The following is a 109,432-nucleotide window of genomic DNA, read 5'->3' on the forward strand; positions in this document are numbered from 1 at the left end:
CTTTGAGACTTAAACCCACCTGTTTCCATCTCCAACTGCATCTGTGTGTGGATGAGTGTGTGTGTGTGTGTGTGTGTGTGTGTGTGTGTGTGTGTGTGTGTGTGTGTGTGTGTGTGTGTGTGTGTGTGTGTGTGTGTGTGTGTGTGTGTGTGTGTGTGTGTGTGTGTGTGTTATTAGAGATGGGGGAAAAATTGATACAGCATAGTATTGGGATATTTTGGTTGGGAATATAGTATCGATTCATGGCTGCAAATATTTAGAGTTCCTGCGGCCATCAGTATTTACGCCTTTTTTTTGTTTTTTCACTTTTAGGAATATACTGGAGATACTGGTATCATATGAAATCTCTGAGGAATCTATAGGCTAGGTTGTCGAAATAACGCTGCAAAGTTAAGCTTTTTTTATCTGCCATTCAAAAAAAATCAGAGTAGTGAAGCTTAAAGTTGAGGAAAGTTTGATAAAATGCTGCAGTTGTTGTCGTCCATACATGTTTGATATCAGTTAAGTTCAGTTTGACTGAATACTTTGTTGGTTAGTCTGTGGGTTTGAATCTCATTGTGGAGAAATAAAAAGACTGAAGTGAGATGAATATACAAAACAATTCTTGATTTGATTTAATTGATTTAATTTTGTGGACACAAAATGCAGTTAAACAGTTAAATCGCAGTATGTTGTATCGCAATACTCACCATATCGCAAAATGCTTAAAATCACAATAATATCGTATCGTGACTCAGGTACAGGGATACAATCGTATCGTGGGACCTCTAGTGTTGTGTCTGTTGGGGCTATAACAAAAGGAAGGTAGAAAAGGGAGAATTAGTTGAATGCTGAAATGTATGAATTTTGAAGTGTGCTGGTTTGTGAATTGATGAACTATGTCTTCTAAGGCAGAGACAGATTCAGCCGAGTGCAGCTCATTACTGCAGGTCAGGACAGGTTGTGGGAAGGAGGAAACATATCATTAAACTGGGCTCACCACATTTATTGGCCGTGGTTTAGGGCTGTAAATGTCAGGCGTTTATACCGTTATTTCAAATCAAATCTAAATGGTCAATGTTTTATTCTGTCTCAATGCGTAGTTTCTTTTCTGAGCTCTTGCACTGTTTAACAATGGGTCAATTCCTCTTTGTGTGTGTTGTGTTGGCAGGAAGATGTATCATGACTGCGTGCTCTTGCACCGTCTCTCGCTCTCCTGGAAAAAAAATGGTTGGAGAAAAAGCTGACAGCCTCAACAGGTGACGGGTGTGTTGTCTGTGGAAACTCTATAAATCAACAGGAAGACACTGAATGTAATATTACACACAGCAGAGTACAGCAGAACAATTTAGGGACAGTAAAATGTGAGATCTTATGGTTTTACCAATACAAATGAGACAATTAAAGTAATTAATATAGAGTTTTAAGTTTATGAGAAATTATTTTCCAATGACACCACTCTGACACAATTATCCTCAATATTATTTAAAGTTGCTTGTAATGATCTTATTAAATAAATCATTAAAATGTTTAATTCCTTAATTGTTGAGTATTGAGAATCAGCTGTGCAGCAGGATTACTGTACACATGAACCAATAATGCTCAGTTACCATCTTCCCTCCATTAAATTTAGAGGTTTCAGTAATTACCTGCATGGTCTCCTATCTAGGCTATATGCTAATTGCTGCAAGTGACCTTAATCGTGGTGAAATATTCCACTAATAGCATTATTATAAAGGCATTGAACTGATTTGTCTGTGCAGCTCAGTTAATTAATACAGAACCAATTTTGCAAGTTAATAGCTTATCATAAAACTATTATATTGTTGCTAACAACATGTGCCTCAGACACTTTGTTTCAGTCCAACACCATGTAAATAAACAAAATAAACCAGTGGGTGTAATCAGTAATTATGTTTTGGACCCCGTATGACTATAATTGGCATGTGTGTGTGTGTGTGTGTGTAATGATAATGATTTTCAGCTGAAAGTGGTCATTTTTTGGCACTTTTTTATTTGATATTGTCTTTTTGTTGCTTTTATTATTTTAATCGTATCTATTTTTATTGACATGTTTTGTTTTATTTTTTCATTTGTCATCCTCCTCCTTATCTTCTTGCTTTCATTTTGCCTGATTTTTGTTTTGCTTCTGCTTGGCCTCATTGTTTGGCTCTCTGTTCCATGGAATAAACCTCGGGGGGAGTAACAGCAGGGAGAGGAATCCCCCTCACAGGATGGACAGTTGTGCAATAGATGTCTTTGTATACAACAGATCAACATACTACAATTAAAATAGATAGAATGTGGGATTGGAGATAAAGACAGAGATGCACAGCGACAACAATAATAGCACTAACACTACAATGATGTCTGTTACTGACGATAGTAGTCGTATTTGTGGTAAATATAATAACATATGCAGTAATAGTAATACTAAAAATAGAAATATGACTGTCAAGGATAGTAATATTATCAGAATATATTGTTATTGGTATTAATAGCAGTAAAAAGTAATACAATCGAGACTTATATTGATGATAGTAGTAGTGGGTGTGCAGGCTGAAGGACTTACAAGAACATAAATGAGAGGAAAACAAACATTCTGGGTACGACCTTAAATCATATTCTTCAACACAAACATTTTTATAAACTTAAAAGCCTGGCGATATATTCATAGAACTAAAGTAATTAATAAGTAACCTGTACTATGTATCATCACATAACTTGCTCAACTGTAGACACATAGGTAGATCCTCACCTGATCCACACATGCACACATTCACTTTTGTTTTGTAACCTTTTGAATCCTCAATGAAACAATTCTCTGGCAGGAATAATTTTCTCCATAGTTATCAAGCCTGACCAGTGTTGTCCCGAGGTCCTCATCCTCACATATGGCATCATAAATACAGCATATATCATGTTTCATAAGCTCCTAATCACATATTTGCATCTGTATGTTACTGCATATAAAATGAATAGGGATTTCATCAGAATGCAGCAGAATCAACTGTTTTGATGCTGAACTTGCAAAAACAGGGATGAAAGCAGAGTTACATCACAGTATGTTTAGTATACTGTACACAGGTCTATATACTGGCAGTAGAGATTCAGTACAAAGTTGGCAGTGGGCCTCATTTATTAAATATCAACTCTGTCTCTCACTTTATCCAGGAGTACACTGCAGCACAATCATTTCATAAAAGCAAATACATTCTCCACAGCCTACAGGATTTATACCCTGGATAATTCATAGAAATAAATTATTTTTAGCCAGAGCTGAGATGTAAAGTAGCTCACTGAATTTGGAATTAAGAAGCAAATGTTTGACTTGTTTGACTTGTAATCAACCATTAATCAGTGCCTTCACTAAATAAATGAGGTCCATAAGAGGGAAGTGATGATCAGTAGAAGGGAGGGGGGGGGGAGAAAAAAAAGAGTTAGGACGCTAAGCCAGAGGAAGAGATGGAAACGGAGAAAAAGGGGGTAAAGACAAATGGCCCGTCATATTACCAGGGTTATATATACTGTGATGAATCACTGTTAACAGCGTACACTGTATATACATACAGTGTGTCTTTTAATGTTGGATGTATGTGGCCTCAGGGCAATGTGATGTAGTGGAGCATAATGGCATTTATGTACAGTATAGAATAATAGTATCAGTATGTACATCTCTCAGAGACAAACACACAGCGGTAGAGCCTGTCATTGTTATTTTAGTTCTGCAGAAAGACACAGCAACCATACGCGGACTGAAGTGTGTAGGATAACTTCTTGTTCATGACTGTCAAACTGGTTTGTTTCATTTTCAGAATACATTTTTTTTTTTGCTATTGAAAACTATTAGAAATGTAGAAGTGAAGAAAGAGATAGAGATAGAGATGCACAGCGATAACAATAATAGCACTAACACTACAATGATGTCTGTTACTAACGATAGTAGTCATATTTGTGGTAAATGCAGTCATGGAAAACATTATTAGACCACCCTTTTTCTTCGATTTCTTGTTCATTTTAATGTCTGGTACAACTAAAGGTACATTTGTACTGGTTATTTGTACAAAAATAACCATACTCATTATCAAGAAAACTATGTAAATGGCTGGACATCAGCTCTTAAATTAAACTCTTATGAGCTATTTTTGTTGTTATCATTATATTTGTCCAAACAAATGTACCTTTAGTTGTACCAGGCGTTCAAATGAACAAGAAATTGAAGAAAACAAGGGTGGTTTAATATTTTTTTTCCATGAGTGTATAATAGAATACAAATAATAAGTAGTATCAGTAATAGTAGTAATACTGATAATAGGAATATGACTATTAAGGATAGTAATATTATCAAAATAGAATGGTAGTATAATGGTATTGGTAATAATAGCAGTAAAAGTAACATAATCATGACTAATAATGATGATAGTAGTAGTCTCTACTGGAAAATAAAGCAGAAGTACCAACATTAAAGCTTAGCATTGTTTCTCTGTGGAGGGAGGCAGCAGCAAATGTAGCCCATTCCAATTATACAGCTGCTTAAATCCACCAGACTCCATTGACAAAAACAGTAATTTTACCTTGCAGAACACAGCATTGGTCCAGTCGCAGTAGACCACCAACTCCTGTGTTCTGGTGGGTAAAATTACTGTTTTTATCAAAGGCGGCTGGCTGGTGGCTTTGAATATAGAGCATAGAACAGCTTCAGTTCCTCCAGTGTAAACAGGTAAAGTGGTGAAAATATGTTAAATATAGGGGACACTCCAACAGATATTGAACTGATTTTTAACGTGCATTTTTTTCCCTACTGTCTCAGTACATTGCTTAGCTTCTCCGTCAGTACTCCCGTCTGATTCTCCAAACTGGGGGCGTGCCGACCGCCATCTACTGTAGTCACTACACTGACTATAGATAAGTACCTCATAGAACCCACTTCAAAATCCAAACTACCCTCCCTTTAAAGCTCTGAATTTGAGTACATAATACGGTACAGACTACAGGGATATAAGGGCTCCTAGCAGGGAGATGGGTGTCAAGAGAAGAGAGAACAGAGTGAGAAACAGGAGAAGAAGGTCAGAGATGTTGGAGCCTGAGGGATGAAGAGATGGCAGCAAGAAAAACACACCAATGGCTGAAGTGAACATACTGTATCTATTATTATATACAGTACATCTGTTTATACATACAGTGAGACAATCACAAGTAGGGAAAAAACAAAGTCAACCCTTTTTCTGTATTTCTCCTTTTTTAATACTGTTGTAATTACAGCTGTGGTTAACAAGACAGTCACTGTAAAGATATCAGCATTTTGTTAACATATCATTCAGTAAAATGTAAAAATGAAAAAAAGAAAGTTGCATTTTTCTTTAAAAATCCAGAGACCATTCAGGGACAAAAAAACATTTGCCGGGGTTCAAATAACGTTTCATGCAGTGAGAAGTGAGTAAGATATTTGATACTTGTTAATTGTTTTGTTTTCAACATGAGATATTCACTTAAAAAAACACCAACATACAAAATAATGTGTAGCAGAGAGTCAAATCAAGCTATGGCACGTTTCAACAGACAGAAAGGGCAACACATTTCACATTTCAAGGATCAATTTTTAGGTCATTACCAAAATTTATAAATAACATTTTTGGCATAAAACTCTTCATATATATTATTTTTCATGCCTTTTCATGCATTTCCTAACATTATGGCAAGATGCCCTAAATTCTGCTAAAGTACTGTGTTTTTTTGTCAATAACTTATGAACACCTGTTATATCTGTTGGATACTGAACATTTGTGATTTGTCAAGCAGGATAACTGTGATTGGAGGGTTTGGATGAGGACAGCAATTAAGACTCATATGCAGAATATATATCCTGAACTCTTTTTTTTCTTTTTAAATGACAATAAATATTTGTGTGGCATTGATAAATACAAGGTGGATAACATACATGAAACAGGACGTTCAACAGCTGAGCAAGGCTTATTATTAAAAGCACGACTTTTTCTTCAGGCAGTGATTAAGACACTCAGGTGTCTTATGTAAAGTATGTGTGCAGGAGCGGTGATAACAATGACCCAATTTGGGAAGTTTAACAGTCAGATTAAAGTTTATTGGGGTGTTTTGGCACGAAAATCAGACTAAACTTCAGTTTCTGGTTTATTTTTATGAGCCATTTGGATAAAGGGTTAAATGTCCTGTATGGTCACATGATTAGACCTAAAGTGAAACTTACAATAAAGCTAGAATAGAAACAAACAGCAGCTGAGATAGAGTTGTCACATTTGATTGTTGAAATTCTGATGCATGGTATACAGTCATGGAAAAATGATAAGTCCACCCTTGTTTTCTTCAATTTCTTGTTCATTTTAATGCCTGGTACAACTAAAGGTACATTTGTTTGGACAAATATAATGATAACAACAAAAACAGCTCATAAGAGTGTAATTTAGGAGTTGATATCTAGCCATTTTCCATGGTTTTCTTGATAATAACCAAAATCATTATCAAGAAAACCATGGAAAATGGCTAGATATCAGCACTTAAATTACACTCTTATAAGCTGTTTTTGTTGTTATTATGATGATATGTGTCCAAACAAATGTACCTTAAGTTGTACCAGGCATTAAAATGAACTAGAAATTGAAGAAAACAAGGGTGGTCTAATATTTTTTTCCATGAGTGTTCTTATGAGAGGGAAATATTTTCTGTCCAGATTCAGCAACAGATGACATCATATATCAATAGATATTCTGTGAAGTACAATTATTCATAATTGTTTAAGATGCATGTTTAATGTCCATCAATCCACACTGACCCCACCTGTAATTAACATTATCAGTCCATTTTTTTGTCACGTTCAGTGAAGCATAATCTGCACAGACAGCTGTTGATGCATTGATAGATAATTGTTTCCAGTCTGTCTATGAACCTGCTTTGTTTGACTACTTGCAGATTTCCCTCACTCACTACAGCGGGCGTGAAAATAAAATCAAAGCATCAAAACATACAAACACCGTTGCTTTTTTCACATGAAGTTGACATGAAAACTGTTTTTGGTTCAGTCAATCTCTGCTGTCAGTCAGCCCAGTAAAGGCAGGTGAGCCAGCTGCCGTCCACTGAGCTCCCCGGGAGCTGCTGCTGACAGACAGCTGAGACGGAGGACGGAGTCAGTGTGGATTTGATGACAGAACGCTGCTCACATCTCGCTAACATCTTACTTCCAATGGGGATTCCCAGTTTCAGAGAGTTAGAGGATACGATTGATGCCACTTTCATGTGCAGTAAATATGAGCAGCTGAAACTCAAAAGCGCCATGACGACATGACTATAATTAAATTTCTTGTGTAATACGTCCAAAACCAAAGTGTTAAGCGAAAATTCAGTATTTTAAGTGGAGATGATGTGTCACACTATTTCTCAACTGGGAATTTTAACTTTCAGCAGAGTCTAGGCAATGACCTACAGACTCTTATTGAATTTAATAGCCTAAAACTAAGTTAAAATAAAAAGTCTAAAAGCAATGCTATGCTAAGCTAAGCTAGCCAACTGTAGCGTCATTTACTGTATAGACATGAGAGTGGTATCAATCGGAACAAGTGAGCGTACATCCAAAAATGTCAAACTGTTACCTTGACATAGAAACAACCATAACATTTTTCCAGAAAAATCTATCTGCTCTGATCAAACTGAGTTTACTGACATCACATCACATGATTTATGGGAATTACGTCCTCTAAATATTTTAACAGTTACAGTACGTCAGTGGGCAGGTGAATAACTTGTCTGTGCTCTAAAATTTCCGAATGAGGGAACGGTTACTGTGTCTCAGTTGAATACACTTTCATTTCTAAATTAAGTGTGGACGTGAAGAAGCTGCAGTTGCCACACATACAGTATGTGACTGTGTGAAATGGGTGGGGGGGGGAGGGCCAACAGTGATCATAGTAGGAGTGAATGATGTGGAGGCTATAGTTGCCTGATGGGGGGAAGGTTGAGGGTGTCCAGAGCGCTGTGGTAGAGCTCTCTCAATGCTCTCAACAAATGCAGACGACAAAACATCTGGTTGAAGAGATGAGGCAGCGGCTCCTGGAGAGAAAGGAGGAAGTGTGTGAGGAAGTAAAAGGGTAAATGTGATGTTGGCTACATAAGCAAACAAGACAATACGTTTGAATATATACAGTAAACACATGCTCACCCCCAACACGTGGACTCTGTTGTAGTACGAGCTGAAGTCTTTACTGAGAGACACAAGAAATTTACAGATCTGAGGAACAGAAACATGAGTTAGATGCACATCTCTTTGGTTAATTACACATCTTTGATCAGTTCATCTCAACCATCTGACCTGTTCAGTCTTAATATTGACTCTGGCTCCTCCTCCTTCACAGTCTAACGCTTGTCCTGATTGGTCCAGCAGCTCGGAGAACGGGATGAGGTAATTGAACAGGAGAAGCCACTCGCCCTGTCAGCCGACACACACAGACGGCACAGTAGGATTAAAACATTTCAAAGTTTAAGAATCTAAAAAAAAAAAATCAAAAGTATTTTTTCATACAAAAGAAAAAAAATGTAAAATACAATTTAAAAAAAATAAAAAAATCAATGTCACATAGAACTATTTAAATTAATATGTAGGTCTTTCCAATGTACATAAAAAAAGTTTTAACATGCATTTTTTTTTACAAAAACAAGTGAATTATCCTCATTGAACCAAGAGCTGTTGAAATGATAAGTAATGGAGTTTATGATGAGATATAAACAATGTTTATTGGGGTTTTTTAGTTTCTGACACTTTGCATGCCCAGGGTCAAAATGACCCACGAACATTATTGCTGTTCCTGAGAGACGAACGTAACAGGAGGGTTAATGTGAAGAAAGAAATATAAAACAAAGGAAATCTAAGGAAATTAAACTGAAAGGGAGGGTCAGAACAGAATAGAATAGCAGAGCAGAGCACAGTGTGGTACCTCTTCTTTCAGAGCAGAGAAGTCTAGCTCGGGGCCCTCAGGGATTTCTGGGTATAGACCTGCAAATAAACAATGAAAATCAAACTATATAAACAATGCAATATGATACTCAAACAAGTTTTACTGATCCGTTTTGTTTTTAAGATGAGACAATACAGGTAAAAACATTGTTTCTTCTGGACAGGTCAATTTTGAGGTTTTGAACTATATTTCTCCCATAACATGTCTTCATTCAGAATAGTGGAATGAAATCAAGCAAAACAAAGATTAAGGTGTATGTTTTACATTATTTTGTAGATTTCTCTTAAATTCACTCAAAGTTAGCATTCTATTGCACCGTGTAGTACCGTGAACGTAGTCTAAACCTCATCATCACAGGCATCATTAGAAAGATCCCACTCTCCTGCACAATATTATGTGTTTTACTGTATTGTTGTTGCTATGAATTAGACTCAATATTCTGTCTTCAAATAGTCATTTCCATCAAGAACGTATGAAATCTGTTAAGGCTGTTATTTCAAAATTAGTTTTTTCTCATGCTCTGAGCCATAAATCTCAGCTGGACTTACAGACTCTTTCTAACTTTTTACAGAGGGCTTTGTTTGTATCATTCAAACCCTGATTCATAAAGCATTTTGTTTCTAAAAACATGATGAAAATAAAGCTTTTTATGGCTTTTGACAGTATTTTCTGATTTATGAAATGATAAAAAGAGATATCCCTATTACCTTCTGTAAAAAATAAAAACTTGAATCTAATATGTCAACAAAATAAAATAATAACTTTAAAACTTGCTTTATCCAATGTTCAGATTTATGTCCTGGATATATATGGAAATTAGCACATATTTAATGAGCGCCCGACTGATTTGCATGGTTCCAGAATGTGCTTCATGGAGGAGCAGAAAAAGTTTGATAGCTCTCTGTTTTTGAACAAATTTGCTAAGTTTTTATGTATTTTTAAAAAAATATATTTTTGATGGATACTTTGGATACTTAAGAGTTTATTCAAGAGAGGAGCTTCTTTCATTGAAATGGAGCAAGTCTGGAGGACACCATCACCCTATTCCAGCTGAGTTGAAGAGGTGTTTTTGTGGTTGCCGTGCTGGTGCAAAAGTTAAGGCTCGGAAATGGAGATATAAGCCTTTTCTGCCGTCAGTCATCAGGGGGAATGTCAACTCTACAACTCACAACTCTACTGAGAGCTGAAGTCAAAGACAAACTCGACCCCCTGCAGTTTGCATAAAAACAACACACTGGAGTGAATGATGCTGTCATGCTTCACCGTGCCCTTGCTCATCTGGAGGAAACTGGTGCTTATGTGAGAATCATGTTCATTGATTTTTCAAGCGCATTCAACACCATCCAACCCAACATACTTAAAAACAAGCTCACAGAGATGGGAGTGGATCTTTCCTTCATCTCCTGGATCACAGATTACCTGACAGGGAGACCACAGTATGTCAGGTTGGGGAACTGTGTTTCTGGGACATTAATGAGCAGCTCAGGCTTCACAAGGGACTGTTCTGGCTCCATTCCTGTTCACACTGTACACAGGGGACTTCAAATACAACTCTGAGTCCTGCCACATCCAGAAGTACTCAGACGACACTGCTATTGTGGTGTGTATCAGGAATGGACAGGAATCTGAATATAGGGATCTGATAAAAGCCTTCAGTGACTGGAGTCACAAGAACTATCTCCTACTGAACACCTCAAAGACTAAGGAAATGATCAGAGATTTCCGCAGGCTCAAGCCCCTTCTTCAGCCAGTGAATACCTGTGGGGTGGACATGGAGGTGGTGCCAAGTTATAAGTATCGAGGTGTATACCTGGATAATAAGTTGGACTGGTCCCTAAACACTGACGCTCTCTACAAAAAGGGGCAGAGCCGCTTCTTTTTCTTAAGGAAGCTCAGCTCTTTTGACATCTGTAGTAAGATGCTGCAGATGTTTTATCAGTCTGTGGTGGTAGTGTGTTGTTTTATGCTGCAGTCTGCTGGGGAGGCAGCATCAGACACAGAGATGAAGGCGGTTGGACAGACTGGTCTAAAGAGCTGGTTCTGTGGTTGGAGCCAGGTTGGACACACTGGAGGAGGTGGTGGAGAGATGCACTGTCAAGATGTTCGAGGCCATCCTGAAATACCCAGATCATCCGCTACACAAAACCTTTATGGGCCGAAAAAACAGCAGTGGACGGCTCCTCTCTCTCCGTTACAGGATGGAGAGATTCAAAAGATCCTTCGCTCCTACAGCCATCAGGCTGTCTCATTCTAACAGAGATTCTACCAGACTAACTGAATTTCCCCTCGGGGATAAATAAAGTAATTTTGATTTGATTGATTTGATAACTTTAGATCATTTATCTGCTATGTATCTTTTTTTTAAATCTTCGTTTCAAATATGTTTAATGGGAAACCAGTCACTTAACAGAGAAATTAACAGTCGACAGTTATGTTTCCGTTGTTTTTTACAGAAGGTGAGAAAAACTAATCCCTGACAAAAAAGACTGATGACAAAAATGAATAGCAAGTAAACAAGCAGAGCCCTGCATCAACAAACCAGATGAAACAAAAAGGACAGGACAAGAAAAAAAAAAAGGGCAACAGTGCGTATTGGTCGTTTGTGATGTTTATCGGAGTAATGAAACCTCTTACGGAGCAAAACTCTCACCTTTCTCCACTCCTCTCTCGTAGCTGTCGAACAGAGTGTGCAGTCTGGCACAGTTATACATCACAAACACCCCTCCTCTCGGCCCTTTGGTGGACACGCCCCCTTCCCTCTGGACGTCCAGTGTCACCTGAACAGACAGCTGTCAATCATTGTCACTCAACACATGACACATCCAGGTGCAAACACACAGCTGGAATGATGGACTCACAGGACTTGTGTGGACCGTTGACAGCAGCTCAAATCTGACAGTGGCAGAGGTCATGACCCTGATGATGTCTTCCCACGTCTGACCTATAGGAGGACGAGAAGGAGGCGGTATTTCACTAAATAATTCACTTTATCTACAGTCAGGTAAAGGTACATTTGTTTGGACAAATATAATGATAACGACAAAAATAACACATACGAGTTTAATTTAATAGCTGATATCTAGACATTTTCCATGGTTTTCTTGATAAGGATTTTGGTTATTAGCAAGAAAACCATGGAAAATGGCTAGATATCAGCTCTTAAATTAAACTCTTATGAGCAAATTCTGTTGTTATCATTATATTTGTCCAAACAAAGCACCCTTAGTTTTACCAGGTATTAAAATGAACCAGAAAATTGAAGAAAACAATGGTCTAATAAGTTTTTCCATGACTGTATAGTTAATGTTAATTAGTATCAGTCAGGTCAGTTAGATGAGTGAAAAGTATATGATTAAGAATGATTTATCACACCTTCCACTTGATCCCCATACTTCATCTCTGAGGCCTCCTTCATCTGACCTCTTCTCAGCCTGGAGGAGAGGAGGCACAGAGAAACAATAGGAGCCTGTTTACACAAACAGCTGGGCTAAAAATATACAGCAACAGCACAGATATTCAGACAGAAAAGCACAGACAACGCCCACTAGTGTCCTTTTAATTGAGTTTAATTATAACTGCAATTTCACAGTGCAGACGAGATCGTAGTGAGTGTCTTTTTGTGATAATAAACATCTGTCTGGTGGAGAGCTGGGCAGGACAAGTGGAGGCGGAGAAGAGGGAAGGGACTGGGTGGGAAGACAGGTGCAGAAAGAGAGAACATAGAGAACATAAGAAAAGAAATGTTGAGAATGTGTCTTACTGCAGATACTGAGCAGCAGTGAGGTGAGAACCAGGAGTCTTCACAGGCCCACACACCAGATGTCTCTGCAAGCAAAGAGAGCAGCGCAGGTAAAAATAGGAACACAATGCAGTGCATGATTAATTGTGTGTGTGTGTGTGTGTGTGTGTGTGTGTGTGTGTGTGTGGTACCTGTGTGTGTGTCGCTCCGCTGGCTCTCCACAGCACCGCTATCTGCTGCTGGCGGAACTCATCCTGACAGGAAGTCACATGTAACACTGTTGCCATGGCTACCTATGAAAGAGACGGCAAGGACATATGAATCAATGCTTTGTTTGTCTCTTATGTTAAATGAGAAAAGAGGAAATTCTTGCTTAAATACTGCATATTTGTGCGTGTCTTACTGTGCAGTCAGCAGTGGCGAGGTCCAGTTGTGCCAGCTGGGAAACACTGTCTCTGTGTACTGAAACACATACACCAACAACGTCTTACCAAGTAAGTAGACAGTACCATCTGAAAAGGTGTGGTACCACATGAAACCCTCCCAATGTTTTAAATAGTTATGCATTTTGGGAACTAATTTAGAATACATTCACACCAATAGAACAGAAATCTCCTTGTGGTCTCACCTATGCAGGTCCCGAGGCTGGGGTCATATCCCAGCAGCCCCTCCTCCTGGAACACTCGTTTCAGGTTAACTCTGAGCGATCCCTCGTTCTCCCCCTCCTCTACCTTCCTCCCTCCTCCGCTGGTCCTCCTGCCTCTCTCTGTTTCCCTCTCTCTGTACGGGGAGCTCTCCAGCGCCTCCTGAATCTTCTCCTCCCGCTCCTCGTAGGTCCTGTTGGCTGGGGCTGCCGGCCAATCGATACCCAGAGCTCGGAGAAAGGTGATGATGTCACCGTCTTCTGGCAGTGTGGGGCAATAGGACACTGTAAAACTGAGACAAGTAAAGAGATTGGTGCTGATTAAAGCCACAGTTTTAATCAATGACTGAAATTAACAATTATTTTAATAAACAGCTGGTCAGCTAATTACTTTTTTTAATTAACTAATTAATCATTTAGTCTTTAATATGTCAGAATATATTTTTAAATTCACATTAAAATCTACTAAGTGCTTATTTTGTCCAAGCAACAAAGTACAGAAACCCAAAGATAATCAATTTACGGTGACAAATGGCCAAAGCAGTGAATCTTCACATTTTACAAGCAGAAACCAGACAATATTTAAAAATTTCCCTGATATATTTCTTAATCAATTAGATTTTTAGCCGACTAGTGGCTTTTGCACTAGATCCACTGTTATACTGAGGTAAAATATAAGCACAGAGTACATTTTTAGGATTAAAGTAGCATCAAATGGAATGGATGTATGTGTGGATAATTTAGATATCTGGAATTAACCCACAGACTCACCCCTGTCTTCTCAACAGCGCCCCCATGTGGTCAGCTAGCAGAACAGTCCTCAGCTGGCCCAGAGTCAGTGTATCAGGAGTGGGCGTGTTGGGTTTAGGGTGCAGCGCAGGGCAGTTGAGCAACACACAACCTTGTCTCTGACTTGAGGGCTTCAGGTACTCTGTGGCTCCATCTGCCAGGACGGCCCTGAAGGCTGCAGCCCGGTCCACTCTCACCCGCAAGCCCTCACCCATTACCTCCCCGCCAGCCACAGGAAGAACCCCACCGCCACGGAGGGACAGGACCCTGGACATCACTGCTGGAGGGACCTAGGCAGGTACAGGGAGCCGTTAGAGACATACACATGCATGCATCAACAAAAGTATATGCGAGTGTGTGAGGAGGGAAGATATGAGAGGAAATGACATTTGCAAATATGCAAAGTAACAGTGGTAGTCTGATACAGCATACTGCCATGCAGCTGATGTCAGGTGACATTGTACTGGGGTGTAATTTAACAATTATCAATATACTTAATAGCTCTTACCTTAAAGAGCCAGCCCCCCCACCCCACCCCCCAGTCAAAAGCACACATTTTCCTGTATCTAGAGAGCTGTTTGTCTAGATTGTAAGGAAGGAACTATTTTCTTTCTAGTATAGTTCCTACATACATGGCACTGTTCAAAACAAGATCTTGGATTTTCTTGAGTAACAGGGTCATGACTTTTGGAAAGAGATTGCTGTTGAGTGTTTCAAAAAAATGTTTTAGGCTTTCATAAGCCAAGTACAATAGAGTCCCATTATATTGGAGGGGAGGCAGACATCTCTACAGCCAATATATCCAACATCAAATCAATCTAAATTGATAAACAGCACTACAGGTAAGAAGCAAAATGTATTTTTAACTTTCTGGGGTGAACTGTCCCCTTAAGATAGGCCTCTGAAATGTTTTTAAACATGCAGTCTTATCACTGTCAGATTGGTATCTACTTTTAAAACCCACATCCTGTGCATCTTATATGTGGATGTATGAAGTGCTTGTTAAAATGATTTAGCAACACTAGGACACAGTTTCAATAAAAATCACATTTTGATGACATGCTGACATGAACAAGCTATGGAAGAGGCCTCAGTGTGTTTCACTGTGCTAGCTTCTCTTTACAGCTGTACATGTTTGTCTGACCCATATTGCATCTGCAACTCATGGGTTAATAATTACTGCTGCAGGCTGTTAGTGTCTGGTCGATCATGATGGAGCAAAGTCAGCGGCCACCACTGATCAATTCAGGGGATCTAGCTGCCCCAGTATCTCGCAAACCTATTCATAATTTGTCGGATCTAATTCAGCTTCCACCTTGTTTGTACGGCAGTTGGACTCAGCTGAGCGTTATAAAGTAGATAGTTCCGGTCCCTACTTCCTATTGGCCGAGTCACGTTCGAAACCGTTAAAAAACACCTTGTCAATTGAAATATTACAGCGCTAAACAGAATCACTCATAGACGTGACCCCTTTAGGGACTATACTGCTGAGTGGAAGAATCCAGTGTCAAAGTGTGTTAAGTTTTACCAGCTAAGTTGTGTTTAACATCAGTGCTAATGCTACCATTGCATGAGTGGTATGAGACGGGTTTTAACCCGATGGAGTCTTGGGCTATTTTGTCCATTTTCTAATCCTTTTCATGTCTCTGTAAGTCATTTTGTGTCCTCTGTGGGGGTTTTTTGGTCATTTTGCGTGTGTTTTAGTCATTTTGTGTCTTTTTTGTCCTTTAGTCCAACATAAAATGTGATTTTGAATCTTTTTTTTAACTTCCAAAACACTATCATGCTCAATAAAGCATTTTAAATGTTGCAAATGTGAGCAAAGGTTGCAAATATAACACAAGAGGGTTACATCCAGTTCTATAATTTTATACTAAATATATTTGACCTTGTCTCCAGTTTTACTTGGTATATCATCATCAAACTGAAACTGGCCTCACAGAGTTTACAGCCAGAACTTTAGAGGTAAATGTACAGTAGGGCTCCACGCTGCTTTGTTTTCTAGTCTGGATGTGATGAAGAAGTCATGCTTCTGGAGACTCCAGAGGGTTAAAATGGCTCTTTCGGTGCATTTGGCGTTAACAGAAAATAATAAGGCCCGAACCCCGTTAAAAACAGTAACCCCCGTAAGAAATGCAGGCAACCCCAACAGGTATCAGTCAAACCAACCTGTCCGTCCGCGTACAGCGTGTTAAGCATCGTGGTCGGCGACAAGAAGTCCCTGTTACGCAGGTTTTTAGCGCTGCTCTCCTTGAACCAAAGCTTCTCCGGCTCAGGAAAGATCCTCTCGCCGTTTTCCCGTCTGGAATCGGGGACATTTTCACGCTTACCCCGCAGTGCGGAGCTCAGCGCCCGGACGGTTGGGGTGATCCGGAGGGGCGAAGACTCCTCGGTGTTCTCCATCACCACCCAAACAACACAAACAGCTGAGCTTGCTACCAGGCTATCAGCACATCCACACCCTGTTCATATCTTCTGTCCAAACGCTGTCTCGCCGATCGCTGCTGATGCAGACTATGCTTAAGCTTTAACACTGACGAATGACATGCCCGTTTCCAGGCGTACGGTTAATCACTGATCGATGTCAGATATTGGCTGTAAAGGAGGGTGACTGCAGTGGCTGTTTTTTTCTCTGCGGAACTAGCCAAGTGCAGTCCGTGTTTCTTCCGAGGAGCATTTCTGTGTTGGACTCGTGGAGCATGCGTAATAGCGCCACCCAGTTTGTGGCAGAGGAACTAAAATCTTAACTGCACTGTATGGCCAAAACAAGTATGTGGATACACTTCTCTGTTTCCAATGCAAGCAGATGTGTAATAGTGACTGTGTAAACTGTTTCCCTCTAGTTTGATTCCTATAGTCTACATGCCATCTACAGTCATGGAAAAAATATTAGACCACCCTTTTTTTCTTCAATTTCTTGTTCATTTTAATGCCTGGTACAACTAAAGGTGCATTTGTTTGGACAAATGTAATGATAACAACAAAAATAGCTTAAAAGAGTTTAATTTAAGAGCTATTTTCCATGGTTTTCTTATAATGATTTTGGTTATTATCAAGAAAACCATAGAAAATGGCTATAAGCTCTTAAGTTAGTTTAATTGTACCAGGCATTAAAAATTAACAGGAAATTGAAGAAAAAGGGTGGTCTTATAATTTTTTCCATGACTGTAAATATGAACTTATCTATTGGAATGTATTTGATATGTGTTTCCAAAGCACACTTGAAAAATAGTGTATATTGTCAAATAGATAACAAAATAGGCAAATTATTTTAATCTTTTAATAATTTCTTGTTGATCATATCTTATAAGCCTTTTGTTTTGTTATGTGAAAATGTGGTGTTTGGTTTCTTTAAAACCTCAAGAAAACAAGAGACAACTGTTTTTTTAGTAATCAAAATAAACTTGATAATGATTTTGGCAAAATTCTATATCCACAAATGTTAAGTAAGCAATAAAAAAAACCTAATGTAGTTTTCACGAAGGATGCCACACATTGTTTTGAAGATGGCGAAATTTCATATTCATAAATGTAAATTTGCTCGAAGAAAATATTTTGTTGCCTTTCACAATGAGCTCAGGCAGTACATCGCTTCTATTAAATTCTCCAACAACCAAAAAGCAATTAAAACAGTTGATATTTGTGAACTATTAAATATATTACTGTAAGCTTAATCTTATTAATTTGATCTTAACATTTATAAGTTTGTGGAAACTGATTTGCTCTTTCTGATCATTCCTGTGTTCATTAAGATGACAAAGCTTGAAACACCAGTGACTTGTTCATTAAGGCTTTGTCTTTTACTCCTCCCGCTGCTTGGGTTTCAGTCAATGATCTTGTCAATTGTTCAGCTCTAAAAAATACAAATATTATTGATGCCATTGTGTAGTCTCTGGTTAACCCCACCCCCCAAAAAACAACAAAACACTGGAGAAATGCCATGTTAAAATGTAAAAAGTGCTAAAAAGGTGAATGCATGTTGCAAAACATATATCCACATTCACGATTCACTATATCTATTGAGAAAGATACAATTTAGAGCAGAGTAATACAAGGTAGTCCCTCTTCTCTGACATAATTGCCTCAAAAAATTTATAAATATAGAAATAACCTAATGCATTTGCTTTATTTGCTACTGCTGACAGATCCCCCTGTGTCTTCTGAATTATGGAATCCATTTCTTTATTATTATTGATTAATTGAATCAAATTTTATGAAACAATCTGCACATCTGATGATACAGTATTACAGCTCATAAGAACAAAATATTGACAATTAAAAATAAACCCTATTTTTAAAGGAAGGGTATGGCCGAGGGCTTATGACACGCTTCTAGTGGACCATAGGTGATGACTGAGAAGAATTTTTTTACATCTATTTTGGCAACAAAACTAAAAAAATCTGGCAAGACCTTTGCAGATTTCTTGTTGATCATATCTTATAAGCCTTTTGTTTTGTTATGTGAAAATGTGGTGTTTGGTTTCTTTAAAACCTCAAGAAAACAAGAGACAACTGTTTTTTTAGTAATCAAAATAAACTTGATAATGATTTTGGCAAAATTCTATATCCACAAATGTTAAGTTAGCAATAAAAAAACCTAATGTTGTTTTCACGAAGGATGCCACACATTGCTTTGAAGATGGCGAAATGTCATATTCATAAATGTAAATTTGCTCGAAGAAAATATTTTGTTGCCTTTCACAATGAGCTCAGGCAGTACATCGCTTCTATTAAATTCTCCAACAACCAAAAAGCAATTAAAACAGTTGATATTTGTGAACTATTAAATATATTAGTGTAAGCTCTTGCCCCTCCTGGCGTAGATTATACATGTGAAATGCCTTTGTAATGAATTGTATGGGGTTTTTTTACGTTTGTGAAACAAAGTTATAATAAAAAATAAAATAAAAAAATAAAAAACATCTTTCGTCACGTCTTTTTCCGGCGCAGAAATGTGACGTAAAGGGCGCAAATATACAACAAGGGAGATGTTTGTAATAAGTTGAGACGCTTCGGTTGAATAGAAGATGCATAACTGGCAGGAGAACGAAATTCGAGAACTTTTGACCGTGCGAGGGTCGGAGGCGATCCGGAACCAGATGACGGGCACGGTGAAGGACTCGGTGGTTTACAACAGGATGACCAAACTGCTGGCGGAGAGGGGGGTGTACAGATCACACATGCAAGTGATCAGCAAACTGAAGGCGCTGAGGAAGCAGTACACCAAGTACCACCAGCTGAAGGTCCGCTGTGGGAGCGACCGTGTCGACTGGCCGTTTTACGAGCAGTGCCACCGGGCTTTCGGGAACGGTTCTATGGGGAGCCCGATGAAGCGGCACAGGAGTCCATCACCTCCCCCTGCAAGCGCACTGCCATCCCCGTCGCCTCCTCCTCCTCCTCCTCCTCCACCACCTCCTCCTCCGCATCTCAACAGTGAGGAGCATCAGGAGGTTGTAGTCGGGCTTTGGGACGATGTGGACGACGGGGAGCTGCACAAGCATCTGGGTCCAGTGGAGGCTGAGGACGAGGAGGACCAGTACAGCCCGTCAGACCACCTACAGCCCATTCATACCAGTAAGCATCTCTCTGTTATTACTGTGTTAAACAGTTAGTCAGGGCCGGTTCTAGGCAGGCATGAGGGGGGAGTCAGAAATGTGAAGGGGGCATCATATGTACACATCATGCTACAGCACTTTTTTTCTGTGCTTATAGTAATGATGCTTTCTTTATTGGTCTATGTGTCCAACCCCAACCTGGAGAAGTGGATTACACTTTGTCAGACCTCTACCTTCAGACATGTCCAGGTGTCCCACCTGAAGACTAAGCTCCTGCTGGTCTTCAGCTCTTAAGGTCACTGAGGCACGCAAACCCCCTGACCACAATAAGGTGGCAGTCCCTCAGGGGGGGAAACTGAAAAATAAAAATAAAATAATGAATAAAATAAAATAAAACATCCTTCATACAGATTTCAACTAACAATCATGTATCGTGTGTCCCTTTTTCGGGGGATTTTTCCGCTACTGCAGATCTTGTCAAATTGTAATGTATATTCATTTTGTGAGTATATTAAAATGTGCTTTCTCAAATTCTAAAAATTTTGATTTGATGGGGCAAGACATTTATTGAAGGGGGCTCGGCCCCCTCTTGCCCCTGCGTAGAGCCGGCCTCGCAATTAGTATTCCTTTTTTTTGAGAATTGGTGGTTGTGGGCAGTGGATGTTTAGGGGGAGATAGCAGGTAGGGCTGGGCGATATGGGCCAAAAGTCAGATCCTAATATATTTAGGCTGAATATCGATATACGATATATATCCCGTTATTTTTATCACAAAGTGAGAGCAAATGTTCAGTCAAAGCCAAATATGACATGTCACAAGTAGTATTATTGAAATAATTTATTTAAGTGAACATAAATACTGTATAACAACAGTACCTTTTTTAAATCAAAGCTCCATAAAGTGCACATTTAATAAAAAAAAATCTTAAAATTATGAATATGCCTATGAAATAAAATAGGCCAATCTCTTTCTGAAATGAATATATTTATATGAGAAAAGAATAACGAACAAAAGAACTAAATATGACAAACCCTGGTAAGGGCAGCATTTATGTATAAAGAAAGAAAACAAATTTGAACTATCGATAGATGCAATATGGTCTAATTCCATATCACATTTAAAAATATATCAATATATTTTTTTATATTAATATATAGCCCAGCCCGAATAGCAGGTCAACAACAAATGTCACATAGAGGTGGTGAACATCATCTAAAAGCTGAACCTAAAAAAATTAATTTGAGATACAGCTCAGTGTGTCAAGTTGTTCTGGTCAAAAATATCTAATAAAAAATGACTTAATTAATTGATTATTTATTGAAACCTATCAGGGTGTATAAAGGGTGGCTGAAGTCCATTTCCACGTTCAACTATGTCCCATAATTTGTTGCAGTAAAAAACGTTGTTTTTGCATTAGACTGCATATTATCAGCATAAAGTAGGCATGTATGTAAAGAGGAGACAAAGAGAGCCTATTTTGAAAATTGCCAAAATAGCCTAACTTGGGGTCTATAGATTCCTTGGATCTTTTTGAGCCTGCTACGCCCTCTGGAAGGAAAAAAAAACACAGAGTTTGCAGGCAGGACCTCTGAATAATAACTGGTTAAAAAAAGATGCAGGATCGTGTGTCCTGAGGTTTCAATTGAGGTAACTAAAGTTAGAACTACATATCAAATAATAATAATAATAATAAAACTGACTTTAGATATGCATCATGTTTACTCATTTCTAGACAGTAATATTATAAAACTTTCATTCTATTCTAGATTCATGTAGATTGTGCACTGATTTTCACCACTCTGTACAGCTACCCACAGAGCTTCTTTCTCAAACATAAAACTTAATTAAATATTATTTAAAATTGTTATACATTATACAAATAATGAATTACATTGTCAGCCAATTCTATAAATGATAACTGAAGAAATTAAGAATAAATAGGAATAAAATAAATCGTTAAACATAATTACTGTTTAGTTTGTTTGTTTTTCAGTTCAGTTTTGTTAGGCCAATATCGACCGATAATATCTGCCTACCAATATTTCTGTCAGGCTCTAATCATAGCCAAACCCTTTCGAGGGTCTTAGCAGCTTCAGGAACACGTTTTCAGACGAGATGTTTTCCTGCCCTTGTTTGTACTGTGTGCAGTGTTTCCCTTGCTGAGCCTGTAAAGATGCAAGCTTTGGTAACTGCAACAACAACTGTGTGGGGTCTTGCAAACTTTCCATCACAGGCCTATGACTAAAATATGACAAAAAAAAGACACCAAATCATTCAAAACTGCCCTCATGTAGTCACTACTACTCTGATGAGACAAATGGGCCAAATGCTTTCATATGATGTGGCAGCAGTGTACAGTTAGTTTTAAATATGTACGCCTGTAATGTTTCGATCTGAAGTTTTAATTGTGAGATCCTTAAGGTAAATAAAGCATTTGTCTAATGCTATTTGTCCTCTTAAGGTGAAGATTTAAGAATCTGTTTTTTGAACCTACTGATCTATGTAATTAATTTCCTTCTTTATCACTGGTATAACCATCAGTAAGTGGAGCAGACACTAAAATACTGTCACAGGGCTCTAGATTGTATGCTGAAGTGGCTGCTGGGTCAAAAATGACAGTCTTTATAGCAGCTAAACAGCCCCTATATCCCTCCTAGATACCAGCACCCTTGTTTCACATCATCTGATGAATATTTTTTGCTGGCGGGTGAGCGGGGAGCTCTGGCCTCTGTATATATTGCTTGAAATCAGCTTAGTACTTTACTGTTTACTTTTTTTTAGACAATTACTAATTTCAATTATTCATTTTGTTTGGTTAGTATATATTATGTTTATTTTAATTAGTTAATTTTCCTGATTTGCTTTGTTGGTAAATTAGCTGTTGTCTTTTGTGTTCAATGTTTGTCAACCCCCTCTTGTGTTTGGTACGGGCTGATCACCCACTATATCAGTTCCCTCTTGTGTTTAGTCACAAGGTCTGTTTGTTTTCTGTTAGTTTGTTCAGTTGATGGTTGTACAGTTTTGTTAGTTTGACATCTTTTATGGGCCCAATTCTTTATTACTTTTGTTTGGACATTTTGTTGCTTAATACTTTGGGTAAATAAAGACCCCTTTTTGAAAATACCTGTTGTCCTCATTGCCGACTGACTCGGTCCCTCACAAGGATAATGTATGTATGTATGTAGGGTGAATGTAAACACCCTTGCAGCAGAAAGGCAGCACTGTAACCTTTAGGGTTGTCACGATACTAAAATTTTCAACTCAATACTGATACTCAGGAAAATATTCAATACTCGATACCATTTTCGATACCACAAGGATAAAAACAAAGACCAAAAAATTTAACAGAAACATTTTTATTAACAAGAAAAATGCAACATGTAAACATTAACAGAACCACAGGTTAAATATTTATAATAAAAAAACAGTTGTTCAAAAAGAAACTGCAACTATAATAACAAACCTCAGATACTCAATACTTTTGAAAATGAGTATTGTATCCGGATACAACGTTTTAGTATCGATACTTTTTTGAGTATCGATACTTTTGAAAACCCTAGTAACCTCACAGCCAAGCCCAGTGTGTTGAATCAGAGACAGAATAATACAAATCTGTGGCTGTGCGGTCACTGACTGACCGTCTCTCTTGTTCTTCTAGCTCACACAATTCCATCAAAGAAAAGGAAAACGACGGTGATGGAACAAGTCTCTACGTTGGTATCGGCAACGGTCAGCCAGCTCCGAGAGATGGACGCCGCGATGCAGGCGCAGGAGGACGCCCGGCTACAGAGGCTGATGGACCACGAGAAGGAAATGCAGAACAATCTAATGAGTCAGCTGGCGGCCATGCACGAAAGAATCGGTCGAGAAAACCACGAGAGACACGTTGAACTCGTGGACAGGATACTGTCTAGGTTACCCTCACATTCAGAACCTTCAGGTCACTGACTGACATTGACTGTGTGAGTGATGTCGTCGTGCGACTGACCGGGTTATTCAGATGCAGAGAACACTGTCTCTCTCCTCCACCTGCTGACTTTTTTGTTTTTTCTCAGCCCACATTCCTTCTTTTTACTCCTTTATTTTTGAACACTGGGAGAAAGAGATCGCCTTTAACCTCAACTCTGCAAATCAATAGCCCCTTTCAGACTGCGTTGCAGTAACAAGCGTTGCCAGCATTTCTCCTCAGGACATTCGTACAGATTCCACAACGGCATAACATTGACATGCATTCACATTGCAATCTGGCATGTGGAGCCAAGTGGGAGGAGATGGTAATGCGTGAAACAGAGCAGCAGCAGTGCAGCACAGTACAGCATTTATGTGCTGCAGCAGTTTGTGTACAATAAAGTGCATTCATAACAATAATGGCGGAAGAACTGCCCGTCGTGCTGTTCCTCTCTGTAGAAATTCTACAAACTCAAGCAAAGTTGTTCTGCATTTGCTGAACATGATTCGATTACTGTGGGACTCAAGTGAGAGGCGCGTTTCTGATGATTCGTCTCACATTTTCCATCTTGCCTGCTCTGCCAGTTCACATTGAACCCTCCTCGAACAGTCTCGCCGATTTAACGCCTGTGTTATTCCCTCCGAAGGCGGCGCAGAGCTGGGAACACACTTCTGGTGCGTTCAGATTGAAGGCGAAACATCAGAGGCGTAAATATGGCGGCTTGAATCTGTAGTCTGAAAGGGACTAATGTTCACACTACAGTTCTTACTACTCTGTTCTTATTCAGTCCTCATTTCATCTTGTTTATTTATCTTTTTAGTTCACCTTTGAAGAATACCATTGAAAACAAACAGTGGTGCTGAAAACAGGAAGAAATAACACTAAAACCGTGAAGCTGCATCAAAATGGTCGACTGTAGCACGTCTAAAAATCCTCAGTTAAACGCACATTGTAATGCAGTTCTGCCATGCGTTAATACAAACAGGCATACAACATTTATAACCATTAACTCCAAATGGTGAAGTTAGTTTAAGTTGGTTAGCAGGAATCGGGTGCATTGGGAAAAAAAATATTTTCTTAAAAACAAACTACAAAAGAAATAATAATTATCGACAAATTGAGATCAATTTCAATTTTTTCCATTTTTTTAAATAAATACAATTTGCCTCTTAAATCCCTGAAGAAAATGACTTTTTTGAATGATGCTTTTTAAAACAAAACACACTTTGTTAATTTGATTCTCAATGACCAAATCATAGATCAGGTGCTTGTAATGTCTTTTTTCTTTTTCAACATCGTCCTAAATAGTGATCATGTTGATAATTGATAAAAAATCAGTGTATTGCCCACTTCCAGCTAGACTCTGAATTGGTGGATATGTACTCTCTATGTATCATCATGTAGAGCATATCAAAATATATCCAGTCATTTAAACACATAGTATTGTTACATATACATTTTCTGACTCTTGTGACTCAAAACGTGCTTAAAATCTCAGAACTTCAGATCTGTGTCATCTGAAACTCTATCTCATGTGATTTTGTAGAATTAACAGTGTGATCTTCAGCCTACAGTTTACAGGGATGAGGACAAAAAGAGTCCCACAGCATGTAAATGTGGTGTCTGATGTACTGTACCTCACCTGAGCATGTTAGTGTGAGCCGTGAACCAAACACCTCTACAAAAAGCAAAACAACAGACTGGCCGCTGCTGCCTTTCTAGTAGGAAACCCTTTACTCAGCATGTGCTTTCATTATGCTGTTAGAGCTATTCTAATGTATGTTAAAAATAACAGTTACTGGAAACATTGTTGAAATTGGCCTTTAGAGAGAGAAGGTGCGTGGTGCATTCGTAGCACAGGTCATACATGATATATGGGGATGGATATTGTAATGACAAAATATACAGATTTAAAGTATGAGGTTTATTTTAAACACCCATTTAGAGATACAGTACACAAGACACAAGAAATTTACATTTTACAGTCTGAGAATCTAAAATAATTTGCAGCATGAGCTTGAGTCGTTATCAGTGTTATTCTTTGCTGACACGAGATTCCCGGTTGCTTTCACTGTCATCAGCAATCCGGGAGAAAACGTGTCATTGAGGAAAAACACCGTCTGTATCAGACAAAGTAAAAATCAGTCATTATTACACTCCAGTATATCCTGTTCAGAACGGCAACGCAGCATTAAACATACTGTTGTGAGTTTCACTTTCCTTTTTTATTTGAGAGAAACAAAAGCAACTTAAATGGAGCATCTGAATCAGAATGTGTAGGAGTCTGAGCTGAGCATGATGTGTATTTTTACTGTAGATACTTTTATACTGTTACCAGTGTTAAATTTATTGCTTTGTTTGTTTTTTCCTTTTAAAGGACAATAAAGTTGAAATATGAAATGCAGCATATTCTGATATTTTACAGTTTCTTCTTGTTGATGGAGAAGCGCTCAGCGTCTGCTCAGGATGTCCTGTGCATTGTGGGATTGAAACGGACCCCATAACCAGCTGGAAACCAGAATCACAGCTGCATTATGGGTTCCGTTACAATCCCACCCACCAAAACAAGCTTCAGGTTTCCGACTCAGGTCTGGTCAGGTTGACGGAGCTAAAAGAAAGAGAGGAAAAAAATGATTATTAAAGTAGGGAAAAAGTGACTTTATAGACCATGAGTTGGATTAATTGGCCAAAGTTTTCTGGTTTGATCTTGACGTCCTGCAAGGATTTAAACGGTTTTACTATCAGTTCTGTTAGTCGCAGCTTTTCAAGATAAGAGACAATCAGTGTGTATTTAAACAGAACAGAAAAGCCAGTCACCAACATGTTAATCACATTATTTTCAGTTAACAAATCATATAGTCAGTGTTTGACTAGTGCTGGAGAGCATCCTGTTTTATACTACCCATGTTGAAACCACACAATCAGTCAAAAATATTGTGCTTATGTTGGTTCTTGAAGGGATGTTTCACTAGGGGTACACAAATTATTATCTTACTAACGCTTTAATTAAAATTTTAGCTGCATTATTATTAATATTATCATTAGCACAAACCTTTCATTTTAACTCAACTTTGCCACAGCTGCAGAAACACAACTGTGTTATTCTGTTCACAGGATTGTGGTGTAACATGAAACAAGGCGACCATTAAAATCCTTTATCTGCTCAGCTGTAACCGGGCGGATTAAAAATCACTCGAGTGAAACTACAAAATTACAATGTGATCAAAGAGTATACACAGAGTTAATTTTTGCTTAGAAATCACTTCAAATGAGTCAATTACAGTTATCAGCTATGAAAGCAGTGATTGTATATAATGGTATTGAAGCCCCTGTATTCACAAACCTGCTCTTTATTAAAATAAAATATGATCATCAAATTATGGCTCAATTTGTTTGAAATGTAAGTACATTTTAGAATAACTTTCTAAGATGTAATCAATTTTTAAGAGACTATTTTTGACATTTTTTATGTTATCACTGTACAAATGTGAGCACAATAGACATTTAAAGTCATTTTGTAGTTAAGAGGTCATAAAACCTGCATACAGCTGCTTTAAGATGAGATAAGATATGACTTTGTTTATCCTGCAGTGGGGAGATTTAGTTGTCACAGCAGCTCAATAGATATAGAAACAGGATAAAGAATTTAAAAATAGGACATATACATTCATCATATGCACATTTCTACTACTTGGCATTTATTATTAATATATATATATATTTGTGTTTGTTTCCTGAGAGTACTTACAATGTTAAATAGGTTAATTAAGTTACTGCATGTAGTAGTATGAATGTCAATTAATACATATATTTAAATATACAAGTGGTATTTTACATATATATTATAGAAAAAAATTAGGCCTAAATAGGCTTAAATAGGTTTTATTGTGTTTGCTGGTCAGACCATATTTCAGACATTTGTATCTAAACAAATTATTTAATCTTCCTGTAGAAATTAGATTCATACTGGCACATTGAAAACACCACAAAATACTTGTCTACTCATCTGTCATAGTCTAACAGCTACTTTTTACGAAGCCGGAATAAAAAACAAACTGAAGAAATTAAAAGCAAGTTAGTTTTGGAGACAGTTTACTTACATTTTTTAAAAATTGAAAGTTTTCCCAACTGACAAACAAGTTTGTATAAAGACACCAATCCTGTCCAAGACTGTCCATTAAGTGTTGCAGCAGGAAATGTTGACCTATCACTGACAGTATCACACTTACAAACTGCTCTTTGTACCTCTTGTACTGGCGTGCTGTCTTGAAAAACCTGTTGTGCATCATCTTTTGATCGACAGAGAGAAAAAGAAAGCAAGCAACAAGGGACACGGGAGGTCAGCCTGACAAGGAAGAGCTGATAAGACGATAAAAGGAAGGAGACAGTTGAAGAAGAAAAAATCAAGGAAGACATTTGTATTGTAGAACTAACCGTGGAGCTAAAAACAGCTTTTAGACCCGATTTAAAGCTGCTATCATTTGTCCTCAAAAGCTTCAAAAAGCTTGAAAAGTGAGTAAAAGAAAAGAGGCAGTTGGTGACAAAAAAAGAGAGGACTTAGATAAACTTTCAGTTTCTCACTCCCACTTGAACTCTTGATATGAGCCCCCTCAAGGTTTTTTCCAACAATGAGAGGGATGAGGAAACAAACAAAAGCAGATTTACAAGCAGTAAATCAAGGTTTTATTAGAAGAAAAGAAGGACAAAGCTTAAGGAGAAAGAGAAAGACAGAGAGAGAGGTGGAATAGGGACAGAACTGAAAGAGTGAAAGCAAAGTGAAAGTAGAAGACAGCAGTATCTATAATCTAGTGATTATAAAGTTTGAAGAAAAATATCTAAAGTCTCACCAACATCTCAGAGCCGCCTGTCCTCATCTGCCGTCCCGTCTTCCAACAGCTCAGAGAGTCCAAACTTCCTCTTTAAATACTCAAGAGATTCATTTCACTTTCACTTCTCCTCTTCAGCCAAAACTCCTCCTTTCCTTCCTTTCTCCACTCCCTCCCCGTCCCCCTCTCCCTGCTGGAGAAACATAACTACTACCACCTTGTCTGGAACATTTATTTCAAATAGGTTCAAAATAAATGTTCATTTTACACATTTAAGCAGTGAGTCTTCATTTGAAGTTGGAGGTTATTTATGATACCTGTACTGATGAGGTGTCATTTCAATTAAAAGTTTCAAAGATTTCATATAGGAGATATTCAGACATATATAGAGTCATGGAAAAAAATATTAGACCACCCTTGTTTTCTTCTTGCTTTCTTGTTCATTTTAATGTCTGGTACAACTAAAGATAGATTTGTTTGGACAAATATAATGATAACAACAAAAAGAGCTCATAATAGTTTAATTAAATAGCTGATATCTAGCCATTTTCCATGGTTTTCTTGATAATGATTTTGGTTATCATCAAGAAAACCATGGCTCTTTAATTAAACTCTTATGAGCTATTTTTGTTGTATATATATATATATATATATATATACACGTGAAGGTTTTTATGGATGAATTTGTTCATGTATCAATACCTGTTCATACCTTATTTATAGAACATTATATTCCTAAATACATGAAAAAATATAAATTGTTTTTTGTGGCTGTGACAGAATTTTCTGATCAGTGGAGTAATAAAAAGAGATATGACTTTATTTATCCCGCAGTGGTGAAATTGTGGTGTGGAAAAAGTGGTGACACATAGATATATAGAAGACAGAATAAGAATATAAAAAAATAAGACGTTTACTTACGTTCTATAAACTTTATATACATACATTTCTCTTATTTGGCATTTATTATAAATATATATTTTGTATTTGTTTGTTTTCCTGAGAGTACTTTGCATTTTGCAGATATTGCACATTGGAGAAAATATATTTTAGCATGTTAAATAGGTTAAATAAGTTGTTGCATGTAGTAGTATGGATATTAATGAATAGATATATTAAAATATATGCAGATAAATATATATTGAAAGATATTTAAAATTCCTTCAGTGAAAAAGTTTTTACTCTAATATGTCAACAAATTGAAACAATAATTTTGAACCTGGCTTCAACCAAGTTTAGATTTCTGTTCTGGAAATCTATGCAACTTAGCACACATTTAAGATGATGGCTAACTTGCATATTTAAACATTTTAGAAAAGTTGTATTGAAAAAAACGATTGTCTATTTCTTTATTATTTTACCCTATTCACCTATAGTCTTCGCTTTTCAGGAACAGATTACAAAACTGTTTCCACTGTGAAGAGTTTTCACTGTAAATGTTCCATATTTACCCTATGAAACTGGTTGACAGTTTGGTCGGTGAATCATAAATCAGACAATTAATTATCATTATTTTTTTGTACATGCAATTTTTTTTACAGTGCTGTGAAGTACCACAATGAAATTCAAAACACAACATCTCAAATCCTGGACCAACAAAACCAAATCCATCTGCCGGATACGATCAGAGGTAAGAGACATTTTTTTTAATTTTATTTGTAAGTTGGGTGAGCGAGCCTAAATAATTAGCTTTTAATAACCCGCTATATTTTTTTATTGATGTGTAGTTTTTAGTTTTTTGCCCACATTTTTGCCTTTAATTTTTATGTTTTTTGTTCTCAAACTTAACCCTATGTGGTTATTTGATTTGGTTGGATAGCTCAGAAAACTACGAATGATTTGACCTTACATTTTCACCACATATCAAATGTATTTAAATACATTTTTTTTAAATTCCTTGTTAATTTTAATTGTTGTTCACGGTTCATGCAAAGTCTGTATTTAGATGTGTTGCACACAAAGAATGCCCACTACTATCAAGAGTTTTACTAATAATCTCACTAGTAATACAGTCATGGTCAGTGGAGGAAGAAGTACTGCTGTCTTTTTTTTATTTAAGTAAAAATATAAAAGTAACAATACCCTCATGTAAAATTATTCAAATAAAAGTTAAAGTCCTGCATTCAAAATTAGCTTATTTCAGAAAAACATATATTATACTGTTTAACTATATTTATTGAAGCATTTCTGTGTTCATAACTTAAATGTTAGAAATGGAAAATGTGTAGCTAATTTTAACTTCTTCACATAGTGCTGCATACTTTAATCTATAAAATTACATCATAATTTGTTGATTATGATTAGTTATCAAAATTTGAATCAATTTAGTGGATAAAAACAACTACATTCCACTTTAAAATGTAGTGGAATTAAAATATAAAGTAGCAATAAATAAATAAATTACCTTTTTCGTGGCATTGTATACCACAACTTTTTATGGTATACAATAATATGATTCTTTTATAGCATACTATGGTGTTACCTTTTTTATGGCATTTAATGCTATGATTTTTATTTCATGATATAGGCCTACTAAACCTTTTTTATGGTAAACTATAATATTACTTTTTATGTCAAAGTATATTGCAACTTTTTAAGGCATAGTATTCTAAGACTTTATATATATATATATATATATATATATATATATATATATATATATATATATATATATAAAGTCATATTATATGCTGTTATATGCTTTTATATATACATATATATATATATATATATATATATATATATATATATATATATATATATATATATATATATATAAAAGCATATAACAGCATATAATATGACTTTAAACATTTTTTAATGTCATACTATTATATGACCCTTTATGGCATTATGTACTAAAACCTTTTTATGGTATAATATTAATTTTTATAGCTTTCTATAATATTAATTTTTTTTATGTCATACCATGACGTTTTAAAAAAATGTTTGCTGTACTATACTATGATCTAATTTGGCTTCATATGTTAAAACCTTTTTATGGTAGAATATAACATAACTGTTTTATGGCAACTTAAATGTAAGAACTGGAAAATATGTAGCTAATTTTAACTTCTTTATATAGTTCTGGGTACATTAATCTATAATATTTTCAAGCTATAGCCGTTTTATGGCAACTTAAATATTAGAACTGGAATTATGTAGTTAATTTGAACTTCTTTACATAGTGCTGCATACTTTTATCTGTAATATTACATCATAATTTGTTGATTATATTTAGTTAATTTATTTATCTAGTTTTAATTAGACTAAAGCTTTTGAATCAGTGTGTATAAAAACAACAACATTTGTCTCTGAAATGTAGTGGAGTAGAAATATGAAGTAGCAATAAATAAATAAATAAATTACCTTTTTCATGGCATTGTATACTAAAACTTTTTATTGTATACAATAATGTGACTCTTATATAGCATACTGTTTTGTTACCTTTTTTATGATATATAATACTATGATTTTCAATTCATGATATACTTTAACCTTTTTATGGTATGCTATAATAGGACTTTTTTATGTCAAAGAATATTACAACTTTGTCCGTATTCTAAGACTTTTTATAGCATAGTATAATATAATGTCCTGCTATATTATGACCTTTTATGGCATTATATACTTAACTTTTTTATGGTATAATATACTAGCGTTTTTACAAAATGTTTGCCGCACTATACTATGATCTCATTTGGCTTCATATACTAAAACCGTTTTATGGTAGAATATAACATAACTGTTTTATGGCAACTTAAATGTAAGAACTGGAAAATGTGTAGCTAATTTTAACTTCTTTATATAGTGCTGGGTACATTAATCTATAATATTTTCAAGCTATAATTTTAAAGCTTTCAGTGGTAGTAATAATTTTCATAAATCATCGTTTCGTCTCCAATGTAAAAGTCTTAAAATATTTCTAAATTGTGCTAATTGAGGCCTGTAACCTGACCCTTTCCATGCGTGTTAATTAGCATGTGACATGATGGATGATGTGGAACAGGTGTGACTGTCTGGGTTTCAGCCTGGAAAGTCCGGTGAATTTGGCAGAGTATCTGATCCTCCCCGGAGACCTCCAGCAGGAAGGACAAGGTGAGGAAGGTGCAGAGAAGGTTTGTTTGCTGATGAGGAAGCCTGGGCATCATTCCCACGCTTTGTCCTTGTTTGTCCTTCAGTCGGCTAACGAACACTTCAGCAGTAATGCAGTTTGTTATCTGAAGCCTCTGCTTCTCTAAAGTGATTATTGAAATAGATTTTTAGTTTCTGTGTTGAGCTCAGCTTCTCCTTGAGTCACAAAACAGTTTGTCATACTTTAATTTTTTTTTGTGCCATACTATAATAGGGCTTTTTTATGGCATACTATACTATGACTCCTTATTGCATAATATAGAAACACTTTTTTAATATACTTTAATATGAATATAACAAAAATCAACATACTTATGGCTTTTTTTGGTCCAATTTCGGTGTTTTTCTGTCATAAAAAATTATACTATGACCTTTTTATGTCATACTATAATTTGACTCTTATGGTATGGTATTATGGTATTATGATACTATATTTGTATGGCATACTATCCATTACTTTTTTTTAAATTATTTTTTTTACATACTGTACTGTGAGTCACATTCACAGTCTGTGACTTTTTCATGTAATACTAAACTCCTCAAAAAAGTTTGCAAACATTATTTTCGTCAATTATTTCTCCACTTTAATATCACTAATTGGTGTTTTATTTTTTATCGTTGGAAAACCTGATTCGTCACCTTTACTGCGAGGTACAACTTGTAAGGAACCAAAACAAAATGTGCCATGATCACCTGCAATATTCTCCTATTGATGTTCACTGTTGTTTTGACTTGCTTGCTGGACCACAGTAGTAAGGAAAAAACAACACATATTGACCATTGACCATTTTACTTTATTCATTTTACACAGTCAGGGACCTCAGTAGCATGTGGAAGATTCATACGCAGCAACAACGGCTTGACACCTCCTTGCTCACCAACCTGGCCACATTTGTAGGTGCCAATCAGGTCACACACCTGGCAGTGGAAACCAACAGGAGAATATTGCTGGGGATTTTTGCGTATTTTTTAGCACTACCCACACGTTTAGCTGTGTTGCTCATTCCACGAATACACGATCCTTACAAGTTGTACCTCGTGATAAAGGTGACTCATCAGGTTTTCCAACAATATAAGATACAACAACAACAAGCAGTACTGAACGGGTGTCGGGGCATGCTGCCGTCGGTGTGTGCGTTACAGGGGCCAGTCTATACCACCCCTTTGAATTTCATTGCCTTAAGTGTTATAGTGTGGCCACGGTACCAAATATGAAATTAGACTGCCACCACAGTGCCACCTAGGGGCCGATCAATAAAACCTTAAAGGGTTATCCTCAGGAGGGCATTGACAATAATTGTACCAAGTTTTGTATAATAATGCACAAACTATCCCTTTAATCCTCATACAGTTTCTGAAGGAGGATTCTTAACTGATATGTATAAGTTAGAAGAGGCAGGTAGCAATGGTGGAAAGTAACTATGGACATTTACTCAAGTACTGGACTTAAAGTAAAATTTTGAGGTACTTTTATGTACATTTTATGCAACTTTATAGTTCTACTCCACTACATTTTGAGACATATATTGTACTTTTTATTCCTCTACATTTAGCTCACAGCTTTAGTTACTTTTCAGGTCAAGATTTAAAATGAAAAACATGATACATTTAAAATGATAACCCATTTGTATAAATTAAACCACATAAAAGTTTATTAGGTAGTTAAAATGAGCGGTGTGGAGTAATTTCACAGTGTGGTATTAGTACTTTTACTGAAGTAAAGGATCTGAACACTTCTTCCACCACTGTCTTTTTTATTTCTTTACTTTTTTTTTTTTTTACATTTATTTTAATTTCTTTATTTCTTTTTTCTTTTTCTTCTTTTTAATTTTTTTTAATTTTTATTTTATTTTTAAATTATTTTTCTGCGCATGCGCGGCCTTTCTGCGCTACTGCGCACGCGCGGCCTTTCTGCGCTACTGCGCACGCGCGACCGTTTCGCTACTGCGCATGCGCGTGTTTCTACGCTTCTGCGCATGCGTGGCTTTTCTGCGCTACTGCGCATGCGCGGCTGTTTCCGCTACTGCGCATGCGCGTAAGCGAAAAAAACCGCGCATGCGCATAAACGCAGAAAAAATAATCATAAAAAAATAATAAAATTAAAAAATAATAAAACATTTAAATAAAATAATAAAAATAAAATAAAGAAAGAAAAACATGTAAAAAAAAAAAAAAAAGTAAAGAAGTAAAAAAGAAGTGTTCAGATCCTTTACTTCAGTAAAAGTACTAATACCACACTGTGAAATGACTCCACTCTGCTCACTTTAACTACCTAATAAACTTTTAAGTGGTTTAATTTATAAAAATGGGTAATCATTTTAAATGTATCATGTTTTTCATTTTAAATCTTGACCTGAAAAGTAAGTAAAGCTGTCAGCTAAATGTAGAGGAATAAAAAGTACAATAGATGTCTCAAAATGTAGTGGAGTGCATTGCTGTAAAATGTTTTAATAGTAATGCACAAACAGAGTGCAGTAAATAAAACGTCTTCTTTCAGCTTTTATATTTTGTTTTCAGTGAATAAACATTCTCAAATTGATTTTTCTATAAATGTATTTAAGTGTTTAACACTCCTTTTTAAAAATGTGTATTTGAGACTTATTATAAAGTAATTATATTTTACATATATTACTTAATACTTTATATATTACATATAATTTAGTTCATTTCAATTATTTGGCACCACCACTTCATCCCATTCCCCCCACCCTTTTGTGAACCTTTCTTGTACATTTCTTTGGAGCAGTGTTAAAAATAAACTTTAATTTAAATTACACTTCAACTTGACTCGTGCATATCTTTTAGCTGTTGTGTTGGTCTCCTTATGCTTTTAAAGACGAAATGTAACTGAATCAATAGACTATTATAGTAATTTCTCTGTCAAATTTTTTAACATCCCATAATATGGATTTTTTTTTTGTCATTTATGGACAAACCATGTTCTAATATGTATTAACACACTATAATTTCATTTTCAGCATTTTAAAATTTGACCATTTTTGACAAATCAACATATTTTACATTATTTTTTCAATCTATTTTTAAGACAAAATTAAACTGACAATTCAATTCAGTTTAGTAAAAAGTAAAATAAATGTCATAGTAACTTGAATAAGGGGATTAATGTTTTCATGTCTGCAAGTTCAATGTCTCATCAGAGAACACAAGCTGCAGCATGTCTCCGGTTGATATGCTTCTCCTCTCCAAGTAATACGAGAATATAGCCATTGATTTCGTTGATAAAGTAACTCTGTAGATGATTTTTTTTCTGTGAAACAGTAAACCAGTAAAGAAAAATATTTTTTCAAATTAAAGACAAATATAGAAATGACAGACAACAGCAGCTTGTGGAAAAACACATATTCTTTATTCTTGGGCAACTGTTTTGCCTTAAAATGGACACACCAGACATTATTTTAATCGCAACATGAAAGGCATTGGAGGACTCAATCACACGTGCACTGATTGATAAATGCTCAGTTCCCCTCCTTCAGGCACACACACCCACACACAGCTACACTAAACAGACGATGCATAGATGACACTGGCAGGAAGACTTGATGGATCCTTGGAAGAGTTGAGTGTGTGTGAGCTTATCATTGAAGACTAATTTTATGAGACATTAGTTGTGTGAGTAGAGTATGAATGTCAGAGGGTCTGGCATGTAGTGTGTTTGCATAATGTGTCCGTTGGAAGGAGTCTCTATCGGCTGGCTTCTTTTCAAAACAGACGTTTCTCATAACTGTGGGAAAACAAAGAGTTGATCAGTTAGGGAAAGATCAGTTATCCATGATGCTTCCTGAGGTTTCCTGTTAAGACAGAGTGGTGGCGCTAAAAAGGAAGTCTAACTGAAAGTTTATGTGGTTGGTGTGAGACATGAGACTAAGAACTTTTTAAGAAGATGGAATATAAAACTGACCAACAATGCTGCATTGACTAAGTTGAGTGAATGTAAGCTGGAGAAACACTGGTGTATCTACCTGTGTAGGCTGTGGACTCCACCCTCCATTTGAGCTGATGTTGTTCTCTTTTCAAATTTCAGATCTCCAGAGTACATCATGGCTCTGCCGGGAGGAAAGAAATGCTGTTACACACATCACACAGCAAGGGGAAGAAATACAACATGTCCATACTGCAACATATGCCATACAGTATGATCACCATGCTAATAATTAATGAATGGTTATGTACTTGTAAAGGGATATATGTAAAATATCCAATGGCACACAACACAATATTTATAGGATAGGAAATTTGGCAATGGCACTACTTTTTTCATGACGTTTTTATGGCATATTATACATGGCCTAGTGTAGAATCGTATGGCATGAAATGAAAGAAAAAATGTTTATTTCATATTATAAATCACACTACACTATTTTTTTATGACGTAATACAGGTGCGTCTCAATACATTAGAATATGATGGAAAAGACCATTTCCCGTAGTTCAAGTCAAATAGCCATATATGAGTAAATAGATGGACATACTTTTCAGAGGCCAACATTTCCATATTAAACATTCATTTTAAAATTGGTCTTTTGTAATATTATTTTTTTTTTGAGACACTGAATTTTAGGTCTTCGTTTAATGTAAGCCATAATCATTATAATTAGAAGAAAATTTAAATAAATTAAGACATGAAATGTTTCATTCTGTGTGTAATGGATCTATATAATGTGCTATTTCCACTTTTTGAATTTAATTACTGATAATGATATAAAATTATAATATTATAAAATGCCTTTTTTGTAATTTTTCATGGCATACTCTTCTATGACTGTCTCACTGCATGTTATATGATATTTAAAAAAAAAAATGTATTTCACAGTATACACTGACTTTTTTGGCATAATATTCTATGATTTTTAATAGCATACTATATACTATGACTTTTTTCATGGCATACTTAACTATAAATTACTGGGTTTTTTTGTCATGGTATACTGGATTTTTTGTTAGTTAATGTCATACTTTATTATAATTTATTTTTAATATGTATATTGATTGATTTGTCTATGCAGATAGGGAGAACAAATATTTGAAACACTTCACAGTATAAAGAAGTCGAGTACAACATAATCTTTTACGTATGACATATAATAATCATCATTCATCTCATTTATCAAAAAGCGAACACTATATATTTGTTAAAGACAGAACTTCTGGCGGTTGTAATAAATTGATTTAATAGGTCGACCTAATGGGTAGCCACTGACTGCATTTTAGAAATTTTTCACCAGTTATTAGTCCATGCTTTCATGAAGGCTATATAACAATTAGTTACATTAGAATCGTAATCCCCTACTTTTTTCTGAAGGATAGTGGAAGTTTTGAATCACAGAGAAAAATCCCCCTTCTGTGTTCATGCATTTCCCATTATTTTTTTTCTTCTGTGACCTTTGACGGTTTAAAATAATCATCCGTCTGCTTGTGTGTTTTACCTGAGCTGTGTGAGGCTCTTGGATCCGATGTCCTGACAGGAGTGCTGAATGCCAGCCAGCAGGTAGGGAATAAACTTGTGGATGGAGCCTTTGTCCTGCACCGCTCCAGAAACACCCTGAGCAACTTTAATCTTGTCACACTCGCTATGAGGAGAAAGGAGGGAAAAAAGAAGAAGTGAGTAATATGGTGGTATGGTGTTAGTGGCATAGAAAGAGTCTGTGTAAGGTATCCTGTCTCTCTCAGACAATTAAAGCAGATGATCTTGTCCCTTGTGTGCACTGCCCCCTGGTGGCTGAACATGAGGTGAATTATGGATCAGTTTGAATTTGAAATATTCTCCTTTTTCAGAGTGTTCGGGATATTTACTTTCAAACCAAATTAAAGATTGAACATAAGTATTAATGGGTAAAATATCTGCCACTTCGTCTTTTTCTAGTTGGTCCGTCATTCTTCACCACAGGGGAGTAATGTCTTATGTGCTCAGACCACTGACATTTGAATGAGGAAGAAAGAAGTGTTGCCATCTGGGAAAAACTAGCAAAGAATTGTCTCTGACCGCATTGTGGTGAGACGGGGCATTACTGAGGGGAAGGGAACACTAGACTTTAATTTTGTCCTCCTTTGAGTTAAGGATGAAACCACTGCTTTGTTATGACATACAATTACTTTTATGGCGCCGTTCCCCAACTATTAACTCTTTCATTCTAGTTTTAGTGTTTCTGTACCTGAAGTATCTGGTCTGGGAACCCAGATTTTTGTCCATGGCATCCAGGGAGCCCATGCCGCGGTATTTCTTCAGCCTGATGCCGTCAGAGAAGAAATATTCACCTGGAGCTTCACTGGTGGCAGCCAGCAGAGAGCCCATCATCACTAGACAGAGAGACAGAGAGGGCTTAGTAAGTGGATGTTAAGTAGAAGACTAGAAGTGAATGATGACTACTAAAAGGCTTAAATGAGTAAAAGGCGGTAAAAGGCTGATGTTTCTGCTTTTTTTTTTTTTTAACTCAGCATAAATCCGGTTTCACACGGAGGGCAGTAAACTACATAATCCAAATCTGAAAATCTACTGTTCAAATTATAATCCTCTTTATGACATGGATTTGAAAATGTAACATAACAGAAAAAAATTCCCCCCAAAAAACCCTTCTTATTTACTACACATTGTGTCAAATCTGTATTCAGATGCACAGGTGCATCCAGTAGTACATTTCCAGTAGTTCAAGTCAAATAGCCCCAACCAAGTATTGAGTGCATATAGATGGACATACTTTTCAGAGGCCAACATTTCCATATTAAACATACTTTTTAAAATTGGTCTTTTGTCATTTTACATTTTTTGAGAAACTGAATTTTATGTCTTCATTAAATGTAAGCCATAATCAATATAATTAGAAGAAATTAAATAAATTAAGACATGAAATGTTTCATTCTGTGTGTAATGGATCTATATAATGTGCTATTTCCGACTTTTTGCATTGAATTACTGACATAAATAAACTTCTCTATGATATTCTGATTTACTGAGATGCACCTGTAAATATAAGCCATCATCTAAATATTTCAATGACTCACTCTTGCACAGCGACCCTCTATCCATACCTGTGGATGCTCCCAGTGCCAGGGCTTTGGCAATGTGCCCAACCGTCTGGATGCCTCCATCAGCGATGACCGGCACGCCGAAACGCCTGGCGTACTCCGATACCTTATAGACGGCTGTGGCCTGGGGTCTGCCGCACGCCAGGACTGAAGAGAGGGAGAAGAGGGATAAAGGAGGAAAAAAATGATGTGAGAAAGTGTGTACACTTGTTGAATTTAGTTTCTAGTCTCATTAGGACTGCTGGCTAACCCTGTGCTACATACTGACCCTTTTACCTACCACGGTCGAAGCTAGCAAAATACCAACAATGCTGGTTTTCATCTTTACCGGAAAATTATTCTCCAATTTCATCATTATAGGTTTACAAGACCAAGTCTTTAACATAAATACAGACAACATTTGGAACCAGGAATCATCAGTTGGCTGATGTGATTAACTGACATCAAAAACTCAGAAATCAACAATTCAGCTCAGAGCTTAACCGAGTTATTAAAAGCATGCATGGTGGAAACTCCCAGTGATTCAAGTGATGTTAAAAAAAAAAAAAAATCTTACACACAATGAATGAGTGGACAGGCTGGGAACGTGTCTCTTTCCGTTGTTATGTTAAAGAAAAGTGAGAATAAGGAAGTTAAACTTGTCACGTCAGCAGACAGTTCCCACACCACACTAAAACTCAGAACCCATCTGTCATAATAAACCCTGCCTCTACTCAACGGGGACTGCTCATCAATTTTAATTACGTCTACAGGTCGCCAACCACTCATCTTGCACATCATTGAGCAAGGGACACCAAGGTTCAAATTTACCAGAAAGAAACTCCCCAATTCCTTTTTTCACCTGCCGGGTTGTTTTGGTTCCTGTGAACTCGGGGCTGCACGGTACTTACCAAACCTAGTCGCTGTAATTATCCAGCTGTCTATTGATCGTCATGGTCTAAAAGAAGAGATGTTTACTTTGTAACCGTTTAAAAATGTAGGCCCTTATCAATCATGCCCAAAGGATTGGATTACACTCAAGGTGCAGACTGTGACTCAAATTGGAAAATCCTGTTTTTCTTATTGTGCACCTGCAACCACGGAACAAACTAAAGCTTTACTCCCTTTTTGTTAGGACAATTTAAATGATCACTTTCATCACATTTTTTTAACTTAAAGTTATTCTTGTTTAAGTTGATTTATTTGCTTTATTTATTCTAATGGTTTTGTTATTGTAATAATTATTGTGTACTTGTTTACAGAGTAACTAAACAAGCTCATTTTGTTAGCATGAGTTGGGAATTTGAATATATGACCAAAATGGTGGACTCTGCTACTAATAAAAACTACAGCAGCCAAAGCGTCTTGATCAGTCTTATCCTGCCTTTTTTAATTATAGTTTGCATCTTCGCTGTTGGAGGTGAGATCGTTGCTACCCTTAAGAAATGAAATGTTACGAACAGCAGTCATATGCTTTCAAGCTACAAGACATGATCCTTTTTCTGTTCTGTACATAATTTCAGAAAATATGTGATCAAAGGAGAATAAAATATCATCATCTTTTCTCAGCCCCAATACTGCTCAGACTACACATAGCAGGCGAGTGCTGATACAGCCATGCTACAATTCATAAGTATGTCACTTTGGGTGCAGAAATCACAGTAGGCAGCACTTGCAAAATTTGAATATACCATGGTGACTATTAGAAAGTGAGTCACATATATTAAAACATGGCACAACAGGCTTAACAAGACCTACTTGATATTGATGATAATATGAAGCAAAGGTGCTGGCTGAAGCATAACCTGCCTGGTCCCGCACACCTCGGCAGGTTCACCACCTCTGCTCGACAGAGACACCCTGTGGTTGCCAACTACATTACTGAGCCACTCATTCTAATGCCATATGTTATTGACTGATACAATGCGTGGAGGCCAATGAATTTCAATCCTGTCACAAGAGCAGCACACAAAAGGCCACAACATGATCAGTTGTATTTTTTAAAGGCATATGTTGACAATTGGCTAGGGGGTGGGCAATTTTTATCATTTATTTTGTAATTTAATGGTCTACCTCCAAAGAGCAGCTGCACGGCAGGCACTGTGCATCTACACACACCCCTGCACAAATATATTGGCATACGTTAATTGATGGGCTGATGGTGGCTGGTTGAAACATTTTTGCATATCTCGCAACCCGAGAATCCATAGGCAACCAAAGGACACAAATGTATAGTGTCTCAATCTAATGACATCATCAAGACCAGAGGCCATGAGGTCAGTCAAATGGGTGGAGAAACAGCAACATTCACACAGGATGACTGACAGATTAGTGAGCACATAGAAACAAGCAAAACCCCAAAACCTCAAAACACCCAAGGCCAGCTCTCTCTCTCAAAAAAAAACTATGACTATTACTTCTACTACTTCTACCGATGCAAAGCTGTTAACCAATCAATGCAGCAGGCTGTGAAGTGGGGAGGGCGGGCACACTGTGATAGTGGAGCCAATGAGAGCCCAGCACAGGCCAAAGGGGGGCGGGGGGGAACTTACTGGAGTATCCCGTAACAATGGTTGGGGTTTTGGGGCTGTGGAGCTTTATTGCTGGTGGTACACTGGGGGGAGCTGGACATGGACACACACCATACAAACAACAGGGTTGGAAGTAGGGGAGAGAAATATAAGAGGGACAAAGCAAAGAGAAAGGAAGAAAAAAAGGGCAGGAGGCAGGAAGGTGGACAATAAGATGAAGATGACAGACAAAAGTGAAGAAAACCATGAGCAAAAGAAAATGAACGAGAACAAATACGGCCAATGATTCGAGAGGAATTCTTGGGACAAGATGAGGAGAGACAATACAGAGACAACAAGAAGCACAGAGACAAACAACATCGACTGTAAACTTCTTAACTATGCCAGAAAAATCACAGCTAAATATATCCCGATGACAACTTAGTTGGGGCAACCTCACTGCACAATTAGCCAAAAGTTTCTTTCTGAATGGTCACACAACGTAAACTCGATCTTAATACCTGACGTGAATTGGCTGAGAGAAATGTCAGACTACACAAGTCTTGACAAGTCATAGTTCGTCTTCTTTTAACAACCTTGACCTGCTAAAGTAATCAGGGTAAGAGACGGACTCCCGGGGGTGAGAAATGTCAACATACACTGGCCCTGAAGTCTGCACAACACTTTACCAATGAAGACCAAACAGCCTAAATAATGCCAACATGCTCGTTTCTCCATCTGAGTCTCCTAAAGAGTCCTGGACACAGTCAGTTGTCTTCAAAGCAACAAATGTTTTACCCAAACGATCAATTTCATGCCATTGTTGAGCTGATATCATGTCATTATCAAGCACAAAAGATATTTAGTATCCTGATATCCACTGCTAAACAAATACACAATGGCCCTCATTTTTTAAACGAGTGTACGGCAAAAAGTGAGCGTAAAGTGGGCGTAAGATCATTTCTACGCAAGTCTCGGCATTTATCAATTTGGAGGTGAGCGAACGGTACGATCAGATCTCACGTCTGCTCTCAGCTTGTGTATGCAAATTTGAGTCAGCGTGAAGTCCACACGTCTGAGTCGGAGAATTGATCTTAGACTATTGTATCGATGCCTGGAGCTGATAAAACTCTTTGGCGTTTTGTTTTTTAATGGTGACAAAGCAAAACATTGTTTAGGCTACATCACTTATCATTAAAATATAATTTAAAATAAATACACCCTGCGACCTTGAAATTCTTTAAACAGAATACTAGCCGAGGATATTAAATGTTGTTGTCTTCTGCTATTTATCCAGCTCCGACACCGGAGCGTCAGCGTCTCCTTCACCAGCGGTGCTGCCCGAATAGAAACATTTTAAATCAGCGCTGCCACACACTTCTCTAACTAAGACATAATTAAAATAAATGTAAAGAGGTGAATAATATATCTCTATCACAATAATAGCAATATTCGGATATTATATAGATTATAAGGCTTTATATATCACAATGTATAAATGAATTACTCAAACCTTGCCGGGAGTTTAATGGTCCACTGCTACTCTGCTGACAGCACCACTGATTTTCTTCCTTTTCACTTTTTATGCTGCCAAACAAAACTAGTTTGTTGTGTTGCAGCTGTTGGACGTCAGCGTTTCACTTTCTGCCTCTGAGAAGGCATGGAATTAAAACTTACTTTATAACATTGTTTACCTCCTTCAACCAAAAAGCTGTGATCATTTTAAAGTCTGTGCTCCAAATGTAAAATATTCAGTGAACTTGCTTGAGTTTATGACTATAAGTACTTTTATTTCATAAACCTCCGTCGCTGCGTATCTCTGTAATATGTCTATATCGCTCCTGTTATCTGTAACGTGCACTTTGCTAATAAAGCTGGCTTTAGGGAGAATTTTTTTTTCTATTTGGCCGTATTGCGTCCTTCGGTGTCGTAAACTCTGGAGGTGAGCCATCTGAATCAGGTATATATTAGGGCATGGCATTTTAATTACAATTGTTTCAAGCCGCCACATTTATCAACAGCCGATCATTCTTATGCTGTGATTGGAGAGATACGATCGTTTGATAAATCACACGTGAACCCTGTCGTAAGACGAAATATCAGATCTGCGCTCGTTTCTACGCTCGTTTGATAAATGAGGTCTTTCCTTTCCTTGATCGGCAGATACAACAACCACATTAGAGGCTCCACGATTGCTGATGGCTGCTGAGCACAAGGCCAGTTGCGTTTGTTGAAATCAGCCACTCACCTTCTTGTGTGATGCAGATGGAGCCGCTGCCCATCCCCACTCTCAGCCCGTCCACTCCGGCATCGATCAGGTTCTTAGCCTGGGCTGCAGTGACCACTGCAGCAGATAGGGGAGACAGAGAGGCTGTTACAGCAGCATGCATCTCTCACTGTAAGCAATGTGACCACTTGGAAATACCTTTTCTCGTTATAAGTTAAAGAAAAGCGTAATTACCATTGCCTCCGATGACCTGTAGGTCTGGATACTTTTCTTTGATATATTTTATCATGTTGATCTGGAAGATTGAGTTGCCCTGAGATGAGTCCTGCAGGCACAGAAGCAACACATGACATGACATACATCCACATTAGGCCTCATGCATTTTTTCTATATTATATATCTCATATACCACCTATACTATACTGTGTAAATCTCTGCATATATTTAAATGTATTTATTCATTGATGTTCATACTCCTACATGCAACAACTTCTTTAACCTATTTAACATGCTAAAATACATTTTCTCTGATGTGAAATATCTTTAAAATGCAAAGTACTTTCGGGAAAACAAACGAACACAAAAAATATATATTAATAATAAATGCCACATAGCAGAAATGTATGTATATAAATGTGTATAGAATGTATGTATATGTCTATTTTTTATATATCCTTTTATATATCCTTTTTATGTGTGATTCTATATCTATGTGTCTGTATCTTGAGCTGCTGTGACAACTAAATGTCCCCTCTGCGGGACGAATAAAGTAATATCTTATATTTCTGGAGCATCATTATTTTGAATTTGTACACTTTATAGCTTTTATACAACATAAATAAAATGGAGAGTATCCATAGCATTGCATACCATTAAATTTGCTCCCTCAGTTGAGAGATCAAGGTTGTAATTCCATGTGGAACATCATCAAAAAGATCACCTCTCATTAACAGTGGGAGCAGGTTTAACAGTGTACAGTCTGTGTGTGTGTGTGTGTGTGTGTGTGTGTGTGTGTGTGTGTGTGTGTGTGTGTGCGCGCATACCACTGCTGCCACACTAAGTAAATCCAGTAAACTCATTACAAATCAGTAAGTGCTTCCAAATTAAATGGACCCCATTAGATAAGTGCAGGCCAGTTTGATCCCAGTCCCCTAAATCTCTAGTCTCCACCATTAAAACATGTACGTAAGTCCTCCTCACCAGTACAACCACATCCACCCCGCTCTGCACCAGCAGGTCCAGCCGGTACTTGTCGTCATTGTGCGTCCCGATGGCGGCGCCACATAGCAGCTGTTTACGAGAGTCTTTGGAGGCCAGAGGGAAGTCTCTGTTCTTCTTCAAGTCTGTGCGGGCGATGATGGACACCAGGGAGCCCTCTTCATTCACAATAGGTAGCTTACCTGTAGGAGGAATCATAGGTTTAACCTGGATGAAAGTTAACCAGTTTTATCTACAATGTCATTTAGCAGATGTCACATTTCTTACTGAAATGATAAAGGAAGTGGCACAAGAGTCTTGAATAATAAATGCAACATCCTCCTCACCTTTCTTACTCCTCTGGAGGATTTCATTGGCTTCTTTCAATGTCACTCCAGCAGGGGCGACCACTAGATCATCTCGCTTCGTCATCACCTGTCGACACAGTGCCACACACACAGCATTGATAAAGGAAATCAATAGAGAGATTTCAAAGAAAGTACCTACTTTTAATTTTTTCAAGGGATTTTAGTGCGATAAGAAGTGATGCTTTAACAGAGAAAAGCTGATCCATATATACACAAATAAGGAAATCTTATTCAGTGATCAGTTTCTCTTTGTCTCAGCATAAATCAAAATTATGAAAATTGCTCATTTTTTGGAGGCCAAGGTTATGTATTCATAAAGCTGTTTTTTTTTTTAACCAAATAACTTATAACTGGTATTTAGTTTACAATCATATGACAAAAAAAACACATGTTTGTACTCATTTGAGAAGCTGAAAACAGAAAAATCTGTTTGGCAAAATTGACTTAAACAATCAACTGCCAAAACAGTAATAGATACATTTTCTGTCACATTCTTACAACCACTGCAATACTTAATTATTTGATTTTTAACCTGGCTAATAAGGTCATTCACTATTTAGATAGTTTAACCACATATATTGGCACATGTGCAAAAGAAGTAAGTCACTGAAACACAAAACATGTATTTCTTATAGGTTACCATTTTATTACTATCATTACTATTTAAACTTTCACCAAGTTATGTTTTGTAGTATTTATAGTTATTCAGAATAATTTAAAGTAAAGTTTTGAAATTGTTTAATTTACTGTCAACTTTGTTAACAAGTTCATCACTCAGCTGTAAAATATTCCTGTATCAGTCTTGAAAATGACTATGGATCAGGCAGCAAGTTTAAATTACTCACTACTGAATACATCTGCTATTTACTAGTAATTTATCAATTCCAAATACTTTTGAATCCAACACCATAGAACTCTTAGTTACTATTAGCTAATGATGCATGTATAACCTCTACCCACCTCGCTCAGTGCCAGGTTGTGGTCCTCCTCCTTCAGGAAGTCGATGTCTCTGGAGGAGATGATGCCCACCAGCTTGCCACCCATTTTGCCGTTGTCTGTGATGGGGATTCCACAGAAGCCGTGGCGAGCCTTGGCCTGGAAGACGTCCCGTACGCGCTCATTGGGGCTCATCACCACGGGGTCTGTGATGAAGCCCTGCTCATACCGCTGGAGGGAAGAGGGAAGGAGGGAGGTGAGGAAAAGACGGGGTGTGTGACAATAAAGAGCAGCAGGAGAAGGATGGTGTAAAACAGAAAGAAATACACACGGGGAGTAGATAAAGAACGAGCAAGGGAAAGAAAGGGAGGGCAACAGCAGAGGAAAGGATGCAAAGGATTCAGTAGGGGAAGGTTGGTGATAAAATATGTGAGCGTTTCACTGCCTACACTCTACATCAGAAGAGCAAAGGATGCAGGGAAATAACATACTTCTACATCTTTCAAACTGAGAGCAGCAAAAAATAGAGAAAGACAAAGAAAAGCTGACGTGAGATGACATAAAAGAACATCAAAATATTGAAGAAAAAAGGAAATAAATGAAATAAAAACATGAGAGGTTTAAAGAGGAAAAAAAAGACAGATTGTCTTCATCACTACCTTCACTTTGCGAACTTCATTGGCCTGGAACTCTGGAGTGCAGTTGTGGTGGATGAAGCCGATGCCTCCTGTTAGCTGGGAGGAGACAATACAGTGTCACAGACTGCTAACGTGATAGCACAGGAACAACAAACAGCCTTATATAATCCAAGGAAACGTGTGTTTATACTTTGTTGTACTTACTGCCATAGCAATGGCCATGTTGGCCTCTGAGACGGTGTCCATGGGAGAGGAGACGAAGGGCGTTTTCATGGTGATTTGTTTAGTGAGCGCTGAGGTCAGGTCCTGGACAAAAAGACATCAGAAGGAAATTTGACACACATCGACCTTTTAACGCACTGAGAAACTACGACTGAGCATAGACATATATATAAAAGAAGTGGACATAGTAGAGGTGGGTTAAAAAGCCGATACAGTATAGTATTGCGATATTTTGCGTGGCAATATTATTGATATTTTTTTAGTTTAACAGTTTATCACAATACTCACCATATCGCTTAATGCTTAAAATCGCACCGTGACTCAAGTATCAGGATAAAATCGTATCGTGGGGCCTTTGCTGATTCAAACCTCTAGGACATAGGCACTGATTGTCTCTTAACTCTTGAGATGTTTACTCCGGAATACAACGTGAATAGTTAAGCGATTTGTCCATGTTCTGTAACGGGCATTTTGACAGTTGCATTAGGAAAAACACACTGAAAAATTGATGGAATTTTAAAAAATAATGGCCGATTTCCATTTAGTTGCTTCAATTTCTGGGTCCTGGTATTGTGCATGATATAGGAATTAGTCCTGTTAAAGTTTTGTCACTCTTCTCTACTAAGGAAAACCATAGTCCCATAAATATCACAGTGGGAAGCCATCATTTCCTGCTCTGTCCTCTGGTGGCATTGTAAACCTAATTCAGGGAACCTTCCTGATGAGAGGCACGCAGATGATAATCCCGACTCTCACCTCATGTGCTCCCATCCCGGACATTATCCCAAATTCAGATTAGTTTAATACCACAACAGCAGCGTTAATCTGATTTTATGTGTTGGTAAATATTTGTCCTTCATCACGACTCACCACTTGATCTGCTGTGAAGTCGATGTAGCCCGGCAGAATCAGGAAGTCGCTGAAGGAGAGATGAGAAAAATTTGTTTAAAACAGCTCATTACAAGACTTGTCCACCCTAACAGGTCCGCCAATCAAACATGAAAGATTTTTTTTTTTATCTGGAATTTCACATTGGATAAATAAAGCCTTAAAACTAAACCATCTGAATGATGAATAAAATTATAAAATGTGATGACTAAACATGTGCCTCACAAAATACACGCATGGCACGCATGCTTTCCAGCTCAGAAATAGGAAACCAAGAAGGTTTTCAAAGAAAAATATGACGTAACTTCTCGAACTCCAAACATGGCATTACTTGAATTTCTTTCCAGGTAATCTTCAGAAGGTGTCATGTTACAGTTCAAGAGAGTGTGTGAAACATTTCTGCAAAGAACTTTAACGCAATGCATGTTGCTATATGAGGCCCACGTGAGGAGGGGACCAAAAAAGAAGGGACAGTGTGTGAGAGCATGTGAAATAAGTGATGTCAGCCATTTAACCATTACTACTGTTTAATAGTAATGGTAATTGTCATTGTCTGTCCCTTATTCATATCATTTATTTTGATCTGAATACTCTTGTAATGGTTGGACCAAGTAGTATACAATAAGCCCTCACGTTGAAGATAGACATATGGTGTAATATGAGAAACAATTACTACTATACTATAGAGTACTTCCATCAATAGCTCTCATTTGTTTTTATTTTTCTGATTTATTGATTAATTATTTGATTTACAAAGTGTAGAAGAAAACAGTGAAAATTTGGCATTTTTAAAACATAACTTTGTAGAAAAAGGGGTAGTCATATACATACATATACTATCGAAGATAGAATCTGGGATTTTGTACATTAAAATAGGCACCTAAATCTAGTCAGTACTAGGCACTACTATGCTTTATTGTGTAGAGAGCCAACTATAGCCATGGTCCACACGGTACAGCATAACAACACAGGACTGTAAGCCAGGATCTAAATTTGGGACCTGTGTGTGTACAGAAGGAATGTGTCCCCCGTTTCATTTCCAAGAGGCTGTACTTCAGACTACACACGAGTTTTCACGCGTTGTAAGACTGATTGCCGGCAAATGTTCTCCTTATAATGAAGCTACTCAATGGATTTACCATGCAACTTCTGATTTATGCTAATAAGATACCATATCAAATGTTGTTTTCTCTCCAGTTTAATGTTATAAGTTGCATACTTTGGGATACTAATACTATTTGGTAAGGAATTCAAATATGAGGCACCAATTTGGGCTCTGGTAACTTCTAGTGCAAATTAGTGATTGCGTTGGACATTTAAAGCGACTCTACCAATTTTAAACATGAATGCGGTTTACAAAGAGGAGTATCAACCCAAGAAAACCAGTTATTCTGTGGCTTTGACGTTAGCGCCATTAATAATAACAATGTTAATGGTTGCATAATAGAAAATTTAGCAAGCAGAATTTTTGCAGACTGACTCATTGTAAGAACTATCCCTTTTAAAAGGGGTGGTGGTGAAGGTTTCTTGCAAATAATTAATTGAATAGTCAATAATTGGTGACTTTGACGAGACCAGTTAGAAAGATACGAAGTTGGACTTTAGTTTCACACCATTTAATTAATCGGAAGCATACCATGATCATTTATATTAGTAGGTAATGTGAAAGTTTGATAGAATCTTAGCGGAACGGTGTCTGATTTGGGATACAGTTACTGGTGCAGGCTGTTTCGTTGTGTATGTTTCATGCAAATAATTAATTGAATAATCAATAATTAAACTGTCACCGTCTGTCACTAGAAGATGGCTGACTTGAACAAAACCAGTTCCAGTTGCTGGACAACAGAGAAACATCCTGCACCAGTTAGCGTAACTGTAACCCAAATCGGACACTAATTTAAACAGTGAAAACTCGTCAAATACAGTTGAGCTAGTCAACTGTTAGCACACGAAGCTAACTGAGCTAAGTTACCAAACTGGCCGTTGTTTTGGCAAGAGGAGTGTTTATGGTGTCTTTACTTGTATGTGAGTCCGTCTCCTCCGTTGAACAGCTGCTGACCCGACAGCCCATCCTCTGGTACGTAACCGGTCTGCCCGCTGATCAGGTAGTCCGCCATAACGTCCAAATACCAGTCCTTGCAGTGTTAAACTACTACGAAATTAAGTTAACTTAAGCCGATATGGCACTATGAGGCTACACAGGCAGCCAAGAAACACACAGGCCCGGTATCAGAGACCGAGAACTTTCTTCCCTCGCCCCGTGTGTTGCTCTCTCCTTCTCGGCCAGTTAGAGGTCCAACCGTCGTCCCGCTCCGCGCCTCTCTGACCAGCCAGTTACACTCCCGTCGTCTGCCGTCCGTTAACGGCTTGAAACCAAGCAGGAAATGTTACTATTTGCGTTTATTTTACGCTTTTTCAGGCCTCTATGACAGCGGGAGCTGAGCGCTCATGTTCTGTTACGGCTCCCTCAGACACGTGCATTATTACCGTCTGACAGCGTTTCCGACACTGACGTCACGTCCGGCCGACCCGCCCCCTCAGCTTTGTCACTACAGATGAAAACTGCGGTCAAGTGAGCCAAAGTGAGCCGTCATTCGCTTCTCCGTAGTCAAACCAGCCGTCCCTATATAATGTAGTGCGCCCGTATTGTGATTTTTACGTTAAATTCATTGAAACTGCTCTAAGCGAGCTGACATGAAGGATAAACACTTCACTGTCATTCTTTCTCACCTTTTTCAGTATAAAACTTTTACCAGCAGAGAGGAGATGAAGTATTAATTTTACATGAACACACCACGTGAAATAATTAAATTGCGTTGCGCTGAAAATGTATTTGTTGTGTCTACGTGCGGTTTTCAGAAAACAAGGGTGGTATAATATTTTTTTCCCATGACTGTATATTATAGGTATTTGGTCTAACACATCCAAAAATGGTGAACAATATTGATCAGTGTCTCCCAAAGCCCAATATGACTTCCTCAAATATTTTGTCCGGCGGACTCGGGTTCGAATCCGGCCTGAGGTCCCTTTGTCTTCCCCTTTCTACCTGTCACTATCTAATAAAAAGCAGTAAAATGCCACAGTGGTTGCATGTTAACAATTCAAAGGACATTTAAAACTTCAATCTCCCTTCGTTCTTTTGCAATTTGAACTGCAAAGATAGCCCTTACCAATCACTTCCAATGTTATTTATATCAAATGACACACATGCACTGAGGAACATATGATCCTGGGAATATAGGGATGATCCCTTTTACAGTCATATCTGAAGAAGAGTCAGCTCAGTGGGGCATACAGAACTCAAGATCCCTGCATGCTTTGCATAATAGTTTAGGCTGTTACTAATTGTCTTTAAAACCAGTGACGGAAATATCAAAAGTAAAATTACCCTATTTTAAAACACTGTAAAACTGTACCACTGTAAAATAAAGCTAGTTTGCACCTTAACATACACTGCATCTCCACAAACTGTGTCATACTATTTGTTGGGCTGCAATTTGGAAAGAAATTGGACATTTCACAAAATGTGTTCTACTTTACCTGATGACATCCTATTTCACAGTGGCCCATAGAACTGTTTAATAAGAGGAAATGCCTCCCTGTCCTGCTTCAGAATAAACACTTGAGGGAGCAGTCCTCCCCAAACTCCAGGTTACTGTGTGAAGGTGAAACTGGGTCACACACACATAAGGTCAGGCAGTGTATAGTGATCAGTTAATACCATCTTGGCAAGCAAGTATGCTTCACTATATTAGGCTATAGCACACACGCTGGGCCCTGTTGGAAAATAGGCCAGCATGAAAATGTCAGAGGTTGCATGGGCTTATTCAGCACGTGTCAACACTGCTGTGACTGCTGGAAAATAATTATAAATATTTACTTGAAGTCGTTACAAAAATGTAATAAAGTAAGACTCAAACAGTTTGTGTATGTGCGTGTGTGTGTGTGTGTATAATGAACACACGTCAGACATGGTCCGGTTTTAAAAACTCTCAGTAACTCTATTTCTGTATTAATGTACAACCGTTGAAAATTACAACAATTTTTTTGTATTTTTTTCTCTTTTTTCGCATTTTTTTTAAACGATCTATCTATCAACAGCCATTTTCCAGAAGAAAAGTGAACAATGTGAGCAGGAAGAAAAAAGAAAATAAAGAGCAAAACAAAGTGAGGGGATGAATGGAAAGAAAGAAGAGCGCACGAGATGGGGGGAAGGAGACAAATTAGTTAGCAGTTATTTTCTGCAGCGGAGTGTTTCAGCATGAGTGTGTCAATGTGTGCATGGTATGTGTCGATGGGTGTGTGCTGTCGTGTGCATGAACGTCTGAGATTACACTTCACTTCATCATCTGATCAGTGGAGGTGCAAATGTTAGATTTTTTTTATGGAGAAGTTCTGGCTCACACTGGTTTGGATCTACACTAGTTGAACACAATCAAGCAACAACATCAGTATGAGAATGTAAAGAGACGCGAACGGGATTCGTGATTCGGTAGTATTACTTCGCCCACAATGACTCGGAACTATTTGCTGGCAGTAGTAGCTGTAGTAGATCAGGTTAGATACTCGAACAAACAGAGAGAGAAGGTGTGTTTACTGTGCATCACTGGCAACAAAATCTAAAAAAGTTGTCATTTAAACACACATTCATCTTATTCTTTAGTACTTTGTTTACATGAACATGCATCATAGGTAGGAAAATACTGTATTTTGTTTATTTCAAGGAGTATGTGGGACTGTGAGTCACCATTTTTTCACAGTAAACACACCATATACATGTTTATGGCAGAGTATCAAAATAAAAAGATCTCCGTAATCTGCCATTGAGAATTCCTCATTGGCCTATGAAGTTCCACGTGTCCTGGTTGATCATAAAGTTTGTTCAAAATTAAAGCCAGGGCAGTGACACGTTTTATCTAGAAGCATCACACTACACCAGCTGACAATTAGTCCATCGTCATCGCTGTACTCAATTTCTTATTTATTTATTTTAATCAATCTTTTGCAGCTTAGAGGTAACTGAAATGCGTTCAGAAAATCAACTTTGCATGTTTTATCCAGTAAGTACGACAGGTACAACTGCCAGAAAATCATTATGGTCTATGTGAAACCACCAAATACAGATCCACAATTAGCAAAGTCCCCTTAAATAAAAATTTCACCCTTTCCCCCCATCTGCCTTGTCTGTATAACAACAAAAGCTTCTTCATCATTTCACCTTTTCTCTCTCATTATTCCAGTATCACAGGAATAGTGTTGGAGAATAACAGCTCTCCAACAGCAGCTTTAGCTGTTTGTGTCAGTGTCTAAATGCTAAATGTGGAATCAAAGCATTCCCACTTACACATAACTAGACCTCAAAGTTTGACCTTTATGATCAGATCTGAAAAGCTGTAACAAGTGTAACCACCGTGAATGTGATGCTCTGGAGCCAAAACATGTACATGAGGTGAGGATGGGGATAAAAAGAGTAAGGGGAGATACAATCGTGCCATTCTGTGACCCTGCAGCATTGTGGGAGTGAGAGGAGGGAAAGACAAAGAAAGATGCGAATAAGTGAGTGTAGAGAAGCAAAATGAGGGTCAGTATGACTGCACCGAGGGGATGGTCATGGTAGGAAGCAAAGGTAGAAGGTGAGAAAGAAAAGGAAGGAAGTAAGGAGGGAGATGCTGGTGCTTTGCAGTTGCGATGGAGCCTCAGGTGTCATGGAAATCCTTCAGCAGCGTGCGTCGCCTCTGCTCAGCAATGTGCATCTGATTCTCCAGGTCCTGTAAAAAAAACAAAAAAAACCCCAGACAAAAACAACAATTATTATCATGAAAGACTTTTCCAAAAGACAATATCAACCAAATATAAAACAGAAAAGTTAAGTAAATTGTGATGCTTCATCTGTGCTCCTTTCTCAGATCTTTACTTAAAAACTAAATATTCTAAAGCCTTATTAAACAGTGAATGCTAATCTCAGGACACGCTCACAATGATAATGTTAAAAAGAAAATTTGGAAAATAGGCTCAAGGTTGAAAAATATTAATGTTTTGTGTCCAAGTGGCTAATGAGGACAAAAAAAATTGAAATTTGTTGTGTCATCTCTACAAAAAGTGCTTGTTTTTGCAACTAACAAGCTCAAATTGTGAACAAGACATGGTTAGACATGTTGACCATCTTAATTTTCTGTGCACAGCTACATTTGCTAAATATAAAGTGCAGCTAAGGCTGATGGGATTGTCTTTAGTTTTGCAGGTATTTTAGTCATAAAACAAATTTCTGAACAGATTAAATATTTGACCTGATGATGGCGCTAGATGAACAGAGAATCAGCGATGTCATAACAAATCATCCTGAGGGAGACATTAATGTCTGTATCAGGTATCATGACGATCCATTCAACAGCTCTTACCCCTCTGTCACTGGCACTGAGCTCCCCCTCGCCTCCCACCACTCCCCTCTCGTAGCTGTCGGCCCGCTCCACCTTCCACGACAAGTTTTCTATTTCTGCTTCCAGCTGGGCCTGCTGGTACTCAAACTGCAAATAAAACACAGTTCATGCCATTTATAAAGTTACATTATTTTATAATGCATTCTCCGCTGTAATGGAGAATAATTATGTTCCTCACCAGTTTCTTGCGTGGGCCGGACTCCATGTAATAGGCATAAGGGTACGTATACTGAAGTGTGTAGCGACACTGGAAACAAAAAGACAAAATGTGGAAAATGTTGAGATTGTGTCGGAGTGTGTCAAAATGAAAAAAAGGAACCATCGACATTTATTAAGGTGATCTTAAACATTGTATGTAAAATTGCATATCATATTTTAAATCATTACTAATGCAAATTAAAGGACTAATGCAAATTAAAGGTTTTTCAAGAAAAACAAAGTGTTTTTTTTCCAAAACATTTCACAAGATTACGATAAAAAAGGTGTCTTTGAAATAGTGCTGATGAATGACTAACACTGTTATGAGTGAGTTTCATGTCTCTATTGATGTGCTGATGCTGCATGCTCACTCTGAGTTAGCAGCTAAAAGTTAGCCATCAGGCTCACCGCTCTCTTTGTTTACACCCAATCTTAAATTTAATTCAAACACTTTTGTAAAATTTCTGTCAAACCTGCCAGGTAACTTACAGCAACATTGTAGTTCAATTGCATGCACAGTTTTAAATGAATAATAATGAAATATTGTATACTTTTGTCTAACGTGTATCAGTCTTTGTGTGCATCGCCTATTCACATTTTTGCATTCATGCTCTCCCTCACATAAGTAACTTACTAGCTCTTAAACCAGAACACACACGCACACGCGCACACACACACTTCAGTGTGCAGTTACCTTAGCCAGTAGCTTTGCAGCATTATGCAGGTACTGCCAGTCGATCCAGGTCCCCAGGTTGTTCATCACTCGCTCCTGGATCTTCTCCTGGATCCTCTGGTACGTCTGAGCCTCCAACTGCAGAGACTTGTTGTGATTCTCCCACTGATAGGGCAGAGATTAAAAAAAAAAAAGGAATAAAAATATTGAAATATTTAACAATTATCTCTCCTGTAGATCTAGCGCTATGCTGGACTAAACTTTTATTAATGTTTTTGTCCTGGCAAGTGCTTTGTACACAGATGTTTCTAAAAAAAACTTTCATACAAGAGTTAAGGGCAAAATCTGTTGTGCATTAATCTCCCTCATATCCAAAAAATGAAATAATGTTTCATCTGTTTCTAGTTTATGCAGAGCACACTTTAAACCACCCAGGCTCTACAGAGTTCTCAGCTAGTCTCTGCATGTTGGTAGGAACAACAACAACAAAAGAGAACAAAAAGATAGAAAACATTTTGTTTGTGTTTCCAGAATGAAAAAATAAACACTGCTGCAAACTTTTTTTCCCTTTACTTTTATTCAACAAGCATTTTTGCTCTGAAAGAAATGTTTATTTTTTTCAAATTCCCTAGCCAAATAAAAAATGGGGATCTAAAACACTTACCCTCTCAAAGTAGAAGAGGTATTTTTTGAGGGCCTCTCTGGCCTGAGCCTGCTGGCTCTGGTTGACTATATCTGGGTTTTCTTTGTAGCGGCTGCACTCGTAGTATTCACTGCCGTGAGTCTTCCAGTCACCGAGACACATCCAGCAGAAGTCTTTTAGAAGATGCAAAAGACAGATTTATGGACTCCCCACTACACGTTACATGCATTACACAATATGTTCAGTATGTGACAAGTTTGTATCATAGAACAGTCTATAGCCAGTCTAAACTGGTAAACATTAACTGTGGTTGAGAACATACTTTCCATTTCTCAAGATGATTAACCAAAATCTTGTTAAACCACATTTTTTATCTAAATGACAAGATCGATCTAATGAAGTAATGGCTGTTGAATTGTGGGACACATTGGTGTCAACACAAAATTAAAAAACGGATGGAAAAATGGTTGCTGGCTACATTTCTGGGGTGTGTATCATGCCACTACATGGATGCAAAGGGCCTCCCACAATAGTGACGTAATGCTTAACTGGATCATACTGAAGGTGTGAAACCTTGACCCAAAACGACTCACCGTGTTTGCACTTGGAGCATTGCTGAAATAAACAAAGACATAGGAGGAAGTCAAATTAGTGAACCAGAAACCTGACAAAACAACCATGTAAGTCACATTTTAAATTAATCTGGGAAAACCAGCAGCTAAAAAAGAAACAGAGCTTGATTTCACACAAATTATTTTTCAATACACAGCTCGGAAACCTTGTGAAAATAGATACACATGCCAGGTAAAATATCTGACCTGGAGTGATCTTAACAAGTGTCAAACGATTCAAATTGACTTCAGCTCTCAGAATCTAAATATATTTTTAGCATTTCCTGTTGTTTCTGGGAAAGGATGATTTATATCTCTGACTCACCATGTGATTGCACCCTCCGTTTTTCTCAATGCAGATATTGCACTTAGGACACTAAAGGAGAAATGCAAACACAAATATGCTCAAAGAAAGGTAATTGGTTACCAAACTGTAATACAGAAAATAAGTAATGTGTATTTTTATGTGGTTTCAAACTGTCTGTGTTAAACCTGATTGTCTGTGTCCAGGTTTGCAGAACTACAGTATGTGTGAAAGTATGTGTATGTATGTGTACACGTATAGATCCATCATACATCTTTAGTGTGTGCGCTGATGTAGTTAGCCGTCTCCGAGTCATCTGCACATTTGGTCAGCCATTTCCGAATTGTTGCGCAGTCTGTTGGTGCATGGTACATCTGACGGCATTTAAAACTGAGACGGAGAAAAAGAGGCACAAAATGCAACACTGAATAAAATTGTTTTGAAAAAGAAAAGACTGTTTGGAGTACTACATGCAGATCACTCCCTTTTTTTGGAAATACCACAAAATAATAATGTTTTAAAAAAAATTTAAGCCAACTTTTGCATGTGACTGGGAAGTAAAATGCTATCACAAGTAAATGGGGTAAATGGCTAGAGATTATATATACATATATATACATATATATACATATATATATATATATATATATATATATATATATATAAAAATAGGAAATCTACATGATTGAATCACAGTCAAATCGTTTCAGATTCCAAGAAGCACAGATGGAAGAAAAGTGGAAGAAACGGACATTACTCAGAACCTAAAACAGCAACAAAGACTATGGATATAACAACTGATTTAGTTAATGAAACTGAGAGAATTGATTGATTGCTTATAAAACCAACGCTGTGACAAAGCCATCAATCAATAGCACTGTAGTGTCAAATTGTTGGTGTTAAAGTCTCAGCAAGTAGTTCTTGTGTGTGTATGCGTCCTACCAGAAGACTTCACTGCAGCGGCTACACTGCACCCTGCGCGCCCGGGGCTCCTGCACCTTAATGACAATGGGACAGTCTGCACCTGGACACAACTGCAACTGGAAGTGACTCTGTAAGACAAATAGAGAGACAGACGGAGCTTAAGTTATACATAATTGTCAAAAATGAACAGATGCACCATGATAATGGTCATAAAAGAAGGTGAGTAGATGGATAAAAAGTTCACATAGTGTTGTGGGATATCTTCAGGAGGGGAGGGGGGGGGAGAGAGAGAGAGAGAGAGATCACACAAGGACTCACTCTGTTTTTCTTTCCTTCTCACCCCCCTTTCCACATGCCTCTGATGTCTCATTTACTGTATATACAGACCATGACACAGCATCTGAGCAAACAGATTCAGCACACACAGACACACACACCTCAACGTAGTCTCTGAAGAGGTAGCGTCTGTATTTGTCCTTTAGCTCCTCTCCTGGCAGCAGCGGCAGGACAAAGTCTTCTGGCATCTGCAGGGAACAGTCCTGAGCCATACACGAGATACCTGAAAACACACAACTTCATTACAAGAACAGTCTTGACAGGGTAAACAGTGATAGGCAATGTGTACACATACTGCCGTAAAAATTTTTTGCAACTGCTGATTGTTTTTTTTCCCATTTTAATCATAGACTTAAATAAAATAAGATTGAATAGAATTTATAATGAGAAGATAAGAGAAGGAGGTGTATATACATTATATCCATGGCATACATTTAAAAGGCCGTGAACTTGTCTTTGCGTATGTTCATCTTTTGTTTCAGAACTTACAGTCAATTGCAATATTATGGTTGCCTGAAAATGTCAAAATGGTGGTCCACAAATCAATGACTGATGTCACGGTGGCTACGTCAACTTCATTTATACAGTGTGATTTTAACTTGGTCAGCGAAAGCTCCTCCAATTATCTTTGGTATAAATGGGCTGGTGGCTAGTGTTACAGTGACCCAGAAACTTGATCGGGGTCATCTTGCATCATAAATGTGTCCTTCATACAGCTGATAGAGAAACACTTATCAGGCTCAGAAGGACTCTGTTACAAGGACCGACTTTATCAGAAAGACTGTTAGAAAGTAGCACAGGGACACACAATGGGTCACTGCATACAAATGTGCTCACACATGCAAAAGCACTTGTGCTCCCACACACTCACAACTAAAGGACAGGGAGTTCTGTAAACTGTATGAACTTTACCACACACATACTGTACGAAACTTAAAACTGATCCGTGTAAACACCCACACTTCCATCTGCTCTCCTGCTGACACAAGCACACTTTCTCTCTCGAATACACACACACTAATAATCATGGGTAGGAGGATGCCTGCCAGGTACATTTTAAACGAGAAGGGATTCATCAAAAACTCATATTACACCTCCCTCATCTTAATAATAATAATAATAATAACAACATTAATAATAATAATAATAATAATAATAAATTAGATTTTTTTTACTGCCTCTCACAAGACCAAGGAACACTTTACATAGTAGCATCACATAACACAAACAAACTGAAACAGGTAACAGAGTTGATTGTCTTTGTTACGAATGACTCCAAAGTCACAAGTCACTCATTTCATTTTACACACCTGTACGCAAACATCCAGCTAGGATTTATAGTGTTTTCTGTCATAAAAAAACAAAGATTAAGTGACAAAGCTTGCCTTGTAAAACCAAAATACCAGACTGCATACCCTGCTAGTCTGTCAGGAAAGCATAGGCTAAGATAAACTTCCAAAAGGACCAGAGGCTGAAACACACACCAGCGCATAAACAGAGACTTGGGAGCTTAAATCAAAAAGTGTGACTCATTCTTATACCGGCGTTGATGACCACACCCCCACCCACCCCCACCCCCACCCACCCACACCCACACACACACACACACACACACACACACACACACACACACACACACACAGAGCTCACCCACTCCCAGGCCATCTTTGACCAGGACAGTGCAGTGCTGCTCCCAGCATGCTTTGCAGAAGGAGTGCTGGCAGGGCAGTGCCAGCAGGGAGTCTCTCCGTACCACCTGTAGACACACACCACACTGGAGGGACTGAGGGGCCTGAAACACACAAAGACACAAACACAAATCACGAACATGCTGTCAATCCCAACCTGCACTGAAGAGGTAGTCTGAGAGCAGTGGCCAGAGTGTTGTTGCTACGGATTAATCAACTTTCACAGTGAGAAGGATTTGTCATTTGCAGGACACACAACATTCAAAATTGGCTCCTCCTCCTTGGCTTACTGGTCACCAAGTTTAGCGATCTTCAGTATAGCTACCTCATAGGCATAGCATGTATGTTGAGATTCCAGAGCTTCCAACTACACCCATTTACAGTGTCAGCCAGGGCAGGGCAGAGCTATGGTGGATAAAAGGCCAAGCAGTGACAGCTGGAGGCAGAGGCAATGTAAGGGGCAGAGAAGTGCCCTGAGACAGCAAATTAAAGAGTAAAGAGAAAATACAGGCAGAGAGCAGGTAAAGTCTGCAGGTACAGACTCTGCCACACATTTTAAGTAGACTGATAGGGATCATTTCTGTATAAGTCTTAACTTTTTGAAGGTGTTTTTAAAAGGAAAATCCTGCTTATTGTGCCTTTAAAGTTACTCTGCTGGGAATATGGCTACGTGTTGAATCACTGGCCACATGAAACAACTGACAACTTGATTCAGGTTCAAACTACTCATTTTGGTCACAGTCAGAGTTGTTCTGATTTCGATAACAGTATCGTAAATTGCTCCGATACTGCCAAAAATGCTGGCATCGGTATCGGTGAGTACTGGAATCCAGGCACTTATTCGATACCACATCATTTATTAAATTAGTAATCTATTTACTGGTTTGCTCCGTTAAGCTCTGGCAAAGTTCTTCTTCACCGCTCTTAAAACAGTGGCGCTGTGCTGCAACCTGCAGCCTGCTGTTTTAGAGGGACGAGGAGGAATTGATTACGTAACACATACACAACAGACACACACGTGTGTCAGAGTAGGTTGACGCGAGGCTTGGAGCTAAGCTAAGTAGCACGATCATGTCGGTGGTGTGGCAATATTTCACACTGGAATCTCCCACCAGCATGCGCGCAGATGGCACTAGGGATGGGTGGATATGTCCCCCCCAGATTCATAGATTTATAACACACTGGTATCGGATTGGTACTCGGTATCGGCCGATACCCACAGCAAGTATCGGAATCGGTATCGGGAGGGAAAAAATGGTATGGGAACATCTCTAGTAGTCACAGTGAAAAATGTTGTTGTAGTGTTCACACAAAGGTAGGATAAATGTCATATATGTATGAATAAAGCATGTAAACAGCGTGTGTGATCAAACGTGTGGCCTGTTACTCACAGTGACTGATCTGCAGGTGCTGCTGGGCTGGACCAGAGCATCAGACAACAGCAGAGAAGAATTGGACTTATATCTGTTGGGAACATGGACAGAAAGGAGACATGGATGAGAGACAGAAAAATATTTTTAAAAAATTATGTAAAAAGGGGGACAAATGAGAGCTAAATCAAATAAGCTGATCAGGGGTGATGAAAAAGAAAGAGGGAAAAGAATTCAAGTGAAAAAGGCCAGGCATACCTGTCCAGTATTTTTGAAACCTGCCAGTGAAGATGCACCAGGATCAGTTTTGCTACTGCTGGTAAAACCTGAGACAGAAAGAGACACATTGCTGAAAAGTTGCTTCAGTGACACATGAGTGACTTGGCTGTTTTGAAAGTCGGCTTATCTGCGATGATACACAGCTCTTATATCCCCAGTTTGCCTCTTTTCACTGTAATGCATGATAAGCTGACTCGACTTCCTTCATGAGAAGGAAAAGCTGCTGTAAACGCTGACAACACAAGCTTTCCTTTTACTTATATTATGGCTATAGAACAAGTAACCCACCAACAATTACAACCAAAAGAAAATACATCAATTAGCTACTTGCGTAAACGTAAAGACTTGGTTTGCTTCTGCTTTATACTGTTGTAGATTCAATACGTTTTGCTGTATTGATCACTGGAAGGACAAAATAAATCATTTGGACCATGAAAAAATATAGACTAAAAGACACAGTGATCAATGAACAAATAGGTAGTTTTGTCTACAATAAGAATTGTATTCTATACATACTGGACATTGTTTCAGAACAGATGCACCACCTTCATTAACTTATTTGTTTTGATTAATTACCAGCCTAAAACACTGAAATATAGTTCAGGCACCATTTCCCTGCTGGTGTCTTGATGTATTCTCCAAGCTTTAAAAGTACTGAGTAGTGAATCTTGGATGAGGCAGTAGGAACTCCATGAAGAATATATCTCACGTTACATTACTATATCACCTAGCACTACAGGGGCCAGACATTGGCTCAAATAGTCAATAGTAAAATGACTGAGAAGTGCTCCCTCTTTCACCTACTGCCACAAAGAAACATGCACCTGCTCCTGTGGGAGCTACTCCCTTCTGCTAACAGAAGACTGTAGTTGTGTTGTGCAGCTCACAGGTGTGATTATGTATAATTATGCATTAGGTGTTGCTGCAAAACAGCATGCAGACTCAGTAAAGTTACCCTGGATAAGAAGAGTTTAGAACTATTCATAAGTCATTTTCACAGCAGACATTTTGACTTATCACAGTAGGAAAACAGTGTTACTGATAACATTAATTATGGTTTTGCTCTAGAGAATTACAATGTGCCATATAGCACCCTGAAACCAAAGCAGCTAAATTGGAATTCAGTCATCAAAAACTTTATTTACATGTGCTTTCCCTACTGTGAAATTCAGAATGTCTTTTGTGAAAGGGGTCTATTATGAAGCATGAATGGCCATGTTCAACATAATATAACCTCATAATCGCCATGAGTCAGCCTCCATGCTTAAGAATGCATTAATAATAATGTGTGCACACAGAACAATGTAAACGTTCAGACTGAGATTACAATTCGCCTGTTGTGAGGGAATCTCAATGTAACTGTTTCAGGCAGATCCTTTTATAGAAACATAAACTCAACCAACAAAGTGCAGCCATGCACAAAATATTTTGATGAAGCTAATACATGGCAAAGCATTTTTCTGTGTTTCGTGAGAGCAGTATTATTTATTAAACTTCGCGTGTAGCTGCATCACATAATTTTGGAACAAATGCATTAGTTGGAGGATGGGTAGACAAGTAGGTGTTTGTCTGTCTGTCTCTATGTGCCCTTCACATATCTCGAAAACAGTTCATCTAATCTACTTCACACTTAGCGGGTGTCTTGCTGGGAATGTAGTGATTTTCAGAGCCCCAGAAACTTTTCATTCTCTCTCAGACTGGGAATGTTCGTTTTGACAGTGGTATAAGAAGTACTCAAACTTTTTTATCTGAAGTATTATAATTTATTTTTAATAGTCAACTATTAAGACTGCACAGTAAATGTCCTGCATTCAGCTGTTACTAGAGAGGTATAATTATACAATGTAGTTAAATTAACTTCACATCTGTTCTAGGCGGAGCTTTCATTTCCCAAGTCATAAAGGAACCATATTTAACGTGCTATATTTTGTGATTGAAATCTGAATCTGAAAGTATTGTAGAATGTTTTACTTTGAAGATGTAGACCGTCATTAGTATATAGTTAAGATGAATATTTATTAAAGTGCTTCAGTGGCCTTTTGGAAGTTATTTTGCAGTACAATGACTTAGAGAAGCAACATGATTCAATATGTTTCATGTGTTAACATCATAATTATCTACAGCTGATTGGGGCTCTTTTGGAATGGGTCCCAACGCAGTTACCTGCCTTGCTTGATGGTAAAGTCTGCACCTGGTGATTTTCCGATGAACAAGTGTTTTTCTCCAGTGTTTCTGACTGCGAGTAGCTGTGACTTGGGTGTGTTATTCAACTATGTCATGGCAGGTGTAATACACAGTACCCAAGGAAGTGTGCAATCCTCTTATGAGACAAGCAGAAAAATATGTCAATGAGACAGCTAAAAGATATGTTCTTTTTAACACAGTATCCCGTATCATTGACAGTTGAAACAGTTTTGCTGTAACCAATCGGAGTACTAAAGTCTGTCCGTTCCACTCTTTGCACCATTTCCTTAACTAAAAAATTACATCAGCATGGTTGTTATTACCGTATTGCACAATACACAGCCTTTTGCTTTGATCTGCTTTACTCACAGTCAAGTGTGAAGGATAAAGTCTGAAAGCAAGGTCTGTCTGAAAGATTATGAATGTGAAAGTGGCTTTTCCCAAACTGACATACTTTATCAGCACCTTGTTCTTGTCAAGTGATAATTTCAGATGCTTCTTTAGCAAATACTTTGAAAATACATACATTACTTTAATTATCAAGATTATGACACTGAAGCATCACACAATCCTGCTTAAGAGACGAGCTTACCTTCAGTGCAGTAGCCACAGTGTTGACCTCCTCTATCAACACCCTCTGACTCTCTTTGTAGGTCAGACAGGTGAACAAGTACTCCTCTGGGTCAAAGGAGTCAGCGCCCTGTTGCTCCACGTCGCTGGCCACGCCCTCATAGTAGCCTGCAATGTCGCCCTGATCCTCCTCTTCTCCCCCATCGTCCTCATCTTCCTCTTCTTCAGAGTTCACCCCGAAGTCTTCCTCGTTGCTGTCCGACGCCTGGCTGTTCATGTCCACAGACATCCAGTCGATTGAATCAACCACCCGGACAGGTAGACGGCCCGCCTACCTGTCGGATCCAAGTGGTCCAATTGGCTGAAATGGCTCGTTTGAAGCTCCACCTCCGTTTCTCCCCAGCGCCCCTTTCCACCTGCTTGTGTCACTGGTCAGAGACACGCTGCCTTCCTGTCTGCCTGAGGCGCGTAGAGAGCGCGCTCAGCAGCAGCGGAAGAAGCAGAAGAAGTCACACTCCCCGTCACTCATTTGGAAAGCTGGTTACAGGCCGATCTGTGCAGTAGAAAAGACTGAAGAGGAGGAGAAGAGAAAATTAATAAATAAGTGAAAATGAAATAGAGAAAGAGAAAGCAGTGGAGTAATACAGGAAACAGTGGGAGTCAAGAGTGGGGGGAAAAAGAGAGGCAAAAAACACACAAGATGAAAGTTGTAGATTATTACTGGTGATTATTCTTGAATACCCCTGCCAAAGGGTTATTGCTTTTAACCTGTATTCTGTTTGTTAATTTATCTGTCAGCCCAATTTTCATAAACCTGGATGGAAGGATGTAGCATGGGTCGGGGTACATTTGGGAGCCAATCTGAATAATACGGCTTATACACAAAGCATTTTTTTAAATTTCACTAATATTGTGAGATTTCAGAATAATCAGAAACATTATATCTGAATAGGACAATTCACATGAACACCCCCTCAAGTTGGAACTACTCAAATTCTGTTGCAAATTCTAAATTCCACTCTATTTTAACACAATTGCTTTGCATAATATATTCCGCAACAGGACTACACAACATAGCTTGTGTAGTCCTGTTGCAGAATATATTATAGCCGGCTGCTGCTAAAATTTTGGCAGTACCTGCTTCATCTACATTTTCTCCTTAACAGTTGACCTTTTATTACAGAATGTCATATAAGAACCAGCTGAATTGAACTGAATTTACAGAAAGATAGAAATAGGCATTCTCCTTAAACCAGGTATGTTGCAATGTAATGTTAACAGTGAAAGTAGCTCCTGAATTTGGTTTGTTTACCAGACAGGGTGGCCTGTTGACAAACTATAAATTGCTTTTGCAAGCTAGAGGACAAGCTAGCCATGATCTCACTGGATTAGATCCAAAGTCCCTCCCAGCCTGCAGAGTCAATCAGATCACAGTTACACTCACTCTACATTTGACTTTCTGCTCTTCTAAGTTATCAAAAATTAAAATCTCCCCCATACTTCCTTCCAAAAACCATCCTTTTTTCCCCTCTGCTTTCATTTTGTTCTGTGGCTCTACTTCTGTTCCCCATGTCAACCTCTAGCTTTGAAATGAACTTCACAAAGACAGGATTTAAATCAGCTGTTGCTCATATAGCCTGCATATTTTTGTCATCCTACGACTGATTTGATTAACACGTGTGGGACATAAGGCACAAGGTAAAGCTTAAAACATGGTTTAGAGGATTAGCTGAATATTCTTTAACCTTGGGGACAAGGAAAACAGACAAAATGTTACTGTACAGTAGTTAACCTAGTGACCAACCAGAAAGAAAGACTGCACACGTAATAAAATAAATAAATGCAAGCCCACAACAGCAAAGCATGACTGGATTGATAATATATATATATATATATATATATATATATATATATATATATATATATATATATATATATATATATATATATATATATATATATTATTATTGATAATAATAACCCATATTTACATGTCTCTTGTCTGATCTTTTATATTAATCCTCAAAGTATGAAACACAAAACACATTTTTTAACACAGATTTCTACTACGATGACCTCCAAAAAGAAATAAGTGGCAGTTTAATGGCCAGAGTCCAAGATTTCACATACATAGAGCAGAGTGAATGATATGTATTGACATGTTTTACACACACACACACACACACACACACACACACACACACACACAATATATATATATATATATATATATATATGTTAAACTACTGTGTAGAAAGTCAAATTCAGAGGACTGCTGTGCAGCACTTCTGTTATGCCAAACTGTCTGTCCTTGTCAGAATGGGGTTCCCCTTCACACAGCTTTACCACTGTCCTTTTGTGATTTTTAATGTGGATGGGTAGCTTTTATTTTCTTCTAGCCAAAACATGTCTTTGCACCATATAATATGGGTTAAAGAATCCCATAACTTTAAACAGGAGGTATACTCCGAAGATAATACGGACGTTGACACCACAGAGGTCCTAAATAGGTTTATTTTGACATGTGATTCGTATCTACTTTGGTCAGGGGACACTGGATAAAAAGTGTTTACAAACAGGATCAAATCTCTGCAGCTATCCACCTGGATAACAAAACAAGGTAAGCTGTTTCCAAAAAAGTTGGGATTTTATCTAAAATTTAAAAATAAAACAGAATGTGATCATTTTCTAAATATCTGTGACATATACAATTGAAAACTATAGAAAGACTGAATATTTCATGTTCTAACTCATAAGCTTTTGTTTTTTTTTAATTATGCATGCACTTTCATTTTTACACAGTGTCCCACCTTTTTTGGAATCAGGGCTGCATGATGTGTAAATGTGGGTGAATTAGCTAACTGGTTAACTAATGTGGAAAGGTACTTTTGGAAAATGGAAGCTGACAATGTGGGCTATGTTCAAACGGTTTCAAGTGAACATCTCATTTATAAACTAAACGTTTCACAATAAAATCCCCATGTCAAGATCTTGTAAACTTTTACACAGTAGAAATAAAAATCATCCAGACTGAAACATTACGAAGCGATATGGGATATGAATGGCCAAGGACAGGAGAGCTCCGCAGCAAGTGACTAAAATCACCCAGAACATCATCTGCATCAGCCTACCGAGGTTATTAAAAGACAATACACACGCCAGCAATAACCTGTTCACTTTGCTGTGTCTGGCAAGTGATACAGCAGTACTAGCAGCTGGTACCACCAGACTACAGATCAGTTTCTTAACTCATCCTCAGTACTCCACCATCATTTTTGTTTTTGTTTTTAACACAAAGGACTACAATCTACATTTTGTTGTGTTCAACTCTGTGTTGAAGAACAAATTGCACCTTCAACTTCAAACAATGAAAGGAAATGGATTAATTAAGTTTCCTCAATTAGCATGAATAATCAAACTGCATCCCACATGGTTACAGCTAGCTAGCAAAATCAGACAGAAGATTAACCAACTGTACTTTATTTTAGGCTACTCTGCTGGTTCACTGAAATATAATTCACATGTACAATATATTCACTCAAATAATACTTAAGTTACATGAAAGCATGTAGTCATTTGATTAAAAGAGCACAGGAGTGTTGTCAGCAGTGGCTTGTCATTTTACTTAATTCCTATTTCATGGGATGCTGGCAAATCATTTGTAACGTTACATGTCGTCACACTGTTAAAATAATCAGTTAAGTCATTTTTTTGGTCAAAATTCTTGGTTGTTTTTTTTGCCTAAATCATCTCCTCATGACGCCGGCCACCTATATGTGATTTATTATGCCTAAGTCAAAATAAAATGTGAGTTAGGCAAAAAAAATATGGTAACACTTTATTTTGAAGGTGTCTACATAAGAGTGACATGAGCGTGTCATAAACATGACATGGGATGTGTCGTGAACATTATTGACACTTTGAAGTAACATTAATGCTCATGATACTTGTCATGTCATGTTTCTGACAGGCTTGTGTGACTCTTATGTAGACACTTTCAAAATAAAGTGTTACCATATCTTGCTTAAGTCACAAAGGCATCTTCAAAAAATTACCAAAGTCATTTATTTCTCTTAAGTTACATAATTTACACACAGTGTTATTACTATGCCAATAGCCATCCTTTGTTACATCCTTTTTGAGTGATCAATAAATGTCATATGTTACACTTTTGGTGAAGTTTTTTGTGTTTCCTGCAAAACTTGAAAAAATGAGCAAGGCGATAATTTTAACAGGGTGACGATGTGATCGGATAGTGCGCTGCTGAATGCAGTGCATGGTTACATTTAAATTGGCATTAACATGCCATAAAACCTAATAAAACTCCACACGTTTATAATAAATGAAAGGTTGGATTTTTACATTAAAAATTACCCAAATTCCCCAGCTTAACTATCTTTGGAGAAATTCCAGAAATGTTCCGACCCTTTGACACCCTGAGCCTGCCAGCCGGCCCCGGTGCCGGTGCCAGCCCAACGACAGACCAATGCTCGCATTCCGCCCGGTCCAAGCTAAAAATAGGCAGCCAACTGGGTGACACACATCTTGCTAGGCTAATGTATCACAGCGACTCAGCACGGCTTTTATAACACTTCTTGGGGGATGGGAAATAAGAGCTCCTTAATGAGATTAAAAGCGACGTCAAAAGGCGGCTTGGTTGTTGCTGAACATCGGTATTTAGGTCCGAGTTCGGTGTAGAAGTTATAAACGGCAGTGGAGTCAAATCCACAGGACGACTGGCCAATTCACCGTTAGCCGGATTAGCTTCCAGGCTAGCGTGCTGGCAGTCAAATTCAGCAGCGAAGTAACGGCATGCCAAAACCCACGAGTTAATTAAACGAGTTAAAATGTTGGCTACTTTCAGAGAAGAGTAAGAAAGGCGTTCAACTAAAACTTACATTTGATCTTTAACAAAAATTTACAACACAAGAGCTAGCCCGGTTAGCCACCCCCTTATCGTTGTGTCCCGCTGTGCCGCCGCCTCTAACCCACTCTAGTCCGGGGATTGAGATGTAAACAAGGCCCTCTGGAGCTCGGGAGTAAACACACACATTTATACAACCGCTGCATTAACTGCTGCTGGTTAGAGTCGGTGGTATTTACCTCTCAGAGAAATGTCGCTTCTGCTCGAGTTGACAACCAGGAGTGTTTTTTGTGTGGGGAAATCCACAGAGCGATTTACACTCCGTCCGCTTGGCTGCTAGGCGGAAGATCGACGGTCACAGAGGTACTTATCAATGACGTCACTTCCTGTTTCTCCTGCCAGCCTTGTCTCGCTACTTGGACATGCAGCACATTCAACTTATGCATTAGTGCTGTCCATTAGTCCTTCAGCAGTATTACAAGAATGGAGCAATGTCTTTTAACTTCTTATAAACACACACACACACACACACACACACACACACACACACACACACATATGTATATATAATTTTTTGTGCACAATTATTTTATTTTATTTATTTTTGAAAGTGCAGTGAGAATGATCTTATATATGTGTATATATATATATATATATATATATACATAGCTTATTTGTTGCACAATTAAGCTATTATACAATGTACACACTGGGTGTGTACAATGAGATATTGTTTGAACAAGAAAATAGGTAAGAATTGTTATGTCGTTCATCGTTATAAATTGATAATTTTATCAATGCCACTGCAGGGCCCAAGGGCTTCTTCACAGGGGCAGTGGCCCATGTAGGCCCCTGTGTAGAACCCAAACATCCTATTGTCTTTCATCATGTTGCAAAAGAAAAAGTCACATTTATCTTCATGCAATGACACACCTAAATCCTGGTGTATTTAGGCTCTCAAGACATCACAGTGAAATCTGCATAGTGTAATTAAGGGAATGTTTCCATATCAATGCATACATCCTCCCCATTTAATCAAATTAACTACATAGCTATGTTTGATATTCATATCACATCACAACACCATCAATACACATATTAGTGATTCATACATTCTGATGCAAAGCACCTTGCGTTTATTCACTGTTAGATTATTATGTGGGTTAATGTAAATTTCTTATAACAACTTAAGAGTGTGTCTGAATATTTGAAAATTTGAAGTTTATGGTGCACATGGTGCAGGTCGAAATAGCTCTTGTTGTTTATTTCCTTGCCTGTAGGTGTCACAGGTTGGACTGAAACCGGAGGCGCTGCAGCTCTGCAACTAGATGGAAACATTGCACTTAAAGTGTTTTTAGCTCTGAAGGTATAGAGCCGGTGGCTTTATAAGCAATGCATTACCGGCTGCAGCGCCTGAGAGAAGCAGAGGGTCAGGCCTCTGGGGTTAATGCATTGGTAATTGGTCTTGATTTGCTGAGGAGGAAGGTGCATCAGAATCTAATGGAGCTGACGTTTGGTGTTCATGCACACAAAATGTAATTCACAACAGCTCAGTCAGTCGTTACTGATGCAAATTACACACATATATTTAAATTCTGATTTTTGTGTATTTTTCCTGTACAGAGCTGTGCATTTATTAATAAATATGTCAATGAATTATAATTCCTGTAGCTATTTTAGGCTCATGGTCATTTGTGTAATCATAGAATTAGTCACTGTTGTTTATGAAAGGCTGTGCTTTAAAAACTATCCTACAAATGTAACAAAAGATAACAAAATCAATTTAAAAAAGACAACAACATTCATGTCAGTTGTTTTGCTTTTTACTGGTACGTCAACGTTTCTTAGAAAAATACTTTTCATACAAAAACTGTTGACTATTAAATACAGCTATCATCTGCTGTGTACAAACACGTATAGAGACACAAGGTGTGAAACAGTACTGACAAAAGTGTGAAAGGGATGAGTAAGAGGCAGAATGTGAGGGCTGCTACAGAATACAGCAGGAACAAGTGAACCTCCGGGGATATAGCAGCCAAACAAGTACACAGAAAAAAAAGAGGAAGTACAGTATTTGTAAGACATAAAGTCAGAGAGTGTGTGCTAAGAAATCATATAGCAACTTCTGCAGTGATTTTCATGTTTAAACCTTTAGGAGAAGAGTTACACAGTTCACAGGTGCTCCAGCAATCTGTCAGATGAGTGGATCAAACAACCCAGAAACAGTCACATTAACCAAAAAGTGCAGAGCAGTAAAATTACAAAAACAAGACTGTTTGTCCTTGTCTCTGGATATGTGACAACCAGAAGATACGTTTTCACTTAACAACAACAGTACAAGTTCCTGTTTTCACTGTGTCGAGTTACATAATGTACAATCCAGCCTGTAACAATGGCTGTGGTCCAGTTGGTCGTCACATGGTGGCAAGGTTGGGGAAACATGCTTGTATGGAATGAGATGAAATCAAACAGTAGCAGGTTGCGGAGCCACTACAAGCCAGGGGGGAATTATAGGCCTGTATTGTTTGTAGTGTTGTTGGTACATGGGGTTATTGTGTTTACTTGCCACACAAGCCACCAATCCGAGCTGCATATGCCATTTGTGTGTTGAGCTGAAAGAGAAATCGTGCTCACTGGGATCAAAACCAGCACTGCACTGATCCAGCTTTGGAGCACACCCACTGAATACTTGCTGAGTGTTTCGTGCTGTAAGGACACTTCCCTGTTCTCACATTCATGTTGTGTTTGTTCTCTCCAAGGCAAACTGATAACACTTTTCTGCACAACAGCACATGTGTCCACTTGATGGATTTTATGTTCACCTTGTGCGCTACCCCACCGGCATCTTGGCACGTCATATATTTCTACTACACTGTCATATAAAAAGCTACCAATACAGTACATGGGCAAATGGGAATATGCTCAGTAGTGATGGTGACGGAGCAGGTTTAATGCATGGATTATACCCACAGGATGAAAAGGATTGATCTGCAGATCAGTTTACTACAAAACATTCCTCTCTTTCTTCCTCCTCCCCTCTTTCCTCTTTTGCTTATGTTACAGCCAAAGCTTTCAGGTATGATCAAACTTGCAAAAATTGATTCCAAATTTTGTCCCACCTGAGTTGCATTTTATCCTGCTTTCAAGGTTTCTGAACATCTTTCAAAGTAAATATCAAGAGCAGTCAGTCAAGTGCTTTTTTGAGAGCAGAGTGTAATAGAACTCAAGTTATCTAAACTCAAATGTAGTTTGATCTCCGACATCACACTTTCTCAAAGGGGAACAAGTGTTTTTCTTGTCCTCTCTTTTCTCGTTTTGTAGTCGTCTTCTTCTTCAGTCCGCTGATGCTCCCTCCGTCCTCCTCTGCTTGTCTGTTCTGGGGCCAGGACATGGCCAGAGTCTCAGACGCCGTCTTATCTGAAGGGCTTCCACCCTCATCCGCCTCCTCGTCTGATGAAAATCCGCCTGTCTCCTCTTCGTGAGCAAGGCTCCCCAGTCCGTGGTTCTTCTTTCCGTAGCGCTGTTTAAGCTTTTCTCTGATCAGGACCCCCTTCACCAGCAGGGTCCAGTTAGAGATCACCCTCTTTTCTTTTTTCTGGAAGATGGAAGAGAAGAAAAGGTAATATGGAATTCTGCTTTAAGCTTACATAAACTAGATCTTAATAACTTAAGTTCTCATCTGAGAGTAAAAATCTTTCATTCTAACTGAAAAATCATCATTAACACATACTCACACACACACACGCACAAACACGCACACCACGCACCTCTCTCTCTTTCTGTTTCTGGAGCTCTTGTTCTTCCGCCCAGGCCGCTCTGAGAATCTCTTCATGCTCCTCACACACAATGTAACCATCAGTCCTGAAACACACACACAAATAAATTATTTTTCCTCCCATTGATTAACATATTTTCATAACAACTGCATTTTTGCTCTTTATTCAGTAGGGAAGCAGGAAACTATTAACGTGCAGACTTCGGTGTGTGAAGTAGTTTTACCTGAGGAAACAGAGAGGAAGATGAAGAAGAAGTTTCCTGAGGATGCAACAGAACTACTGGCATAAAAATACATAAAACTAATGTAACTGTGCAGCCGTGTGAATCAAAACAAACTAATTACATTAATGTTCTTACTGAGAACAATACAGCTAAACTTAAAAGTATCTGATGATGACAATACCTAAATGTCCAAGGTTGAGCCTGTTAGGGGACCACACAAAATATGACCTTGCCGTAATAAAAATTGGGGTGATAACAGCCGCCCAATTTATTCTTAGGCTATGGAAAAGTGGGTCCCCCACAAAACTTCTTATCTTATGTCAGAGATACTGTCTTATGAGCACATGTTAGCCAGATTTTATAAAGAAAATGAGAACTTTAAAAAGCCATGGGACCAGCAAATATGTTGCTGGGGTGCCTGAAATGTTATTCTATTCTGGTTTTGTATTTCCTTATTTTCGTTTCCTTTTAAAAAAAAAATTTGGGTGGGAAACTCACTTGTGATCAATCTGGGGACATATAACTGTACTGTATAATACCAATTCTGTCTACTCTATTGTTGTTGTTGTTTTTTTACATGAAAACTAAATAAGTTGAATTACAAAAAAAGCATCTGATGAGAGTTAATTGAAAAAAATGCAATGCAATGCTTGCTGATATTTTTTTTTATACAGTCACTTAGAATAATATTTTTTGTCTAAGATTGTCATGATTCAAGACTTTTCTTAGGATGTTGAATAATAATGTGAAATGATGGTGTAGATGATAGTCTGTGTTCTTACAGGGGTTAGAAATGTATCAAAATCAACAGCAATTCTGATTGATACAGTGCAGTTGTTAGACCCTGAGACTCAGATGGGACTAAAATCCCTGACATGCTCCTGTACTGATCACATTCCCCTCATTTTTTTGTGTATTATGATCCCGTCCCAGCAGGATGTCTCTCTCAGTGTTGTCTTACACAGCGTGCGAGTATCCGCCATGGAAGTCAAAGCCCGTGACAGCAGGGGCGGCGTCCAAGTCCAGCTTCCTGGCCACGCGGTTCAGATTGGGCAGCCTGAGGTGAACGCAGCCCACTGGTAACATACAGGGCTTAAACAGGTAGACGTTACCGTAGTCGTTACGGGGAACCTGAAGGGAACACAAACAACTTATAAACAACACTGCACACATTTGACCTTACATTTTCTCCTTGGGTTGTTCATTAATACATATTCCATTTTATCTGCTCTAGAATACACAGAGAGGGTTACCTTTCCATCCACAGCTATAGGCGGCTGGTAATCCTCAGTCTGCCAGTCTCCAAACAGAGCCAGGTCATTCTCCTCCTTCTGCTCTGACGCCATCCTGGCTTTACGGGAACGATTAGAGAAGCCCTTCACCATCTGAAATCATCGGACAGCGCTGTGGTTATACACATCTGCTCAGTTCAATCAGACAGCAACCAAATACAGCAATCTGATTCTCACCACAGTTTCAATCACAGTTGAATGTTAATATGTCCTACTATGTGTGCAGTGGTGGAAGAAATATTCAGATCCTCTACTTAAGTAAAAGCACGAATATCACAGTTTGAAAATACTCCACTTCAAGTAAAAGACCTGTATTAAAACCCTTACTTAAGTAAAAGTTTGTAAGTATTATCAGCAAAATGTACTCAAAAGGATCAAAAGTAGTCATTTTGCAGCAACATGTTTCCTCAGTCAGTGTTAGACTATTATAAATTATGTTTTTGGAATAATATTAATGCTGCTTTAAATTGTACTGCTTTAGTTGTCGACGGTTCTGCTCCTTTATATACTGTTGGGTCATTTAATCTGCAGCAATGCATCTTCTGCATTCTATAAGATCACCATATGTTTGCAGCGTTGCTGTCCTGTGAGAAACATTTATATAAAAAATCACCTTTTCATAAAAAACAGCTCTGTTAAAATAGTTTTAGTGTCAGAAGTAAGAGAATATTCTCAACCAATGAAGGGACATTTGATCCTTCAGTGCATTAAAAAAAATGTGGTTTTCACTGGAAAGTGTATACAAATTGTAATCTGAAAAGTAGATGATGGATATACTTAACTTGTCAAAATTGTACTTAAGCAAGTACAGAACTTAACTAAAAGCACAATCAATTTCTGAAAATGTAAATAGTAAAATGATTGTCTGTGTTATAGTTTTCCTGCAAAGTACTTGTTCATGTTCACATTAGCACTGTGTCTAATCAGTGCTCACTGGCTGAAATATTAATAAAGACTCATGCTGTTATGACTCTTGCTGCCAGCAACCTTATCCATTAGTTTATTGATCCAATTGAGACAAACAAATATTTAACATCACCCCCCCCTAAAGTATTCAATATATGTGCAGCAAAACTGCCACAATACAAAATTGTCACTGATTTAGCTCTGCAAGATTTAATTGTAATTCATTCAAGTTTCAGGACCAGAGACAATACTCCCTACACTCTGCTGTAAAGTGCATCACAGTAAAATCTACAGTCTAAACTACATGACCTTTGTCCACACAGCAGAAAAACAAGTATGATTCCTTTTGAAATTGAATAAAATGCTACATGGTAAGTTAAAACCTGACTATTTGGAACTGTCAATGTAATTGTTAGCTACAAATCACTGTGACTGTATGTTACTTTCACAGCTCAAATCAACCACAACTCATCCACCTCAGTGTTTGGATGAAATCTATAAAACTGTGTGTTTAGTAGATGTATGTATATAAATGGATTGTTGATTTACATTTGAGTGAAATCACTGTGACCAAGTTTTGGTTTTGAGGTTAACTGCTCCTGATGTTGTTCCTCTTATTTCAGTCACGAATCACGTAAATAAGGACAGCTGGACTGATTTGGCAAGAGTGGGATAAAGTTACGGAGGAACAGAAATAACAGATACACAAACAAACTAACACAGAAACTAACTGAAAGAAGGGAAGTGGTGGATGGAAGAGAAAAAATGACGAGCGAGAAACAAGAACAACAGATTTAAGAAGAATATTCCATCTCACCTTATATGGTTCCTCTCCTAGTCTTACAGTCCGTGCCTCTTTCAGCCAAGTGTCTTTGGAGTGCAGGGTGTGCACACAATCCCTAAAGAGATAAGACAAAGAATGAGAATATATTTATGAGAAAGTAATGAGTTTTTTTCAAACTGAAGTTCTCATTTACCTAAACGATCTAATGTTTTTCTCCTGGTTTGATCCTGGTGGAGACTCTATCTTACTGTTCTATCTGTAAGTAAGTATGAACAGTGCCTAACGAACAGTAACAGCCACCAGCTGATGCTATTAACATGTGGACAAACACCACTGTTTCTGTGACAGTCTAACTAATCAAACAGCACCACCAGATGGACAGTGATGCTCACAGTCACGATTAATTCAGGCACGCAGGTCTGTGTCCCAATATAGCTGATCTTCAGCCAATAAACTGTGATCCTCCTACAGCCTCCAAGACACCTAAACTTATGCTGCATTCAGGTGCTTCTACTCAACTCCTAAAGTTAAATATTTTCAATTTTATAACCAGGACCAAAGTGAAAATACCAGAGGCAGACTGGGACCACTTCCTTGATGTCCTTGTTTACAGTGTTAGTGGTGACGTTGCGGTTCAACTCATGATCAACCAGATTAACCTAAAGTGTATCCATATACAGCCTGTTATTCACAACTTGCCAGGTTCATTGACAAAAATAAACAGTGTTTGGGTTTTTTTCTGGATTCTATGATGGAATTGTCCTTTTTACCTTTACCAAGGATGTCATATTTTCTTTTCAACTAGCCCGATTTTCATGTAACTTGGTCGAAGGTTGTAGCATAGGCCAGGAGAAACCATTATAGCAGATTGGAATCACAGGGCTGATACACAAATTATTTTTCACTTTTGTTAACATTGCAAGGTAGGGCATTTGTGCTGCAGTCATGTGGTGACGGAGGTATCGAGGACATTTGTTTCTGATCGTATTTCATGGCTCACCTGATTGTTTTCTTTTGCTCTTCATTGTCATGCAAATACTGGAAACAGCTATCAACGTGTTGTTTAAATGCTCTGAGCAATAAAATAGAACACATCTTGTTTGAAGTCTGCATCTTGTTTCCAGATGACAACACAATGCTCATGAACACACCAAAGTTGTAACAACAACTTCCAAACTCAGGAAACTGGACCATCCAAGGAGCTTGTGTATGCATGATTGGCCTTGGTTGAGGTCTGCACTCCTTAAGTGTTGTTCTTGTTTCTCTTGGTCTTTTTAGTTCTAGTTCAAGTGGTAGATTAAGCACTGACCAATGAACACATGTGCAAGTAATTTTTAAATAAGACGCAGACACATTCAATTTCGCAACCCGACAAAGCTTGTGTAAACACTATAGACTGTATAAAATAAACACCCACTTAAACAACTGGAAAGTGTGCAAATGTCCTATGTGGTCCCTGTTATTTCTTCAACACTAAACTGCATTGCTGATTGTTGTACTGACCTGGAGTAGACCGGCTCTCCCCTGCAGTATCCCAGCACAGTGGCTGTTGAAGGGTAGATCGCTTCATATTTCAACATGTGTCTCTTTAAGGCGTACAGAGGGTGGTTCTTATACTCCGCGATAGAGATGGGCAGGGGTTTATTCAACAGCTTGTGCTGGAGCTGGGTGGCCAACATGGGGAGAACACAGAGAGAAGATGGGTGGGATCAGTGAAGAAGTGATAAACCACTTGTGAGAAAACCAGAGGTGTGGACTTGAGTCACATGACTTGGACTCGAGTCAGACTCGAGTCATGACTTTGATGACTTTTGACTCAACTTGACAAAATGCAACTTGCCTTGGACTTAACTTGTGACTTCACTTGGAACTTGGACTTGAGCCGTTTGTCTTGAAAAGACTTGCTACTTTCCCCATAACCCAAAGATTAAAAAGTCTGTTACTAAGGACCGCTTTGTCTCTCTTTGTGTCAATGCGCCTGTCTGTGCTGTCGCATCCAATCAAATTCAATCCACGTTATTTTGATCCTACAGCATCCATGCAATCAAATTGCAGGACAGCCAATGAAAAGGAACTGTCAAAAAACGGCGCCAGTTGGCAAAAATGATACCAAAGATAGTTTAGTTTGGGTATAAATTCATGTGCACGTATGTGCATGCATGTGCCCGGGCACATATGCGCACACGCTTTGTATGAGGGGCATTTTATGCCAGCGAACTATACTAAAATGCGTGATGACATCAAAACCTCTATCGTGTGCGTGTAAATCCAATTCACTTTCAATGGACAGAAAAGCGAAACGTAGGTGTCGCGCAGACGCTGCACACGCATTGTTGCACATAGGCCTTCGTGATGGGTGCGTGGCGGGTGAACTACGCCTCAAATACGTGACATGAAGACCCGCGTGACTGTTAATTAGCGTACAGGCACACGCTGTGTAGTGTTTGTGTCAAATAGGGAGGGGCCATTCGTGCCACGAGCGAACGTCACTGATGCCTGTGCGCACGCTCGTCTCAAGGTACAAATAATTATTTACTTTATGATGACACATTTTGAGTTTAACAGTTGCTTCACTTCACAATTCAGTTCTGTTCCACTATTACTTCATTTCCACACTGAACAAGACACACAAATGTCAGATTTGTTGGTTTGTAGCAGATAGCTCCGGTCAGGTTCAGTTTGTAGGGAAAGCTTGATAATATTTAATTGTACTAAAAGTATATCTGTTTATCTTGTATTACCAAGAGAGACCGATGAGACAGTTTAGGCTTTTTCAAGTCTTCAGGTGCACATGTTAAGGCGTCTGAAGCGTTGGCTTTAGGACAATAACACACACACGTTAATGCGTATAACGCGCGTACGCCTATATCAGTATATTTGGGACTGTACCATTCGTCATCATAAAGTAAATAATTATTATATATTATTCACTGAAACAAGCGTGCGCACAGGCATCTGCTACATTCGCACGTGGCATGACACTTGTCACCCGTCACTCCTTTATGAGGGGCATTTTATGCCAGCGAACTATACTAAAACGCCTTGACCACGTCGCCTGCATAAAGACTGATAAATAGGCATACGCGTATTGCGAGTACACCAGATAATGAAGGGGTGACGGGTGAAAAGTGTCTTGCCACATGCGAACATAACAGACACCTGACGAACGCTCGTCTCAATGTACAAATAATTATTTACTTTATGATGATGAATTTTGAGTTAAATAGCTGCTTCGCTTCACTATTTAAGCAGTCCATGTATTACCAAGAGAGACCGATGACACATGCACACGTTAAGGTGCCTGAAGCGCTGGCTTTAGGACAATAACACACACGCGTTAACGCCTGTAACGAGTGTATGCCTATAACAGTATATCACGGACTGTACCGTTGCTCAGGTGTGAAAATTAGGAATATTCTAATTTTCTGAGGCACTTAGTTTTGGGTTTTCATTATCTCTAAGCCAAAATAATCAAAATTACAAGAAAAACAGTATTTAAATATTTCGCTCTATGCGTAATGAATCTATATATTGTATGAGTTTCACTTTCTGAAATGACTGACAAAAAAATATTGAACTTTTTCATGGTATTCTAATTTTTTGAGATGTACCTGTAGGACTTGGGACTTGACTCAGGACTTGAGGGCAAAGACTTGAGACTTACTTGTGACTTGCTAAAGAATGACTTGGTCCCAACTCTGGAGAAAACTCAGATGATGGTTACATACAAAACAAAACACTGGATCAGTTTGGTCTAAGTGTCTACATCTCACCTCCTTATCCTCCTTCATGTCCCTCTCGTCCTCGGGTCCCAGCAACGGCTCAAGCGTTTCCTCCCACCAATCATCATCCACCCGCCTCTTTCTAGATGATGTCAACCAGGTGGGGTCGTACTTCCTCCCCAGGTCCTTAACGAAGCCGTCCCCGTCCACCGACACCACATACGTCACCGGTTTCGTTGCGTTCTGGGAGCAGAGCTGAGGCATCTCGACGCCGTGCTCCACGTCTACGCAGACCCAGGATGAAGTTTTCTCCAGATACACCTCCAGCCACTCGTCCGCTCCAGGCCCATCCTTGTGTTTCCCCCTCCTTCGCTTTGTTGTGTTGCTCGTCGTTCCTTCTTCAGCATCTTCCTCCTCTTCTTCTTCCAACTCCTCGTCTTTTACCTGTTTTTTCCCTCCGCTACTGTTTCTCTTCTTGGCTTTGCTCTTCCCTTTCTTCCCCTTTCTGGATTCTACCCCTCCCTCTGAATCCTCGTTGTCTTCACCACTGGTTGCCTGGAATTCCTCATCATCATTCAGCTCGTCCTCCTCTTTTTCCTCTTCACTGTTACTTTCTTCCTTGTAACTGACTTTTGAGGCGATGCTGCGTCGTTTTGAGTTCTTTGGCCTCTGCCCTCCTGATGTTATCACCTTCTCCTTCTCCTCCTCCTTTATTTCTTTGGTCTTTGCTTTCTTTCCTCCTGGACCTCCCTTGATCTTCCCCCCTCCAGCCGGTCTCTTGTTACCAGGGGAGACCTTCGGCTCAGGGGAGGTGGTCTTGGAGCTTTGCTGGCTTGTGTTGCTCTTTCCAGGGGCCCCGGGAGACGTTTTAGCCCCTTGTCCCTGGAGAGAAGATTATGTGTGTATGAGCAGAAAAACAAATACCAGCTAATATTATATTATGTAATCAGAAAATAATGAACAGATCAGGGGTGCCAGGGGGGATGTTGATTAGTGTCAGAAATAATGAATGGCAAAGAGTCAAATTGTCCACAAATTAAAGATATTTGCCTCATGAAACAAAACCAAGAGAGGAAGAAAAACAACTGTGTGAAAGTGCATGAAAAAATCAGAGGCAAAAAAAACAAACAAAAAACTGCCCAAACATTGCCCTGTAAAAAAACACTATTTTCTACCCGGATGTGGACAGATTTTGGAGTAGCTTAATCTACTTAATATTATAATACAGGTTAATAATAATATATCATAATATAATAATATTAAACTGTATTTTTTTCTATATTATGTCATATACCACTTTTACTTTACGGTGTATATCTTTGCATATATTTAAATCTATTTATTTAACATGCCAAAATATATTTTTACTTACTTTCTTTACTAGGTACTTTCAGGAAAACAAACAAACAAACAAAAAATGTATCAATAATGAATGCCAAATAGCAGAAATGTATGTATATAATGTGAATAGAATGTATGTATAGCTTATTTTTTATATTCTTTATTCGGTTTTCTATATCTGTCTGTATCATGAGCTGCTGTGACAACTACATTTCCCCACTGCGGGATAAATAAAGTCATATCTTATCTTATCTTAATAGAAATTACAGTTTGAGTCAGCTGTAACATTTGTAACAATTGTAAAACTGCATTAAAACTGAAAAGACTGCAATAAACGAAGATGATTTTCTGATATATTCCGAATCAAAGATTATTTTTTGGCATTTTACTGCTTTATTTGATAGTGACAGATAGAAAGGGGGAGACAGAGGGGAAGACGTGCGGCAAAGGGTTCTCAGGCCGGATTCGAACCCAGGTCCGCAGCAGCAAGGACTCGGCCTTAATAATATGCGCTCGACAAGTGTGAGCCACCAGGACGAAATACCTATCAGGAATTTACCAGGGTATATGAAACAATTTACAGTATATGACCGTATTTGTGTAAGTGTGTGAAAGATATTTTTTAGCAATTTAATTCATGCACTCCACTTAGTTATCACGTTTAAATGAGCCTCTGTTTTCATAGATAAATAATGTTAGTATGTCAGATGTGTACGGATTTTAATATTGGAAGTTTTTTTTTTATGAGCAACACACCAGTCGTGTTAACTATAGCTTTTAGTCGTTGGCCATTATACTGATGAATTAAGCATCAAGGCTGAGGACAGAATTCCCTGCACATTAAAATGAAGCCACTCGTCAGGTGTGGCTGCTGTAATTGCATCATTGTATTCTGACGTACCTTGGCTGACGGGGCTTTGAGAGGAATCGGCTGCAGAGAAAGAACCAATCGGCAGAAAAGCTGCAGAGATCTCAGGACCAGCAGGAACAGCTGCAGGAAACACAAAACACACTATTACTTATCCAGTTTATTCTGCCTTTTTGTAATCGGTCTACTCTAATGACTACCAAAACACCAACATGAGTCAATTCCTGATGGTTTCTGGCAGACAGGCTGGCCAGCCGCCTCTCCAGCAGAGCGCGGGGGTCCGGAAGCTCCTCATAGGAAAGACTGGGGTTGAGGGTGAACGTTGCTCTAAACCTGAACAGAAAGAGAGAAGCAGAGAAGATTACACCAGTGTAACTGATAAGGTGACGAAGATGACTTTGAGCTGCTCTGCCCTACAAAGCCTAACGGCAGTAACTATGCAGAGAGTAAGACTGAGAAAAACTGCCTTAAAGTTTTTTTAACATTTTTTAACTGACCAGCAAAATAGGTTATAGGTAGGTTAGTGATATAACATTTATATGTATTTGTTAAGTGTTTAACAACTCTATTCAAAGATTTGTGTATTTTAGACTTAATATTATAAAGTAATGTTATATTTTAGTCTTAATATAATCATATCTTACTTTTTTACTTAATCACTAACTAGATAATAATTTCCCTGTCAAATAAACGTATACTTTCGATTCTTCGCTATTCAACACAATGAAGAAATACAAGGCTATACTGTATCAGACGGTCTGCTTTGGTTTTATGTTTAAATTCGTATATATATCCAAAGCAGACCGTGGTAAGTGCAATGTTTGGTTAGTGTAATTTTTTATATCATTATTTCTCTGAAATAAAGCAAAATTGAAACATTAAACTTTGTCACAAGATAAAACATACATCAAGGAGTTCATTTTTAGTTTTTAGTAACTCAATTTCGACCAAAATTGTAGTTACTGCAGTAAGGCTTTGTAGGGCAGTACTGTTTTCCACATTCTAACACCAAAGGAAAATCAGGCACCACTACACACCACTTGAGGAGTCCGGAGAGGTAGTTTTGGTCGATGCGCTCCTTGGCAACCAGGCCGTAGTGGGCGGGCAGCAGCGACAGAGTGATGGCCAGCAGGTCCGGTTCACAGCACAGACGACTGCGGAACATCCCACCGGCTATCAGGCACATCAGGTGGACCTGAGAGACCAATCAGAGGTTTGCAATGACCGAAATGTCACAGTGATGACTGCAAAAACAGACATCTGAGTATTTAGAAACAGCAATAAGAAGAACCTAAGGGTGCAATCTGTGTGTTTTCACCTTGTGTGTGTCTATCAGCACGTCCTTCTTGTATCGGTTCATCATCCGCCTCAGATACGTCTCAAACTCTGCCTGCCTCTTTTTTCTGGCCAATGAGAAATTGAGATTATAATAATAATAATAATAATAATAACAACAATCTTTATTTATAAAGCACTTTTCAAAACGTACAGTTGAAACCAGAAGTTTACATACACTATATAAAAAGACACATATGCTTTTTTTCTCACTGTCTGACATGAAATCAGACAATCACTTTTCCTGTTTTAGGTCCGTTAGGATTACCAAAATTATTTCTATTTGCTAAATGCCAAAATAATGAGAGAAGGATTTTTTTAGACAATTTTTTATTACTTTCTTCAAAGTCAGAAGTTTACATACACTAACATTATTATGCCTTGAAACAATTTGGGAAAGCCCAGATGATGCTGTCATGTCTTTGGAAGCTTCTGATAGGTTTATTGACAACATTTGAGTTAATTCGAGACACACCCGTGGATGTATTTTGTGGCACACCTGAAACACACTGCTTCTTTGTGTAACATCATGGGAAAGTCAAAAGAAATCAGCCAAGATATCAGGAAGAGAATTGTGGACTTGCACAAGTCTGGTTCATCCTTGGGTGCAATTTCCAGATGCCTGAAGGTGCCACATTCATCTGTTCAAATAATTATACCCAAGTATGAACACCATGGGAATGTCCAGCCATCATAGCGCTCAGGAAGGAGACGGGTTCTGTGTCCCAGAGATGAACGTGCTTTGGTCCAAAATGTGCATATCAACCCAAGAACAAAAGCAAAAGACCTTGTGAAGATGCTGGCTGAAGCTGGTAAGAGTGTGTCATTATCCAGAGTGAAACGAGTACTGTACCAACATGGGCTGAAAGGCCACTCTGCCAGGAAGAAGCCATTACTCCAAAAGAAACATAAAAAAGACAGATTACAGTTTTGTCAGACCAAAAATTAAGGTCTTTGTCCCTGTGTGCATTTGCAAACTGTAATCTGTCATTTTTATGTTGATATGTGATATCTTGATATGCACATTTTGGACCAAAGCACGTTCATCTCTGGGACACAGAACCCGTCTCCTTCCTGAGCGCTATGATGGCTGGACATTCCCATGGTGTTAAGACTTGGGTATAATTATTTGAACAGATGAATGTGGCACCTTCAGGCATCTGGAAATTGCACCCAAGGATGAACCAGACTTGTGCAAGTCCACAATTCTCTTCCTGATATTTTGGTTGATTTCTTTTGACTTTCCCATGATGTCACACAAAGAAGCAGTGTGTTTCAGGTGTGCCATAAAATACATCCACAGGTGTGTCTCGAATTAACTCTAATGTTGTCAATAAACCTATCAGAAGCTTCCAAAGACATGACAGCATCATCTGGGCTTTCCCAAATTGTTTCAAGGCATAATAATGTTCGTGTATGTAAACTTCTGACTTTGAAGAAAGTAATAAAAAATTGTCTAAAAAAATCCTTCTCTCATTATTTTGGCATTTAGCAAATAGAAATAATTTTGGTAATCCTAACGGACCTAAAACAGGAAAAGTGATTGTCTGATTTCATGTCAGACAGTGAGAAAAAAAGCATATGTGTCTTTTTATATAGTGTATGTAAACTTCTGGTTTCAACTGTATGTTACAAAGTGCTTTACGAAGACAAGTTAAAAACAGACATAAACCAACAGATAAAAGTAATGTTAGAAAATTACATCATTCTGTGCAATTAAAAGACAGTTCAAGGAAAGTTAAAGTTCAGGTAAAATCAGGAAAGGCTCTCTGATAAAAGTATGTTTTAAGAAGAGATTTAAAAGAGATCACTGACTCAGCTGATTTTTCATTTTTCTGAAATAATTGCATACATACTGGCTATTTGTAAATGTATACAGTGTTTGTTTGTAATAATATTTGAAAATTGGCAATGGATTTCCTAAATATCCAACCAAGATGTAGTATGTATACAGGTCTGATATAGACCAATTCAGGACATAACCCTCTGAGCCCCCGACAGTTTCAGGGCTTTGTTTTTTTTTTTGCTCCTGTTACATTTTACTCACCATAGCCTCATTTTTCAATGCAATATACAGTCATGGAAAAAATTACTATACCATTGTTTTCTTCAATTTCTTGTTCATTTTAATGCCTGGTACAACTAGCCATTTTCCATGGTTTTCTTGATGATGATTTTGGTTATTATCAAGAAAACCTAAAAACTATTTATTTTGGCAAAATGAGAGCTGTAAAATAAAATGTTTTTGACCAAATATCGATATTTAAAGCTAAGATTTGGTTATTTTTCCTGACAAAAATTATTTATTCATAAAAATCCCAAAATAATTTATGTTTTTCCAGTTTCTGCCTATGATAAATGTTACCATTTAGGTGATTCCTTTAAAGAAAACATGCTAAGCCACCGGTAGGTTTTGGGGTTCAGAGAGTTAAGAAGAATACATAGAGTAGGCCAACGGAACCTTAAGGTGCTCTCGAAAATGCAAAAACTGGTCACAGAAAAGAAAATGTTCTTTTGGCCCTCTGTGGCAGAACTTGAAGAAATGGTATCTTTAAAGGCTGATTAAATGAAGGCTTATAAATAACTGCTATAAAAAGTGACTGATGTTCCCTTGTCAAGCTTTAAGAGTTTTGCAAACCTTACATGTAACTGTATTTAAGGTGAGATAAATTTTACTGAAACAGAAATAGACAGGTGCCGATACTTTGGACACTAAAAAAGATCACAATTTAAAAACAAAAGCTGTATTTAACCGTTTTTTATTCTGAACAAATGTCCACTTACCGTTTCCTGACTTCTGGAGTCTCAATCTCTATTTCAACCGGCTGAGAGGGCAGGACGGGTTCTGGTGGCTCAACTGGACCCAGCGGACCAGAAAGTTCTGAACACAGGAACACGCAGATATTTTATCACATATTTTTCCTGACATACAATAACTCTTATAATAACAATATTTTCAGTCTTTTTCACCTTTCCATAAAAAATTAAAAACAGTTGGAAATCACACAGAACAAACTAACACTGCTCACTTACCTTCCACTTCCTCCCAGTCATCTTCGTCTTCCTCGCTGTCCTCCTCCTCTTCTTCTGTTTCTTTCTCTGTTTTCTTTTCAGCCGTTGTAACGGCATGCACTGGTGATGTCAACATGTCAAAGTCATCCTCGCTGTCTGCCTCCTCCTCCTTCACTGGAGACTGGAAGTATTTACTGGTTTTGACAGCAGTGGCGGTTTTGGATGTGGTGGAGGTCACCGTTGCTCGTGGTTTGGGTTTGACCTTCCTCGTGAGCTTTTCCTCTTCCTCTGTGATGCCATTACCTAGAAGGAGAGACAGAGGGAAATAGTTTTATGCTATACAGGGTTTGAGTAATGATTAAAAGTTTAAAGGGTAACATTTTTATTTTCAGTCTTCTACTGTCAATATCGGTATATCATGACACTCCATCTCAAACACACTCTGCAAAACAGAAGTGTTATCACCTGAAACAAACAAGATCACCATCATAGACTATCTTCCTCTATTAGCCTCAGCACTGCATTTCAGATGGTGAGCCATAAGTAAACATGTAAAAGTTTTTTAAAAAGTTACCCATAGAAAAAAAGAGTTAACGCTCAATTTCTGGTGACAGGCCATATGAAAAGATAATTTTGGACCGGATCAAAGGCAGAATTTGAGTTAACAATAATCAAAATAATTCAGACACCACATTGTGGGTGGAGGTGGTGGTGGTTGGCGTCCTTCTCGCAGCAGGAAGCAGAAAGGCTTATGGGAATTATTGTCACTGGTTATGAATCACTTGTCATAAAACATGAATCGCACGAAAAGGCAGGAAACACAAACTAGCAATCATCTGGACCATTTCAAGTAAATACAGTCTGGTGTCAATAATGCTGCTGTTAAAAAACTCAAAAGGGAACATTGAACAGAACGCTGCTGCTGCAGTTAATGTGTGTTATCTGAAAGAGGTAAAGCAGTGAATGTGCATTTAAAACTTTGACAATAGTGGCGAGACAGATACAGAAATACCTTAACAATAGCATCAAAATCACAATGACAGGCGACATTAAGAAATTTAAAATATATAGGGTATATATACATACATACATATATATACCCTATATATCCTATAAAAAGAAGTGATTCCTTTGCATGCAAAATATATGCCTATGCAAGGTGCATGATTTACACTGTCCCCTGGCCCGCAACTTACAAAAACATGTTTCATGTTTTGAAGAAGTGGAGCACAGATGTGTATCTGGGCCAGCAGATCCACTCCAGCAATCATCCATAGCACCGAACATGCACCTGCACTCTGGTTACACAACTTGTGTTTTTTTGTTGGCAACAAATGATGAAACGGTTTGAAAAGTTTCATATTGAAAACCACAAATAACATGTTAAATGTGCAGAACTATGCATTTTTGTTTGCATAAAAAAGAAGTAATAATATAGCAAATGCATGATGTAAACTTTTGAAAAACATCGTGCATTAATAGTTAAGATGGCACAGTGAGAGGTGACTGCATTTTGTGCACATTCCAATTAAAAAACAAACCAAAAAGGATTTCTTAACAGTCTTTACTCAAGTAATGACGTCAGGTCTTTTAGAGGAACAGCATCACCAGAGAAGCTTCTCTCATGTATCACTGTTGGTTTTCTTTTGCCAAACTTGGGCTTTAACATCGTAACTTTCATTGAAAGTCTGGCTCAGGTTTAAACAAAGACAACCTTACTTAAGCAAATCAAATGTTCATGTGAAAGCAACAAAACTATTATGGACCAAAAATGTGCAAGTGTGCATGGAAGAATGATGCTAGATAGTAGTTTTTCAAAGTGCAATATTCAATCACGGTTTAAAAATCTAAAAGTACTCAGTATCAGGAATTTTATCATGGTTTATAATTTAACTAGTAACTTTTCATAAGACAGCTATAGAAAACAAGTCAAACATCGAATAATTTTGTTTAACCCTTAAAGATAATTTGACAGCACTTGCTGAAGATAATTTTTTACAAATTCAATGAATGATCGCTCTCAAGGGCTGGGCATTATTTCCAATCACTTATCAATTTTTAATTGAATCAGGATGATTTACTTTAATTCTTGCAGGCACAGCATAGAATTAAAAGGCATTAAAATGGAGTTAGCTAGCTGCTAATTCACACCAGTTTTCCTTGGACAGGTATAAATTTGTCGTGTTATTTCACAAAATGTTGGAGTCCAAGTTAAGTGTCCAAACACTCAGTTAGTTAGTACTAGTTAGTTTTTGTGTGTGGAGGGTTGAGTCGAATGTATGGCAAGTGACATGACTTTACAATTAATTTATGTGTGTGTTTATTATATATATTTTCCATGTCACACAATATAATTATAATGGGAAAGTATCTTCGTTTATTATAACCTAACTGATGGGAATCAGCAGAGGCCCACAATACAATTTTATCCTGATACTTGACTCACATATCATCAATACTTGATTCGATAATTTTGCGATTTCAAGCATTTTGCGATATGGTGAGTATTGCGATACAATATATTGCGATATCACTGTTTAACAGCATTTTATGTCCACATAATTTAATTTTATCAAGAATTGTTTTGTGAAATAAGAGAAAAATGTCAGTCTATTGATCTCACTTCAGTCTTTTTATTTCTCCACAATGAGTCAAACAAACAAAGTATTTAGTCAAACTGAACTTAACTGATATCAAACATGTATGGACGACAACATCTGCAGCCTTTTATCAAACTTTCCTCAACTTTAAGCTTTAGTGAAAAACGGCAAAAAATACCCGGCCGTGGGAAAGGTTAATATCAATATTTGGCGGCCATGAATTGATATAATATCGAGATACTGTGCTGAATCGATTTTTCCCCCACCTCATTGACCTGTACCATTGAAGCTCGATCACCAACAATGGTTTATTGCAGCTTATTGCAACTCTAATCTGCACGATCAGCCATTGTTCATAACCTCGCAATACTATAAATCAGGATGCTGGGTGTATGTGTATTTTTCTCAAATAAAACACCTCAACTTTTGACCTTACTTTACAATCTGAGTGAACTCAACACATTCAAACACTAGTTAGCAAGCTAAATGTTTACCCATTCATTTTAGACGTAACGTCACATACTCTTAGCAGCAAACAAGGAGGATGTGAATGTATCAGTACATGGCGGGGCAGATGGGAGTGTCCTGGCTTTTCATACCTGCATCTTTCTTCTTGGCTCTCGCTTTTGCTCCGCTGCTTTTCGGCTTCAGCACCTGCTTCAGCTTCTTTGTATCGGCCTCTGTCTCTGCTGCACTCTCTCTCCGCTTGGCCATGCTGTCCCTCTCTGTCTTTTTTTAAATAACTTTTCTCAATTAAAAAAATCACTCTCTTGACATTCAACCATCTTATGTCTACACTAGATCGTCGGGGGTCCCTCAGCTCTCCACATGGTGTTGTATAAGGGCAGGGAAAGAGCAGTTATCCAACATTTCACTCTGCAGCTTTCATAACAAGAAACTGCACTCCGGTTGTTTTGGAGGCCGGACCCTGACGTCACGTCCGGTGTCTCTTCTTCTTCGCCGCCGCTAATATAAAATGTAGTCATATAACTTTTTAGACTCGAAAGAAAGATTATATGTTGTCTACAACTAATCACTAAATCAAAATGTGTGTTCAAAAGAAAATGTTATTACACATCCAGCATTGAATTAACTGTAAACGTATCGTTTATTGTGTATGTGGTAAACATTACCCCTGATTTAACATGATTTGGGGTTTATTTAAAGGATCAATACAATTTTATTATTTTATTCATTATTTTATCTATCTATCTATCTATCTATCTATCTATCTATCTATCTATCTATCTATCTATCTATCTATCTATCTATCTATCTATCTATCTATTACTATTATTATATTTAAATTATTATTATTATTTCTCTGTACCTTTGTCAAAATCTCCACTTACCTTGGAAGGCAGCTTTACATATAAATAGATTTTTTTTAAGCGATGTAATTCCGGATTATGGACACTGAGTGGCGATGTTGTACTATATTGGAGGTTTAACTACAACAAGTCACAGTTGAGGTGTTCATGAAAGGCCATTGTTTGTCCCAGCTCCTCATCCTCTTGATAATAAAATGTCATCTTCAGCTTTGGCAGTGCTTGCAGTGACACATTAATACCTACATTTATGGGGTTGCACAAAAGAGACACTCTCATGCCACGTGGCTTAACAACCGTCTGGCAACATGAGGGTGTGTTTATTTTGGAGATTTGGAAACTTTAGCCAGAGGCTATACATGTTGAATTTAACAGCAGAGAAATCCAGTCTTTAGATCCACAATATTAAAGACAGCTGGCCTTAAAGGGCCATACCAGTTTTTCGAAGAAATGGCATTATGTATGGCGAACTAAAAACTGTTATGCAAAAGCACCAGTAAAGTCACTTGTTTTAGTTTAGTTTAGTTTAGTTTAGTTTATTAAAGGGGTTCCCATTAGCTGTGCCCTTAAATCCAGCTAGTCTTCCTATGCACATTTAAAAACATTCATCAAACACTACAGTTAACATACATGGCAAACATAAAACATAAATTAAAGAAAAACTTAAATATGAATCAGTAAAACGTATACTAATATGGCTATGTGTGTATATGTGTGTGTACATGATTATATATGTATGTATGAATAAAAACGTACACTGGTCCCTCTCACATCATTGTTCACAGGAAAAACTATAAATCCCCATATGCATGGCATCTTACAAATAGGATGTTCCAAGGTGTTTTTTTCTGTGTTAATTTAGTCAATAACAGGGGGAAAGGAATCCACGTTCTCATCGCTCTATATACTCATAGTGAATTAGTGTTTTGCTCGAGAATTGAAAAACAGCCTTCTGTTGCCTTTCTGGTGGCATACGAATATGACTATAAATTGTATTTTAATAGATTTATTGTACTGATTTACAGAGCTCAAGGTCAGTATCATAGCACAGGGTTGCTGTAATAAAAGTGACAATATACAATTGATAAGGACTTTAACACTTACATATACATATATTTTTCTTTTTTTTAATATATCTGTAATTTGTGTCACTTTCTCTCGTAATATGAATGTTTTCTTACAAGAGAGTCAGTGTGCCTGGATGCTTGTGTTCAAATAAAGCCACTATCAGACAAAAAGACAAAACATGTATATGCTTTATATAATTTTAGTATGATGGTGAATGTATTCTACAGTGTGAACAGAAACACAAGACCAATAGCCAACTGTGGACAACTTTTAGGCAAAATCAACAGGTTTGGTAGCCAGATCTAGTGAAAAAGTTACATTAGTTCCACCTATATGATTGCAGATCAGCTGAAGCAGAAGCAGATGTGACAGATTTATGTCTCAACTATTTCTATTCCCTTTTACTGATTAGTGGAAGTGGAAGCACCCCAAATTCCATTGTACAATGACAATAAAGCTTTCTTTTTGTTCTATTATAAATGTTATTTATATAAAGTTAAATGTGTAGTAGATAAAATGGCAGTGTTTCATTTGTGGCAAGCCTGCTCACTGATGTGATTCTGTTCTATTATGAAGTATGTATTATGAATATATTGCTTCATTTTTTATGGAAGTGCAGCATAAATGTCTCAGTCTCACCTCATTAACAAAAAGTTGATTTTATTTACATCTCATTTGTCAGGAGGGCCTATGACTCTCTATAGTCGTTTCACTGTGTGTCAGCCATTACCTGAGAGTTTCACTGCCTTCCTGGCATGCTGGGATACCCTCCTCATCCCACTGGGACCCTGAATAAGAATTAAGTGGGTAAAAGACCATGACTGAATGAATTCTTGATCTTGTTATTTTGTCGGTGTGACTCCCTCCGCTATGAGTTCTGCCTCTACAGTCCCAATCAATTTAGTTCATTTCAGTTCAATTTAATTTTCATTCTGTTCTGTTGTGATCCGTATCGATCATGTTGGGGTCTATGGAGCAGATGTGTGTGTTTCACTTCATAGAGCCGTCTGTCAGCTGATACAGTCAGACAGCTTCAGACTGACTCGCTGCAGTAGAGGCCTGATGGGACCAGGGGACCATTGTCTGTGTGTGTGCAAAGCGTGCACCATACATATGCATACCTACTGCATGCATACGCATAAATGAATGCATGTTTATGTGTGCAGTGCGTGTACCTCCATATTTCTGTGTGACAGGTTCTCGCTTCACGCTCTCCTGGATGTGTGCATGCATTTATTGCCTTCTGTGAGCATGTAGGCTCTTGAGAGCGTGCTTATACCGTTGTGAGTGTGTGTATGTGTGTGTTTATGTGAGGTGACAGAGCTTGAGTCCATGGTCCAGTGCGCTGTGCTCCCAGCGCGGTGCATGGCTTCCATCCCTATATGAACCATCAGTACAGTCAGATAGGAATAAAAAGCCATACAGCGCACTGGGCATTGGGAAAACTGGATTTTAAGAGCAAGGACACACACACAAACACACACACACACACACACACACACACACACACACTCAGATGATAGATGGGAAGGAATTCAAATAAAACCCCTCGGGTCTGCAAAACTGGAAACAGCAGGTGAAGGACATCGACACCCAGAGAGGAGGACAGAAAGCTGGGCCCTGTATACTGGGTATACTGGGTGTACAGCATCATTCTGGGCCAAGGACCGACTAGAAGACCAGTAGTGTGTGAGTCAGAGGCAGGGCACGTGAAGCCTCATCAAAGATGAGTGATGCCGCCCGGTTTTGAAGTGCGACACTCACTTTTTATCCCCACAGTGATGTCTCCAACGTTGGATTTCCACACTTCCATGTTTGAGATGGTGCGGCCATGGAGAGTCCCTTATTTGGGTATAGGGTTACAGCACCTTTTCGATTCGTATTCAAACCACATGTTATAGTCTATGTTCACTTCACTTCAACCATAACCACACCACTTTCCTTTACTTCCATCATCGATCTTTCCAAGGGCACAAATAACACTTTGTTAGTACAGCAGAAGAAGTGTTTTGTTCATTAATCCACATACCTGTTCCCCTCGTGGGTGTGTAAACCTTGAAGAAAGAAAGAAAGAAAGAAAGAAAGAAAGAGAGGTGCCTGTGCTTACAAGAAAATAAAGCTATACAAAAATGTTACAAAGTGTTCAAAAATGCATTTATACATGTTCATTGGAAATATATCTTCAGATATCTACTGTTTTTTTCCTGTCAACAAGTATCTGCAAGAAGACTTTGGTCTAAATTTGTATATTTCGAAACACAGACTCTCCAGAAGCACAAGCGTCCATCCAAGCGTTGTGTGAAGTGTGTTTTTTTTTAAAAAGAAGTTAGATTCAAACACGATTTTCTCCTTGTGCATTAAAACAAAAAGTATTTGAATGTCATAAAAAAATCACATCTGTGCCACAAAGATTTTAGGAAAAATTAGGCATTTTGTATCAGTGTAAATCCAACTGTTCTGATTTAATTATTATTATTATTTTTTATTTTTTAAACCTTAATAATTTGCTCTTTAAGAGGAGGGGTCAAGCCTTCCACCAATGAGCTCTGTGGCACCTGTTGTACTCTTGGTTGAGAACCACATGCTGCAAATTTAACCAGATTAACATTTTTATCAAACCAATTTTTCAAAAACCTGTCAGAGAGCACAATGATTTCACATTTTGCAACACATGGTCACTGGAATATTCCTCAACCACGAAACTAAAAGACTAGATTTTAAAATGATAAGAAACTTAATAAGAGGCACTGCAGTAAAGGTTATTCTTCTAAAATAATCCCTCTCTTCTGCCTGTAAGGCAAAATCTGTTCTGCCCTGCAGTTTTGGGGGCCCCATAAGCTCCTGAACTGACTTGGAAAATGTTTGAGTATTTGGCAAGTGATTGCATTAAAACTAGACTAAACCTCTATAAGTCTAGAGTGGGTATGTTATTATTGTTTCCTACAGAAATAAAGCCTGAGAAACCATTCCTGTCGCGCCATAAGAGGCTTCACAACTTCAAGGAGCGGATATGAAATAAATCCAATTACGGAGCTGTCAATCAACACGCTAATTAGTACGACTCCGGCACACTAAGTGGTATTAAAGCTGGAAACTCAAAATAGAGGCGACGAGAGACACACACTGAAAAATAAATCACACAAAAGGGGGAAAATTCGTCGGTGAAAACATAACAACTACCGCAAATAAACCTCATCAGACGCTTCCTCACAAAACCTCTAGACGGGCTGCTGCTATTTCTGGATCACCACTGATGAGCAACAGCAGCGCGTTAAAAAAAAAAAAAAAAAGGAGAAGAAGAAGCAAAAGAAGAAGGGAGCATCCATGCATCCGAGCCGGGACACCGCGGAGTCCTCCTCTGTAGCCCCCTGCTCCCTGCGTCCTCCGGCCGGGCTGCTGGAGCTCATGAGCTCCCCCCGGGGTGATCCGAGCAAAAAACAGGGTCCGGCTTCAAACAGGTGGGCTCCAGGCTCGTGCTTCTGCTCGCCCTCTGCATTGAGGCCCTGAACAACCGTCCAGACTGGTTTTAGTTTGTCCTCCTGCTTGTCCAAAAGAGAAGGTCGGTGATGCTGCCGCTGCCACCGGTGGGTATGTGGAGTTTGATCGCCCCTTTACGCATCTGTGCGTATTTCCATTCAGCGGCAGAGGCAAACAGACAGAGAGAGAGAGAGAGAGAGAGAGAGAGAGAGAGCGCAGGGAGGGAGGTGTGGTGGAAAGGGAGAGGAGGAGGAGGGGGGTGAGGTAACAAAAGCCCCCTGAGTGAGGAGGAGCCAGCGAAAAAGAGGGATGAGAGAAAAGGGAGAAAAGCAAGGAGGGGGCATCATCATACCTGAACAGGAGACCTCCCTCTGTGTGTGTGTGTGTGTGTGTGTGTGTGTGTGTGTGGAGACAGACAGAGGGTGTGAGGGAGGGGAGGCTTATGTCGCCTCAGTGACGCGCAGTGTTAATAAAAGCCGGGCAGAGGGGCTGAATAAGGCTCTTTTCTGTCTCATTCAAATACCGCCAGAAAGCACTTTCATTCTGCTGATAAAGTAGAGAGAGTGTGTGTCTGTGTGTGTGTGTGTGTGTGTGTGTATGTGTGTGTGTGTGTGTGTGTGTGTGAGTCCATCTGCATCTCCATGTGTTTGCCCTCTCTCTCTCTCTCTCCCTCTGTCTCTTTCACTGGCATTTACACTGCGAGCAGCCAGACAAACAGACGGCTGGGTGTACAGCCTGACCGATAAACACGAGCCCCAAAGTCAGACAAGAAAGTAGAGATAGTAAAGGAGAGTAAAAAAAGCCAAATCAAGTTGAGATTTAAGGTAAAAAATGAGGGAAGAGTCAGGAATGAGATAAGGACAGACAAAGATGCAGTCATTCTCAGAGATAGAGGGGAAACGGAAGGGACGAAGGCCAAAATGTTTCCAGAAAGAGACAGAGACAGACAGAAAGAAAAAGAGATGGAGAGGAAAACAAAAAGAGGTGAAAAGGACAAGAGAGAGAGAGAATTTTGGAGAAACACTTCACGGATAAAGTGGAAATACTTGCTCTCAATCTTCCCTTCCTCCTCCTCCTCCTCCACCTCCTCCTCCTGTTCTCAGGGGCTCTGCTGGAGTTGCATTCCAACGCGTCGCTCTCAATCCCCGTTACTCCCAGCAACACAGTTCCTTGATCTGGTCCCACGTCATGCCGGGCAGAGCAGGAGGAGGAGGAGGAGGGAGGCATGAGGAGGTGAAGGTAGGTGGGAGCCTCAGGAGGGGAGGAGTGAAAGACAGGATTGATGGTCAAATGGTTATGAAGAAGAAGAAGGAAGAGGAAGGAGTGGGGCGAGAGGGGAGACGGTGAAGGAGGAAGAGGGGAGGGAGGAGGAGTGTAAGGAGGAGGTTAAGATGAAAGGAAGGGGAGAGGATAGTAGAAGAAGGGAGAGATGAGAGGAAGCAAAGGAGGTGACAGAGGACACGAGGGAGTGAAGAAGACGGGGGGAGGAAAAGAAGGAGAGAAAAGATGCCAGGATGACTGGAGCTGATGAGAGGGAGAGAAGGATGGAGGGGTGAGGAAAAGGAGGAGCGAAATATGTGTGCCAGGAGGAAAAAGGAAGAGAAGATGCAAAAGGGAAGAAAATGAAGTAGTGTAGACGCTGTAAAATCCCCCTCACTCTTTCCCCAGTCCTCATTGGAAATTATAATTAAATTAAAAAGTAAAATCACTGTTAAGGATCATTTGCTTCTCTCAAGGCCATTAAAGTCAGATGGGTTTGTTCTGAGCTGGCTGGTTTAATACAGTTCAATAAACTCGAGTTAAATAGAGTGAAAGAGAAAGATGGATACGATAATAAAGATGTGTGGTGTGAGGTGACACAGCACACATTGGGAAACTATTATTTCTTTATAGATATTATCATCGAATGTTTATGACGACTTGAAACTTGTTTTTTTTCCCACACCTGCAGCGGAAACAAGCTGTGGACACAACACACTTTAACAACTTTTAAGTTGATATGGTAAACTTGTTAGCAAATAGTTGCAAATTTATGCATCGAGTAAAGACGGAACAACACTATAATTAATTAATTTATTTAAGTTGTGTTTCTGGCCACTTAGTGAATCAGTTTCTTTAAGCTCCGTTTTTGGCCTTCGCCATCTCCTGAGGGAAATATCTGGTCCTTTTTTTTTTATTGAGGCAAGCAGTAAGAGTAAACCAACAGTAAAACTGTGGGCTGCAAAATAAAAAAATAATGAGCTAAAAGAAATACTCCTTAAAGAAAGTAACAAGCTGTGTTTCCATTAAAGTTAAGGCAGAATTTTTAAGCAAAATTGTGAAATGTCGCATTAAAGGAAATGCAAATTAGGGATGTTTCCATCATCTGGTTTAAAGCACATAAACAAAGCTGCATTAACATACTTTAGTCAGAAGATGGCAGTGTACAAAACCACCTCAAGTGAGTGTAAAAACTTTTATGTGCATTTTCAAAAGTATTATCGAATTGTTGCGTTTCAATCAACTTCCTTCTTTCCTTCCTTCCTTCCTTACTTCTTCCGAGGTGGGAAAAAAGGAGTCCTTTAGGTCCAGACTAAATCAAGCACCTGGTCCTCCAGGTTCAGGGTTGGGCATGGGACTAACAACTAACAACTAATATTTTGTATCTCAAAACATATCTTGTTACAGAAACATCAATATTTACAGCTACTTTAAAGGCACCTTATTTGAAAAGTGACATTTCCATGAATTTGTTTTTATGATTAAACAGGTCTTGGTGCTATATATATATATATATATATATATATAGTGTTAAAATATCAAATGCTCAATTTATAGACAAAAGGACACAGCGCACAGAGGAAATGGGCACAGCTTGCTGTAAAACAATAGCCAGTCTTCCTTCAACAACAGGAGCAACAGCTACATGTTACTGTTAAAAAAAAAGAAAAAGCCTTGAGGACAAAATCAAGTCTGAAGGAATCGTGAAGCTGGACTCACACCAGTCACAGCTCTCAGCTCTCGAGCATGCACAAACAGACACAGGATGTTTTCATAAAGTAAACATGAGGTCGTGTCAAGCTGTCCATCCCAGACGAGACACTGTATACAGATAAATACAAACACCCACCTCAATGACTAATCATAAAGAGTTGACGAGATTCTACATCCGAGGATGTTGTGCGCTTCTGCTGAGGATGTTAATGTGGTGAAGCATCTACGTGGTACTTCACGTGTTATTAAAGTAAAGAGCAGTATTGCTAATGGTATTTATTGATCCATGTGGGAGAAGAGTGGAGAAGATATGATATGATTGGAGGTTAAAGGTCCACTCTTCTGGGTGTTGAAGGTCAATGCCGGTACCTATATTTCTCACTGAGTTTATGCTGCAAACAATGAAAAATACTCAGGTTTTGTTATCAATTCTTTCTTTTCAGAGCTGCATTCTCAGCATTCACATCATACAATGGCACACCCTTGAAAATCATCTAATAAAGTAATAATAGTGCAACAATATGGTCTAAATGACACATTGCTTTGATGGTAAAAGAGACTGTTGAATAGAGGAATAAAGAGAAAGATGGCTGAAAGAAGGCAAAGAGGATGGAGAAAGATAAAATACAGGAAAGTAAATCCTCGGATGAAGAGGAGAGTTTAAAAAGGGGAAGCAGGTGTGTGAAGGCAGGATCAGATGAGAGTTTTCTCATGTTGACGACAGCCACACGGATCCAAATGTCAAACGATGTTTCTACCCAGATCTTATTTCATACCTCAAACACACCCACAGGTTTGTACGTCTTTAGGACCCACTGAGGACATAATGCATCGCTCAGCCCCTAACCAGAATCTAAACCCTTCACAACTACAGTACAGATGTGTTAAACTGAATACCAAGGCTATTCCCACATTGAATATATATAACAACTTCTGACATGTTCTCTGATCTGATTACAAATTTGGAGATGCTCTGTAGTTTCTCAGTTGCTGTTACAAGCAGAAATATGTATGCATTCAACAACAACCCAGGTCGCTAAAAGGCTGCATATAGATTACATTTCTTTCACATCTTAAACGTCACTTTAGAGCAGTAATGGACACGTTGGAGTGTCCTTTCCCTCGTCTCAACAAATAGCTAAGTTGCCCTTCACACATCAAGTGCAAATAGGAGAAACACTGTGAGAGATAAGATATCAGTCACTGTATAGGTGTATCTCGATTATTGATGCCAGAGGCTGTTACTGCTACTCTTATCGTCAGCTGATCACAGTAATACTGATTCAAGCTTTTACACATTTAAAGGCCTGGGATCAGGTAGGGGTTTCTGGATAGTGTTTAGCAGCAAGTGGAGAATTTTAAACAGATGAACAGAGAAAGAAAACACCTCAGAAACATAGAAAATCCAGGGAATCTTTGGCGGAGAAAATATTGAACACAATGTTTGCTTGGAACCAAATAAGACACAATAAAACAAAGGCCTACCACCATATTAGCAGCTCTGTGAGGCGGTACTTAGGCACAGCAGGGCTATGAGCTAAATGCTAACATCAGCTAACGTGCTAATATGCTCACAGTGACATTTAAATACTGTATACAAAAACAGACGGCATTACAACTCCCAAAAAGTGACGCCAAAACAGTGTGATCGCCCCCTGGTGGCTGGTGGCAGTATAGGCCATAAACCCCGCCCCCTTCATGTTAATGAATGGGACATGGGCCAAACTAAAAAATCTAAGTAAACATCAAAAAAATTGAGAAGTTTAGGTAGTTCTTATGATAATCACAATCACAAAAATATCATTGAAAATAAAAAATCTCTAAAGGAGAATTTTATCAAGTCAAATTTAGCCGGGGAAAAAGAAGTCTCTTCCAGTCTTGTTTGACTGTGTAGGTCATATAGAGGCATCACTATTAACTTGAGTCTATTTCATAACCAGTTAGAAACTTATTTTGTGATTTGTTTAGATAGTTTAGAAGAGCACAGACAAATAATGTCATCAGATCAGATCAGAAATGCCTGTGTGTGTCATTCTAGAGGGCATAGAGAAATTTTGATGTTTAGTTTTAGGGATTTAATGTCTGGGAACCATGAATGTCTGTACAAAACTTTGTGGCAATCCATCAAGTGGAGAAGTTGAGATATTTCACAGCATAAGGGAAAACTTTGACTTTCTGGTGGCACTAGAGGTAAAGTCAGGGGATCACCAAAGTTATTACGCTTCATCCTCTGGGGACCATAAATGTTTGTACCAAATTTCATGGCAATCCATCTCATAGTTGTTGACATATTTCAGTCTGGACCAAAGTGGTGGACACTGCCATCCCAAGAGCCATGCTGATTGGATGGCAAATAAAAAAATCTTATGGCTTGCCGCTTTAAGCCAGGGATCAAATAAGTACAGTATAAAGCACGGTTAGTTAAATTTCTTATTTTTTAAGCTTGCTAAGGCATTTGACTCTGAACATGACTTATTAGTTGGCACACGTGCATTGGCAACTGTTATAAAAAAGGGCATAATGTGCTGTGCAGAGGGCTGTACTGTGAATATGGATGTGAAGATGATGCATCAGGCAGCAGTGAAGCATAACCAAGATTTTACAGCTGTAATCAAACATGTAGTAGTCAGTGTGGAAATGATGGGAATTTTAATTTCTCTGCATCTGCTAAGAAAAACACTGCACATCTCTCATCGCACAGAAACACCATGTACTGTAAGGTATATGGATTTTTTCACTCTTTTCGAGTAATCCTACAAAGTGATCCTCAGAGAAGGAGAGGAACACACCTCATTAGAATTATAAGTCTGTTATCATACAGCTGGGCTCCAACCTCACCTGCATGTTTTCATATATTGCATTTACATCTACTGTTTCAAAAGATCATTAGTGGAAGACCAGAATGATAATGCAAAGGAGAAACATGCAGAAGAGGAAAAAAAGAGAAAGGACGTGTCTTTTGATCATTGCTTTGGACGTTTGATCCTTTGAAAGAAAACAGCAGGCAGAATTAGGTTTTTATGTTTCCTACAAACTCTGGCTGCCTTCGCCTGACTGTGGCACGCTCTGTGATTACACACAAAACATTATCGGGGTAAGAGAAGGTGAGCGACGAGAAGCGAAAAAAGATTGAAATAGGCGAGGGAGAAGAAACACAGCAGAAAATGAATAGTGCGACGCAGAATTGAACACAACAGAAGAAAATAGGCAGCAATAGAAAAATACGAAATATGAATAGGCCCTTGATGATATTCCCACTCTATCTGCCTGTCAGTGGGACTTCATTGATATTCAGGGGAGAGCTCCCCTTCTAGCAGCACATATCAAAAGGCAGTGTTATGATCAATAAATATGCCATGGGAATCAAAGCTTTTTTCTTTGATAGCATTGGTCATTTGCCCAGAAACTGTTTGGAAGTGCGAGCCAGCTTTGAAGGCAGTCTAGTATGAGTCACTGGTTACATTTACAAGAGAGCAGAAAATCTGATTTTTAACCTTTTGTGGGTCAGCTGAGCCGCTGATCCTCTTGACGCTGTCTCAAAAGGGTGGCGAGTGAGAGGCTGGGCGGCTCGTCCCCGCGCAGACAGCCTTGAAAAGAACTGTTGTAAAAGAAGAAAGTTGGAATTGATTGTAAAAAATGTCTATAAACAGCTTGAACCCTTCAACTCTTTGATTGATAATACTGCAGTAATAACAGACTGTGTGGCATTTCTGAGATAACCTGTGGGTTAAGGGCTGATTGAATGTTTGGAGCTGCATGAAACCGGTGTGTATAAAATCTCTGAGGAAGGACTGAGCAGTGGAAATATTTCCTGGACTGGTGCTGTGTCATGCTCAGGTATAAACCATAAATCAGCAAAAATAACCTACTAATAAGTACTTTAATGCCACAGAATACTAAGGTGACAATGCAGTTTTGCACAGGTGTCAATTAAGAGTTGAGAGGCAATAGCATTGATTAACAATTGCATTCACCAAGTCTGTTGACTGTTGAAAACTCCACAAACAAAAGCCAAAGAAACAACATTGTGGAACAATGCAAACTCTTTTTTAGAGTGTACTGAAATAAATACATTCAAGTTAATCTAACCAACAAGTCCTCCAAACCATACCATTCCAGAACAACAAAGGTTCAGGAAAAGATCATGATTTGGGTTAGAATAATGTATTTATTATGTATCTTCAATTATATGTGTAAGCACATGACGTAGTTAGATATAATGATGTAGAATGTGATGTAACTTAACTTAAGTAAAATAAGTCATTATTTACTTTTGGTTTCACAAAGTACACAAAGGACACATTATCCTGGCTCAAAGTGTTTGTTTGACCAATCCAACCACCCAAACATTCTGCCTATGTGCACTTTGTCACTTTTCATACTACACGTCGCCCATAAAGCTGGAACAATTTTCTTTATGATTAGTCAACAATCCTCTGTTAATGTGGTTCAATTATCATTGTGATATGTTTGGAAGTTTTGAGAAGAAATAGACTTTATCTATCAACAATGAATCACATTGTCACAATCATTTGATGGAAAAAGAGTAAAAAATATTTTATTCCATCTTTATGGGCGACCGTGTATGTCACCTGACTTTCTCCTTTGCCCCTGTCATTAATGCTACGGCCCCTAGAGGTCGCCATCACAATTAACGTAAATATGGGTCATAATAAGATGCTTGTACAAACAGTTTTTTTTCTTTTTGATGGAGTTTATGCATGATTCATAGTTAATAGGTTGAAAGATACAAAACCACAGGAATGGTTTCCGTTTCATCTATCACTTATCCTGGTCTACTGATTCACTTTGGCAGCGAACAAAGCAAAGCAGCCCAGATGTCCCTTTCCCCCGCCACGTTCCTGCAGCTCCTCCAGGGGCATCCTGAGAGGTTCCCAGGGATCCCATGGGATACATAATCCTGCAGGATACTTTAGGTCGAGCCCAAAAATCTAGACAGGATAGGGGCCGTCCTGATTAGAAGTTCTTTTGAGTTGTTTTACTTTGAGTCCCTAATCCTGTCTCGAAGGATGACCTCAACCTACAGGGGAAGCTCATCTGGGCAGCATGGTTCTTTAAAGCCAAAAATAAAGTGGCTGTTGAACAGTGTTGTTTGCATGGGTGATTCATTTTGAGATTATGCACTCTTCCTAAAAGCTCTTTTGCTTTCAACATAGCCACTCTCCCTTTGTCCATTATTTTGCCTTCCACCTTTTCCTCACAGCTTTTATCACAAATAAGAAATAAAAGAACATCAAAACTGCATTTACTTGTGTTCTTTTTTCTTTTAAAAAAAATAAAAACACACTGCTGAGTCGTATTAAAAGGCCCGCTGATGTCCATTTCTGAAGAGGCGATGAGTCCCGACGGCCGCCCGGCTGCTCATCACACTTCTATTAGCACTGCAGCCAAATGCTGCTGCAATTACTATCACTGTCATGGCAGACACAAGTGGCACAATCCTGGTGATTAGAGTCAGGCTTTGGCACACACTCATGGAAATGCAGACACACACACACACACACACACACACACACACACAATTTGGTAGATGTAACTTGGCTAAGTGGATGCTCCATCGCTGTGCTACACTCAGCCACCTGCTGCCGTCTCCGTACCTTCGCTTCAGGCAGGCACATAACAGTGCGGGAGACATTAGACATTAGTCATTAATTGAGCTTAATCGTCTCATTGTTTAATTGTCTGAAACCAACCTAATGATTATGCCAAACTCAAGTGCACTAAACACCTGGCCGCAATAAACTTGAAGCTATGAGTTTCTTAAACTAAAGGTGGGGACTGGAAATGGGTCAAGGGCTCTCCTCTGCTGGGTCCAGGTGTGGCGAGTGCAGGTAACTTTTAATGAGCCCGGGACAAGTCTGAACTTGAATCCATGGTTTAAAACTTTATAAACACACATCCAGAGCTCATGGAAAAGACAGCGTGTTTATTACTATCCTTAAAAAGACACTTTAATTTCATACAGTTCATATTTCTGCAAATTGCGGTAATTTAAGTCTTTTTTAGGGTGAATTTATGGTAAAAAATTAGAATCAGGATTGGCATTTGGTGATAAACAGAGGCACCATTATTGTCCTCACACTCATAGTGATGTGTGTTTGTGCCTGGAGCAAAACTCCAATTACCACAACTATGACATGCCTGTTTGGCAGGACAGTGACAGTTGGCGAACATTTATTGGATAAGTGTGTGTGTGCACCCACATGCGTACACACATGTATTTTATTGTTTCAGCTGGCCAGTCACTGCAGCAACCACTTACAGTCAGATCGAATGGAAGGCCATGCGGATGGAGGGATGTGAGTGGGGCGATAAGAGGAGGGATGCATGTGGCAGGGTGGTGGAGGTTTTTGAGGGTTATTGGGTGGACGACTGCCCACCCTTTGTGCTCCAAATCCGGGGGAATCTGCTGGCCATTGTGGCACCCTGCTTGTTCACCAGCCAGAGAGCTGAGAGAGGGGATTTCAGCTCCACAGAGCCGATGACTAGAAGGTTTTTTTCAAAATCGGCCTCTGCGGGTTTCTCTCTTGCTCTTTTATCCTCTCTGTCTCCCCGCTTTGTTCTGGATGCAGTGCATAGTCAGCCCCAGCCAGCTATAGTATAGTAATCTGTGAGTGACCGAGGTTAGTGATCCAGTTCTGGGGTCTGATTAAGGTTTCAGAGGTAGCACCTGTGTCTGCTGTGCTACAGTGTACGACGAGTTTATGGAGGCAGTTTTGTCTAGATTAACAAACGAAGCAGAAATAGCTTGGATTCATTTAGTCGAGGCTATTTTTGTTAAGTCAAAATCCATTCTTATCCTGTTATTACCTGCACAGCACCGTTCTCCCCAGCGTGGAGAAGCCTCTGAAACAGCATGTAGACTGTCACACATCAGACAAGTCTCAGCTGAAACCAATACCAATGAGGTTCTTTCAGGTAGGTTGGCAGTGTCTCAAGGCAGAGTGACTCAACAACTCAACCACAACTCAGTGGTAGATAAACCCAATGCACAAATATATTTAATATAATAAAACTAACAAACACTATTTGTATAGCACATTTGCAGATTTCTGCAAGAATGTCCAGTTATACCCAATTTATGCAATCCTAAGACTGTTTAGGTACCCCAGTATGCGGAAATATTTAAACATAGCATTTAAAATAGGCACGCAAAAAACAGAATAAACAACCCTGACTCCAAATAAATCGGGATGCTGTGCAAATAAAAATAGCATTTCCATTTGAGAATCAAGGGTAACAATCGAACTTATTTTCATTCAGACATTTTGAGTTCAGAGGTCAAGTAAGGTCAATTAAAAATGTAAATGTAAAAATGTTTTGTATTTTTTACTTTATACTATTTATTTATTTATTTATTTTTTTGTTCTATTTCATTGTTATTATTCTATTATATTTATAGTGCCTTAACCTGTTTTCATTCTTATCTTATCTTATCTTATCTTATCTTATCTTATCTTCAACCCCACTCCAGCTTTAAAACAGAGCTTGCCACATCAAACAGTCATGTCGGCCAATGTTTACTTATGGGGCCAAAGGGGAGGTCCAGGCTTAATATTACATTCACTGCCATTGATCTGAGCCCCCTGTAGTTGCTATTAAGTGGACTTTTACTTGTTTCTGATATACAGACCTGCATGCATATATTACTAATGCTGGACAATACTGTGGTTTATATAATTTATGGTATCCAATAGACAACAACAATCTCTAGTGGCCATATTATACACTCTCAATTACTTACTGTTCATTTTCAAACAGACTTTGTACCACAAAGTTAGAAGCAAATGCTAAAAAATATACTAACTGCAAAGCTGCTGCAGCTAACAGGTTGTCCACAACAGAGCTACAGATCAAAATATTTCCTGACGTGGGATCCAAAGCATTTACAGCTTATCAAAAACTATATCCCAGCATGGTGGACAGTCGTGAGCAAAGCCGAAAAAGCATCTCTGGGGGCGACAAGTTAGAAAACAAATGGGGCTTCCTGGTGGTTTTGGTGTATCAGTGCAGATGTATGCGTGTGTGTGTGTGTGTGTGTGTGTGTGTGTGTGTGGGTTCGGTTCCAGTGTCTTGCTGGGCTGTCGCGTCTCTCTGCTCCATTTCCTGTCTCTCTACTCCGTGGGCTGTCGCAGGGCCTGGAGGAGGGGATGTGTGTGTGTGTGTGTGTGTGTGTTTGCGTGTGTGTGTGTCTGTGTGTGTGTGTGTGTGTGTGTGTGCAAGGAGGTGGGATGCCCGTTCTTCTTTGAAATGACAGAGACGTAACGTGAATCAGTGGTTCGCGATGAGGGGAGGGAGGGGTTAAATAACTATGTTTTTCATCAAGGTTGTTACCTTTTGACAAAATGAAACAAAACCCTGAGAAGAACTGGCCCTACATTACGAGTCTTTTGAAGTTTTTTCACTGATAATTAAGCAATGGCAATATTTTCTTGGTGAAAGTGAGGCTTACGTCATACTTAAAAAAAAACTTCTCGAGGCTATGATTCATGCAGAGACACGAGAAGTTAAAAAACACAGTACTAACACGTCTGATCAAATGAGATCTGTCTTTGAAGAAAAGGACCACTGAAAAGAAAGATGAAAGGAGAGACTGAAGGAGGGAGGGGAAGGAATAGGGAGCAAGAATGTTGAGGCAAATCAGGGGAAATAAAACGTAAATACTGTGTTTATATGTCATGACAGAATCAGACAAAGGAAAAGAAAGAAAGAAAGAAAGAAAGAAAGAAAGAAAGAAAGAAAGAAAGAAAGAAAGTATGGAGAAAATGCAATCCAGTGGTGGTTTTACAATCAATGAGTAGCCTACTTATGCTGCAAAAAGGAGAGAAGGAGGGTAGAAAAGTGACAATATGAACAATCTATCCTTGGAAATAAGGCAGAAATGGAAATAGTAAAGATCGGGGGAACAAACAAGCTGAACTTAAAGTCTCAAACAATCGAATCTGACAATAAAGTGAGCAGAGGAGAATTTGGAGAAAGACACTGTGAAGCGGCACGAGAAGAAGCAGAACGGAAAACGCAGTGAAACAGCAAGATGAACCTGCAGGAGAAGAGACGGAGACAACAAGCAGTGATACATTAAATAAGAACTTTTAACTGGAAGCTGAACGAGCTGAAACGGTGTGGAGTAAAAAAAGAATACGGAATTGGAGGAATGAAAGACACGAAACAGGAGAGGAGTAGCTTGCATTTATGTGTGTATATATAAGTGTGTGTGTGTGTGTGTGTGTGTGTGTGTGTGTGTGTGTGTGTGTGTGTGATCCTGTATGAGCCGTGTGGAGCGCGGGCTGCATGGCTGAGCAATTCCTGTCCAGTTGGCTGGTTGGCTGTGAGTGTGTACGGTAGGGGGTCCCAGGGAGAGCTTTGATCATTACAGAGTGTGACAGAAGAGTTCTGACAGAGAGGTAACCCCCCAACCCAACACACACACACACACACACACCACACACACTACACACATACATACCAGCAACAACATCACCACCGTGACCACTAATGCTACTCCTATACACGGGGATGTAGCAGGAAGTGAGTCAGTTTACCTTCTTTTTAATGTCTTTTAACAATTTTGGCTTCAGCTGGCTAATTTTAACCTAGTCGTTTTGTTTGAATTCACCACATTAACCACATGTTTCACCTGATTAACAGTGCCACCGTAGTGGAGCATCATAGTTTCAGGTGTAGGGCTTAAATACTGACACCAAGGAGTCCTAACCAGTGTATGCAGAGGTGGAAATGAGTAATCAGATCCCTTACTTAAGTAAAAGTACTAATACCACACTGTGAAATTACTCTGCTACAAGTAAAAGTCCTGCACTCAAAACTTACTTCAGTAAAAGTACAAAAGTATAAGCATCAAAATGTACTGAAAGTATCAAAAGTAAAAGTACTTATTATGCAGAATTCAGGTTGTCAAATATATTTCTAATATGTTATTAGATTATTATTATTGATGCAATTATGTAAGCAGCAGTTTATTTTCTCAAGCCAGGGCTTATTTTAACCACTAAATATACTGTTATGTGGTTTAATATAATAAAAATGTCTAGTCACTTTAGATGTATCATGTTTTTTATGTTAAATCTCGACCTGAAAAGTAACTAAAGCTGTTGGCTAAATGTAGTGGGGTAAAAAGTACAATATTTGCCTCTAAATGTAGTGGAGTAGAAGTATATATAAGTAAAGTACAAGGAGCTCAAAATTGTACTTAAGTACAGAACTAGAGTTAATGTAGTTAGTTACATTCCACTGCTGTGTGTATGTGACTGTCGGGAATGAGAATCTGTTGGAATAAATATAAAAAATAGTCAAGCTTCTTGCTGATGGTCTTGTTTGTTTATATAGGTCAAATAGAAGCATCTGTATTAAATTGAGACCATTTCATACTCCCCATAGTTGCATTTATTTTGTCTAAGTGGTCTAAAACCTCAAAGCTTTTTTTAAATTTGCAATGATTTAAAAAGGAGTAAATACTACTGTCAGGGTTACAGTCACTAAAAAAAGGAAGTAAGTAACTGCCATGGCCTTCAGTGTAGCCTGCTAGAGGCTGGTAAAGCTATAAGACTTAGTGTTAATTAAATCCACCACACAAAACAAACAAATCATTTTATCAGTATTACCTGTGCCGTGACATTCTCCAGCAGCTCATTCAAAAAAAAAGTGGGCCTTTATATGTTGCTATCACAGCTCCTCTGAGAGGCTTTTCACAAGATTTGGTAACCTGGCTGCAGGGATTTACTCCCATTCATTCAGCGGAGCATTAAAGGAGCCAGCCTCTGAGGATGGGAGATAAGGTCTGGTTTGCAGTCAGCTTTCTGAAAATTAAGATTGATTCCTAGGGATTGTCTCATGGTGAACACTGACTATACTTCACATGCACACACCACTGTTATCACCTGTACAGCAAGAAAGTGCCACCTAGTTGCATTATATCCTATAGAATGCAGACTCATTATGGCCCATATCTTCAACACTCACAGTGAAAAACAGTCTCGATTGAGAAGAGAGAGAGTTACTTTAACAGAGTTA

General features: G+C 38.5%; 5 protein-coding genes across 5 annotated transcripts; 1 reads left to right on the forward strand and 4 right to left on the reverse strand.

Annotated features, from left to right (window-relative positions):
* Positions 1–7,176: 7,176 nt before the first annotated feature.
* On the reverse strand, positions 7,177–16,774 carry dalrd3 (DALR anticodon binding domain containing 3). Its single transcript, XM_059334040.1, has 13 exons — positions 16,298–16,774; positions 14,111–14,418; positions 13,325–13,632; positions 13,100–13,158; positions 12,888–12,989; positions 12,718–12,782; positions 12,330–12,388; positions 11,816–11,898; positions 11,608–11,734; positions 8,937–8,995; positions 8,315–8,431; positions 8,165–8,233; positions 7,177–8,055 (listed from the first exon to the last, which is right to left on the reverse strand). The coding sequence occupies exons 1-13, from the start codon at positions 16,529–16,531 to the stop codon at positions 7,936–7,938; spliced, it is 1,710 nt and encodes a 569-aa protein (XP_059190023.1). The 5' UTR covers positions 16,532–16,774; the 3' UTR covers positions 7,177–7,935.
* Positions 16,775–19,093: 2,319 nt separating this feature from the next.
* On the forward strand, positions 19,094–26,034 carry LOC131972360 (uncharacterized). Its single transcript, XM_059334187.1, has 2 exons — positions 19,094–19,702; positions 23,342–26,034. The coding sequence occupies exons 1-2, from the start codon at positions 19,156–19,158 to the stop codon at positions 23,629–23,631; spliced, it is 837 nt and encodes a 278-aa protein (XP_059190170.1). The 5' UTR covers positions 19,094–19,155; the 3' UTR covers positions 23,632–26,034.
* Positions 26,035–35,937: 9,903 nt separating this feature from the next.
* impdh2 (IMP (inosine 5'-monophosphate) dehydrogenase 2) lies at positions 35,938–51,092 on the reverse strand. Its single transcript, XM_059333719.1, has 14 exons — positions 50,617–51,092; positions 48,580–48,628; positions 47,692–47,793; positions 47,509–47,583; positions 46,874–47,080; positions 45,893–45,980; positions 45,549–45,748; positions 44,583–44,673; positions 44,370–44,465; positions 39,636–39,779; positions 38,762–38,906; positions 38,036–38,179; positions 36,573–36,656; positions 35,938–36,334 (listed from the first exon to the last, which is right to left on the reverse strand). The coding sequence occupies exons 1-14, from the start codon at positions 50,712–50,714 to the stop codon at positions 36,313–36,315; spliced, it is 1,545 nt and encodes a 514-aa protein (XP_059189702.1). The 5' UTR covers positions 50,715–51,092; the 3' UTR covers positions 35,938–36,312.
* Positions 51,093–52,572: 1,480 nt separating this feature from the next.
* arih2 (ariadne homolog 2 (Drosophila)) lies at positions 52,573–70,072 on the reverse strand. The gene is made up of 15 exons (XM_059333450.1): positions 69,918–70,072; positions 64,837–65,384; positions 62,040–62,107; positions 61,803–61,875; positions 60,374–60,515; positions 58,825–58,946; positions 58,406–58,515; positions 57,736–57,853; positions 57,485–57,535; positions 57,142–57,163; positions 56,570–56,721; positions 55,927–56,070; positions 55,213–55,281; positions 54,996–55,121; positions 52,573–54,365 (listed from the first exon to the last, which is right to left on the reverse strand). Exons 2-15 carry the CDS (start codon positions 65,101–65,103, stop codon positions 54,294–54,296), a joined length of 1,536 nt encoding a protein of 511 aa, XP_059189433.1. The 5' UTR covers positions 65,104–65,384; positions 69,918–70,072; the 3' UTR covers positions 52,573–54,293.
* Positions 70,073–71,485: 1,413 nt separating this feature from the next.
* On the reverse strand, positions 71,486–90,447 carry xpc (xeroderma pigmentosum, complementation group C). Its single transcript, XM_059334001.1, has 14 exons — positions 90,137–90,447; positions 86,959–87,240; positions 86,710–86,806; positions 83,909–83,993; positions 83,628–83,785; positions 82,803–82,923; positions 82,624–82,713; positions 80,433–81,263; positions 78,163–78,323; positions 76,693–76,774; positions 74,931–75,062; positions 74,639–74,808; positions 73,446–73,539; positions 71,486–73,273 (listed from the first exon to the last, which is right to left on the reverse strand). Exons 1-14 carry the CDS (start codon positions 90,249–90,251, stop codon positions 72,941–72,943), a joined length of 2,751 nt encoding a protein of 916 aa, XP_059189984.1. The 5' UTR covers positions 90,252–90,447; the 3' UTR covers positions 71,486–72,940.
* Positions 90,448–109,432: the final 18,985 nt, after the last annotated feature.

This window comes from Centropristis striata, chromosome 5 (genome assembly GCF_030273125.1).
Source record: "Centropristis striata isolate RG_2023a ecotype Rhode Island chromosome 5, C.striata_1.0, whole genome shotgun sequence".
Classification (NCBI taxonomy): Eukaryota; Metazoa; Chordata; class Actinopteri; order Perciformes; family Serranidae; genus Centropristis; species Centropristis striata.

Bases quoted from the DNA above. Each gene is read 5' to 3' on its own strand.
- dalrd3 (XM_059334040.1), bottom strand. From the start codon at position 16,531: ATGGAGAACACCGAGGAGTCTTCGCCCCTCCGGATCACCCCAACCGTC. The intron at 11,899-12,329 runs GTGTGATAAATC...GTCCTCCTATAG, and splicing joins GTATGGGGATCAAGTGGAAG to GTCAGACGTGGGAAGACATC. The intron at 8,432-8,936 runs GTACCACACTGT...GTCGGCTGACAG, and splicing joins TCTCTGCTCTGAAAGAAGAG to GGCGAGTGGCTTCTCCTGTT.
- LOC131972360 (XM_059334187.1), top strand. From the start codon at position 19,156: ATGCATAACTGGCAGGAGAACGAAATTCGAGAACTTTTGACCGTGCGA. The intron at 19,703-23,341 runs GTAAGCATCTCT...TTGTTCTTCTAG, and splicing joins CCTACAGCCCATTCATACCA to CTCACACAATTCCATCAAAG.
- impdh2 (XM_059333719.1), bottom strand. From the start codon at position 50,714: ATGGCGGACTACCTGATCAGCGGGCAGACCGGTTACGTACCAGAGGAT. The intron at 45,749-45,892 runs GTGAGGAGGATG...TTCCTCCTACAG, and splicing joins CCTCCAGAGGAGTAAGAAAG to GTAAGCTACCTATTGTGAAT. The intron at 39,780-44,369 runs GTGAGTGGCTGA...CCCTCTCTTCAG, and splicing joins CATCTGCATCACACAAGAAG to TCCTGGCGTGCGGCAGACCC.
- arih2 (XM_059333450.1), bottom strand. From the start codon at position 65,103: ATGTCTGTGGACATGAACAGCCAGGCGTCGGACAGCAACGAGGAAGAC. The intron at 58,516-58,824 runs GTGTGTGTGTCT...TTTGTCTTACAG, and splicing joins TCTTCAGAGACTACGTTGAG to AGTCACTTCCAGTTGCAGTT. The intron at 57,536-57,735 runs GTATGATGGATC...TTTCTCCTTTAG, and splicing joins TCAGCGCACACACTAAAGAT to TGTCCTAAGTGCAATATCTG.
- xpc (XM_059334001.1), bottom strand. From the start codon at position 90,251: ATGGCCAAGCGGAGAGAGAGTGCAGCAGAGACAGAGGCCGATACAAAG. The intron at 83,994-86,709 runs GTAAGTGGACAT...CTCATTGGCCAG, and splicing joins ACTCCAGAAGTCAGGAAACG to AAAAAAGAGGCAGGCAGAGT. The intron at 76,775-78,162 runs GTCAGTACAACA...TTATCTCTTTAG, and splicing joins GGAGAGCCGGTCTACTCCAG to GGATTGTGTGCACACCCTGC.